The sequence below is a fragment of the Parasteatoda tepidariorum genome, chromosome 10 (assembly GCF_043381705.1).
Source record: "Parasteatoda tepidariorum isolate YZ-2023 chromosome 10, CAS_Ptep_4.0, whole genome shotgun sequence".
In the NCBI taxonomy this organism is placed as follows: Eukaryota; Metazoa; Arthropoda; class Arachnida; order Araneae; family Theridiidae; genus Parasteatoda; species Parasteatoda tepidariorum.
In genome coordinates, this window is record NC_092213.1 from 66869935 (window position 1) to 67014113 (window position 144179).

Below are 144179 nucleotides of genomic sequence, written 5' to 3' on the forward strand. Positions count from 1 at the left end.
AATATCAAAAAATTAACTTGATGTGAGAAAATCTTATATTTAATTAAAAACTATTAACATAAACACACCAAAACAATCTTAATTACTGCAAATTATTTAATTTAAATACAATTATTTAATTTAAATAATAATTTAAATAAAATTTTAAATTCAGCAAATTTAAGATTCTAAATAACTACTATGATCTCAAAAATTTTACTTTGTACAAAATATTTTCATTTAACTGGATGTGTTTATTATATTTAAAAAAAAAAAAAATTTATTAAAATCTAAATTTTGACCAAAAACTGTTAGTAATATACACAATCAATCTTAAAACTTACTGGAAATTATTGAAAATATAATCCTAAATTTATCAATTGTAATGTTTGGACCCATTTTAATATTGGTATTGTTTAACACTATTCATACCATCCCCAAGGTAATAAAGGGTTTTTGCATTTGGAAATTTAAAAATATATATATATGTGTAGTGGTCTGCTAGGGGGTGTTTATGAGTTATACCTTTCAAGATGTTGCCTTCTGTAGTGTCCTCTTTAAATCCTTACCTGCCACTGCCAGGAAGTCATTAAAATTTAGCAATTTTTTTTTTTTTGGGGGGGGGGGTTCCCCCCCCCCCAATGTTCCAAATAATCCCTCCCATGTTTTCAAATAATTTCATGTGAACAAAATATGTTAACATTTAACTGGCTGTGTGCATTCAAATCAATCTTTTAAAATCTAATACGTCTATCAGGGTGCATAGCCAGACTTTTTAACAAAAATTAAGCACCCTTTAAGTACTTTTTAAGCACTTAAAAATATTTCGAATCACTTTCCAAAAAAATTCAGAATTAGGATCTGAGCAGTAATAAAAATTATTTTTTTCCATCATATAAAATCTTAATTTATCAACATAAAATCAATAAAATTCTAAAATATTTTCAAAAATTCTAAAATATTTTCAAAAACTTAACATAATTATGTTTAAATTACTAGTTTCAGATAAATATTGCATAGAAAATTGTGAAAATCATGTACGCTTTGTAATTTAGAACGACAATCGACATGGCAAAGAAAAAAATGTCTTTTTAAAAGATAGAAAATTAAGCACTTTTTTACAACCCCGGAATAAAATAAGCACCTTTAAGCACTTTTTAAAAATGCTACACACCCTGTGAAATACAAAGGATATAACTTACCAACTGCCAAGGAATAATAACCCTTTGGATTTATGAGAGCACTGGTCATAATACTTTTCATAGCAGCACCCATTTCACTAAAAGATTGCAAAAGGGATAAAAATCCATCTGCATAATGTATTGAAGAAAGATAGCGATCTGAAGAAGCTAAAAGAGAAATTTATTCAATGATATTTATGTCATAATTACATAGCTTAATTGTTATTTTTCAATGACAGTAGAGATAATGTAAAAGAGAAAGAAAAACAATGCCAAGTTATTGAAACTGATATGTTCAAAATAAGCACTTATTCAACTGAATGTGCTAAGAATTTTTACATAAGCGAATTTTTTTTCATAGAAAAAGATAATAAATTTATACACACTGTAAAATTGCATTGTTAGCAAAAGTTCTACTTAAAACTGATTTTGCTTTCTATTTCATAAAATAAGTCTAAAGGCTTATAAGTAGAGAGGAAAGAAAAACTATTTCTACTGGCTGGTTAAAAAAAAAAGTATTCAATTAAGCTTAAAAACGTATTTACAAGAATATATACCTATACATAGTACATGAGTAGATGTTAAATATACGCAACCTTATTCATTTTTTTAATCAACAATTTCAAGGCATCGCTGGAGTCTTAAAAACGGAATAGTTCACAATTAAAAATCGAAATTAATTATAATTACAAAACTCTCATTGTAACTAAAAAACTAACATTTTTAAATTATACAGCATGATGATTGCCATAATATCATTTACAAAAAATGTACAGCTGATTAAATAAGAAAATTAGAAAAATATACACAATTTAATTCTTATATTTTACTTGAAATATTAGTAATGTTTCTACCCACTGCGATTGAGAGGGCTAGAATAGAAAGTAATGAAGCTAGTATTGATAAAATAAATTCTCTAAAAAAGAAGTAAAAAAAAATAATATATGCCTTTTAAGAGTAATTTAAGTTATAAAATGTAGAATTTAATACCAAACGATCTGGGATTAGCTATACCGTGCAAAACGTTAAAGACAGTATGCATTATAGATAAACTAGTTAAACGGCGCTATAAACTAAATCTGAAAGCAAAAATCAGTGGAAAATCGAGGTCATATGACTACGATTATTTCACAGTGTACTTCATATGATACAGGTCTTGTGACAAATCAGCAGACAGATCAAGAAATATTAAAATACTGAGCAAAAATGTCAATTTACCAGGTTCGCTATTTTCCCTGAGATCTCGAACAAGTCGCAAAAACAAACGAGGCATAAAAACTTCTGCAACACACAACAGGTCTGGAGGGATTTCAGGTTTATTTATTTGGTTTTGTAATCCATGTCTTTGGCAAAAACTAAAAATAAATGTATTTATTCATAACATGGTCTTGAAAATGTAACATTCAGTAAATAAAAGTCAAAATAGGACAATAAAAATACTTCAAATTACGAAACACTGCATGCATTATAATTTATATTAGAATGTAAGCAACACTTTTATATCATTTTTATGAAACAAATTCATAAACTTTTTAAAACCACAAAGTTTTACACAAACCCTTGAAAATACACAAATTTTATTTCAACAGGGGGAGAGAAAATAGTTGTCAAAATTTAATAAAAAAGGCATAATAATAAAGGACAGTAAATTAGATGCTAAACAAATAAAGGGCAGTAAGGAAAGAAACAAAAGCACTATAGAAATCCGTCAAATCATTAATAAAGAAGAACTAATCAAAATTAAAGCCAGATTAATGAAACTTTGATTCGCTTTCAATAATTGAATTTTTAAACGCCACTCTGTTTCCTCAAGCAATCAAACATGCTTTGGTATTTCAGTCACTCTTAATAATAGATTTCAATTGAGTTCTTGCTTTTTCATCACTGAAATATCAAACTCTTAAATCTTTTTGCATCATTTTTGACAAAATTTTAAGCAAGGTGATCAATACAGAATGCATGTTTTAAAAAGATCCTTTTTTCAAATGCTTAGAGAATAGTAATTAAATCAGATAATTGTAAAAAAATTCTTGAAACTTTGTTCGCATTGAACCATTTTATTAGGGCGTTAACATAATATAATTTAAATAAAAATAATAAGGTAGGTAAAAAAATCAGTACTTTATTTACGTCCCACTCGAGCTACACAATGGGCAATGGGCTATGGTCAGGGAATCATCCCTGAGGATGATTCAAAGACATGTCATCACAATTTTGATCCCCCGCTTTGGCAGCCCGAGGATCTGTATGAATTATCAAGCACTTTACGGTCGAACAAGCACTTATGGTACAGTTTAATGAGGACTAATGCCAAGCACTCTCAGTACCTACACAGTCTAATCAAAGTAATCATCCACCCGCTTACTGATGGGAGTCAGTTATGCTTCATATCTGTGTTCTACTAGAAACCATGTCATTACAATCAGTTTACTTCCTATTTGAGGCATTAAATTAATCAATATTGATTGAAAATATTTAAAAATTGTCTCGATATAATTAAAATTTTTAGTACTCAAGAAAAAGATATGATTTTATGCTTATACACAGAGTGCATTCATTAATCAGAGTATCAAGAGTACTTCATTAAAATACTGAAATGATTCTTTATGGATACAATTATTTTATTGTCAGTCTCTGAAAATGAGAAATTATATAGGATAATGGCTATTATTATTTCATTTAAAACTTTATTTTGAATAAAAATTAGGTCATAAATGTGAATGCGCATATTTGTTATCCAAAAAAATCGTAGGCTAAACTTTATTTTTAGAAAATAAGACAGAATTTTTACCCAGATTCTTTCATGACACTTTTATCGCCACAATCGCAAGCTCCACCAGCCAGACTTCTAAACATATTAAAATCATGGTTGCGATGATCTCCCTTTTGGAAACAATCAGAACACAGTGACATGCAAGGGGAAATACCACAAGTGCGACATCGATATGCAACAAAATTAGCAGTCCAGACATATCCACAAGTTGTAGCACTGTCATATTTTCTCACTAAAACAAAATCTATATTACTATGACTGAATTTTTAAAAGATCAAAATATAAAAAATTTTAACATATAACAGTAAAATGAACCTTTATGTTAATAAATGTTAACATTACATCATTACCAATAATTAATATATAACTGTCAAATGTTGCCACTAGAGCTGTGGCGTTTCACGGATAAAGGGTTCCCCCCTAACGAAGTAAACTGAGTTCGAATCCCAGTGTTGGATGGTTGATACGAATTCTTTTTTCGGCTATCACCGACCGCAGTGCTGAAGTAAAAATATCCTCAGCGGCAGACAGATCATGGGTTAGAGTACCTTTGCCATCAGACTAATCCAAGGGATGTCTGCATGGTTTTCCTCTCCATGTAACCCAGATGCAGGTTAGTTCCATCAAAAAGTCCTCCATAAAGACAAATTTCTCCCAATATTTGATCCAGGAGTTTCCTTGTCTTCTGGATTGGGTTTCAAATTACAAGAATTTAACAAAAGGATTTTACGAATTTAACGAAAATACTTTGTTGTAATAATGTTAAATATATCCAAAAATAGCTTGAAATTGAGTAGTTTCGTGTTCTTTTTTAGTGATTTTTAGCAAAATGGCTTGTTTCATTCCTGGTAAGTGATATACACGCCGCAAACCAGGTAACCGACGATCTTAATGCTAAGTATTTAGACATTATTTTTTATACCGATACAAATTTTTGTGATTAAATTTTATGGTAAATTAGTAATAAATACATTAAATTTCATTATTTTGTTTATTGTTCTTTGGTTGCATGCATCACGATCTTGCCACCGTTTTCATAGAAATATAGACTGAAAATCCAGTTAAGTTAAAGTATAGGGCCAGAAATCTATTTTTCTAGTTATCTACAGTGGCGTACGCAAGGGAGGGGTTTAGGGGTTTAAACACCCCCCTTGAGCTTAGACAAAATGGCAAAAATAAAAATTTTAGTAGAAATTATGCGAGCTATTATTTTTTAAGGCTATATATTTTTATCTGCCTTATGCCTACTTTTTTTTTTCTCACAGTATTTCTCAGAATACTGAAAAAACATTTACTATAATAGGGTTGTACTTTTGAAACCAAATTCACGTGATACTGTTACGGACTGGTTCCTTTCTGTCCTACCAGTATAGTTTTCGAAACTGGCTGTCATTCACGAGGTCTTTACGCGATGATTCTGGAATCCTAGATGTTCTGTCGTCTTTGAGACAATTCGAGAATTTTGGAGATGCGGTGAAAAATTATATAAAAGGGGGAACGGAGTACAGTGGAGTTAGTTAGTCAGACTAAGAGTTTATCTTTGCCGCTTGTCTTTCGGAGCTTGTCGCTAAATCTGTTTTGATTTATCTCAACAAAAATCGCTTAACCCGTCGTCGCCACTATTTCGACTAGTGAAGAAATCAGTGACAATACCATTGGAGATACTGTGCTCGGTGAAGTTATTCATTCCAGCTCGAAACTTTGAGATCGTAGCATAGCGGATATTTCTGTACCAATCCATATATATATATACATATATTTGCTGTTCTTGGATCTTTAGGATGTCAAAACGCAAGAATTTAACAATTTTTAATTACTTTGAGGAAAAAACGCGACCTGAAGTTAGTGAGGTGACAGCATCTAGTACCAATGTAAGTTTTTCTGTTGTACGGAAATGTGATACTTCCGTTGAAGAAAACGTTTCTAGCATAACAAAATCTGATGAATGTGAAAGTGGCCCTCAAAGTGTTACTTCCCACCCATATGACATTGGACTTTTTTTAGAAGATATTACATTATGTTCTTAAACTTAAAAAATCAAATCAAAATTTAACTAAACAATGTTGTCTAAATAAAAAGTCAAAATTGTCCAGCTGTCTAAATTAGGGAAATAATAGTGCTTTATTACAGATTCGAATTTCTTTTAGTAGTTTCAGAAAATTATGAACACCCCCCTTGAAAAAATTCTGCGTACGCCACTGGTTATCTAAAACTTATTTAGTTAAATTATTTGGTTATATATATTTCTTTACTTTTCAATGGTGACCAACTGCTAGACTTTTTAGAAAATATTTTAGGCAGTGGTAGATAATTATTAACTAAAGCTTTCAACATTTTTTATAATTTTGAAACTTCATAAATTTTGATAATTTTCCAAATTTTATAAACCTTACTGCAAGAAAGCTGAAACTAAGTGGTATTTCATTTGAAGTTTTGAATCATTAGTAAAAGTAGCATTTCAGTAATGTGGAAAATAACTTTAAACCAAATCTTAAAAAGAAAAATAATAAAAAAAAACATTAAAACATCAACTTAGCTACAACTAGAATAAATTTCCCCCAAAAACGCAAAAAGTTGACAATCCTATATGTCTTACAACTACAATCATTAACATTTTCAACACAATATTAAACGCTATAGTACCATATCATATCAAATATATTGATCATGCATTTTATACATTATAATCAGTATTTTATACAAGGTAGCATTTAATCACTTCCTCACAAAAACACAAGTTTTTTATGAACATTTTAAGGAACACTTAATTTATGATTTAAGGTACATCGTTACGACCGAAAAAAAGGAACTATTTCGGAGCAATTATTGCTGTGAAAATCCTCCCAAATTTATGAAGATATCGACAAGGGAAAATAATTTCTATTTTAACCTTCCGTTAGACGCGTGCACCTCACAGGTGCATCCCTACTGCACTTCCACCTCCTTTGCCGTCAATAGATTTTTCCGGGGGTCGAGCCTAATGTTATGTTCCTAACTTTGGATTACTCAAATGTCCGTGTAAAACCGACCTTAGAACATATCGATGGAGAGTTGGAACCGCTCAAATCACCCCTCTGGTGCAGCGCGACCATTGACGCAAGTAATATGGATATAATATTTTTATGAATTAAATATATATATTTTATCTCATTTTCTGTCCTACTCAACGTAGCAGGTGTAAATGGTCAAGTTATATACACAGAAAATGGTTACGGAGTAAAAAACCGCAGAACCTTCTTGCGTCAATTGGTTGAACATCTTGTGATGGAGGAAGAGATCCGACGCGGGAGCAAGAAAAATTTATCTTCGGTACTTCGCTAAATAAGTTTTTTGATATTTATCTCTCTAAAGAGTCTTAAATTGGTAACAATTAACTATTTAAACTAGACTAAATTTCATTTGGCTTTCAAAAAATCAGAAACACCTCATAGGTGCAACGCGATTAACCATGTCGGAAACAAGTGCGCGACTAACGGAAGGTTAATCAATTTTGTTCGATATTTCATCCCTTCTCCAATTTACTAATTAAACATGACAGAAAAAAAAATTTCCCAGCAAATTACACAGGTGTGCTTCAGTCACTAGTCCTTGGAATCTGCTAAAATGAATGACAGAAAATAGTTTATGCGAAAAATTATAGCAATGTTGGAGAAGGGGGAACAAATTTAACTTGATATACCATTTTAGTAGCATGTAAAATTATTTTTCCAATTAATTATTTATTTTAATGAGCTCTATGTGGCACTCTATTGAAGTTGCGTCCATTGCTCTCCAGTATATCTCAGTCCATCCATTAAAATTTGAATGTTGATTCTCGAACGAACTTAAATGCGTAGGCCAAGAACGAGCTTGCGTTTCCCTTTTCATATGAGAGGATGGGGCTTGGAATCGCATCCGTCTGTTAGTTTAGGTTGTTTTGCAGTGGCTCAGGAGACGGAGCATTTGCCTTCCAATAAGGTGAACCTGGTTCGAATCCTAGCAATGGCAAGTCGATACAAATTCTTCACCCACCTTGTACCGAAGGTATCGCTGACATTAAATATCCTCAGTGGTAGATGGATCTTGGGTTATATAAAAAATACAATGGAAAAAGGCTTTCAAGAAATGGCATTTCTAACAACGAATTAATGCAATGCATTTATAATTCGCTGAATATTTAGCTACTAAATAAAAAATTTAAAACTTCTAAAGTATGGATATGTTGGTATAGTTGCATCTTAGAGTTGTTATATAAAGTAAGAACAGAAATTTTTTGCATAGAACCCCAATATTGCGAATATCCCAGATTCAATAAATAAAATTCATCAAATCAAGAGTTAAACTGTATAATATAAGTACTGTGATAATACAGTACAGAACCCATTATCCGGAAATAAGAAAACCGGAAAACCAAAAAACCGGAACGAAATTCGATAAATTTTCCCGCCATTTTTTAAAAAAAAAAAATTTTTTTCCTCATAAGATTTTAGGATTTTTCTTTCTTTTTTGAAAGATGTTTACCTTACCATCATTTTGGAAATAATCATTAGTGTATTACTCCATCGTTTTTTCTTCTTTTTAAGATTATTTCCAAAAAAAAAAATTTTTTTTTAGTTGGGTTTAACAATAAAAAAAAACGGCTTTTTGTAACGATTCAGAAAACCGGAAAAATCAGTTATCCGGAATAGCGATGGTCCCGATTGTTCCGGATAATTGGTTCCCTACTCTATATTCTTATTTTTTGATAGTACAGTTAAACCTCGATCTAGCGTTTCCACATCCTTTATTTCCCCATATGTTTTGTGTTATTCTTATGGTTCTACCAAAAATGTTATTCTTACAATGTACAATGTTAATAATACCCATTTAGATTGTTTTTCAAACTAATCCTTCAGAAATTCTATCAATATACATATTTTTATTTTTAAATATTGAAGTTAATTTGGTTTGAGAAGAAAAACAGTAATCCCTGGTGCTAATGATGAAGAAAATGTGGGTATGTTACAGGTTGGGTAAAATGCCTCAAACAACCAGTTTTGATGTTTATGCATCAAACTTGATAAAAATGTTGAAACTTGTGGTGTTAGACTTCAATAAATGGTTTCAAAAGCTGAAGTGCAAATTGATAATGAAGACAGAACCTAAAACAACTAATTAGAGAAAACATTTGCAAAAGGTCTAAAAGATTTTAAAACAATGAAAAACTTTTGTATTCACACGAACTTTCAGAAAATGAATAGCAACCTGCAAAAAATGTTGAAAATTCATTATTTGAGCTGAGATTAATGAGGATCAAAATTTCCAAGTTATTTAAATAAATGAATATACATCTTTTTATCCTTCTCTTGCATCATAAATATTTTTGCAGGAAGTACATAATATTTTCAGTAATTCTTACATGTAATACATAAATTTATTTATACGTCATAGATTATAAATTTTTTACACATAATGTATTTATTTTCATAAATTTTTTAGTCATTATCTGATATTTGTAGCTGTATCTAATTCCCATATCTCCCGTATCTATTACCGTATTTCCCGTATCTATTACCGTATTTCCCGTATCTATTACCGTATTTCCCGTATCTATTTTTCATAAATGGTTCCTTCAATCAATATTTTACTGCAATAGGCTTCCTCAAAATGAAATAGTACCTCAAAATTTATGTTTTTCCTTAACAATAACTTCATTTACTTGAAATCTAAAAAAATTATGTATCATATTAAAGTGTAAATGTTAGTTACATGCATGAAAGTGGACAAAAATAAAAAAAGCTGAACTTTTTGCAACACAGTCACTGGGAGGAGTGTTCTATTATAATACTGTGGTATATTTACTACCATAGTTAAAATACATTTAGCTTACTCATAGCTGTTAACTTGCTAAAAACAAAAATAGGAATTCAAAGCATGATAAGCCAATCAGGGGTAATAATGACACAAAGTGAAAAACAAAATATCAAAAATTAAAATATTGATATCAAAATATCCATATATTTATAAACCAAGCACATTTCATACATAACATAATTTTTTTAGCTAACAGTTTTAATTAAATTACTTACTAATGAAGTAGTTACTAATGAAGTTTAATTACTTACTAATGAAGTGCGATGTTTGATATTACAACCCCGTGATTACGGATTGCAATATTGGTTTTGAAGGGTGCGTGAATAGGAATCGGGTTATTGGATTTTAGACGGGCGGGAGTATGAATTGCAATATTGGGTTTTTAAAAATGCTTAAACACAAATCACGATATTGGATAAATTCGTGAATGGGAATTGCGATGTACGATTTTTAAATCACGTGAAAAAGAATCGTAGCACATAACTTTTAAATAAGTTAATAACAAATATCAATGATAGATATTAAACTGCTTGAATAAGAATTGCGATATTATCAGATTCCGGCACAATTCCTAATATTTAATATTCCTAAAATCAGCCAAACCAAAGAAATTGAATTGGCGGAAGAGTCACATGCATGTAAATGTCTAGCTAAAGAGATTTATCATAATTTTCAAAATTTGTCGGATTATAAGTTTTTTATTTGCGGAAGTCCGCAAACAAGTGGTCTTGAGATATTTGGAATTCTGCGATATTTGTGTGCTCTGTTCCTAGTTCTTAGACCCGTCCTGGGTTGAAAAAATATCCGCATAAGACAAAATCGGCAAAGGTGCTAGAATACTAAAAATCAAAACATTTTGACTTAAAATCGTATTTTCGAATCAGATTAAGAAATCAGAGCAAATACTATTTAATAGGAACAGTTGCGGCTATATACAATGCACACTATGAAAAAGAAACAAGTAAAGAAAAAACAAACGTGTATAAGAATAAAGGCAAACAAGAAGGAACGGAGCTGAGAGAACTATAATGAATGTATGCGCAAATTCAATGTGCCTAACACCAACGAGGAAAACCAAGCATCAGTGGTCAAGAAGAAACTGCTTCAAGTCTTGCAGAAGTCTTTCATCCCTGTAATTATCTATTTATTTATTAAAATAAGACTTTCAATATAATCACTAACAGTTTACATGGCACCTGTTTAGAATCCAGGTAGATATAATCCACCCCACTCCTGTGTTTTGTTTTTCAACGAGCAACAAATGTGCATGATGCTTAAATTGAAATGATTTTTAATTTAAACCCCATTGCACAATGCTACTTAAGGTTTCCTTGAAATAAAATAAAAACTAAGTAAATAAAAAAAGTCTGAGATCAGCATTTTATCTGAGTTTTTTTTTAAATAAGTTTATCTACGCTTTAATAAATTTAACTATTTTGCAATTAAATTTTAAAGTTACGCAGCAAAGAAGGTATTTGCTATTTAAGTAACTCAAGGTTTTGCTCTATGTTACTGGCATAGTTAGAAAAAAGTGTTCGTTGGTACGAGTTAAATTTCATTTGATACATAATATTATGTCAGTAAAAAGGTCATTTTCCTCACAGGCAAGCAGTAATGTTAGAACGATTTAATACAGCTCAGCAACTTTTTACTTCAGATAATTTCCTTTTAATTATATGGATACATCAACAAGTGTTGAAATCAGTTTCGATACACAACAAAACTATGAATACAATTGATATAGCTAGCCATCAGTTTAATATGAGGTGAAAGACTTAATAATGGAAATAAAAAGAATGTAATTACCTGTCTGGGCAAATTCTTCGGGGGATCTACCACCACCCATTAACCAACGACACCAATCAATCGTTTCCCATTCACTTATAGGGACTAAAGGATTTAAAATTGTGTCAAAAACTTCATTCATAATATCCGTGTTGCTCTGAGAGGTACAAACACCTTGTATATACGCAGCAGTAACTCTCTTCCCCTTTTTGATGAGAACATCAGCCGCTGCGCTAGCCATAATTAGTACAATTAATTGGTTTGTTTATAAATTTCACCTACATACATAAATCCTACATAGAGTTGCAGAAATCCTTAACTTCCATATTTACGCATTATTTTGCTGCCAACAAAGTTACTTCTACTTCAAAATAATCTCAATTGTGACACGCTAACTGCTAAGCCTTCCGAAATAAAAATGGAATTTATTTTTCTATAGATAGCGCTGCATTAAATCGGAATATTATAATTCAGAAAGAACACTTAAAATAATGAAGGCTATATCCATGTATTCTGATATAGATTATTTATGAAATGAACGCTAGTTTTGAGGGCTTTGGAATACACTTTGATTGATGTATAATTTAATGATGAAGAAAGCGGTTCATAAAGTAAACCAAAATTAATTGGAATTTGTGTTTTGGTAGTTATTCATACAGATTGAAGCAATAAGAATCATCTATAATTTAACTTAATTTTAAAATTTTAAAACACCAGATTTCGAAGGGTACAGACTTTTTTATTTAAGTCGCTCAAGAGCTGCACTATTGGTTATTGGTAACGATTTCGGAAACATCCCTGAGGACGATCCGAAGACAACATACATACGTCCCATCCTGTTTTACAGGGAGGACACATTAACACACCATCCATCTGCAGACCGTAATTTTGACCTAAACCAAATCACGATCAATTTCTAATCCAGTACCACCAGAAATGTAAATTTGTTATAGAAACTTCGTGGACTTTTTGACCCCGACTGATTTAGCGTACACCAGTCATCATTTTGTGCAAGGGGAGTCTTCAGCCGACGGGGATCAAGCTCTCGACCTCTTGGACATAGCCCCAATACCCAATAAGCCAGGTTATCTTGGCCCCAATACCTTTGGAGAGCATAAATATTCTAATTTAATCATTATATTAAAAAAAAAAACAATCAGAAATAGAGGAAACATTTCCGGTAAAGGAGACTGCAAAATAAAAAATGCTTTTCTTACATCCGTCATTGAACAACCAACCCAAATTTGAGTTTACAACTACCGATGTTTGCAACTTTAGTCTTGTAATTTTGAACCCCAATCTAGAAGACAAAGGAACTCCTAGCTCAAATATTGGGAGAAATTTGCCTTCATGGAGGACCATCCCTTTATGTCACGTGATTACAGAACGATTAGTAATTTTGCTACTCAAGCAGCAAATAAATACTGCTAAAATTCGTATAAACTGTCGATAAACTTACTGAAATTTAATTTTCAATTTATCATAATGACAAAATTGCGCATTCTTTAAAAAATGAACTACTTGAACACACAATTTTGACCTTAGTTTTAAATTTAGCTAAAAGTCTTAAAAACAAGTAGGCATTTTGGTGACAATTGGTTTTATTAAATTTTGCGCTCAACTGCAATTACATCCATGTTAAAGTCTATTGATTTAAGCTAATTATACACGAAAAATCATTTAGTAGTACTTATTTTTGAATTTGTTTATCAACTCATTTTAATGTTAAGTTAAAGTATGCAGACTTACGAGTTTCATTGAGCAATTTAATTTGAAAGTAAAAATCTTATTTAGGTTTTTACCCTCGTTCATATAGTGTTATTTCTGCGATAGGACCTTTAGAGTTAACAAGCTGTAATTTGTTTTTTGTCTTTTTCATTACCAAAAATCTGGTTTAAAGTGAAAGTAAAACTGTTTTATCACTGTAGTAACTGTTTAATTATTAGAGATTCGTTGAATAAGTTCAATACTCAAAATCAGATATTTATGAATTATTAAGGGTAACTTTGAGATATTGATAATTCCTCTATCATGTTCACCTAGAGAAATTAAATTTACAAAATAGCGGGGGAACCATCCCTTCTGCCGAGGGTGTGCGGTATCGGTCCTCGTTGAACTGTTTTACTACAAAGTGCTGGATTCGCTCGCACGTCCTTGGTTTACTAAATTGCGATGTCGTGTGTTCGGATCATCCTCAGGGATGGTTTCCAGACCTTCAATAATAGCCCATTGGGAAGCTACGAGTTTAGTACATACTATGATGAAATTACCATGTTTTATTTACTAAGTAAATTTAAATAAGTCCCACAGTGGACTGATCGTTAAGACACGGTTCCCAGCAGATCACCGAAGTCAAGCATCACTGGCTACGGTCAGTGTGTTGGTGGGTGACCACTTGGATCAGTCTACGTAGGGACCGAGGGTGTGCGGTATTGGTCCTCGTTAAACTGTGCTACCGTAAAGTGCTCGACTTCGCGCGCAGGTCGTCGGGCTACCGAAGCGAGGGTGCCATCTCTTCCGCAGAGGATTAAAATTGTGATGGCATGTCTTCGGATCATCCTCCGGGATGTTTCCCAGACTGTCGCCAATAGCCCATAGTGCAGCTCTAGTGCGACGTAAAGTAACAACAACAACAACAAATTTAAATAAAAATTGTTTTCAAATATATGTTCAATGTCCAAAGTGCTTATTTTTATTTATTTTTTTATTTTCTTCAATTGTTTACGGTCCTGCGAAGTACTGATCGTTAAGGCACAGTACGCTGCAAAGCGGTTAGCGATAGGGCGCGTGAGGACGTGCAAAGAGGATTTAACTTTGTCAAATATACACAAAGCAGAGCTTGTTACATAATAGAACCGGTTGAGTCTCGTTCTCTGCTTAAAGTTGAGAAAAGCTATCAAAATAATTAAATAAATAAAAAGTTTTTGTATTTTTCTTGTTGAATTTAAAAGTAGATTAAATTTATCTTTTTTATTAATTTATTTAAAATGCTGAACGGGAATTGTTGTAGTTCTTCGCTATAATTGTTCATATTTTAAATTTTAACTTTATTTTCACAGAGGAAAAAAAAAACACTTTTTTAGTTTAGCGAAAATTATTAGCAGTTGAATTAGGATTTTTTTAAGCCACGTAAACTTAAACTTTAGAAATATGGACAAGTGATGTGTTGTTTCCTATGTAAGTTTTTACACTGAATCGAATGCCATCAAAATCATTCAATAGTTATAAGGGATGTATTAAGTATGAAGGATAAAAAAAGTGCAATTCTTATACCTGTCTGCACGATTATGAAATTTCCCTCTAGACAAGTAAATTATTATTTCCTTTGTACTTTTCTTTTAGACTGAATCATATGAAATTAAAACAAAGTTGATAGGAATAATAATTCAAAAGTTTTTATGTAGGCAGGAAGGACTTTACATACGCCGCACTAAAGCTGCACAATGGGCTATTTGCGACGGTCTAGGAAACACCCCTGAAGTTGTTACGAAGACATGCCATCACAATTTCCATTCTCTGCAGAGGGGATGATGCCCTCTCTTTGGTAGTCCGACAACCTGCACGCGAAGTCGAGCGCTATAAGTTAAACAATTTAAGGAGCCGATAAACCGATAAACCGATAACGCGCACCCTCGGTTCTTATGTAGGCTGATCAAAGTGTTAACCGACCTGCTTTTGATCGCAGCCAGTGATGTTGGACTTCGGTGTTCTACTCGGAAACGTGTTTACGATTAGTCTTTTTCTTGACAAAGTTATTATGTAAAAAATACAGTTTTTCACTTTTATCTATCTACAAATCTGACATTGCCATATAGACTAAGACTTATTTATGACTTAATTTATTTGTCCCGCAGTGGACTGATCGTTAAGACACGGTTCCCAGCAGATCACCGAAGTCAAGCATCACTGGCTACTCTCAGTGTGCGGGTGGGTGACCACTTGGATCAGCCTGCGTAGGGACCGAGGGTGTGCGGTATTGGTCCTCGTTAAACTGTTCTACCGTAAAGTGCTCGACTTCGCGTGCAGGTAGTCGGGCTACCGAAGCGGGGGTGCCATCCAGTCTGCAGAGGATCAAAATTGTGATGGCATGTCTTCGGATCATCCTCAGGGATGTTTCCCAGACCGTCGCCGATAGCCCATTGTGCAGCCCTAGTGCGACGTAAATGAACAACAACAACAACTTAATTTATTTATAAGACTTTTACGCTTAATAAAATGAGGTGAACACTAAGTGGATAGGATTAATAGTTTAGAAGTTATAACTACTATAAAGGTTTCGAGCATAAAACGTAAATTTTTTTCACTTATTCATGTGTTTGACAAGTTATCTAGACACGTGAGAAGTTATTTACTATGCATTTCCTCAAGTTAAATGCAATAAAATTAATAGTAAGTCGATAGTACAGATACAAAGTGGATAGGACATGTTTTAGCAATAACGTTGTACCGTAAGTCATCTATTTGGAGTCCCTTTTGTGAAGAAGCGATGAAACGCTACCTTGTGTAGAATATTTTTGTCTTTTTAATTCTATAACCGTCGTTGAACAGCCGACCCAATTTATGGGTTTACGACTACTAATGTTCAACTTCGTAGCCTTGTAATTTTGAACCCAATCCAGAAGACAAGGGAACTCCTGGATCAAGTATTGGGAGAAATTTGTCTTCGTGGAGGACGTTTTGATGGAACTAGCCCGCATTTGCGTTACGTGGAGAGGAGGACCACGAGAACCTCTCACGGTTAGTTTGACGACAAGGGCACTCTAGCCCATGATCCGTCTACCACTGAGGATATTTCACGTCAGCACTGAGGTCGGTGCAAGCCAGATGCGGAATTCGTATCGATCAGCCATCACCGGGATCGAACCCAGATTCACTTCATTCGAAGGCGAGCACTCTATCCCCTGAGCCATCGCGGTTCTGTGTAAAATATTGGTTATAATGTGTAGAATGAGTAATCAACATCTTAGATATGATGTACGTCGAAAATACATAGTTTCGAAAGTATAAGGATTTTATGCTTAATAAAAAATAAATGAAAAATTATATTTTTATCAAGCTTAACTCTCATAAGTTCTAAACTAATGGTACAATCGACTTGGTTTGAATCCCATTCTATAAAGAGTAAACAAATGCACAAAATTTAATACTTTGCTAGTCCATATTACACTGTCACAAGTGTACGAAACTGTACTTTTTATATTACACCACCGTGAAAATTGCCTAGAAAATAAATAATACCTCATTTGCTTAGATAGGTATTTCAGACGCAAAAATAGGTATTATAATAATAATAAAAACTTTATACGCCATAGTTACAAAATATCTTATAACTTCTAAACTATTAGTCAAATCCATCTTGATTTCATTCTCATTCGATTCAGCTTTAAAAAAAAATAGTCAAGTAGAAATAACTCACTTGCCTATATAGTAAAATTTAACCGCCTCTTTGAAACCCTTCACCACCTTAGTAAATTCAAGATGGCAGCTGGAGCGCCATTCATAAGAGTTTTCCGTAATTTAAATACTCCAACAGGTCGCGAGCTTAAATCAAATTTTAGGAAAATTAATCTCACAACATAAAGTTTAAGGTTTGCCATGTTCTGAGTATTATCTTTTGGGTGGCATCATAGCATACTTGCGGAGTCCGAATTCATTTGTTATTTGTTTCGTTGAAAGTTAAATTGAAAGAAGTAGTTCTATTGTAATCACTACACTATGATAATATTGGATGGCTGACTTTTTCATGCTTAGACGTAAAAATCAATTGGAAGTAGTAACCCAGAAATCTTACGACGTATTTCAATCTTTAGCACTATCTGTGCTTAGCTTTACTATGTAAACCATCCATTAAAGCTCAAGATAAGTGTGAAAGAATAGAAGAAGCTCAAAAATAAAATATTCAAGATTTCACAGCTCAAGAATAAAATATTAAATGTTCTAATCTCTTACGAAATCTAATTTTAATACAAGAAATCTTTTTTTATAAGAAAGTCCAAATAATTCATTGCAATTATTCAACAGAACCGAATTATTTATTCAAATAGCAATAATGACAAGGAATTATGACAATACCACTTGATAAGTTTTTATAAATTAACTAACCTTTAATAATTGTATAGCGCGTAAGAATGATTAAAACAAATTAGCAGTAAATTTATATATGATCATAGGTACAAAACTGTGCATTGCTTTATTTCTGCAGGAAGTTGCAAATTTCGTGGAGAATATCAGATTTCCCTATGGTATTTTCAGATTCCCGGAGAATTCCAGATTTTCCCCGATTTAAAAGAGTAGCCACCCTGAACTTTTAAAGCAACTTCCAATTATTTCCGTATTCAATTACTTAGGAAGCGGCCAACTAGTCATCCAATTGCCTCTTTCTCAAAATGGCAAGAGAATTGTCGTCTTAACATTAAGTTAATTAACGTTTAAGCGACGGAAAATTAGTATTTGCAATAGTTATATGCAGTTGTGATGGCAGCTGAGAATAATTATAATTTTCGAGAAGCATAAAATTTCTTTGGATTTAAGTCCCTTCTACTTTTTTTTAAAATTGAAAATTATCCCTTAAATTTTTTTATCAACTTCCGCAAAAATAGTTAATATATTCGTCAATTATTGGGCAGAATGAATTCTGTATTAATTTTAGCTGTGCAACTTATGAACACATTAACTACTGTAAAAATAGTAAATGTATGCATCTATAGTCAATTATTGGGTCAAATTAACCTCAGTCTGCAGAATAAATTCTGCAATAATTTTTATTATCTTCCACAAAAATAGTTAATCTATCTTTTTCCATCTATTGGGCTAAATGAATTCTTAATTTTTAATGTGCAATTTATGAATACATTAACTACTGCAAAAATAATTAATGTGTACATCGATTTCCAACTGTTGCATCATAGTAATCCCAGTTTCCAGAATTAATTCTGCATTAGTTTTCAAAGTGTAATTTATAAATATATTTAATACAGTTTTCATAAGATATCTTAGTCTTCAAAATAAATGATATCAAAACATAAGTTTAACATTAATAATATTTTATTGCATTTTTCTCTTTTTATACAATAAGGCTCCATTGACAAACTGTACAAATGTATACAAAATAAATGCACACATAATTTCATCGTCGTAGAATGTTTAACAAATTATTTTCATATTTACATGAACACATTCACAATAGGAACTCTTTTTTTTTTTCTTTAAACGCTCAACATTCAGACAACTCATTGTCAATCGAGCAGTGATTTTGTTCAAATGCATAAACACAAAATATGAGCTGTTTAAAACAACGTGCAGTAAAAAGTAATACAAAATAAATAGTTTTTTATATTAATCATATTTTAAAAGTTTGAACCAATGAAATACAAACAAAGGAAATTTAAAGTCATTTAGTTTTTAAACGTCATGTCATCATGCAAATTTATCTCTGAAAAAGCACTATTTACAGTTAAGTAGTGTAAAATATAATAAATAAATACAGAGTTCAAGTTCAAATGAGAATTACAATATTAAAAGTAATGTAATGAAACACTCAAATAGCTGTTCTAAATATGAAACAGTTTCGCTAACTTACAATCCAACGGCTTTTAACGAAGCGCTTTTTTCTTTTTTCTTGGGAGATTTTCCTCTTAGCTGTAGTTGGTCGCAACTATAATGCAAGCTTTTATTTATTTCAAAATTTTTATTTAAAAAAAAATGCCAAAGACGAAAGCGGGTCGCTAAAAGCCACTGGATTAGAAAATACCAACCAACCTATGTTGTTATTTATATTCCATCCAATTTATTACTTTTTTTTATTACATTGGCTATGTTTTAATGGCCCAAAATATAATTTTTTTACTTTATTAAATTATTCATTTACTATTTTCCAGTGGCAGAAAATCAGGAATTTTAAATGGTTATTAAATATGTGTATAGATATATATATATATATATTAGTATCTTTTTCGATTTAATTAAGTACGCACATTAACGACTGCAAATTAATATTTAAGCAAGAAAACGCAAAAATGCTCTAGAAATCTAAAGAATCACTATTATTAACTGCAAACATTCAAATTTCATCATGCAATCAAACTGGTTAGGGTATTTTTCATCCAGCTTTCCTCACTAGTGATGATTCAGTTTTTCTCCTCTTTAATATTAATTTGCAACTTCCAGTGTGCATACTTATTGGAAAGGATTTGAAAAATATTTTTTAAAGAAGATCGTCATTGAACAACTAATTGCGCTTTTATGGAATATACAGTTTGCAAAATAGAAACAATAACTCCACATTTAATTTATCGAAGCGTTAAATTCTCCAAATGTCATATTTACCTAACTCATAATCATAGTCAAAAACTTATTTGAGTCTACTTTCACTTTATTTCGATCCTTGCTTGCGTTATACGATTCTCGAACGAAACCAAGTTTAAAATTTTTCAGGGAACAGTTCTAAAATTAGTAATAGAGTTACGTAGATTTTCAGAGTCATATATCGCATTATTCTTGCATTTGCTGACACATTTAGAAATTTGTTTTATAAAATATACCTATAGAAATGTATCACCACGAATTAAATTCGAGTTTTAAAAAATACAATCCTGTCAAAAATAGTATCCAATAATGGTTAAAAGGAAGAAAAAAAAATGATGTCACGCAACGCTACAAAATTTATTATTTCATTGACGTTTTTGAAGTAGAAAAGTATATAATATCAACCACTGGAAGCTAATAACATCAACGTTTCGTTTGCTTTAAAATTTTATTACCAATTATCAACTAAGTATAAAGTTCGTACAGCTATTTAAAAAAAAAGTAATAACTATAATTTTTTTATGATTTCATTTTAAAACAAAAACTTAATAAAAAAAAAGGCAAAAAACTACACTTTTAGAACAAATTTCTTTCGTCATATTACAGAAACTCAAAGATAAGTATTGATTGTCAAAACAATATGTTCTTTGAAAATAACTAACAATTTTAGCAGCAATCAAACTAAACTGCACCTGGTAATCTAACTCAAACAGCAAACAATGATTTGGTCCCCAATTTTGAAAACTGCCACATTCTTAAAGCGATTGGCAGATGGGAAAAATAACTGCTGTATAAGTATCCAGAGAATTTATTGAGCATATGCGCAACTCGTCGGTCTAATCTGAGTAGACCGAACGGCTGCATAACTCATACGTTCCAAAAAGTCTCTTTTAAAATTCAGAATCATCCCTTCATTGAGCATTTCACGACGTATCACATGATTAGACATTTTTGCTGACTAAGCCTAACATGGCGCTTTAAGTGCGGCGCATGTCTTCTTACTAGACTTGAGAAACGGCTTTTGCCAAGTCCGGCTAAAGCAGAAAGTTCGAAAGCATCTGTGACACCAAGTTCATCTTTGGCTGATGTCTCTACATACGCTGATGCGTTCATTTGTCGTGCTACAGCTGCTGCCTATAAATAAAAGAACAAAAAGTTAGAAATGGTTTTAAATTACAAACTTCTTGATACACATTAACAATTTGGTACAGTTAATTAATGCTTAGCAATCAAAATTAATTCAATACATTTCCCTTTAATTAAAAAGCTATACATAGCAAGAGGTTCTGGAAACATATAGCCTCTTTGACATATATTTGCAGAAAGATGCTAAAAAACTATGTAACAAAACATACATACATTAGAAGTCGCAAAATATTTTTTAAGTAAAGAAAAAAAACTTTATAATAGTCGGTTACAACGTTATAAAGTCAATCAATAACGGAGCAGAGTTAAAAGCATCAAGATCAGTTTGATAGTTGAGTGCAACTGAAATACGTTTCGCTTAGTAACAATCCCACAAAGTAACAATCAAAATGATTATCATGCTTTTAAATTTGCATTTGCCGTGATTGATCTAGATGCTAATTCGTAAAAAAAATATAAGTATAAAAAATAAAAAACATTGTAATGCATAGTTTTTATCCTACGAATAAAATTATTATTTTCACTACTGCACTTAAGATCGAATTTTATAACATTCATAAAGAAAGGGCCTTATGCGCTGCTCATGATAAATTGTTAAAAATTATATTGTTTATCATTATTGCATAAATACAGTCAAATTTAGTAATTAACAGCAAAAGCTATGTTAGTTGGAAATCCTATTCATTCTCTTCAAATCTTTTATCTATCATTAAATTATCTATCTATCTATCATAATGATAGATAGATAAATTTAACTGACACTTTTAATATATTGTTGTTTTAATGTTTTATCACCTTACATGATTTTTGCTGCCCTGCTTCGCCATGTTCATGGACTGTTTGCCATGTCTGATTATGTATTTTATGTTTGTACTGTTTTTTTGATTTTAATAAGCATTTACCCGTATGCCCTAAATAAGGGCGGGTCGGGGAAAATTTTTCCATCTATCTATCAAAAAAAAAATTAATAAAACAAACACTATTATTGTATATAATTTTGAACAATTGTCAATATCTGCAAAATTAAAATAATTAAAAAAAAAATAATGAAATTTAATTTATGCAATTTCTAAAAGTTCACAAAAAGTATAAATATAACTGTTAATAAAGGGGGGGGGGTATTGCGGACAGTTTCATACCTTCCCATATAAAAGAGTAAAAGTGAGGTTAACAGTCCTGTTTTCCCACGTTAACAAGAGTGAAGTGTAAGATGTTCCACAATAATTTTCACGCCAATTTATAAACACATACAAAAAAAATAAATATTCTTTAGAGCGAAAACTAATGGAGAATTTTCGCGGCATTTTCATCCTATTTTCTATCTCCCTATTATTACAGATGTTCCACAACCTGTAAGAATCTGTCGCCAAGAAGCCATACCCGTGACGGCTTCGTTTCCTCTCCCGCATATTTCCGCCAACACCCTTAAAAATCTCCCGACCACTAAGTGGTCGTCTTCCGGCCTCTTCATAATTCCCACGAGAAGGGTACCGTAGACATGAAGATACAGGATTATGATAGATAGACGTGGTTATTTAGGAAAGGAAACTGACGCAGGAACTACTTATAGTGGAATTTTGGTGTCATACATTCGGATTTGGCGTTAAACGAAATATTGAAATTAAGACTAACACAACGCCAATTGTACAAGAGCACGAACTTTTATTAAATGAAGCATAAATCCTTTAACAATAAAATCCTCTCAATCGAAACAAAGCGGTATTAGGAAGAAAATTCAATGACCTCTTTTAATTTTTTGGTAGCTAAACGTTCTTAGGTTATTTGTTTTTATTATGTTTTTTAATCTTTCCAATGAAAGCGAAAAAAAATAAACAGCTTGATGTCAATGTCTAGCGAAAGGTTGTGTAAACAGCGATAACAGCATTCCCCGTATTTTCTTAATATTATAATGAAAAAAAAATTTTCTTTTTAAATTTAAAAATTTTAATTAGGTATTAGTTATTTTTGTTCTACGCCATTGCTATAAATTATTTACTCATTTATCCTGTTCTCTTTGCAAAATGCAAAGAAAACAATGAAAGAAATAAAAAAAGAAAAATATTATTCTAAAAAAAAGTAATATTATGAAAAAATTTTATTTTTTAAAATGTAAAATAATATTTTTCTCTAGACCAGAGGTTTCCAACTGGCAGCCCGCGAAGCCTTTTTTTGTGGCCCGCGAACTAAAATATATTGTCATTTTCTTGCGAACAATTTTCGTGAAAAATCTATATGGGTTTAAAATACTTTTCTCGTTAATAGAAACCTAATTTCTTCGTTTCTGTGAAATTTAACATACCAACGGTGCAAAGAAATTTATTTTTCAGGTTTTGCATTCAAGAAAATATTTATTCAAATACAAAAATAATCGTGTATGTCGCTCTTTTTTATTTCATTTTTTTCGTATTTTGTGAATATAATTTAGCATGTGCGTATCAGAAATTTTCTCGAATAAATTCTCCGATTTAACTTTTTGAAACCACTCATTTTGGACGAAAATATTTAAACACACATTTGTAAATTTTAAATTTAAAATGTAAATATCTATTCTCTGGTGTTGCAGCAGACAAACCTCAATTTTCTCATTGAATATTTTGTGTGCTACTATGTAAGTTTTAATACCTTAACAATTAGATATCTGTTGCACATTAATTGTTTAATACATAGGTGCGCGTTGAAAGTTATTGTAGCCCGAATTTTTATTATTTATTTAATATTTTTAAAAATATTATTAATAACAATTAAATATTTTTAAAAAACTAATTCTTATTTTAATTTGTAATTCAATACTTTTGTTTTGTACAACTTGATAAAAATCTGATAGTAATATTTAATGTTCCTTCAAACATAAAAGAGTCCTACAAAAAATTTTGATAAAATTGCGGCCCACCATTTGATTTGTGTTTTTAATTGTGGCTCCCGGCCTCAAGTAAGTTGGAAATCCCTGTTAAGACCAACGAATAGTTATAACAGTGGCGACTTTTTCCAAAAGTTTAAAAATTTTATAGGAATAAAAAATTTGCGATCGGCACACAGTTATTAAATCGCCATTTGATAAATTTATTCGCCCTGCGACCGGTAGCTATCATTAATTTTGCCCTAAATGATGTAACACATTCAATATTGTTTTATTCAGCTGCTGAACTTTCAAATTTAAATTGACAGAATGAAATAATTAACACCTTTTTTTTGATAAACTTTTAAATATAAGCGTTGGCTCAAACTTTTATGAGCAAGGATCTGTTTCTGTGATTTTAACAAAAATCAAAGCAGTAGTCTCTTCGTTTTTTTCTTGCACATTTTTCACAAGAGTGTTATACGGTAACACTCTTGTGAAAAATCTTATAATTTTGTGAATTTAAGATTAGCGCAGAATCTTTTTTTTTCATTTTTTTTCTCCAAGGAGTAAATGTGTAAAATAGAGGTCCTGTTTTTCGAGCAAAAAGAAGCATGTCTTCCAAAGAGTTGTAGTTTATAAATGTCTTCCAAAAAGTTATAGTTTATAAATTATGTCTAACATCATCGACCCAGTTTTTCAAAAAAAAAAATAAAATAAAATTGGAAAGTGAAATCTTTAATACGAAAAATATTATAAAGAGATAATTATGAGAAAACTTTTGTGTACGGTAACGCTTTTGTGAAAAATCTTATAATTTTGAAAATTTAAAATTAACGCTAAATCTGTTTTTTTTCTTTCCTCCCAGGTAGTGAATGTGTGAGTGATACATGTGTAAAATAAAAGACTGGTTTTTTTTTAGTACAAAAAAAAAAGCATGTCTTCCAAGAAGTTGTAGTTCATAAATTATGAATTAATAACATCATCGGCCCCGCTTTTCAGAAAAAAATTTTGTGAAGTGTGATTTTTAAAACGAAAAATACTACAAAGAGATAATTAAGAAATATTATTTTGTGAAAGGTTTATTTTTACGATAAAGCATTTTTTGAAGAGTTTGTTTTTTGGTAAATTATTTTGAGAAAGATCCGTTTTTAGGATTAAGTTTTTTGTGAAGGGTTTGTTTTTCGATAATTTAATTTGTAAAGGGTTCGTCGGATCTAAATTTCTCCTAAACAAACCCCTGAATTATGTAATGAATGATAAGAATTATAAATATAAAATCGGTGCAAAATCTATACTTGAAGCATTTTTATATTACATGATTCAAGAGAGAGAGTTGAGGTCAAATGTTTATCAGCAAACGTTATGCGCATTCTTTAACAATGTAATTGCTAAAGATTAAATATTAAAAAAATTAATAAATAAAAAAATTAAAAAAAATCCATTCGTATTTCTGAACAAATCTAAATTTACACTAATACAAAGAATTCTGAAAGGAATAGAATAAATGGTGCGTTTAAATTGTAACGAATGGATATTTCAACATGGTTGGTGAAAAAAGTCAAACACAACGAAGTTAATAAGAAAAATTACTAATGCTTTTATTGACAACTCTTTAAACTGTTAAGCTGATTCAAGGCACTAAGCCAGGCATGTCAAATTCGGCCCTTGACGAGTGCAATTAACACAATTCACTAAACAAAAAATAAATAAAATTTATTCAAAAAAATAATTTTTTTTTATATGAGCTTTTTGAGCATATTTTTCGCAAATTTATTTTTAAAAACTGATTTTCTTTGCATCTCATTGTTAACCTTTCGGGGCAGAATTTTCATACCTTTTCCGATATTTTGCTTTAATTTAGGTCAAAATAAGTGAAAAATAATACATTTAGCGTCTTAATAATTTATGTTTCTGAAATACAGTATGAAACACCAGAGTCTTTTTCTGCGTAAAAGGTAAAATCTTCCAAAAAAAAATTTTTTTTTTTCAAATCTGAACTTATTTTAAAAGTTTTATAGATCTAAGAGAAATAGCTATTCATCATTCAAATTTCTTTAATTTACAAAGTCAATTATTGATTAAAAAAAAAAATTGAAATTTTAATCTGAAAATCTTTTTTTTTTTGATTTTACATTTTAGTACAAATGAAATACCGACAATCTACCAGATTTTTTTAGCAACTATTAAAATGTTTTTTCATAATTAAATACCTAAATATATTTATTTCCGCTTGCAATGAGAGAAATATATATATATATATATATATATATATGGGACACTGGTGTCCCTTTTGGGGCACAAGGTTATTTACGATTTATTAATTATTTGACACAAATGTTACTTTTATGAAAATAATTTTTAAGTATTATATTGATATTTACATTCTATTTCAACTAATAAATATATATTTTTAGATCTAATTTAATGTCAAACCAAATTACTAGACGGTTGTCTACATTTAATCCGCAAGCTGTTTATAATTACTTACGTTTATAATTAATAAATATGAAAAAATAATCTCGATAAAATGACGATTTATTGTTTTAGAGCTAATAATCTTTAAATATTTAAGATATTCGTACTTTTTTCAGTCCAATAAATTCTTTTCTGCTGAGTAGTTTACCTACGTAGGTATAAAATTAAATCTTTACTATGATTTTAAGGGTACTTATTGAAAAAAGTATTTAAATATCTGGTCACATAGATCAAAAAATAGTTAAGGAGTTTCATTTCATTTAATTATTTTTTATCGCACACTTTTGGAGAAACGGACGCATTTTTTAAAATGTTTTTTATGATCATAACCAAAATTCACAAACATTACACAGCTGTAAAAGCATAAAAATATCAGGACTATTAAATATCAGTGTCAATATTTTTAACCTCTAAAACAATGTTTTATTACATATTTGTTGATTCTGAAAGTTAGGAAACATAATACAAAAATAAGAAAAATTTAATGTAATTGCTTAATGGAATATGAAGCGCTGAAACACATATTACTGGACATAAGTTCGTAGTTTAAGTAATGAATAAATTTGTACTGTCCATAAGTTGTTAATTTTCAGATTACGAAGATAAAGTAATTATTAATAGAAATAGAAAGAACGAATTTTATGTTAGATTTTAAAACCGGCGTTAAACAGCCGGAACTGTAGCTTTGTAATTTTGAACCCAGCCCAGAAGACAAGGGAATTTCTGGATTCAAGTATTGGGAGAAATTTTCCTCCGTGGAGGACTTTTTGATGGAACTAACCAGCATTTGCGGTACATAGAGTGAAAAATCACGAAAACATCCTAAGGTTAGCCTGGCGGTAAAGGGACTCTAACCCATGATCCGTCTACTACTGAGGCTATTTTTGCGTCAGCACTGTGGTCGGTCCGAGCAAGTTGCGGAATTCGTAGCGACAGCCAGAGCACTGGCATTCGAACCAGGTTCACCTCTTATGAAGGAGAACGCATGAGTCACCTGAGCCACCACGGTTTTTCAAAGAGGGAATTTTATTTTATAACCGTCATTGAACAGCCGACCCAATTTTCGGGTTTACGTCTACTAATGTTCAACTCCGTAGCCATGTAATTTTGAACAAAATCCAGAAGACAAGGGAACTTCTGGATCAAGTATTAGGAAAAATTAGCCTTCGTGGAGGACTTATTGGTGGAACTAAACCGCATTTGCGTTACATGGTGAGAAAGACCACGAGAACCTCCCACGGTTAGCTTAACGGCAAGGGGACTCTAACCCATGATCCGTCTACCACTGACAATATTTCAAGTCAGCACTGTGGTCGGTGTAAGCCGGATGCAGAATTCGTATCGATCAGTCATAGCTGGGATTCGAACCCGGTTCACCTCATTGGAAAGCGAACGCTCTACCCCTGAGCCACCGCAGCTCTGAAAGAATAAATTGAAGAAAATAAATATATTTAATAATTAGGACAATAAAGGATAAATGAATACAAATGAGGGACATGGTGTAAGCCGCCAAACTTATCGCCAAATTGATATTTTTATATCTAACTGTTCCTTAGTATTGTTTCCAGATAAGCACTTTATAAATTTAATTTAAACTCGATCACAGCACTATGTACATAAACTTTTTATTGTCTTAAAGAAAATCTTGCTTTTATTTATTTATTTTTAATCAAAACGCTCTCTTGACTATTTTAAAAATGTAGATACTACTTTTATGTCATTAAGTTGCCTCTTGATATGAGCTTTGAATAGAAAATACTTATACGCATTTCTGACTAATCAAAAGTTATTTTTGAAATTAAAAATACAGGGTTATTCATAATTCCCTTCGGGGTTTCGAAGGGTTATAGTAAAAAAGCGAAGACGAATATGGCAAAAAAAAAAAAAACATATTTAATTATTCCGAAAGTATTCAAGTTTTAATTTAAGCAGTTGTCGGTAGATGGCAGTAACATGTACCACTGAAGCCAGTTGCAGTAAAGAAAAATGGCGATTACAGGCGGAGGGAATTATGAATAACCCTGTAATAATTTTAATTTTGAATGATTTTATAGGACTTTTGTCAAGTGTTTTCAGACGTATTTAAAACTGTATCTGTGTGTAAAAGCGCCTGGAGAGAACTTATTCTCAACTACATCCTGAATTTTGTTTACCCATGTTCGTTTTGGTAAGCTTATATGTTTAGTGCCCTTACATACCAGGGGTCTGTCTAGGTTTCTTTGAGAGATACCAATTTTGTGAAAATTTAGACACAATTGGTGAAATTAAAAATTATATTAAAAACTCAACTCAAAAATATGGTAAAAATAAGGATTATCTTTTTTTGTACAAAATGTTTTGTACATTTTGTACAAAAATTTTGATACAAAAATAAAATTTTAAGAATTTTCCTAAAGTTGTATTTGTGAAGGTACCGATAAACGGTAGTAAATTTGGCCTGGACAGACCCCTGCACGTTCAATCTTTATACCAAATTGAATTATTTTATTTCTCATAAATTAGAGCTACCTTTCCTAGTTGCCTGAGAAAATCGGCATGAAATCCGATACACAACTAATAAACTTAAAAACTTTAATTTTTACTTATACATGAATGTAATGCATTACAAACAATAAAAATATTTTTTTTAAATCATAAGCACATTAAAAACGTCTATCTCAAAGTAGAGAAAGATAACAAAGTTAAAAATATAAACAGAAATTTTTTGTAAACAAAACAGGTGAAGAAAAAACAATGTATTAATAGATAATGGTTTTCATTTAAACACGCTATAGATACTTCCTGCCAGATGGTACAAAGGGTCAGACGTGACTAAAATACAACATAAAGAAGCGGAAAAAGATTAATAAACGTTACGTATTATTAAATGAGAATCGAAAGAAGGAGGAAAGTACTTTATAACCTTATATACATTAATTCAATTTAGTTTGGCATTAGAGCAGTAGTGTTTAATAGTCTTAAATAATATACATGTTCGACAACAATTTCGTTTTTAAATCAAAAACTTAATTAAAATTACGCAGTTCACGAACTTCATATTTAACGACAATCTTTTGTAAATCCATTTCCATTACTAGAGAGTTTTATATCCTTCAAGAAATTTACATTTTTTGCGGTAGAGCTTCGCACCTGTGCCGCGGGTTCGGGGTTCTACCCTAGGACTGGGCAATGTTGACTCAACCTTTTATCCCTTCTGTGAGACTATAAAATGTGTATTTAACTTGCTAGGGGAAACATTGGGGGTTCCGCGTTTGGCTGCCCACCCAACCGGAATATATGCTCCCGCACTCCAGAGCCCAAGATCATGAAAACTGGGATGGGCACAGTAGGCCGTGGCTCTCCATGTACTGTCGAGCCACTGAGTTAAGTGTTAACTTTAAAAGCTTTATATTTAAATTCATTCGTAAAAATGTATCCATGTTTTTTTTTAATAAACGATTTTAGTATAAAAAACCTGAAATAGTAGTTAAAATAAGGAAAAAATAGTAGTCAAAATAAGGAAAAAATTTTGAAAATAGAACTAAACTAATTAAAATGTTTTCTGTAAATAACTTTTACTTGATGGGAGTATTTTTTTCGATTGAAACAAGAACCGGAAAGTCAAGCTTGTTATTAAAAAAAAAAAATTCTGATGTTCACATCGACATTAAGTTATTTTCAATATTTTAATTTCGTTTGAAACAGAACCGGAAAATCTTTAATATGTTGTGCAGAACGGAAACAAACAATGCAGAACTTCAATATTTGATTCAGTTCCACACAAAGGCTACTAACATTCAAAAGATAATATTTCCCGTCTTATTTTTATCAATTTTCCCTGCAACTCCTCATGACGTAAATAATTAATTTTCAGCTAATCATTATTCTTTGAAATAAAAAATATTACAAAACAAATATAATTGGAGTTGAAAATAAAATTTTTTTTTAAATAAACTACTACTACAAAATAGATATGTATGGAGAAAAAAATTTGGACCTTTAGGTACGTAAAACCCAAATTAATGCATATTCTGATTTTTGAGGAATTTAAATTCCCAGACATTTATAGATGGATACTATTTCCTGATCACTCACCCTGTTCTGTGATCACCAAAGTTGAAAATTGTTCAGCGGTTTTCAAGAACTTCTGAAACCAATATTTTATTTTAAAATTTTAGGTTTCTGAAAGGTTTCAAGATAGTGTCTGGTAATCGCGTTAAGTAATAAATTAAGTATGCAATATTTAACTAATCAATTGAAGCAATCGCGTAAAACAATATTGAGCACATTAACGTGGTATACTTGGAAAATCTCAAGTTATTTAAACAGGATGAGTAGCCAAATCTTTCAACAATTAATTAGCACCTTTTATGTACTTTTTAAGCACTTAAAAAATATTTTTAAGCACTATACACATTAACAAAATGCAAAATAGTTTTCAAAGACTTTACAAGATCACGATAAAATAACTAGTTTCTGACAAAGTACTTTTTTTTTATTATATTAGCCATTATAAAATGATTTGAGAGAATTTTTGGTTTGATATCAGAGAGGGTAAAGGAAGCTTGAAATTGAAAATATCTTGCAAAATGAAGCAGAGTTGCACATGAGAGTGCAAGAATCTCATCGAACCCAGCTCAGTAGAGTAGACGCACATGCGGACTCGCAAGTATTTCATCAAGCATGCGAAATGAATGGCGCTTTCATACGCTATGGGTCGATGATACGCCGAAATGGACTGTGGTTGAATGAATTGTAAAAACGTTGAATAGAACAATCATACGCTATGAATCGATGATACGCCGAAATGGACTGTGGTTGAATGAATTGTAAAAACGTTGAATAGAACAATCATACGCTATGGATTGGTGATACGCCGAAATAGACTGTGGTTGAATGAATTGTAAAAACGTTGAATAGAACAATCATACGCTATGGATTGATGATACGCCGAAATGGACTCTGGTTGAATGAATTGTAAGAACGTTGAATAGAACAACGTGAAAAGCACGCTTTTGCATAATACGTTGCGAAAATCGACGAGGTAAAAAAAAGTCTCATTTTCGGAAAGGGAAAATCAAGTACTTTTTAAAACCACCCAATGAAAAAAGCACCTTTATGGGTTTTTAAAAACGAAAATTAAAAATAAGCACCTTTAAACACTTTTTAAAAACGCTATGCATCATGTTGAATATTTGTTATTTCTGTTTGGGAATTAGAATATAACTCTCAGGTACAACGAATTTAACTATTTAAATCGATATTCTCTATCACATGTAAGTTCATTAAGGGTCATCAAATCTTTTCTAATGCAGTTTTTTCTTCCCAGTATTACGCATTTCTTTTTCATATTCTATGAACTTCATGGAATCGAACAGCGTTTTAATCCACGTGTTAACAATATAAAATACAAATTCCATTCAAAAAGAGAAAACACACATGTTATTGCACGAGGCAATATTTCGAGCACAAAACGATCTATTTTAATGGGTAATTCATTTTATGGGTGATCATCCAAGCATTTTGTAACCCAATCATGCGAATAGAAGGATTCTGATTTCGCGATTTATCGCCAGATTTCAAAAAACAACAGAGCTGTCGATACGCCAGAACAGTTAAATGAATGATCGCAATATTCCAGATGCTACTCGGACCGTTTTAATTTCTTTTTTAGATTTTGTAGTTGAAAAAAAAATCCCCCTTTTTTTTGTTTTGAAAAACTGATATTGTTACCTGCTCAGGTGTGACGGGATATTTGACGTCATCTCTGGAATCACTTTGGCACCCGCATAGCACTATTGGAGCTTCACTATGCCTTCTAATTTCAGGATACCACTATAGAATAAAAATTATTTTTTAAAAATTACACAATACACATTTAAAAAACACCCTTAACACATTTTATAGCTTAGATTCAAATTCATGTTTGATTCCTAGAATAGATATTTTTTCTATAAGTTGAGCTCATTTAGAAATGATAAACGCCATGAAAATCAAATCTTTCAATACTTGGGTGATTGTTAGTCCAACTCAAAAAATCCTGAAAATTTCTTGAGTAAAATCATTAATGACGCATTTCAAAAAATTAATATATTCATAAATTTAAATGACTGTGATATTTTCAAAACATGAAAAAATAAATAAATTAAATGCAGCATAATTTAAATGAATAAATATTTGTATGTTTACTTTTATCTTTAGTCACTTTTATTATTCTACCAGAAAAAATATTAACGAATGAAAGAAATGTCAAGTATAAATTCTAGTTCCAATATTTTTAAATAAAATATACAAGAATTTTAATACATAAATGTGACGATGATTTCTTGAAATTTCTCAACCTTGGATTTCCGATAACTTCCGGAACACGGTTTGCGAAAGATCCGGAAATCCGGATTTTTTCCGGAGCACAATCATTTCTGAATACCTTAAACAAAAATCTTATTGCGCTGGCATCTAAGTTCACACAATTTTTTTTTTAAAAAATGTATCATTCCGCGTGTCATTAAATGCTTTCGTCGTAATATTTTAGATCATTCGAAAGAAATATTTTGCTAAAATCGCAATCTATTTATTTTTTTGGTTCTAGTTTATTTACGTTAATTTTTAAATCATTAAATCGGAATGCCAAGTAAAGAAAAATGAGCAGTTTCGACATCTTTTTGCTTTGAATTAGGGCTCTAAAGTTACAAAAGCTGCTCGTTGCACTTGTGTTGTGTAGGGAGAGGGTATCATAGCTGAAAGAGTCACTCGAGAATGGTATAACATGTTTGGAAATGGAAATTTTGGCCTTGAAGATACACCTAGTTCTGGCCGTCCAGTTGAGATCGATGAAGAGCAATAAAAAAATAGCGGAAACTTAGTTGTTAACCAAATCTAAAATTAAACCGCATTTTATGAACAAAATAAAATATTTAATCAAAACAATGATGCCCAAACCTTATATTCCACAACTAAATCTTAATGCTGCAATAAAAAGTCTGGAAATGACATCCGGGATTACTCCGGGAAAATCGGATTTTTTTTTTTAAATGTAGTTTTAAAACGAAGAAACGTCAAAAACATATTCAAAATAACAGTTTTGTAAAGGGGCCATTTTTGGAATGAAAAAAATAGCGAAGAATCCGTTATTAAGAGGACGGTATACTGCAGGAGAAACTTCTTATAGCAAATTCTGTTCCAACCCCAATTGATATTTTGAAACTTAAAATTTAGAAAAAAGTGAGCTCAGATAAACCAAGAGTAAATCATGAAGTTTCAAATGCGCTCTAAAAATGTTTCAAAACATGAAAATGCAAATTATTCCCCATCGCGTAATTCAGCAATAATTTGTTTGCATTTTAACATTTGACACTTCATGGTTTACATTAACTCAATTTTTCTATATTTTAAATTACTTATGTGTGAGCCGGTCAGGTGGCCGAGCGGTTAGCGCGCCTGACTGCGAAGCCAATGGCTGCGGATTCGAATCCCGCTCTGGGCATGGATGTTTCTCTCTCTTGTGTTGTCCTCTGTTGTGTGTGATGTGTGAATGTGGCTCACCCTATGAGCGGGTTTGTGGCAGTGTGGCGTGGGTTATGTTGCTCGCCTCCGTGACTTTGGTTCACAGGTGCCCACTGGGTAACGTAAAATGAGTAACAATTCCGGCATCTTCTTAGGCGAAGAATAAAGTTCAGTGCCTGCCATTTGGGAGGAAAAAATAATAATAATAAATACTTATGTGGGTGAAAAAGAGTACAGCGTCTTCTTACGTAAATTATATTTTTTGTTGGGCTCGCGTTTTCAATATTTTGCAAAAGACAAGTTTTTTAAGATAAAATATTTTGCGAAGGGTCTGTTTTAGCCATAAAATATTTTTTGAAAGATCCTTTAATCGACTCAAAATACTCCTAAAATTAATCCTGGAGATGAAGTTTAAAAATGTCTTCATTACACTCTCAGAAATATAACTCTCACTTTTGACAAGTCAACAATCGTTGAGCAGTATTTCGTTAATTTTAAGAATTATTTCGTCATTAAATCACGTGATTTGGGACGCAACACGAACTCTCAAGTATATGACAAAAACGTTTCCTCAACTCGAAACCTCATCGTAATGCATTGTGGGAAATCGTTAACTGTTGTAAATGACGAAACTAGATTGAAAACTAGACTATCGAAAATAAAGCGACGAATTGAGCTGACTGGTCTGTACTTTGGTTAAGGAGTCGGCCTCATACGAAGAAGATCTCAGGTTCAAATCCTGCTTCGGGCATAGGTGTGATTTTAATCTGTTCTATCTGTCCTTCCTTGTATTGATCCACCTATACTGCAGTGCAATTGAAAAATTTCAAAAAATGAGAGAATTGGAATCTATCGTGCTTCTCGATAAGACAATGTAGTTTATCATACAGAGATACCAAATATATACAAATCTCAATTTTGAATTTTATGTCGCTTATTTTTTTTTCTTTTGCACGGCAGTATAAGGTGACCACGATAAATTGATTATTAGAAATGTTATATACATTAGGCATTAGGATATTTTTTTCTTATATTTTGGGGAAAAAAAGAGAACGACGAAATATTTCTTTAAAGAAGAAATTTTTGCTCGAGCATATACCACCAGAAAACAGTTACGTCAAAAAGCGAAAAAAGTTTCGTGATAATTTGAGCATCCATTTTTTTCAGAAAATGGTACGCTTACCACTTTGCCCGTACTAGTTAGACCCCTAAAATGTTAGAGCGGATAACCTAAGTAATTAAGTAATCTCTGACTCAAACTTTAATAGGAATTTCATCAAAAACATGGTTAGGGTGTTTTCATATTGAATAGTTTATAAGTATATTTAATAAGTATAGTATATAGTTATAAGTATATAGTTTATAAGTATATTCATATTGAATAGTTTCTATTGCTAAGTACAGAGGTCTGTCCAGATGTTTTGTGAAAGGTCCGTTTTTGTAAAATTGTGAAAATAAAATAAACGTTATTAATTTGGGAATATAAAATAAACGTTAAGTCACATTCTTTCAACCAGGGTCCGCTTTTGTGAATTTGCGCAAATAGGGTCCTTTATTGCAAAAACACTTTTTCAAGGAGTTTTTAAATTGTAAAGACATACAAGATTATGCTCAACACTTTAAAATTATAATTAAAGAAATTAAATTTTAAAAAATAAACAGTAATTGCAGCTACTAAATTAGCAATGCAACATACAAATATTTGGTATTTAGCCTATACTGCAGAATATTCATTTCGGGCGAATAAAGGGAGAAGCGTCTGTCAAAGACAAAATTTAGTTCGTTTACATCAGTCTTTCTCCCCCTTCCTGGGAAGCGACAATGAATTCGATTAACAAAACAATAATGAAGATAAACAAATTTGTGAAGGGTCCGATTAAAAGATAAATTATTTTGTGAAGGGTCCGTTTTTATGAAAAAATATTTTGTGAAGGGTCTGTTAACGGACCCAAATTTCTTTTAAACAGACCCCTGAAGTACTTATATTACATAGTCCGAAACTAATTATTCAAGTAAACTTTCTTTTCTCTCTCCGAAATTAGAATGGAACACAATGTTTCAATATTTTATATTTGCTCAGTTGGAAAGATAATTGAGCAGCTTTATCGTTTAATTTCGCAATACCAGACTTGTTTTGCAGGTTCATCTGAGCTGAAAACAAATCGCGAGGTTCTTTTCAGAAATAGTATTACATAACACATTCGTAAAAACAAACTATTATATCTGTATGAAAATATTTGCTTCAGTTTGTTTATCGGAACTTTTGAAAGAATATTACAAATCGTTTATGGTGCATTTCAGAGTATAAAAATCGAACAATTACAACCATTGCTTGCGTTGTGTTTAAGTACAAATGCTGAAAATTTACACTTCATTCCACTTTTTTATTTATTTTTTCAATAAAGGGATACTAAATTTGCCACAACAAAGAAAACTTGTTATTGTTTTTAAAATAATTCCTTTATACTTCTTAAAAATATGTTTTATTAGTTCTTTTTAAAATAATGACAGAAATAAAAAATTTGGCAGAAAGTCAAAGGTTTCAAGATATTGTAAAGCAATTGTCATATTATCAAATATAGAAAAAAATTATTTACAAGCAACTAGCAGCTTTATTAGGTAATAAAGATATTTCATTAAGTTACCTGCAAGAAATTCCTACTTATAAAAGTATTTATGATATTACTATTTTACTAAATGATTATAAATTGAAAAAATTAACACAGATTTAGTGATATAATCTAGTGTTAAGAATTTCTTTTAACAAGTGTTAAAGCATTATAATTTTTCATGTAGGCCTTTTTTTTTATTACAATCAAGTGGGATTTTAGAAAATTGATTAATTTCCACGTTTTATATTGAATTGCACACAATTTTTACACAAAAATTTCAGATTTCTAGAAAATAAAACAAAACTCGAATGCGTAGTCAAAAATATTTTTTTTTCTTTAAAACCATTTTTATTCTTGTTCACTTAAGTTGTCGCAAAACATAGCGACAGGTCGACTGGTCGCAACCAAAATCAAGATAGTCCAGAAAGTCCCTTAAAACAACAATTATAAAATGAAAACGGCTAATTTTAACATATTTGTTAGAAAAAATTTAAGAGACAGAATTAATTAGAAATAACTTTCAGCAATAAGAACAGTTTAGAAGTGAAAAGTTAATCACGGAATTTAATCGTCCCCACTTTTTGTTTATTAATAAAACACTACGACGCCCTGCAACAAATAGTCATAAAAACAAGCTTTACGCTTGCATATATCACTATAAAAGATAAAAGAAAAAGACATTTATGTAACGTAAAGCATAAGATCTATTAATGAGAAAAACAAACTAAGACTTTTTTTTTCTTATAATATTTAACAGCTTTATATTTATTATGAAGGTCATTATGTTGGTATCTCCAGCCATGCAGAAAATGATCAACTTATTTTGGAAGGATTCATGTGGCGACAATGGGCAACAGATAATCATCTGTCAAGTATTTTAATGGTCAGTCTTTGCAGTGTAAATTTACATTTGTTTTACTTCCGCCATTACAGCTGATTATTCCTCATTCCAATACCCCTGGTGCCATTTTTAATCCACTTTTTTTATTATTGTCGTTTGCAGCCGTTCTTGAAGTGAAGTGAATTAAGAAAAACAGTTTGATTGTTTTTCGTCATTTACATAACCCAACAGTCCAGAGAATTTGATTGATCATTTCGATATTAATGTGAAAAACAGATGTGTCAAACATGCGGCCTTCAAGTAAACGATGCCAGATAAAAAAACGTTTTTCTTTTTTACATTTATTTAGCACTTACATAACATTTTAGTTATCTATTTTATTATTCCACGGTATTATAAAAATCAAACATAAAATTAAAAAGAAATTTTTACTTGTTACGACAGCACATACGCTTTTAGATAAAAGCTAAATCATAAATATAGGAATATCTATGAAATTAAAGAAAATAGAATAATTTTTTTAAAAAACCATTAATACATGTCTACATTTTTCGATAAAATTGTTTTTCTTATTAGAAGTGCAAACAACTGGAAAAAACAAACAAACAGATGTCCTGCCTTAAATGAATTCGAATTTTTTTTTAATAATTTGAATAGCGATTTCAAATTAATAAGCCCTCTTATATTTTAGTGGTCCGAAAGCCAGCATTAAATTAGTATATTTATTCACTGTTTTAGAACATTCTTATTTAAGCCAAAAAATATTTAAAGAACAAAAAAGTAAATTAAGTAATTAGTATTGCCAAACAAGCTTTGAAAAATAATTAAAATTCTACTAAAAGTAAAAACAGGAAGTTGAGTTTAGGAGAAAGTTTAAAAATCTATAACTCGTCCATTATGAAGAAGAAAACAAGTAGGTCAGTGAATACAACATATACTTATGCTCCTGTCAAATTGTTTTTATACGAGGAATTCTAAGAATTCTTCAAATAAGAATTCCTTTTGTTTGAAAGTATTGTTTTACCGAATTTTGACGAGGTAGTCTTTTTCTTTATTGCTTAGTTTTTTAGAATACATTTAGAGTTTAGCATGAAATTTTATTGCCACCATTTATGAATTATTAATCTTTTTAGGAAAGGAATCGTTTGCATTTTAACGATTTAAAATAAATAAAAACTTATCTTAAATTTAAATAAAGTAAAACAATAGAGAACTTAACAATGAAATCGATTTTTTATTTATTCATAACTAAAAGAAAAATATTAAAATGGTCGAAAGAATTTATTTGATAACGTTTAATAAAATTATATTTCTAAAATTTTAAACATTCATAATTATGTTACCGCTAAAGCTCGAAAGAAAATGTTCACATTACCAAGCTAATATGCAGATTCTGCTAAGATAAAATGCTGAATCAATTTTATGGAAAACACATTCATCTGTATTACTAGATTAAAAACTTGATTCGCTTCAAAAATTTATAAATTGGAAATAACAGTCGACAAGTTTCAAGAGCTCTGGTGCCTGTTTTTTAACGATATAAACATGTCGACTGTTTTTCCAATTTATATATTTTTGAATCGAAAGAAATTTTTAATCAATATCTTACCACTTCAGTTTCTTGGGATTATTTATTTAACATTCATCTGCATTGTTATTATTAGTATCAGTTAATAAGTTTTCTTCACTGTTTCTGCTATAATTTACATGAAAACAAATAATAGCTTACCTTTTTTAAAGCATTATGAAATGAAACTTGTGAAGATATGTCGAAACAAAGTAGAAATGCCCGGGCATCTTTATAACACAAAGGTCTAACAGTATCATAGGCACTAGCACCTGGAATAGAACGAAAAAATTTAGTAAGTGACAAAAGGAAAATACTACATATTTATGTAATTCAAATTCGAAACAAGTAGGATAGTTTTAATATTTCAATCATTTGGAAACTAAATGTATTTATCTTCGAAACAAGATTTTAAAATGCACAATGCGCAAAATAAAAATACGAGCAACTTACTTTTATCTAAATAATTTTTTAATTAATGATTGGATATTTATGTACTAATATTATGTATGCAACTATGTATGTATATTATGTCTGAAACTTTTTATCTAATGATTGGATATTTATGCAATAAGATGCAATCCAAATGATTTGAGGGACTAATCTTTTTTTTTTTTTTTTNTTTTTTTTTTTTTTTTTTTTTTTTTTTTTTTTTTTTTTTTTTGTTGACAAAATTAGAATTTTGATTTTGATATTCGCAATCTGGAAAGTTCAGTCGAAATATTTTTGGCAGGAGGGCGGTTAAAAGTTTAGGCCCTTTAATATAAACTTTTTACATATTTCATCATATTTCTGAAACTCTTTAAAACGATCAAATGATTTTGTCACATAATTAAAAACTCGTTTATACAAAGATGTAAAAAATTAATATATAAAAAAAATCAATGTATAATATAATAATTAATGCAATTATTTATTATTAATTCATTTTAATAATGGTCAAGAAATTTTTTTAAATTAAAATGTATGCAAATTTTTACATCTTGTTAAATTATGTAATTTTAAATGACAAAATCCAAAATTTGAACAGAAAAGGCCAAATACATAGTTCTTGAGAAATGAACAATTAAAAGATACAACTTTTCTTTTTCATACAATTATTAAACATGAATTACAATTATTATACAATACATACAATTATTTTAACATTCAAGAAACTTATCTGAGGGTCACGAATTAAGTCCGTAGAAAAATACATTGTTTAAATAAAAAAAAATAAAAAAAAAAAAATAAAGCGTTTTGTGTACGATTTTGTAACATAAAATATTATCGACACAAATGTTTTAGCATAATTAAGATTCGTCAATGAATCATTTAGATTGTATTTTTATAAGTGAAAATCCCATAATTGCATCAAAAGTTATTAAGAAGCTCCTTTCCCCCCCCCCATCCTTTTTTTAAGGAGCTAATTTCTCATATTCAAATTATAAAAGATTAAAAATCCAATCCTTTTTCTTCTTCCTTTGTCTGATTAAATTGTTAAATCTTTATCCATTTTAAATTCTATGCAATTATTTTATTAATAACGAATTAAAAAAAAATAATTAAAAAAAAAAATAAATAAATAAAATTAAAAAAAAAAAAAAAATTGTATATATTTCTTTTTACGGACCATCACGAAAAAATTGGATTATTTTTTTCATTGTATTTAATTTCCAAAGTAGATTTGAACAAACAAAGATAATTGAAAGATTAACTCATGTTATACATTAATGACTATGACTTAATATAAATTAAGTGCTATTAAACTAAAATAATAACATGATTGCCATTTCCGCAAAGGAAACTCTGAACTACTCTTGGGAAAATCGTTTGATATTAAATCGTGCATCACTAATGCTCAATTACATTTTACCGCTCTAAATTTAGTTGATTACTTCACGTTATAAGTTTAAATAATCATTAAAGATAATTCCAGTGTTAAATAACACTAATCATTAGTTTTTTTTTTCTGTATTTACAATAAAAAGAAAAAAAATGTAGAAAGCGATTGACTTCACAAATGAGGGGATTTTTAAGCTCTAGTTCCGAACAGGTTAATTACGGATTTTAGCAGTTTAATAACCTTTAAATCACTTTCGCATGAGAGATAAAAAAAATAATACATTTAAAAAAAAAGACTGACACTGGATTTAAACTCTCTTGCTAGAGAAAATTCCTAACAAATTAATTATTCTTAGTTGACAGAGCTAATGTGATGCCAGTACACATACATTACTTAGGTTAAGTACAAAGTGTAAAGCCAGCGTGTGTTATTACATCAATTTTCTTCTAATTGATGATAGAAATAATTGTTTAAATTGAAAGTATTGAAATGATTATGGTCGTAATACATCATTGAAAACTCGCTTGTTTACAACGATTAAATTTCGAGGGTGAAAAAATTAAATTTGTTACTTAATTTCATACGAGGACGATTTGCATGATGTGGCTGATAAGGAGATAGGAGAGTAAGTATTATCAAAAACATGGTTGCGAGTGATTAGAAAGTTCACATACCCTCGGATTCGTATGAATATTTATTTAATAAATTACAGAGATGTGATCGTAAGGAGTTTTAGATCTTACATTCAAAACTACTGTATCATATTATTTTATTCAATCGATGCTGCAGCTTTTAACTCTATCTGAGTGGATAGATTGGATTATTTGAATCGCCTTTTAGGGGAAAAAGCTTTGTTGAGTCAGCCAAACTAGGGGGGGGGGATTGCGGTGTTACGTACGTAACAAGTATTAATTAAACCAAACAATGCTGTAAACTAAAAGGCAAAAATAAAAGGAACAGTTGATTGCTTAAGATTAATGGTTCATAAAATGGAAGCAGCTAAGAGAATCTAGTTTTTTTTCTTTTTTTGAAATATTGCAATCAAAACTAAAATTTTTCAGCAAAAAGGAAAAAGTCTAGCACGATTTAGGGAAAAACGAGTTTCCGAGTAATTTAAGGCACAAATGTAATAAACTAGAAGTCTGGGACAGAGTCCTCTTGGTTTCAAAGGAAAAAATGTTTTAAAGGTATATTTTATGAGTGCAATTAGGCTCTTGTTGTATTTTAAATTTTTTTTCTTTTACTTATTATTTCCCATACGTAAACAAAGGTACAATATTTTAAGATTACAGTCAAGCTTTCATAAAAAATATAAAAACAGCGTTTTATATAATAATGAAAAGAAAGAAAAAAAAAACTTTTTTTATTGAAATATTTTTTTCTTAATTTACTACGTAACTTAAATTCAGTAAATTTTAAAGTAAAAAAAAACATTTCTTATAAACGAAAAGATTTAGAAAACTGTAAGCCTGAAATTAAAAATTGTAAAACACAAGCAATAGTATTACTAATTCCGAATATTCTCTTTCCCTTTAGAAGGGTTAGGGGAATAAAAAAAGTGAAAGAGCAAAAAATTCCAAGGCGAAGAATATCAATAAAAAGAAAATTACTAGCGCCCCCCTGACATGCCTCAGTGAACATGACAATGACACATTGTTTAACGGGGCATAAATAAAGATTAACCCAATTTTATTTGTTGGCTGTGGAAATTTACCATCTCCCTATTTTTCAAGGCATTCTTTTAGCTTTATATTTTTAAACCGACAAGTTTTCGGATTATTCCAAAGAATTTCTACAGTGGATTTTTTTTCCATTCCTATCCACCACCAAATAACGCCAGCAAGGCAATAATAATAGTAATAATACATGAGGGAACATGTCGAATACGGCATCTTCCCCCTATCACATTCTTCGAATTCCGTACATCCTTGTTGTCGTCTGCAAAGCTTCTTTCCGCCTGTAAATAAATAGTCTGGAGAATATCGTCAGGAAAACGAAGCAGACAGGGGGTATCAACTTACACTTGTGGAAGGGGCTAAAGGGAACATTTTGCCCTCAACAATGTTGATGGAATATTTCCTTTAAGTATTTGCAACCATGTAAAAACAAATTTTTTTTTTTGAAAAAATTTACACTAGTTTTAAGTTAAATTCTGAAAATATCTAAATGAAATAGTTTGGCAAGAAATTGGACGATACATAAAAGAGTTAGAATGCAGTTAACAAGTTTGAAAGTTAAGATGGTTTAATATTTGCGCACCCATATAACTCATCCTATATAATATATATGATCTCATAACCGCATATGTGATACATATTTGCCAAATATTTAATATAGTGAAGTGTATCGCATATAAATTCATCTTTTAAAAATTCTGAATAGTTCTGTTTGAAACAAACAAAAGATTCCTAACTTTTAAATTGTTTTTCGTAAAATAAAATTTTATATAGAGGGTTTGTTATCATATCTGCGTTTAATCTAACTTAACCAGATTCAGGGATGATTGAGTGCCGAAATCAAAAATTCTGAAAATTTCTTGAGTAAAATCATTAATGACGCATTTCAAAAAATTAATGTCTTCGTGAATTTCAATCCTTGATATTTTCAAAACATGAAATTCTAAATAAATTATATGCAGCATAATTTAAATGAATAATTGTGTATAAGGCTATTTTTATCTCTAATCCCATTTATTATTCTACTTGAAAAAAATATTTACAAATGAAAGAGATGCCACGTATAAATTCAAGTTCATAAAAAAAAAATATTTAAAAAATATGAATTTGAATTTTCTTCTTCAAATTGAATTCATATACGTTAAAATTCTTATTTCCGCCATATTTGTAGTATTAAAAAAATTATTTCGTATTTGTTTTTTAAAGCAATATCAAGCTGTTTTATATCTTTGTGAGATAGGAACACACTTGATATGAGCTAATCTCCAATAATTTTATAAAAATTACGCTATTTGATTAAAATATACATCTTAAACTTTGTTTTACAATTTATCTACTGCACAGTAATTGTGTATATAAAATAGGACTATCATTCTTATTTTTTTTTAATATCAAAATTTTATTTAGCTATTTTAAAGTTTAAAATGTTTATAGAAAATTATTTAAAAAAAAAACTTTCAGTTTTCAAGCACGTTGAAACATTTAGCTTAAAAATAAGAAGCAGTTCAACTAAATATAAAGCACCAAGCGTAATTATAATATCTTTTCATAATAAATTAATATCGCTACTTTAAAGATAAATCATTAAAAAAAAAGAACTGATTTCTATAAAAAGCGAGCTTACTAAATAATTTTAATAAGTCGCTGCGAATCATATGCCGTCAAAATTCCTATAAACAATAATGAAAAACTTCACAAAGCTGTTCCTCATCAATAATAAAGGATAACAAATACGAATAAATGGAATAACAGTAATGCAATGAACACTAAATATATTTTCTTAACTTACCCGATGTGTCCCATAGCGTAAGTTGAACATTATAATCACCTACTAAATGTTCTACCGAAACTCTTTCGAAATCTGTAGGAGTATATATCTGAAAGAAAATAAAATAAATGATCTCATAACCCCACAATAAATATTTCAAGATAAATAAACAAAATATTAAATGAAATTAAAAATAATAAATCTCCATTTGTAATAAGGATAACCGTCACATATTAGTTCTAACTAAAACATGGTTTTTCGAAGCTCATAAAAAAAGGCAAGGTTTTAGGGCCATGTGCTTGAAGCAAAGCTATAATTTTAAGAATCTTAAGAATAATCTTGGCTTTAGAGGAGACAAATAATTCAAATGCTCTTACTATTACTCTTGAACACAGTTGAAAAGTGTGATGACGTCAAAATAAGGTGCACACGCAATCAAACCCAAAACAACACCCTTTTTGCCAATGGGTAATAAAGCTTTGAAACCTACTAAGGCTACAAACAATAGGGCTACTAAGAAAGTTACTAACGTCTTTAACTAACCGTTAAAAGATTTAAAAAAATAAATATATAAAAAGCTGTTTTATAATCGGTTTTAAATTTTTTTTGCCGGGAGACATAGAATTCTGAAGACAAGTTTTTAGTAGATTTAGTTTTCTTATAAACTAGCAGCCGGCGAGTTTAATTGTAAAAACTACATTAATTTAATTGTACAACTGACATAAATACAACCATATACTTTTCGCCAAGTAGTCAAGGTAAAAGATTATCTTGACTACTCTTTTTTTTCTTTTTAAATATTTTTAGTATTTCTAGTTTTCATTGCTTCTACTTTTTTATTTAAAAAATAAAGACTTTGGGTTTTAAAAGAAACGTTACCAAGACAATCTAGAAACGCCTAAAAAGATTTTTGATTGATGAATGTTACATTAACACATTTATTGAATTTTTGATAACTATTTTTTAATGAAAATTGCAAAAAAAAAAAAAATAAATAAATAAATAAATAAATGCAATCTGTTTTAAAAATTTAGTAAAAAAAGACAATTAAAGAGATTTATTTTTAATAGAAATTAATAAGAAAATTTAATGAAAAATATTTAGTTTATTGAAGAAATTAATCATCTTTGATTAATCATTTTGGTAAAAGTATGACCAAAGCTATGAAAAAATTTATTAACTAGAAAATTATACCTATCAAAAAATATTTCTAACTGCATAAATTGCCATTTTTATAATTTGAGTGTATTTTCAAGCTTAAAAAATGTCGTTGTTAGGTGGAGATTTTATTTAGGGTGGTTGGGCCAGCGGCATGATAAACAAAACTCAACATATTTCGTTCTGATATGGAATAGAGCTTGTAGGAACATCATATGTCACATGACTATTCATATTACTTTTATGAGAGTTGCGAATGGCAACAGATCAAAAAATAATAATAAAAAATGAGTGTTCTAAAAAATGTCTGCTGATCATTTTTTATCCTGTAACTCTGTTGCGTACAACTGGTGACCCGGATTTTTGACATGGCTACAAAAAACAGTGAAAAGATCGAAGCAACGATCGTCATGGACGCCGAAGCTAATAAAGTAAGCATTAAAATTCCACCTTTTTGGAGAGAGAAACCCGACATTTGGTTTTACCAAGTAGAAGCACAGTTTCAAATAAATAAGATCACAACTGAAGAAACCAAATTTAATTATTTGATATCCCAACTGGAACCGAAGTATGTAGAAAATATTTGGGACATTATTAAAGACACTAAGCCTAACAAATATACCTTGGCGAAAGAAAGACTTTTAAATACGTTTAAGGAAAGCGAAAACAAGAGAATTCAGCGCTTAGTTACAGGATTAGAACTTGGAGATTACAAGCCAAGCCAACTTTTGCAAAAAATGAAAAATTTAGGAGCAGACGATTTTTCAGAAAAAGTGTTAAAATCTTTATGGCTTGATAAAATGCCGAATTTTATACGAAATATTCTGCTTGTCAGTGAAGAAAGTTTAGATAAACTGTCTACGATGGCGGATAAAATTCACGAAATGAAAACTGGGGAAGAAATATGTACTGTTTCACCAAATGTTACCTACAATGATGCTTTAATTGCACGAATAGCAGCATTAGAACAGAAAATTGATTCACTGCAAATAAATGACCGTAGTAGATCTAAATTTAGAAATAATTACCGAAATACATCTCGAAGTCGCAGTCATTCAATAAAAGCATTCAATAGGAAAGGTAAATATTGTTACTATCATTTTAAATTTGGTAATCGTTGCCGACCTGAGAAATGTTATTCACCATGTGCTTGGCGAGAAAAGTCGGAAAACTCCATGATGCAACAGGATTAGCGGCTACAACTGTTGCTGATGTTAATGAAAGCCGCCAGTTCCGATTATTTGTAAAGGATAAAAAGTCAGGTTTACGATTTTTAATTGATTCAGGAGCTGATGTTAGTCTCATACCTGCAACTCTCACTCGAAATAAAACAATAGAAGATTTTAAACTATATGCAGCAAATGGATCCGAGATTACAACCTATGGAATCAAAATATTAACTGTTGATTTAGGACTTCGCCGCTCATTTAATTTCCCATTTATTATCGCCAAAATTAATAAAGGAATAATAGGGGCCGATTTCCTTAATAAGTTTAATTTATTAATTGACATTAAAGAAAAAAGATTAATTGATGGAGTAACCAATTTAATAGTTAAAGGAGAAATTTCTCCAATATGCATGACGGAAAGAATTTCCACTATGGATAAAAATTCTAAGTTTTCTGAATTATTCTCTTCATATCCAAATTTAACTAAGCCAAACTTATTAATTAGTGATGCTAAACATGAAATTCGACATTTTATCGCCACAACGGGAAAACCTGTGTTTTCTAAGGCACGACAATTAGATCCAAAAAAATTGAAAATAGCCAAAGAAGAATTTCAATTCATGCTAGACAACGGGATTATTAGACCTTCAAAATCGCCCTGGGCAAGTCCCTTACATATGGTTAAAAAGAAGGATGGGTCTTACAGACCATGTGGAGATTATAGAAGACTAAACGACCAAACAATACCAGACCGATATCCAATACCAAGAATCGAAGATTTCCATCATATTTTAAAAGACACCAAAGTATTTTCTAAATTCGATTTATTTAAAGCTTATTATCAACTTCCTATAAATGAAGAGGACAAACAAAAAACCGCAATAATTACCCCTTTCGGACTCTTTGAATTCAACGTTATGAGTTTCGGCCTCAGAAATGCACCTTCAACGTTTCAACGCTTCATAAATGAAGTTCTGTGTGGACTTGATTTCGTTTTTCCTTATCTAGACGATATATTAGTGGCATCTCGAAACAAAGAAGAGCATCAATCTCATTTAAAACAACTTTTTGATAAATTAGATAAATATGGCCTCAGAATCAATATCTCCAAGTCAGTCATTGCTGTGGAGAAATTGGAGTTTTTGGGATATGAAATCAGTTCGGAAGGATCCAAGCCCCTTTCCCAAAAAGTAGAAGCAATCCATAATTACAAGTTGCCAGAAACCATACGTGAACTGAGAACCTTTCTTAGTCTAATCTTGAAATCCCCACAAGCTTGATAAGCCTGGCTTAGAGCAATATCATCCCCTTACTTCATTCGCTGAATATAATTGGAAGATGGGCAATCTAATCAATAGATTCTAACTCATACGATTAGAGCATTTAATTAAAAGCGAGATACGGAACGAATTCCGATTCATTTAAAACATTGACGTCATAGCGATACCTTTAGTTAATAACCGTGCAGACGATAATGTTTTACTGCACTGAATCATTTTTTAATTGTCTTTAATTCAAAAAGAGTTTTTTTTATTTAGATCTAGAGAAAGAACTAGCTTATGAAAGAGAAAAACGAGTTCTGTGAGTAATAAACCATTAATTTTCTAAAGCAAGAGCAAATGGAAGCGAAACAAAACATAGAAAGGCTACCAATTAAAAACCAGTTTTTTTAACTTTATTTTTTCACTCTTACACAGATGAGGCTTCATATTGAATTTCCAATTAGAACTTTCTCTTTTCTTAAGTAGCAACGCATCGCTGAAATCGAACAAAAGATCTTTTTTTGAAAAGGACGAGAATAAAAAGTGATGGAATATATTTTGATGTCAAATTTCCAACAATTCCAGGGAAAAAAGTTTCTCACGCTTTGAGTATTTTAAAGCAAAACGTAAATGTTGGGATGTTTTATGTGTTTTGTTAGAATAAAGAGAATAGGGAAAAAATTTAATTATTTTATTACATGATCAGTACACGTTGAATTCTGAAAACTCAGTTGTTTGGAATGATTCACAAAGCATGCTAATTCTTTGAAGCATTTAACTTTGCTGAATGTTGCTGCTCAAATATTACGTAAACATGTTTCGGGTGATGATTATGCATCAACCTTCTCATTTGTCAGCAAAAGTACGCTATTAGCAAACATCTTCTCTTACCCTATCTTTAAAGATGTATAACATAGAACTTTTTTTTTTTTAAAGAAAAAAAGTTGCAACTGTGGTCACATATTTATCCAATTTTTTTAAAATTCCAATTTTTTTAAAATTAAGTTCACGTTCTTAAAACGATCCCGAAGTTTCTTTTGATGAAGAAGGACAAAAATGCAAATTTTAATTTTTTTATGGATACAAATATAAACAAATTTAGTTTCCAAGTTCGAAATTGTAATTTTAAATTGCAAAATAAGGGTAAAAAAAGCATATTTATATAAACTTACAATACATAAAATCAAAATCTTAATCTTACTCGAAATTTACATAAAGACCTAATTTGAAGTTTATGTTAAAATTGAAAATGTGCTTACTAGTTAATGAAATTTAAGTTTTTCTTGCAGATCCCGGAACAACTTAAATGACACATTTCATATAAATTTTATTGACGATTATTTCTCAATCTGAAATTTAGATATTCGAATTTGAAAAATCAAAATTTGTTTAATATTAGTACCTAAAAACATATATTTAAATTCTTTTGCACGAAAAAAAAAAGTTTAAATCTAATGAGCCAGCTTTAGGCTAGTATGAAAATATATTATTCATTATTCAATTAGCTTGATTTATTTAAAAAGTTAGCAATAAAGCCACGGTAAGCAATGTTTATAGTTACTCAGGGTGCGTAGCCAAATTATTCAACAGAATATAAGCACCTTTTAAGCACTTTTCAAGAACTCAAAAAATATTCTTAAGCACCTAAAAAAATATTATAACTAGGCAGGGTTGGAAAGTTTTTGACAATAGACGGTTTTATCCGGTTTTGTGTAAAAAAAAAAAAAAAAAGAAAAAAAAGAGAAAGAAAAAAAAAGGAGCTTTTGGCATTGTTTTTGACAATTGGCAAAAATCATGAAATTTTAAATTATGTCATACGCCACGGACTGACAATACGCAGAAATAGATTGGGGATGAATTAATTGTGAAAACGTTGAATAGAACAATCTGAACTGTATCTTTTTGCATAATTTGATGCGAAAATAAACATAGTAATGGAAAAATCTCATTTTGAAAAAGGGAAAATTAAGCACTTTTTAAAAACACCCAGTGAAAAAAAGCACCTTTAAGGGCTTTTAAAAAACGAAAATCAAAAATAAGCACCTTTAAGCACTTTTTAAAAACGTTACTTATTAAAGATTTATTGTATTAAGTTTAAGCAAATTACTCATTCAACCTGAGTAATTTTCTGCACATTTCCTAATTATGCATACAGACTGATGGTAATAAGTTTGAAAATATTACTAATAAAAAAAGTAATTGTTTTAAGTGCTAAATGTAATATAAAAAATACCATGGTCAAAGTACAAATTCAATTAAAAGCCCCTTTTTTATTTTGCATCCAACATTCGAACGTACCATCAAGGCCAACGTGAATGTTTATTGCGCAATCTAGTTATCGATTAATCATTGTAAAAATAACTGTTATTGAAAAGGAAAGATTAAGAAGAAAACAAACTCGAGATTGAATAACGAAAAGAAGAAGAAAAAATGAGCACAAAAGTCAAAAAACCAGTGAACTAATAAACAGTCTGAAGATCTAAGGCGCCAATTTAAATCGCCAAATTATGGGTTTCAGAGAGATTACATGATTGGTCACATGATTTTACTCTACATCAGTTAATGGATAATAATTTCTCATTATACCTTATAAATCATTCATTAAAGAGAAACTGTCTCGAATTAAAAAAAGAGATTTCAGAATTTAATATCAGAACTGCCAGCCGCGGAGCTTAAGTTTTACCCTTTTACAATATTTTAAGTGACAATAAAAAACATTATTTTTTTAATGTACCAACTCTTGAAAACATCACAAGGTTATATGGTTTATTATTTTTTCAATTGTTTACGCGTTTCAATTGTTCAAGATACTTGTCGTAGTGGTGCAAATATTTTTAAATCCAATTAATTCAACAAACAATCATATATTAACTAAAAAAAATTTTTAAAAGATGTATCAACATTATGCGTTTATCATATTTCATAAAAACTTTTTATTCAAGTTTTTATTTTTTCATCTATTATATGACAACCATAGCTTGAGTTATAAACATTTTAATATAAAAAAAAAAAAAAAACTTCTTTCGATCATTTCTAGAAAACCAGTTTTTTGCCAGGCTCGAATAAAATAAGTGAGGAAATGATGGATTTAATTTGCTACAAAAATGAAAATAAAATTTTAAAATACAAAAAAAAAAAAAAAAAAAAAAAAAAATCTTCGATATATGAGATGTTTATCTAACAAAACGTTTAATGGGGGAAAAAAAACCAAATTTAAAAAAATCTAGATCGTCGTAGTTGTTTTTTGTGTGTAAGTAGGTGATTTTTATTTTAAATATTTTTAATGAAAGGCACATTAAAAAAAATACAAGATGACAGAAGACAATCGTGAAAACTGGAATTAAAAATAAAATTAGGTCACTGAAATTTTGAATAAAGATAATACAAGAAAGGATAAACCTTTGAACCGACCTGGTTTAAATAAAACAAAACGTCCAAAATTTTTCAGAAAAATACTTTTTTTAATACGGTATTAGATTGAAATATTTTTTTAAGGAAGAAAGAAAAAATAATATTTGTGATTACAAGGTGAACTAAATAAACACAAATGTCACCAACTCTGTGCAGAACGTTACATAGCTTTTGCAGAAAGGGGAAATTTCTGGTTTTCCTTTCTGCATAATTTCTTGAAAAAAGTTTTTGTTTTCTGCAATTTTTTTTCAAAGATGTCTTTCTTGCGCATCAGAGAGGAAATTGTCCGAGAGGAAGAGGAATTGTCATTTGAGATTTTTTTAAAAAAAATCTTTAATGACTGGCTTCAGCCAGGGGTCTGTCCAGACATTTTGTGAAAGGTACTGTTTTTGTAAAATTGTCAAAAAACTACTCATAATTTGTGAATATAAAATAAGCGTTAAGTCACATTCTTTCTACCAGGGTCCTGCTATTGTGAATTTGTGCAAATATGGTCCTGTTGTTGCAAAAATTGCTAAAAACCTTTTAAAGAAGTTTTTAAATTGTAAATAGATACAAGATTCTGCTACAACAATTGCTTCTACTAAATTAGAGATGCAACATACAAATATTTGGTATTTAGTCTATACTGCTCAACGTAGAATATTAATTTCGGACGAATAATGGAAAAAAAATCACACACATTTTTAATATTTTCAACATACATATTTTAAATAACACAACTTAGTTATGTATCACTTTTAATGTGTTACGCATTAAGTAACTTAAATAAACAATTCTTAAATTAACAATATTTTATTTAAAAAATTTCCAGAAATTAATTTTTATCTACATAATATTCTATTAATTAATTTTATGAATAAATATAAATGGATCAGTTATTTATTTACAAAAAAATATCATTTAATATCAATAAGAATGTGCACACGATGTTTGTAACAGAAATATTTTCTGAAACGAACTTAGGGAAACTTAGTTCGTTTCGATTAACAGATAAATTATTTTGTGAAGGGTCCGTTAACGGACCCAAATTTCTTCTAAACAGACCCCTGCTTCAGCTGAAATTTCAAATTAATAATCTAAAATAAAAATTTAAGAAATCGCGAAAGTTTAAAAGATATTTCGCTCTAGAAATTATGTTCTTTCTTTCGTTTTTTTTTTCCCCTTCAAAGAAATCTATATTTTAAATAAACTTTTTGAGAATCTCATTTTTAAAGAGTCCTATTTACATGATTCGTGATCTTTATTTCGGCAGTTGCTGCCAAATTACAATTTTACGATTTATAATTTATGACTACGATTTTTATTTTAATTTACTATCGTTTAATTTATTTACGAATTTTAATTTGTGTATTGATTTACAAAATTCGAAACAGGAAATAATTAGTGAATTTTTCCGCCTACTAATATTAGAATAATATAATCGCATATAATATTAGAATTAAGAAAATATTACTTTTACAATTAAAATTTTTTATACATTTTTATTCTATACTTTCTTCTGTAAACACAACGTTTCTGTTACTTTAAATTAGTAATTGTTATAATTAAAAGTATCTTAAAGTAAAATATTAGTGCTAGGGAAGTTTGTCGCAGAAAGCCCGAAAAAATTCTGCCACATGGGTCACCATTACAATTTCATGTAATTGAAAATAAAAAAATATAGATGCGATTCTTTTTTTCCAGGAAAATAAAATTGGCAGTAATGAAATAAATTAATGAAAATAAATGGTTCTTATGCGAATTTAAAAATTTGTATTTCAATCTAAGACATCTACAATGTTACTTTTAAATTGTTTGCTAAAAAATTTATTTGTAATACCTTCTTAGTTTCTTACCTACATTTCATTAAAAGTAAATTAAAAGTAAGTGAAGATTAAACTAATTATTTGAATCAGTAACAGTAGCTTAAAGAGGAGACAAAAGTTATTATTACATGTCGAGAAAAAGAAAAGCAAATTATTAAGTTCATAAATCATTGGTTATCCAGGCCAAGGTGAGGGAATTGCTGTTCAAACTTAGCAATCACGATCTATCTGATCTACTCGTGTATCTAAGATCGTCCATTTTATTTACGATATAAGTGTTTAAATCACGATATGAATCAAGAAAGAACAATTTCAAGAAAGAGCTTTAATTGAAATTACTGTATTATTAGTAAACTTAATGTTTAAATTATTATTAATACCGATCTCTAAGCCATTTACCCATTCTGTGAATGCCACATCCAAGGAAAGCGAAGATTATGCACTTTTCAATTAATTTGAATAAATTATTTGAGTATGAAGCTCGTTAGCAAGGTTTCCTCTATTTTTTTTTCCACCGAGCTGTTGAAAAATGTCTAAAGAAAATTACTACTAAAACTCACACTAAATTCGTCAGGAATTTAAAATATTAAAGAGTTAATTTGAATTGCAGTATTATTTTTCTCACTTTTTTTGCTTAAAATAACAAGTATCTTTCCAGTAGGAGTTTTATTTATTTATCCTGAGATATTTTCTGAAATTATAAACTCGCGCTTGAGTTAATGGCGATAGGAAAAAAAAGAGAGTCAAATATATCCGGATATAAATCTTGACATTCAACGTTTAAAAAACGCTATTAGTACTGCTGTAATGAAGTAAGTCCCATTAACGAGTAAAGTAATTTTCTTCTTTTTTATAATGCAATCGGTATTCCTAACTTTTTTTTTCTCAAATGCAGCTGATCACTTTTCAAATTCAGATAATCTTCGAACATATTAACAAAACGTTCCAGCATTTAATAATTACAAACTTCATTAACAAAATGTTCTTTGACTGTGAAGAAAATATCGACTTTTAAGGGGGAGAGGAACAATCAAGATATAAAAGAGAGGAGCGAGCAGGGCCGGAGCATTCAAGTAAACATGAAAAGATAAGACTAACCCAATTTCGTTGACAATTAAGTTTACGATATTTCAAAAAGTTGAGTTCATCGATTTTTGTGGCGAACAGCTCAACTGTAAATCGAGAAAGTCTTTGAACTAGTAAAAGACTATTATAAGAACGCTGTTCTCTCAGAAGAGGTAAGATTCACCAACCAAACAAAGTTGTCTTTTAATCTAACCGCACCCATCAAGTACAAAGCTATATTTTATGAAGAAAATCACTTTTACTTCAGCCACTTGTTTAGAAGAAAATGATAACCATCTGGTTGCAGAAGGCAAAAAACCAAAGTGTGGGCGGCGGATGAAAATTCCATTCCTAAGGGACATCTATCTCAATAATCACAAACACCGATACTACAAGAGAGGCTCATAACTCAAGATCTTACTGCAACAAGGGTTAAAGACGATGTCGCGGTGAACAACTAAACTCGTGTGTTCGTAAACTGTTGCCCATCAGTGGTGCTCTTGAAAAATGAAGATTTTGAGGTTAAGTTGGGACACCTTTAAGCTCACGACTTAACTGTTGGAGATAAGGGATACTTGTATATCACTAGGCTCTTATTTTATTTAATTTTTTTTAAAGAAAATAACTCAAGAGAGAAGTTTTTTAGTGTGTTTAAAATAAAACAAGTGTTTAAGAATTTTCTGTATAGATACGAGCGAGACGTATTATGCTAGACACGCTGTGGCCAATAACATTAAAAACAAGTATTTTTTTTTAATGGATTGATAAAATTTAATTAACAGAATGATAATACACGTGTATTTTTTATTTTAATTAATTTTATTTATTTACTTTGAAAAAAGAAAAAAATATCGTATTGGTTTAAGCAAACACAGATGCAATCGCACTTTGAGATAACGGATACTTGTATATCACTAGGTTCTCTTATATTTTTTAAAATATTGTATGCATTTTCTTTTTTTTTTCAAAAAAGAAAGATCCTGACATCTGGAGATAATTAGGTGTTCTTAGGACCAGTAATCATATCTCAATTAATTAAAAAAAAATTCTAAAAAAAAGGAAAGAGATTATACATTCGAAAAATAATTTGTTTCAAGTGAGTATAAGGTAGTTTTATAAAGAATAGTTAATCTAGTTTTATTGCGTTTACATTAGTTACCATTTCTACACATTAATACCGAACTACAAATCTTGCAGCCTACTGCGAAGCAAAAGTTGCCTTTATCAATGTTTGTTTAAACCAAGTGGTTTTTTCCTTATGTTACTTAACACTAAATCGAGTGCTATACACAATACTTTCACTACAGATTTCACCATACATATTTATCATATTAATATAGATTCCATTTTATAAACTGCGTGAAACAGCCGATCCATTCTTAGATTTAAGACTATCAATACTCAACTCCGCAGTCTTGTAATTTTGAACTCGACTCAAAAGAAAAGGGAACTCCCTATCTTACACAAACTTACTTTCGTAGAGAACTTATTTGAAGTTATTTACTTATTTACCTATCAATCAGCATTTGCATTACACGGTGAGGAAAAACCACAAAAATCTCCCACGGTTAGCCCGACTGCGAGGAGATTCTCAACCATGATCCGTCTACCACTGAAGACATTTTTCGGCAGCACTATTATATTAATATATTTTGAGAGAAGAACCTATCAACCAGCCATCGCTGAGAATTCAACCTGTGTCATCTTATTTGGAGACGAGAGCTCTAATCCCTGAGCAACCGCAACTGAATACTAATGTATTTTATATTATCTTATAACCGGCCTTGAACAACCGATCTAATTTTGAGTATACTACTATCAATGTTCCAACTTCATAGCCTTGTAATTTTGAACCCAACTCGGAAGACAAGGGCTATCCATGATCAAGCATTTAGCCTTCGTGAAGGACAAACTAGCTTTTGTGAAGAATTTTTTTTTTATAGAACTTACCCGTAATTGCTTTACTGGAGCGGAAAAATCACAGAAACCTCTCACGGTTAGCCCGAAGGCAAGGGGATTCTAACCCATGATCCGTCTACCACTGAGGATCCTTTGCATCAGCACTGTAATATTAATACATTGCGAGCAAGTGCTAGCAATGAAATACTTTTGTAACCCCTTTTTACTTTTCTAAAGAAATAATAAGAGTTAACCTTTTGAAACAACGCTAGGCAAATATGAATTAAAAATAAAGTATGATGAAAATACAGTAGTTGATAACTGCGAACTTCAGATGAAGAAAAATAATATTGTTCGGGAAAAACAACTTAAAATATTTTGAAATTTGGCAGTCTGATTGCAAAAATAATGCATAGGATATCAGCTAGATTTACGGTGCATAGCTTTACAAAGACATGACTTCTTTTTAAAGAAACTACAAAAAAACTTTAGACATAGAATATATGTCTATACTAAATTGCAGCGTCACTCATTCACTGAGTTTATAAATAATTTAATTTAAAAATTGAAATAAATGCCGTAAACGTGTCCGATTTTAAGAGTTCATTTTAAAGGAGAGTTCCCCCCCCCATTAAAATAATAAATATTTATGATGCAAAACAATCGTACCTATTATTAGATATTAGCAATATATCTATATTTATATTTAAAAACAAGGCAGTTCTGATTTTATTTTACTAACAAGGCGGTTAACACTTCGGCGCAGACGGTACACCATTGTCCCTTATATATACATATTGTATATATATTTTTTTTCTAGCGCTCTAATTACAAGTAAAAATGTATTTCGGTATTTTTCAATTATAAAAAAACAGCCCAATAAATACTAAAAAAATCTGCCAGATTATCGGAATTTTATTTGTACTAAAATGTAAAATCTAAAAAAAAAAGTAGTCCGAAAAAAATTTCATCGAGAAACTGTTTTTCTTGAAGCTGCAAATTCGAAAAATTATTGTTTGGAAGTGAGCCGTGTTTGGAAGATTTTAACTTTAATGCAAAAAAGAGACACCGGCGTCCCATGCTGTATTTCCCAACCTTAAATTTTTAAAATAAAATTTATTTTTCACTTATTTTAACCTAAATTAATACGAAATGAAGAACAAAGTAAAAATATGTTTAATGAAAATTCTGCGTTTGAGGGTTAAAAAAAAGAGGAAAAAAAATGTCCACTTATTTTAAATTTTTTCCAATAACAATACTTACCCAACCCCCAATGGCATTTATTTTCATTATTGCAAGATGCAAAATTGTGCACGAATGGGGTAATAAATTATTATTATTATCTTTTAATTACACGAATGAGAACAGATTTTTTTTCGGTAGCAAAAAAAATTTGTACACTGCAGAGAACCAAGCAGCAAACCAAACAGAAAGAAAGGTTCAACAACTGGTCCAAGTAACGAAAACTTTTCTTACGGATTCACATCCTTAAACATTTTAAGGTACATTGCTTTTTTAAGCTACACAGGAATGCCTTAATAACTATATTTATACTTGCACAAAGCTATGAAAGAAAAAAAAAATGTAGTTGGAAGCCGACTATCTAATCCTTCACTTTTTAAGGAGGTGTAGTAAATTTAGTTTTTTTTCTTTTCGCTATTATTTTTCTAAAAGGATTTCAAGCGAGTCTTAAGACAGGGCGGAAGCTTTATTATTCCGGTGGAAAACTAAGAATGAACTCCAGCACGTGGAAAAGAAATAGAAACTTAAGTTGCAGTTTAAATATAAAAATAGCTTTGTTATTTTTTTTCAATGATGTCACAGAATTCTTTTTATTAATAGTTTTTACTTAAAAAATGATGAGCAATTCGTCGAAGCGAAAAATTATATTTCTCAGCTTTATTGTAGGATCATTCATAAAAAAAAAATAATAAAGTATGTGCATACGGATAGTTACTGCACTTAAGGTAATTCGAAATGGCCCTTTGGTTCATCATAATGAACGCAGAAACAGTGCCTTGACTTATTGCAAAGCTTCAAGTTTCCAGGTACTTCTGAAATTCGAAAATATGTTTCCGCTTGAGATTTGTCTACAAAGAAATCTGAATGAACAGAAATCGAAATGAATATAGGCATAAATTAACTCAATGAAATTGATTTTCGATTAATCATCAGCAAGTCTGAGTTGAGGACAATCAGAGATGCTTTCTCCGCCCTTCAAGAGAATGTAAAATTTGGAACATCATACGTTCGATTAATCGGGATCGTTTAATCAGAGCTGCGGATTAAATGAAATCACCTCCCAAAGAAAGTTGCATAACCGCAATGTTTTCTACTGTTAATTCTAAATAAAACAAAAAGGGTATACTATTTTTTTAGTACCTTATTACAAGTAACTGCAAATCCAACATTAAAATTGATGTTCATTTCCCTTAAGTAAAATAATTAAATAATAGGGAGATTTTGCCAATTTACAATAGCTTCCGTACGCAAGCTTTTTAAGTAATTGCGCATGCGCTGTTCTGGTGAAATGAAAAATATCAAAACCGCGAATATGAAACTTATATAAGGAGAAATAAGAGATTTCGCAAAAATCCATACGTTAAAAAAGCTAACGTAAGGTAATGGAATACAAGTATAATTTTAACTTGGACTACAAAATCATAACCATTTACAATGTACGCAGCGTCGTAGACGATCTCTACAAAGCTGTGGTACACGACTCAAGATGCTTTGCTCTGCGTAAAACTGCAGTTCTGTGAGCAGAAGAAATTGGTCGATTTTGATGAATTCTGTGATAAAGAATGCAGCTTATTATTTAGATTGTTGGTCGAAGATAGAAGAAATTTGATTATTAACCATGCAAAAGATGCATATTTAACAAACTTCGGTCTTTTAAAATTCTTTACAGTAAAAACCCGAAGTCTGAAAATCCTAGCTTTTACCAAAGTGGCTTAGAAAAAAATCCGAAGTATGCCTAAATATGATTCCATTTTATCAATGTTCCAAAAACAAAGAGTTTGTTTTTCTACTAAATCCGCCACTGCCTACTCTTTAAGTTTAGCAAAGAAAAAATAATAGGCGTAGAAGTAAATAAAATGCGTAGCTGGATAAAAAATAAGTTCAAATCAAACTGCAAATAATTATTTTAAAATGATCCAGCTATCAGTCACACTTACGGCGCCAAACGATACACCATTACAAAAATAAACGTAAATCAGATTCCAATCAGGAAGAGATTTTTATCGAGTGGCATATTTGAAGGGACAATAAAATGGCCCACTTCTTTTTTTTAATTCTCTAATAAAATTCCACTACTGTGGTGAAATGAAAGAATTTCCATATTTAGAAGCTGGGTAATTCGAAAGTAGGAGTTTAGGGAAAACAAGAAGGAAAAGGTCAAGCGTACCATCCGCATACTAATTAAAGCAGACGCTGCGAATTGTCCTCGAACTTTTCCTCTCTTGAAGTGTGAAACCCATAATGTTCCACACCACCTGTTATTTTGGGCTAGATTGTAAAGTCTATTGTGATACCTTTCAATAAATTCAATTTTCGAGATCAAGTAAAGTTCTTAGGTTGTTTTCCGAAGGCTCTGTCAATACTATGCTATTTTTATAACTGTTGTAAGTTTGTGACAGTTAAAGTTAAGTTCATATTTTCCTATGCTAATTATAAAAATGGCGCAATATGTCAGAGGTTTCCAATTGAGAATCCGCAGATGGGTTAGAGGGATCCCGATAGTTAAGTCTTTTTTTTTATTTATTTTATTTTTCACCAGTAATAAATTTTAAAACTTTAATTTTTTATTTTAAAACCAATCAATACTCACTTATTTAACATTTTGTCTGTCATTATTTAAATTAAATGCTAATAAAAAAGAAATAACACTTTAAAAAAATTTTTTATAACAATATTCTGATTAAATTGTGAAAATTACTTAAGATTTATTAAAAATTGCATTAGTATTCACGCTTTTCAAATCAAAATAACTTAATTCGATGATAAATTATTTCGATACAATAAAATAAATAAAAAAAGCAAGAAACACAGTAGAAACAAAGTGACCTAGTTACTTTCGGTTCATGACATCAACTGCAGAATTGCAGAGTTTTTTAGCATATAGTTTAAAAGTAAAGCTTTGATTAGAGTTAATTAAGCAAAGTGTGTGTATACTGAAATTGTAACTTTTAATGGCGAAAAAAACTTCGATAAGCAACTTTAAAAATAATTTAAACCATTCAACGATAACTAGAGAAGTCAATCCAATAGTTTTTATTAGACGCATAAACATGAATGATTAATTATTACTGTTATAAAATTTTTTGAATAACTTATACAAAGAAAAACAAAGTGATAAGTTTTATTATTTAATAAGACATTTAGAAATAAAGACTTACCGTTAAAAAAGTATCATTAGCGAACCTTTGTATTACTGCTGTTTTTCCACTCTTGCTTTCGCCCACCACCACAACCTTGCACTCCATACGGCACCTGAATTAAGAATAAGAAACAATTAGAAGATATTATTATGGTAAAATCATCTACAAGGCTTGTAATTTTTACCTAGTAGCAGTAAAATAAAAATTGCATTATTATTATTATTATTACTTTTTTTTTTGTTAATTTCACTGACATTAAAAAATGTCATCTAACGATTGCTAAGTGTATATGCATATAACAGCGGTTTCCAATTTTTTTCCAGCTACGGAATCCTAAATGATCAAGCTTCTTTTAGCGGACCATCACATTAAAAAAAAAAAAATCATTAGCCGCTGTGAATATACTTATAATGCTCAACAATGTAAAATTTTAATTAAAAAATTACATTTTAAAAAATAAACAGCAATTGCAGCTACTAAATTAGCGATGCACTATACAAATATTTGGTATTTAGCCTATACTGCTGAACGCAGAATATTAATTTTGGACGAATACAGGAAGAAGCGTCTGCCGAAGACAAAATTTAGTTCGTTTACATTTGTCTTTCTCCCCCCCCCCCTTTCTGGGAAGGGTTTATTGATTAACAAAACAATAATGAAGATAAAAAAATTTGTGAAGGGTCCGGTTAAAAGATAAATTATTTTGTGAAGGGTCAGTTTTTATGAAAAGATATTTTGTGAAGGGTCCGTCAACGGACCCAAATTTCTTTTAAACAGACCCCTGATGTATATAACAGCGATTCCCAATTTCTTTTCAGCTACGGAATCCTAATTGATCGAGCTTCTTTTAGCGAACCATCACATTTAAAAAATAAATAAATAATTCATTAGCCGCTGAGAATATACTAATAATTAAAGAAAGGAATCTATACTAATAATTAAAGAAGGGAATTAAAGAAAGAAGTCTTAGTGTATGCGTATGCTGAAAATAAGTTTAAAAAAAGAAGAAAAATGTCACTAAATTATTATTTTCAATCTCATGTCATTGAGAATAATAATCAGAGAAACGTAATTCTTTATTTTCTTTAATTGAAAATATCGATGAAAAATACTTATTAATTTTTTAAAGATTCATATTCTTTTTATAATTTATCCATTGTATTGATATTTAAAAATTAAAATAATTCTTTTGAAATGTTGCTATTTTTTTCATTAGCATTTTACATAAAATATTTAATATAATCAACTGAAATTAAATAATTTATGGATTGTTGATTTGATTTAAATAAAATCATTACTGGTTATAAAAAAAAAATTCTAACTCTCAGAGTCCCTGTAATCGTTCCACGGAATCCCAAGGTTCCGCAGAACACCTTTTAGCAACCGCCGGTATATAGGCTAAACCAACCAGTGAAGGAACATTTCATATATATTGATTAAAAATAAGAATTTGAAAGTTTTTCTTTAGATAGATTGGAAACAATAGCTTACTGCTAAACAATAGGAAGTCATCTAGCAATGTTTTGGATTTCCTGGTCAAATAGACTTCTGTAGAAAAATTTTTGAATTTGTTATTATCTCTGCAACACCTTGTTTCTTTGAAAAAATTGTAAGGTGAGTGTTTGTAGTTATATGTTTGAAGTGGAAATAATTGCATGTAATAGTCTTATTTTTCTCACTGTGAAAAAGAGAATTCAAAATATAGTTATTGAAGTTACGTTTTATTTTTTTAAAGCACCATAGCATAATCAAGTACTGAGATAAGGGGGTGTTTATTCACTGGATCACCAAACGATGAAAAACCAGTGAAGGAACAAGTGTTCCTTTACTGGGTTTTTTTCCCAGTTAATGAAAATGAAAGAAATTTTTTAATTTTCTCGTACTTTTAGCCATATTATGCATCAAAATTCTGTTTAAAAGACAAAAAACAACTTCTAACCAGTGAAGAAACAGGCATGTTCCTTCACTGGGAATTCTTCCAGTGAATGAACAGTAATGTGGGAAATATAATTTTACATGACTCCAGGATAAGTAATTCAATATAGAGGACAACCGAAATTTTGTTAAAAATTGTATGAATAATTCCTGAAATAATTTCAGTTCAAAATGTTAACTTAATAGCTTAATTTATTATAAAATTATAATTTATATTTATTAATGGGGTGTGTAGTTACATCAAATGTTAGGCAACTTAATAAACTATGTTTACAAATCGAAAACTAATTAAATATAATCATAAAAATTTGAATCGAACATTTTTTCGCTGGCTTTTGCACCAAGAACTCCTAATAAGTTATCATTATAGGATAGGATAGCAGCGTGATTATATAATTTATAAAAACTACTTTACTATGTTAGAATTTAGAAGCAAGCTACTCAACAAGCTAACAACAAGAAGTTAAACAGAAACGATACTCAATTTCGTCAGAAGCTTGAGAGGGAAATCCCTCAAGATATGTTGCAAATTTTTAACGCAGCATTGACTGAAGAGTCTAATATCGAAAATGTCCAAGAGCCTGTACTTTTGTCAATATGGAAGAAGTATGTATTAAAAGAAGACCACTTGGTTAAGTCAAACTTAGGAACTGAAGCTAGTATTGATAATGAATGCATCTTAGATATCGAATTTGAAATGAGTCCTCATGCTGATCCTCTCTTAGTTGAAAAAAGAAATGATTCTATAAGTAAAATCAGTACTTCTAAAGATTCTCTAGATATAAGTCAACAAGTGATGGATTTTCCTCAAACTTCAAGACACCTTTCCCCTGTCTATTTTCGAGAGAGGCATTCTAGAAATGTTGCTGAAAAATCAGAAGAAGTTTGGAAAAACCATTTACATTGGCCAAATATTGACGATAAAAAGAAAGGTCAAATAAGAAGAAAAACGAATAAATTACCTTTTTCATTAAGTTCAGAGAAATGGCAAAAATTTCAAGAGGCGAAAGATCTAAAAAAAAGTTAAAACAAGAGAATATGGAGAAAAAAAAGAGAGAAAAAATACTTAAAAAAGAAAAAAAGCTTCAAGAAATAAGAGGAAAAAGAGTAAACAAAAAGGTGATAAAATAATAATGATAATAAACAGCATTGGATGACACAATGATTTTGATTTGACTGTTTAATTATAAGAAAGAATGATTTTTTAAAATTTATTTTGTATTAAACATCACTTTCATTTCTACTTCATGATTACAGAAAAAATTTAACATTTTACAAGCACTTGTATGTTGTAATTTCATAAATAGTCTTGTTTTTATATATTTGTATGGCTAATAAATTCATAAAGAGCATTAAAAAAAAAAACCAAAATTAAGTGTTCCTTTACTGGGCAATTTTGTGTTCCTTCACTGGTAAGAGCTGTTCCTTCACTTGGTCTCCTTACTACTAAACTTGTTATTTGAACCTCCAAAACTTTAAAACAATATTATGTAAGTTCTCTAAGAAATGTTTACATAATTAGCAATTAGTAACAAATAAGTTGACACTGTCATTTAACTAAAATTACGAATTTTGAAATTAATATGTTTTTTTAAAAGGCAAGCGAAGCTTAAGTGTTCCTTCACTGGTTAGTTTACCCTACCATATTTATGTTCAAATTATTCATCTATTATGAAAGTCGAAATAATTTGAAATCAAACTTGTATCATAATGAAATATCAAAAGATAATGTATTCTCTAACCGATAAAAAAAAACTTACTTCTCAAAATAGCTATCAAATTAAAATAATAATAATTGTATTCTTCAATGCTCGAACTACTTTCCTAATTTCTAAATTACCGACAGGCCTCCATCTTCAACAAAATATCTTCACATAAATCTAGAATCTACAGTTCACGAAGAATGGGAAAAAGACCGCTAGAGGTCCAAGGTACACAGCTCTACTTAATTTTCTGTTTGTCCTCAAAGACTACTAGCCTTACTATTCTAACTTATTGCTAACTACTAAAGCTTTCCAAAAAATTTCAGAGGAATCAGACATAAATTTCTAGATAAAAGTACTTATTTCCGTACGTAACGGAAAAAGGACCATTACTTCAAAATAGAGGGGCGAATGGGTAATCGAAATTAATGAAACTTCAGCAGATAAGATACTTTACAGTGTAAAAAACTCAATCATTAAAAAAATACAACGCTTATCATTTGAAACCTAATTTCTATCTTTTTTAAAAAAAAATAAAAACTCTTTTCAGGATTTTTTTTGCAACGATGTTAAAAGCGTTCTTACCTTTTACGCATTTCACGATAAATATTTTTTGCACACGTATTATCAATAATAGGTGGCTGTTTCACAGTTTACCTAAGAATAATCAATAAAATAAAAATAATTAAAACTACGTTTTTCAAGTGAACTCTTTGTAAATTGAATAGGTGAATCAAGGATTAGCGATTTTCCCAGTCTCCACACTTTTCCTGTCCGTTTTAACGGATTATGTGGAGAATAAGCAAGATTTGCTGATACCATAACAACGGAGAGGGTACGGTACGCTTGAGACGCCTATATTTAAAATAAAATTTAAAAAAAAAAAAAAAACATTGCGCGCATCACTTTTGAGGAAAGTGGGGTGACTAAGAGCTAAGGTTGCTTTTTGTGTGGCCGAAATTATTTTTATTTTCTACTTCTCAGCTTTTTATCTGTTAATTTTTATCATAAAGTGCTCGACATTTTGATTAGCAAGCAATAATGGTTTGCAACATTTTAAGAAATAATAATAACCTTCATTGTTATCAGACACAGAGCTGACTTGTAATTTGAGTACTCTAGCTGTTCAGAAAGTGGTTAAAACTTCGATTGACGATAAATTGTATGCATTTGGAAACTTTGCAAAAAAGTAGTCAGAAAACGAATTAAAGTATATTATTGTCATTCCACACATAGCTCCAAGGGAAGAGGTTGGAATTTTGATACCCGATAAATTTTTTAATATCGTGATCAATTCTGCTTAGAACATTCCATCGTCACAAACACAAAAGCGAGTTAATAAAAACGTAATAAAAATATAATATCAACGGTAGGTTTTTAATGTATTAAACAAATTTAACTTTATAATAATTTTGAAAAATTCAAAACTTAAAATAGAATAACGATTTTTTAAATGTTACAGCAAATAAAAAATAATAAATTGCTTTCTTGCAATACAAATGAAATAAGCAAAAAAATTACAATAACTCAAAAGCAAAAAATACGTTATAAACAATAGTTGTTTTTTTTCACTTATAAATACTAGAAAGAAGTTTAATCTGGGTCTCGGCTAAGATACTATTTTTAATAAATGTCAAGTTAGGACAATTCTTTTGACGATAATAGTGTTGCCACCGCAGAAGAGCAATGAACCATGAAAAAGTCGTCAACCAACATAAAAAAGAACAACTTTTCTCCAGCATGTCAAGTGAAAAAGATGGGAACTAGTATATGTCAGGTAATTCGCTCTCGGATTACGTCTATTATAACTTTCTGTCTCTTATTGTGATTTAATAACAAATCAGTCACGTAACTCGATCTGGAAAAGCGTTTTCCATTTGGCGATTTTATTTATGACGAGAGACAGTGACACAAAAAACAATTGACCTAGTTTAAAATAGTATGGTTAAGAAGCATTTGGTTTTCAAGATAAATAAATAAATGCAGTGATGGATAAAGTTTCTTAACATGCAAAACAATAGTTAAGATAAACATTTCCTCAGAATTGGAAATCCCTATTTTGAGATTTTCAGTCTATAGTAGATCTGGTAATTTCTCCGGCTTTTAACTGGAGATTTTTCTCAAATATTTCCAAGTCTCAGCAAAACTTACACTTTAACATTCGATTTTAAATAATTTTGTCCAAGACGATTTATTTAATATTTTATTTTATATCCGTCGTTGAGCAGCCGATCCAATTTTGGGTTCACGTCTCCTAATGTTCAACACCGTAGCCTTGTAATTTTTTGAACCAATCCAGAAGACAAGGAAAATCCTGGATCAGTACCCTCAGACGTATTGATTTGTTATAGGAACAAGGAGCACTTAACGGCTCACAAGATTCAACGTGCATCAGTCACCCTTTACTACACGGGGAGTCTATGGCCGGCGGGGATCGAACCCACGAACTCTTGGACATGCGCCCAGAGCCCTACCAGCCAGGCTATACCGGCTAGTCCAAGACGATTTAAATAAATCATAGGTTAAGCTATGTAATAAAAGTAGAGATGTAACGATCAAATATTCACCCCTTATCCCTTTTGCCAAAATTAGGCCAAATATTCGGCATTGTATTATTTGGAAAAGTATTTCTCGACAGTTTTTTTTTTGGGGGGGGGGGGTGAATAGGTTTAGTAAAGAATAAACTAGAATCGTATTTTTTACTATATGTTATAAGAAATTGTTTTTTTCACATATGCGTTAGTTCTAAAACTTAATTTATGTTCAGAAAGATAAATGGAAAGACGAAATTTAAAGAATTAAAACTACTTTTTCACTTTATACTAAGCCATGAGCTTCGCAATGCAGGTGTTTTTTTTTTTTTTTTTTTTTTTTGTTAATTATATTCAGGCAAGTCTACTTCATCGTTTTTTCAACAATTCATTTTTTTAAAAAATAGTGATTTTTTTTTTATTTGTTTCATTTTCGCTTCTCTTTATACGTTAACTATAGGGCAGCATTTTAATAGCGTTTCTAATAGAATTCATTCTTTTATTGTCACTTTTTTTCCTGTACGGAAGGACAAATAACCAGTAACCTAAAATGATTCTCAACGTTAAAGATATACTTCATCACTAAGAATTTTTTTTGTTGTTGTTTCTATTTTGCTTTTTTTTAAATTAACTTTTCTTTTTATCAGAGTTTTTACTATGACAGCATTTTTGTAACAGTGTTTTTAATGAACGTTGTTATTTTATGGTCACTTTTTTCTAAAAATTCAGCAATGAGAAAAAGTTAAATTGAAATAGCGTTAAATCCTCATTAAAAATTTAGAACAGTTTTGTTTCTGTTTCTATCTAGCTTCTTTCCTTCAAAAACTATTGTTTTTATAAACATTTTTATTATGACGCGGCAATTAAGAGGGTTTCTTTTAGACTTCAAACTTCACTATCTTTTGAAAATACGGTAATTGGATAAGGATGTTAAGCTTTAAAATTTTCTTTAAAAAATTAAGATAGATATTTATTTTTTCTGTATTGCTTTTGTATGTAATCTTTTTTTCTTTTATAAGTGTTCTTAAAAGTGTTTCTGATAAGACATTATTTCTTTCAACGTTTTATAGATAATTTAAGGATAAAATATTATTAAAACTTTTAAGAACTAAAACTATGTTTTTTAATTTTTTTTTTTTTTTTTTTTTTTTTTTTTTAAAACTTGTATCGTTCTCTTTTTTTTATATTTCTCTTTTTTTAACTTTACAGCCTTAGTTTTTCTTAATAGCTGTTAGTTAGTCTTTTAATTATCTTCAACAATTCTAATTATCTTAATATCTAATTATCTTTATTATAAACATTTTCATTAAAGTTTTCATCGCTTTACCCCATGCCAATAATACAGCTAAGTTAGGATTATTTTTCAATTAAGACTAAACTTATTTATAAAAATAAAAAATACTATTTGTTAATAATTTTTTTATAAATGTTGCTATTCGGCATTCGGTCGATATTTTCGGCCGAATATTCAGTATTCGGCTAAATCATTATTCGTAACATCTTTAAATAAAACCAGATAAGTATGCTTAAATGCTTTTGAGCACTGACAGTATTTTAAAAATAATATCATCGATAACGATCAATATCGAATAAAATGCTAAGAGTATTATCGAATAAGATAATTTCACGAATATTATCAATATCAATAACGATAATAATTGAATACGATAATATAAGTTTTATTGATGATTATAAAAATCGGAAACTATAAGATTACGATAATTATCGATGACGATAAACATCGAATACAATAATATCAAAATTATCGATAGCGATAATTATCAAATACGATATAACTATAAGCGACGACTTCTTCGAATGAAGAAAATATTGACAGGAGCAAAAACAATTTAAAAAGTTAAATTGGCGAAATATCGTACTTGAAATATCGATATTTCCCAGCTATATATCGCAATATTTAAATTCAGATACATGTTTTTATTCAATAAAACATTCAAATCAATAGTAGAAACAAATATTTCCTTAAATTGGGATTAAAATGTTGGGACCTAAACTTGCTCGCAGACGATTCGGTAATGGTTACTCTTTTTAAAAGGTTATGAAGAGTGGTTGAGTTGAAATATTGAACTGACGTGACTGTCTTAGATAATTTTTTTTTCCTTTCATATGTGTTTCGTAATTTTTCTGAGAGGCAAAAAGAGGGGGAGTAAATATACTTAAGGGAAGCGGCTTCCGGTTAGAGACGTGGGAGAACTCTTTTGGCAAGAATTTTCTCACGCATTATGTTTTTTACATTTTTTCTCAGATTTTATGACAGTTCTAGAAATACTTTGGACTGATCTTTTGGGATATTTAAGACGAAGAAACATCGATTTTAAGATCTAGACACGATGATGAACATTAATCATTTACAGACAATATGTATAAAACATCAATCCATAAAAAATCTATTTACTTTTCAGGGGTCTGTTTAGAAGAAATTTGGGTCCGTTAACGGAATATCTTTCAAACAAAACTATAACAAAATATCTTTCCATAAAAACTGACCCTTCACAAAATCATTTATCTTTTAATTGGACCCTTCACAGATTTGTTTTATTTTCATTATTGTATTGTTAATCGAATAAAACCTTCCCCGGAAAAAAAAAGAAAGAAAAGACGATTCGAAACGAACTAAGTTTTCCAAGTTTCCCTAAGTTTAAATTCCAAATGTAGTATTCTATGAAAATATTTCTACTTTTACAAACATCGTGTGCACATTCTTATTGACATTAAATGATAATTTTGATTTTTTGTACATAAATAATTGATGAATTTATATTTATTCATAAAATTAATGAATAGATTATTATGTAAATAAAAATTAATTTCAGGCAATTTTTTTAATAAAATATTATAAATTTAAGAATTGTTTAAGTTTACTTAATGCGTAGCACATTAAAAGTGATACATAACAAAGTTGTGTAATTTAAAATATATCAATTGAAGATATTAAAAATGTGTGTGATTTTGTTTCCATTATTCATCCGAAATGGATATTCTACGTTGAGCAGTATAGGGTAAATACCAAATATTTGAATGTTGCATTTCTAATTTAGTAGCAGCAATTGTTGAGCATAATCTTGTATCTATTTACAATTTAAAAACTTCTTGAAAAGGTTTTGCAATAACAGGACCCTATTTGCACAAATTCACAAAAGCAGGACCCGGGTTGAAAGAATGTGACAAAACGCTTATTTTACATTCACAAATAATGAGTAGTTTTTTCACAATTTTACAAAAACAGGACCTTTCACAAAATGTCTGGACAGATCCCTGTAAAGTCATTAAAATATAATAACTTAATTACACTAATAAACTATAAATGGTTTGCAATATTTTCCATTTATGATTGCCATTTGTTTTTATATTTATTCCCTTTAGGAAAACTCGGAAGCTAAGAGTAAGTTAGAAAGAACGTTTATAAAACAGGTAAAGTAAAGCACAGATTAAAAAGAGAATTCGAGAGCACGGTATTTATCTCTTTCATTTTAACGAGGTACTTATCTTCTCGATGCGGATTATTTATCTCTTTGAAGTGTGATAATTGAAAAAAAATATTGTTATTTTTCTATTTTTGTAAAATAATAATAATCAGATTCTCACTTTGTAAAATAAATGAGAATGAACTAAATAAACAAACTAGAAAAAGCAATAAAAACTATGAAATTATCCTAGAATAACAGGAAAAGATTTGCCGTATTATTAGAATGAATTACATTTAATTTTACGTTCTTAAAGCTTTAAAAATATAAACGAACATTTTGCCATGGATTAATGATGAATACGCTCAATCATAATTGAAATCGATATTTTTCCTACTATTTATTTTAATCGGTTTCTATCTAAATTACTATCTTAATCGGATTGGCAAACGATTAAATGAAATTATTTCAGAATAGAAAACCAGATTAAGAGAGATAAAAATTAAAAGATTGACGCATATTGTTGAATTAAAGTAAAACAGCATTTAAAATAAAGATTAAAACAACACTTGAAATAAATATCAAATTATAATAACCAGCATTAACAATAAACAGTTATAATAGAAGGTCACTAGAATAAAAAAATAATAATGAAAAAATTACTTCATGACTGTGCGTTGCGCAGACGACAATTGCTTAAGTATCCAATATGTTAAAAGGTAGTAATTTGAGGGAGGGGAGGGAAGAAATGGATTAACTTTACTTCTGGGAAGCAGAGGGCGCTAATTTTAGCTATACTATTCTCACAGCGAATTGCAGAAACAGGTGTAATTCGGCGAAACGTTTATTTTAAAGTTGAGAAATTGCACTCGATGCAGGTTTTATGACTAATTTCAAGGCAATTGGATACAAAATTCGCAAAATAATATTTTTTTTAAAGAAAAATACATTAGGGTGCTCCACACCGCCCATTAAATTGATTTATAATCAACTGATGTTTTAAAATATTTTCTAAGGATAATATTTTTTTTTTTAAATTCTAGAATATTGTAACATGTATCTTCCAATATTTTTTATAACTTAATATCTATGAAAAAAGAAATTTATAAACTATTAGTATTTTAATAATTTGGATTATTTTGGAATTGGAAAAAAAATGCTTATATTTACCAATATGTATGTAAAAGATATTTCCATACATAGTAAACACAATACAGCTATGGGTAATTAATTGATAAATTTTTTTAAGACGTTATGGTCATATATATAATACAAGATTGACGTGAGTTTCGCATTGTGATTTTTTTCAAAAGAAAAATCATAGCCAATCATTTAGAAATAAATAATAAAATTTTATGGGATTTTATGATTTACTAAGTTATTTTAGCGTAAATACAAAACCTTATAAATATGTTCGATTTTTGTTTTAAAAATATAAGAAACTAGGAGGCTCCGCCCCCTGCTCGCTAACGCTCGCCAACCCCAAATCAATTCGTCTTAACTTAAAGCGCCCCAGGGCGAAGTAAAACATATTAGTTGAATTTTTATACTTTTCCATACAAATGCTGCGATTTTTATTCTTTTTTTATTTTTAAATGACGATTTCAATTACTAACATTATTATAAGCTTATAACACAAAAGATATTACAATTCTAATAATTTGATAATTAAGTTGAAATATATATGTAAAAAATACTAAAATAATATCTGAATTAATTTTTGCGGCTCTATATTTTAGCGATCATAAGCGCAAAAAAAAATAAAAGGACAACCCTGAATAACTTTTGATCTAATGATTGGATCTTCACTTTCTAGGTCTCAATCTTCGTGGTTCAAAGGGGTGAACTCAAATATACTAGTTAATTAATGCGGACGATGCTTTTAAGTTACAAATTCAAACTCAAAAATGCACTTTGTCTGAATAAGCATACCTTTTCCAGACGATTTGAATTTCTGATCCCCTGTGTATTGGAGGTAACCATAATCTGGAAAATATGGTCCCAATAGTTTGGTCAGGACAGCGGTTCAAAATTTGGAAGCTTTTATGTTTATTTTATTTTTGGCCTATTTCGACATACCTCGAGAAACTTTTGCACACAATTGTAAAAAATTTTTTATCAGAAAATAATTCCATGCAAAAAAAAATTTGAAGTAAACACTTATTATTTTTAAGTCATAATAAGAATAAGAGTCAAAACATTTCAAATCGTAAGTAAAATAATATTTTACAAATAATTTTAAAGAATGTAATTTTACATGGCAGAATACAAAATCTGAGCAAAATAGAATAGTTACGATTTTTTTTTAAAAAAATTCGATTTCTTAGGAATTATTCGATCGTTACTACTGTTCGATAAAAAGTTACTCAAGGTGGTACGTTTTTTCTTTTCTTTTTTTATGAGCATTGTACTTGTGATGATGTAATCAAGTTTATTTCGAACAATCTCAAGGCTTTATCTCTAGTCAGCTTTGGTGATCGAACCATTTATTATTTCCACAATAATCACGAAGAAAACCAAATTCTCAGACTGAGTAAAGAAAAAAAATCAAATTATTTAAATATTTAAAAGAAAATAAAAACCGGTAAACACAGAAGGTTGTTTCAAGCACTGAATCGTGCAGATTAAAGGTCCTGAAATAGAGAAACACAACGCAAAATCTTACTGCCAGTTCCGCATCGACAACATTTTGACAAATAACTCCCACTGCTACGCAATGAAAACCATGAGCAAAGATTTGAAGTAAAAAAAAAAAAAAAAAATTAAGAAGACAGAGGGTATGAAAGAAGTTTTTCTGATGATATTTGATATTTTATTTCGTTGGTTAATCTTTTTTTGTTGAGTGTGAATGCGGAAGAGGTTCTAGTTAAAGAGGTATCAAATGTAAATAGTGATGTTTTCACAGTGAGGCCGAAGCGGAGATAGAATTCTTCAGCAGAAAAGCTGGCGATGACAAGCAGACGATATAATCCTTCTCGGCGATTTATCTATTAAGAACAGAATTCTTCACGATTCATATTTAGAACAGGGTTGCGTCACGATTATAGAAATGCTAGATTCTTATGCATCAGTTATTTAAGAATTATAATTAGAGAATTCAAGGCAAACGCGATTACTTCCTTCACTGACGATAAATGAGATTAGGCAAATACGCTAAGCGAAACGATTTTACCTAAGTAGATTTCGAAATATTTTTTTTAACTTTTAAAAGAATTTATAAAAAAAATTCCTCAATTCATACTAAAAGAACCAGATTTGTCTTATTATTACTAAGTTTATTCTTATAACAATGAAACATATCTATTCTCCACCTTCGATCATGCGATTCGAAGGTCTATTAATCTTTTTGCACCAATAGCAGATGCCGTTACATTCAAAGGTCTGTGAATAAAAATAAATAAATATAACACCTTTACTATAACAACCTGCAAGCAAAGAATAGAGAGGGGATTATCCCCTCCATATTCTTTGGTACAAGTTCACGATTGTATGTTCTGAACAGGTCATTAACTACAGAAAAATTTTGGTTCTCCATAGAGCTTGCGCAGAACATATGTACGAGAACGTGCTGGATGCTACATGAAAGTGCTAAATTTCTCAAATAAAACATAGTAATACCGAAATTATGCAATTTTCAATTTCCGGCAAAGAGCGTGGTGAGATGGTTTATTGTTCGCCCAAACATATACGGCATAGTAGACTGAATTAAACATTTGAGTCTAAAAAAATGCGAAGTTTAAATTGCAAGTAAATTTTTACATTAAAAACAAATCACCATTTAGCAAAAACTGTGAATGCTAAGGGGAGGAAGAGCTCGCTTATGACACAGATTCGAATACAACCTCCAGACTATGACTTGGTGATTCGCGTACTGTTTCTAGCGAGGACTGATGACAATGCTAATATAATTTCACCCCAGAAATAGGATTTCAACAGGCATAGTCCCATTGCCGTTCGACTAACAGTAGTAGGTTTTCATATCTATCCAATTAAAAAAATAAATAAATCCCACAGTGGTACAGGTTGTTTATCAACAATAAATTGACGAATGAACGAAATAATAAAAATAATAAGAGGAACAATAATAACTCTGCTTACAAATTGTTACGAAAATAAAGTAAATCTGGTGGTCACGAAATGATAAAGTAATAATTATTCAGTCATCATATTTTTTAAATTAAACTTATCTTTTTAATTAAACTTATTTTTTTAAACAGTTTTCAATTAATAAATTTGTTTATGTTAGAACGTTATTGTGAAATCTTAATAAATAAGTATGTCTATTTGATTAATATTTTTTTTTTCTTTAATAAATGTGAGCCGCAATAACAATGCTGGCATTTTTCATTACGACCTTGAAGAAAACGCATATTAGTGGATTTTCTTCTGCACATTTAGTCATAAGTTAATTTTATTCTGAAGTTAATATTTCTGTTTGTTTGGTGTAAAAATAGCTTTTCAATTACTTCCTGCAAAATTCGTAGAGAACAGTGAAATTTTGCTTATGGTTTGTCTTAGGTTAACCATCTACACTTTAGCGGTACTACGATTGTTAAGGGAATTTTCGAGAGGCTCCTTGAAGCTCTAATGTTAACGTTAGGGTTAGGGGGAATTGTAAAGCTTCGAAAAACCTTTTTAATATACGAGTTAGAGCAACGATTCCAAATTTTTTTCGACTACGGAACTCTAAATTATCAACCTTCTTTTGACGGAAACCCATATGGTTTTAAATGCCCTATAGTTGAATTTGCACACCTAGAACTGAATCTAGTCTAATTATGAATTCGTATTTGGTGTATAAACACAACCTGAAAAGCAATAAAATAAACATAATTATGGCTTCCGTTGAGATTTAAACTAAAAAAGACTGCTATACAAGTTGAAATCGGCTATTAGGGAAACATTTCAATATTAACAAATTTACTTATTTTCTTTTTCTTTCAAAAGCGCTATGGAAAATACTAATGCGATGTTTAATAAATCCATATCTTTTTCGTAGTTAATTCAATACATGGTTATTTGAAAAATTCGTTTTTTTTCCTCCAAAAAAGAAGTTTTTTTAAAATTGGTATTTTATTTTAAATAATATCATGTAAAGGCAACGAAATATTAAGTAAATTGTGGCTTGTTGATTAGATCTAAATACAATAACAAATTTCAAAAATGTTTTTCTTTTTCTTAAAAAAACTAATAAAAGTGCAAACCCACGAAACCCTGTGGTTTTGCGGAATACCCCATTTGGGAGCCGCTGAGTTAAGTACGGTATGCTGTACGGAATCGTTCTCTAATTGGCGCACGAGTCCGAATTTTGCATTTTTTCATCATAACAAAAACTATCCACACGGGTTCGGCAAGGCTTTAAAACGAAGATAGTCAGCGAAGCTTCTGATGTAAATTCGATTAAAATCAGAAGATTAATAAAATAATAAATCGAAATCTTCGAGTGTGCGACAAGTGATCAACTCCGGCGTCTGAGAATCTCGATACTTGAGCTTTGTTTACCAACTGATTACGATAAAAATAAAGAAAACTCAGCTTCCGAAGCTTCTCTTCTTATCGCAAGAATTTTATTTGGATGGGCAGAGGGCTGAGATAAACGGGTCATTAAAAAGGTTCTTTTTTCCCAAAGACCTTCACATGATTTTGCTAATGGTTTGTTTCTATCCTCTCCCCTTATTCTTTGCACAGAAAACCATTCGACATCGTAATGAGCTAAGCAAAGCTGCCCAACCTTTAAAAATGGTAGAATGATCAAAATATATTCATTTTTTTTTCTCCATTCAATCACGCATATGATATGAACCCAACTTTTGCAAACGATTTTATTTTGATCAGTTTACAGCCTGCTCTTAAAAATATCATCATATTTTAGCGGAAGTTCTCTTTCTTATATTCCATTATTGATTTCACAATTGCTAACGATTAAAGTATTTTGAAACCCAGGAGGGGGTGTGTGTTGCGAACAGGAGACCAATCAAGACAAATATGGGCCGCAGGCTCTGTAAATGTTCAAGGTTTCTTAGTAAATATTTTAAAATTAGCGTAATGTTAAGTAGTCTAAACATAAAAAAGGCCTACTTCATCTAATAATTTTTTTCTTTTTCATCAAAAATCTTATTAAACGAAACATTATTTGAAATTTTTAAAGCAGACGGGTGAATTTAGTCAGTTTCAGATTACATATCTGTATACGGCCAAGTCAAAAATATGGCAAGAACTATGCTCAGATATTTATAATAATAATAATAAGGTTAAAAAGAATAATTTTTTACTAATTGGGGCCCTTCAGAAACCACAAGTCCTTTTGTTCAGACCTTAGGTGAAAATCGGGCTTTGGCTGTGAAGTCTAAGTTGAAGACAATTTTGAACGAGTCAGAGTCCGAAATATTTGACTGACATAGAATTTGTAAAATTTAAAACCTATAAGTTAAAAAAAAAAAGAAGTCTCTCATTTATTTTTAAATTATTAAGGCGAACACTTACTACTCGAATATTTAATGCGAGATTATAATTATTTTAATATATCATAATTTACAAAATATTACAGAGCTAATTAAAATTACAATATAATGTAATTACTTCCATAGGATACGGTTAAAATTTTAATAGAATAAGCTTAAATTAGAGTTGGGAGATCAGAACAGTCATATAGAAATTTGAAGGCCCTAGGCTCAAAACTGTTGGGAGGCCTCATTGTTAATGAAATTAACAAGTTGTTCATTTACAAGAATGCTTTTAAGCTCATTATAACATATTTGTTAACTTATGCTAATATTTTATTAAATCATATTTGTAAACTTCTGCTTATATTTTATTCAATTTTTGCTAACTTATAATTCTAACAGAAAATTATTAAGAAAATAATTTTTGTATATCGACCCAGCCGTATCAGCCGACCCAATTCTTGGATTTACGACTACTAATGTTCAACTCCGTAGCCTTGACCCAATCAAGAAGACAAGGGAACTCCTGGATCAAGTATTGAGAAAAATTTGCCTTCATGGAGGACTTTTTGATTGAACTAATCCGCATTTGCTTTACATGGAGAAGAAAACCACGAAACCCTCCCACCATTAGCCTGACGGCAAGGGGACTGTAACCCATGAGCAGCCTACCACCGATGATATTTTACGTCAGCACTGTGGTCGGTGCAAGCCAGATGCAGAATTCGTATCGACCAGTCACCGCTGGGATTCGAACCCGGCCCACCGGAAGGCGAACGCCTTATACCCTGAGCAACCAAGGCTCACAAAAATATTAATAACATTTAGGGGAGTCCCCAGACATGTAAGAGGGCCCTAGAGCCACCCAGGCCTTATTATAAATCAAGATCCGAGAGTCGCACACTTCAACTACCAACTACAAAATTCTGTTTTTAACTGTACTAAACTTATAAGTCGATGTATTTCAAATTTAAACAATGCTAAGTTATTTTATTTATTTATTTATTATTATTACTTTTTGCAATTTGGTCACGGTGAGATCAAGAATATTTAACTTAGCCTCCGTTAGAAATTGAGTAGTGGACTGCTTTAAAAAATAAATTGTGAGGAAAAATTTTACTTAGATTACTGAAGGACAGTAACTCCTTTCAACAACAAAGACTTCTTCTCAATTGTTCTCCTAATCCATAATTCAAACATCTTTTTCTTTTAAAATATCGGGTTGGGACATTTTACCATGAACTGTAAGAAATAGAAAAGATTCAAGACCAGCCTTTATCCGGCCCCAAATCAGTCTGCGAAAGTTCATCCTCACTGTTTTGACGTGGTACTTTAAAAATAGATCGGTTATTGAAACACTCAAAGAGGGGAGAGCTTCTTTATATCCTCTGTATTGATAATTTCGAAAACTAAACACTAAAAAGCACTTTGAAAAGAAAATTTTCTACTTCAGATTGTATTAAAATAACAGGCGTACTTAAAACTGACCAACGACAAGAATAACAACGAGGTTCTGGCTGATTTCTAAGGAATTCTAGCCCACAGTGAGGCGCACAATATAATAAGCGTTTCAATTACAATGGACAAGAAATTTTCAATTTCTAACCAGCTTAGACTTCCTAAACTGTTTATGGATAGGTCACATGAGATTTACTGCCAAAACTCTAAAGTTACAATGCATTTAAAACATACAAATAAATAAGACTATATAGCCTAGTTCAATATCAATAAAAATCCTACAATTTATTGTGTTCTTAAGATTACATTAACCAATTATAAAATGTATAAATATTATTTAGGTATATTGGATAAGCTCAAATAGCATCTGGGACTTAATATTTAAAAATTCATAATAGTGTTGAAAAATTAAAACAAAAGCAGCTATTTCTTTCTCTTTTTTAAAAATAAAGAAGAATTTAATAAAGAAGTTCTCTTCCTTTCTGCAGTTTTAACCATTTTCTTAATTGTTTAGAATTGTTCAAATAAAACTACACTACAATATCTAGTTTTGGACAATTTAAGACAGAAAAAAAACACCATTTATCAAATTATTTCTCATTATTAATATTAAATATAAATAATGTAAATAATGAAATTTGTAAATTTTATATTAGTTTTATAAATTTTTATTGTTAATTTATTAATTTTTAATAATTGCATAAATAAAACCTTTACAAAGTCTATAGCTAAGAACAGAACTGTTTTGTACAGTAGACAAAAATGTTTTGGACAATGCGTAATAAACCACGATTTTTACCTGAATTTTACTATCGTCTAAAATCATACCATTCCTGATCAAAGAACTAACTGCAAAGGTTTTTTCTTTCTTTCTTATTCGTTGATATGATTTATCCAAAATGTATTTAATAATATCAAAAATGTATTTCAATTATATCAAACAAAACAAACTCTACATTTACCACATCTAACAATTTAATTACCATTGGTATAAATAAATAATTAATAAACAATTTTATATTATATATTCTTTTTTGTTTCTAAAAATCCCATGACCCAGATTTGTTTTAATCATTAACAGTTATAATCCTTATTTTTATTGCATACAAAATGAGACATGACATTTTGGACAAAATTTGAAATGGAGCAATCGCTTGATTCTTTACTAAATACTTATTTGAATCATTTAATTGTATTTAAATGATCTCAAAAATGAACTATTTCATGACTTTTAAAACATATTAATAACCAAAAAATAAGTAAAGAAAACAATCTTTAAAAAATGTATAAAAAATTAAGGGTTATGCTAGCATTGAAACTAATACTTTCATACCAAAATGAATTTAAAAAAAAAGAATCAGTTTCCGGTTTTAACCAGATCTAAAAATATGCATATTTATTTTGAAAGCAATAACATCGTAGTATTTAATCTAACCTTTGTGACGTCACATGACGACGTGTTGCAATAACGTCATAAGGAGCAAGTGATCGCAAGAAAAAATTCCCCATATCTTGCGTTGTCGGTCAAAATAACTTCAACAAAGTTAAGAGTTGAGCATCCATGATTTTATAGCCAGCAATTTAATTTTACGACTTTGGTGAAAGAATTAAAGATAAACACCTGCTTTAAATAAACTCTTGCATTTTCTAGTAGCAACAAGAAAAATGTGAATATGATGAATATAAAATATTGACAGGTAATTAAAAAATAGAATTGTGCATTAAAAAGCTTAGTCGCTAATTTTATTTCTTGTCAATTAATTGAAAGTAGAATAAAATAAATGTATACATTTCCATAACTGCCAACTTTTAATCCTTTCGAGTAGGATTTTCCCCAGTGGTAGTAATATGGAATTTAAATTACAATTTTAGGCAGATATATAAGCTGTATTTTGGAAAAACTTATGCGGACTACCATGACAGCATTAGATATTAATATATGTGCTCAATTATTTAAAAAATAATGGTAGTCAAAAACCAAATAAAAAGAAAGGTAAATGCAAAGAATATAAAAAAAGCACACATTTTACTACCACTTTAAAGATAGAAATAAAATTTTACGCCAAATGCGTAAAAGTTGGCAGGTATGCATTTCATCTGTCCAGTAGTAGTTGGATCTGGTAAGTTGCTTAGTTAAGAAATGCATGAAACAGCTGGACATGAACATTTAGAAATAAAACAATACTTAATGTGTTTTTAGTTAAGGTAATCCCTCTCTTTCACAATTTTATGGGGGGGGGGTGTCAGTTTATTCATCTAAGCAAAATTTGAATTGAACCAGGGGTCTGTCCAGACATTTTGTGAATTCCTGTTATTGCAAAAAAAAACTTTTTCAAGGAGTTTTTAAATTGTAAAGAGATACAAGATTATGCACAACACTGTAAAATTATAATGAAAAAAAATTAAAATTTAAAAGATAAACAGCAATTGCTGCTACTAAATTAGAGATGCTGCATACAAATATTTGGTATTTAGCCTATACTGAACGCAGAATATTCATTTCGGACGAATAAAGGAAGAAGCGTTTGCTGAAGATAAAACTTTGTTCGTTTACATCTGTCTTCCCCCCCCCCCCGGGAAGGGTTTATTCGATTAACAAAACAATGATGAAGATAAACAAATTTGCGAAGGGTCCGATTAAAAGAAATTATTTTGTGAAGGGTCCGTTCTTAAGTTAAAATATTTTGTGAAGGGTCCGTTTCTATGAAAAGATATGTTGTGAAGGGTCCGTTTCTATGAAAAGATATTTTGTGAAGGGTCCGTAAACGGACCTAAATTTCTTCTAAACAGACCCCTGATTGAACAATACCACAATTAAGACGAATCCAATAAATAAATAAAATAATAAATAAATAAACTAGAATTGGAATAAATAAATAAAATAATAAATAAATAAACTAGAATTGGAATAAATAGATAGAGAAAAAGTAATCGAGAAGGGAATAACAAAAAAATTAATTTTTTTAAAAACAAAATGCGGCATTTTGAGAGAATTCAAAATTACTATGTCATACTAATGGTGTCGGATCTGAGTCTATTCCAGGAATGTCTATAATTCCAGAAAAACTTATATATGAATTAAATTTCTGATATTAATCAATACATAGAGAAAACTGTTAAATTGACAACCGCTGTAAGTTGATCACCTGGATCCGTCTGGATGGATTTTTCTCAAAATCACAAAAAAGGACCATATATTCACAGAAAGTTTGGAAAGATCCTTGCAATATGACAAATTAAAACGAAGGCCATATCACAAAGTGAGGAACGCATGAACAAATGCACTACAAATTTTATATAAATAAAATAAAAGAATTCTATAGCATAAAAATATGTTTTGGAGCGATTAAACTTTTTAAGTGTTAAAAAGAAACTAGAAGGGGGAAAAAAAAAGAGATTGAAAATAGTTTTCGAAAATCAGGAATAAAATTAAAGAAGCCCGTTCTATTAAATCTTCAATAGCAAGCATTCCCACACTCATAAGAAGAATATAAGTAGCGGATCTAATAACTTTTCTCATCTCAAAAAACACCTGTCCTTTGGTCAACATACCTACCCACCCACCCACCGCCGCCTTCCAGACCGACTGGCGTCTATACGAGATGATATTTTCAAAAAATTGCGTGATTATAGACCAACAGGAACTAAGTTCAATTAATATTCCAAATATTTTTTATTTTTTTGCTATTAATATTAGTTTTATTTTGGCTGATTTAGATTTCGTATCCATTTCAATTGTTGCCAGCTGAATAGTTACAAAAATTAACATTTGTTTTTATTCATTCATTTAGGAGTTCTGTACCAGTGATATATTGTATGATAAAAATGGCAAGATATATGACATAAGAGCCGGTAGAGATTGTACTGCGATAACCTCAAACGACATAGCAGGGGTCAATCCAGATTCTTGTTGAAAACAAGGGTTTTATTTTTATGATTCTATAAAAAATAACAAAAATACTGATTTGTACAATTTATTTCCAGCTTTTGTTAGAATTTTGATTATTTTTAAAATCTAAATTTAAATTACAATCGGATACTTCTGCATGACCCGGTTTTTCTGAATCTATAAAATAAGGTCTTATATTTGAGGGGAAGGGGCTTAAAACTATGGGTATAACTTGAAACTATGTTCAGCTGACAAGAAGCGGTGGTAATAAAATTATGAATTAACCAGTCATTAACTCCGTTTTCAAAGGAAGAATCTTGTGAAGGGTCCACTTTTAAAATGAAATGAATTGTGAAGAGTTCTTTTTAAACTAAAAAAAAAAAAAAAAAAAAAAAAAATACAAAATATATTCTATTTAAGGAAATAACTTATGAAGGGTCCTTTTATGGACCCCCATCTATCTTAAATAGAACCCTAAATTACGTAGACTAAATCTGGAAATGAGGAGATTTTGTGCTTTATCAATTAAATGTAAAGCACAAAAGAAAGGGAGGAAATGGGAAAGATATTAAAAATAAATAAGGAATTAAAGATCACTAACTGGGGTCACCGTATTTTCTGGGAAGATTTCTCTATAGCGATCTGTGCAGAATAATCGCCAAATTTTTTTAATTTTCGGACAAAAAAAAAAAAAAAANAAAAAATAAAAAAAAAAAAAAAAAAAAAAAAAAAAAAACATCGATACGGAAATATCCCCCTTAAAATTATTTACGATCTTTTAAAAATCAAACATAGTATCTGTTTCAAAAGTACGTACTATATAGTTTTCCAATCAAATTCATTGAAAAAAAAAATTACTCAACAAATAAAAATTTCAATCCGAAATTCCTTCACCGGGTGGTGGTATATATATAAAAAAATTCACCTGTTAGAAAATGCTTAGATGTGCATGTCTCTTCATGTTTTGCGACGATGAACATTGCAGCGACAAAAATTTAGTTTCTCTCAAGATTCTTAAGATTTTCACAGATTAAATTAAAAAAAATATATCATCTAGCTTTGTATCTTATAACACACGAAAACAAATTAGTTCAATCAGAACAAAATAATAAGATATACACGCATTAAAATAAAGGGGGAAAAAAAAAAAAGAAATGAATAAATAACCTCAGTATTCAGGAGGGGAATCACAAAAAGGATACTTCAAAAGAGAAAAATACATTTATTTCAAAATTTGAATGGATTTTATTTCATTAAATTATTTTTATTAATCTTAAACACAAATAAAATTAAAAAGGACCAACAAAAAAAAATTACCATGAAACGTAAGTTAACAAATCGATAAGATATTGAATTCTAAGGAATTAGCTTATCTTAGTGAACTTTACTCCCAACTGGACAATTCAATTGTTAATCTCTTCAAGTAAAAAAAATTTTTTATTTTAAACCATGATGACTTAATTAATAAATTACAGGGAAACTCCATGGGATTCATCTTATTATCTCAAAAAATAAATTAATTAAATAGTGGTGGAGGGAAGGCTCAAATATTGATAGTTACTCAACTAAACATAACGTAAGTGCATTCTGTAGTCAAGACTTTTTTTTCTGAATCTTAAATTAGGTTTTAATAGGGTTTTTTTTTTCTACCAGGATTCCGCTTTTGTCGAAATATGAAAATTAAACTATGGTTTTCAAAAAGAATTTGCGGAAATAAAAATTTAAGTTAAAAATTAGAATAAATCAATAGAAGATTTCTTTCTTTAAATAAGTTATAAGCTCATATTCTATTTGTCTGCTTTTACTACATGCAGCTCACCGATTAAAGAGATTATAAAACAAAATAGGAGAAATTAACTATCTCATAGCAATTATATTCAGAATTTAATTAAGGGTTATTAACACTTATAAAGTGCTTTAGAAAATATTTTAGGTAAAAAATATATCTTTGTTTAACTTGTGGTGATATTTTATGTGGTGAGTGCCCCTCAAACCTCATGCTCCCCTCCCCCTCGCAACAAGAGTGTTATTTACACCACTGTAAACATCGCATAACAACTAAAATAGACATCATACACTCGGCATTTCACATGAATAATCACAAAAATATAGACTAATACTAAATTTTTTTAAAGAATAATTAATAATGAATAGTAAGAAAAATATTCTCACGAAAATCTTACATTTATTAAAAAGAAATAAATCTTTATGTACTTTATTTGCTCACCTAAATATTATATTTATAGAATACCTACTGACAAATAATTATGTTTTTTTTTCATAAAATAACAAATAAGGAAAGTCTTCCCATAAAATCGTATATTTATCTAAACACAGTATATTTTATTTTATTCGGATTATAGGTATACAAACAATAAAGACAATCACAAAAGGTTATGAGCAATACCATAGTAAACTATGAAGCAAAGACCCACGTGATTCATAGCATAATAACAACAAAGAACGAATAGCCGTGATAGTAAACGCTGCTGGGGGTTAGTATTACATCATATCAAAGCAACCCAAAAGCTTTTTGGATTATCGAAAAAGATCGGTTAAAAAATAGCTTATTCTCCACAGCAATGATTTTTTAAAAGAAAAAAAAGCTTACCTTATTAATGTAAACAATCCTAAAAATAGAGAAACGCGACACACTATCTGACGCAATTATTCACTACTCAAAGCTCTCACAGTAACTGAGATTTTCGTTCAACTTCAACCGAAAGCCTGAATGAGAAAAGTTTTTGGCGAGATATATTGGCTGAATTTTCGTGTAAAGTCGCCAAGTTTTATTATTTTTTTACTGCCAAGATAGAAGAGCACGCCAAGATCTACCTCACATTTTGTAACAGGTTGAAGCTTGAATAAAAAACACAGGTTGATGAATTACTCATTTTCGAAAAGGTGATGTTCTGTTGATATTATCGGATGACTTATAATGAAATTAAGAGATAAGATTTCAGCATTTCGTCTTAAATGAAAGTGTCATTTGATTCTAAAAGAATAATACTTATAATAAATTATAATCTCTTTATAAGAAAAAGTGTTTTTCCCCCTCCTTTTTTATGCTACGATTGCTTGTATAAATATTTGTATCAAATCTAAGGGGGCATTAAAACAACAACTAAGTACATTAAGTCTTTAAATATGCAACAATTGTAAATAACTTTTATTATTTAATTAAGTAATTAAACTTTTTATTAGGCAAACATTTAGCTTAGGTAAAGTGTTTTACGAAAAAAAATTTCAAACAAATTTAAAGATTGAGTTAAAGGTTATTAAAATATAAATATCTTTTACATTTTAGAAAATTTTGTTGGAAATGTATAAAATTTAATTACGGTATTATTCGCCCTCTCCAGAAATTACACGATTTCAATCCTATTTTCACGGGCATACACACTTCTTCACGCCACTTTTCTAACATAAAGGTGGACATTTTGGGAATTTTTATATATTTTTCTGCAATTCGGAATTCTTCTGAAAAAGAACTCTTATTAAAATATAGGCGTCGTGTTTGCAGAAAAAAGAAGAAAAAAGATTTGTGTTTAGAAACATTTACAGAAATTTTCTTCTAAAAAGTCTTTAGACCAAAATATGAAAATTTCAAAGCGCTAACGTGAGATAGACACATAACGAACTTCTTACAATTTTCTGATAAAAAAAATGGTTTTGTATTAAATGGTGACGATATAATTTCCGGAATTATCCGTATAACTCAAGAGTTATTTATAGAAAATTTGAGGGAATCGTTTTTAGAGCAGAACATGTTAACCTTTAAAAATGTTTAACCCACGAATTTAAATAAAATTAGGATGAACACTTTTTTTTTCCTTTTTGCGCTTGCGGGATCAGTTAAAACTGGTTTAATATTAAAATATGGATTTCATAGTTTCTGAAATAGTCATGTGTGTCTAGAAATATTTATCGAAAAATAAAAATGCTAAAAAAAAAATTAAAAACTGGTTTTATGTTAAAAATATAAACAGCATATTTTTGAAAAAGAAATTGAAAATTTTCATAAATTTTTTTAGTCCAAAACACACTAAGTTAAGAGCATAAATAGCTCTAAAACTCGGATGATAAATTTTTTATTTTTTTAATTTTTATGAGCATTATTATTTTACAAAAACTTATTTATATTGAATTATGGGCATCATATTTTTTTGAAAAAAAGCCGTATGTGTCTAGAATTATTGAAAAATGTTTTTTCTATTTTAAAAAAAATATTTATTTCAAAACAAGCGAAGTCCAGAGCATTTTTGAAGCTAATATTAAGAAGGACACCTTGCGAATTTTTTTTATAACACGTGTTTAATTTGAAACTGGACTCATATTATAATATATGGGTGTCATAATTTCAAAAAATAACCATGCATGTCTATAATGAAAAATTTGTAAAAAGTTTTATCGAGTCCAATATTTGCGAAGTCCAGAGCATATTATAGCGCTGAGGGTGTAAGCTTTTTAACTTTTTATAGCATTTTGCAGTGAGGGATTATTTTGTAACTGTGGATTCGTGTAATAACAAGTCTGTCGTATATTTTCAAAATATTCTTATAAAGTTTGGAGTATTTATAGGATTTTTTTTTAATCCAAAATAATCAAATTACGAACCTTACATAAAGCTAACGTTAGGTTTAATTTTAAGATTTTTTTTTCTTTTTTTAATTTTTGAAACCGAGAATCATCTAAAACAAGTTTTATATTAAAATAAAAGGGGTTAATTTTCGAAAATACCCATATATAACTCGAAATATTATAGAAAATTAATAATTTTTTTTAATTTAGTTTAAAACATGCAAATGTCTGTGCCTAAGCTAACATCCGTGTGGACAATTTGAGGATTTTTTTAAAATTATTTGTAACGCATTATTACTGATTTCATATTGAAATATGGGTGTCATATTTTCCGTAAATGTGTCTATAAATATTAATAGAAAATTTTTAAGAACATATTATTAAGTCAAAAAAAAAACAAAGTTCAGAACATACATGGATACATATCGCAACGCATTAAAGGTGGACAAATTAAAGATTTTTTAATAATTTTTTGCTATGCGAGATTCTTTCGAAACTGGCTATATTTTAAAATATTGATGTCATACTTTTCGTAAATATTTTTATAACTCTAGAAAATTTTAATAAAATCATACTGAGCCCAATTAAGCATCCAAGTTCAGAGCATATAGCTTTATTATTAGGCTGGAGACTGCGAATTTTTTTAATAATTTTTTTTGAAAAGAGGGGTTCGTTTGAAACTGGTTTCGTTAAAACTTATGAGCATCATATCATCTAAAATCACCCAATTACGTCTAATATTATTCGTAGAAACTTCTAAAAATATTTTTATACAGTTTAAAATATGTAAATTCTAGAGAAAAGAAGCTTTACAATTTAACTCTTTGTTATTGAACAGTGGTTCCCAAATGATGTTTTGCAGAGCCCTAGGATTCCGTGGAAGACTAAAGAAAAAAACGTTAACTTCACAGTAATAATTTTTGAAATTTTATATATATTTATTAAATCTAATTAATAATCTATTAGTTGGTTAGTTGGTTGGTTCTAATGCCACTTGCCACACGGGCAAGCCTGTTTGGTGAAACCGAGCAAATTAAGGCAGAGTGTGCGATTCTTGTTTTTTCAGTGGCGCCATCTATGGCCAAGAATTCGACTTCTGCCACATCATACGTCACATCTGTTTTATAAGGCGGAACCACAAATCGTAATTTTTACCTGAATCAGAATCAGAGAAATAATCTAATAGTTATTTATTATTTCGGACGTCTTTATGAAATTATTTAAAATAAATACCAAAAAAAAAAATTTTTTTTTTAGGGACGTTTCATTTTCCCAATAACTATATTTCTAACGTATGAAATACGAATATACCTGTTTTGTTTTTGAATGATTGGAATCGATTCTAATAACAGTATTATGAAAAGAATCTGAATTTATGAAAAATTGCCTTTATATTTCCTATCGCGCTTTTCAAATCTAAATAACTAAATTCGTTAACAAAGAAACATGTTGCCAGGTTTATAATTTTCAACGTTTATAATAGTTCTTTTAGCTTTCAGTTCGACAAAAACCGCAATGTTTCACTACTAGTTTCATTTTCGCTTATGTATATACCTCCAAAAACTAATTTAAAACTAAATTAGATACTGCTCGAGGAGTTGTGAATTCAACTGTCTGATATAAAATCCAATTTAAGATTAATTATGAAAAATAAGATGAAAAAATTTCGTTCTTTAATCTAAATATTTTCAAAATAAAGTAGACTTTAGTTGGTCAATAAGCTCACGATTGTTTGTATGTACTATATTATTTATAAAGTCGGGGTTCTGCCGAAAAATGTTGAATCATTCAGGGTTCCAAAGCTGAAGAAAATAAGAAAATAAAAATAAGAATGAGGAGTAACTGCTATAGAATATACGACTTCTTTTTTATCCTTTTGTCGGATTTAAAACTGTTTTTAAATTAAAGATGTTCTAAAAATATTTGTTTTATTTTGTTTTTATTTTTAGATCCGTAAGTTTATCGGCGCTAATATTTAACAAGATAACATCTTTATAAAGGGTAATTATAATAACTATACCATAAAAATGATACTGAAAATATTGTGAACCATGCGCACGTTTTAATAGTTTTCCCAGGTGATGTTTATAGTATAATACTTTATTTATTTTATATAAAAAGGATTTTTACTGCACAGAAGTTTGTTTTGATTTAAGTAGTTACAATCGAATGTAGAATAAACAATTCCCAATTAAATGAAATAGTATAATTATAAATTGGTTTAATTTTTCAGACTTTCTTATAGTATGTACTGGGCAATTCATTATTATTGGTTTAAAAACCTACAAGGGGCTCTGAAACATGTAACTCGCTAGAATTATGTAGGATCAACAGTCAAAACTAACATACTTTATCTGAAAACAACGAAACTACTGTAGTCGCAACTTTTTTTCGTTTGTAATGTAATGCACTTCTTTTGCTTGTAGTACGGTGGGTAGTGTTACACGAAAAACAGTTAGTTTGTTACGATACCTGGCAACTACTTTGAAAGTTTGAAAAGAAAAAGTTGCTAACACAACTAATTTTTTGAACGTGATAGGTGCAAATATTGCGCGAATGCATCAGCGGAATATTGTATTTTGATCTATAACTTTCGGTGTATGCATTAATTCTTGAGGAAATAAAGGAGTTTTATGTATTTAATACAATTAAAAATATTTGATATCTTTCTAGAGTTTCTTGAAATTAATATCTCCTGTCATGGAAGAAAGCGTAAAAAGTTGAATATTGAAGGAAAAAAAACTGTTTAGAGTAATAAATTGGCTTATATAATATATAAACATGGATGAGGCATTTCTTAACAATTTCTCATGACAAAATATTTTTCGAAACCATATTTTGCGAATTTATTTTCTTTCAATCTTTATTTATTTTAAATTTTGAGCACGAGAATAAATTGAAACCTCCAGCAAAATTTAAACTCCTAAAATTACTTAAATAGTGACTACATTTCGAGAGCAATTTGTTATTACATTTTGAAAAAAATACTTGCAGTTAACTGAAAAAATATATATACTATTAGTTTTTTTCCTAACACTGTGTAGGTTCAAAAGGTCGCAGACATAATGCAAACGCGTTACATACCCACAAAACCAGAATAAACAAGCCGAATTGGCCACAAAGAATGATTATTTATTACTGAAAGACGATTTTACATATTTGACAATTGAACTAGACGATTTTATATTTATTTAAAAAAAAAAAATATTAAGTAAAGGTTCGAGCCTAAATTCACCTTTCTTCGCTCTCATGGGCGCAACGCAAAATACGATTTTCATCGCTTCATCCAGGCAAGCTTCATAATTCTCTTATCGGCGATATGTTTGTACATGATTCTTGCTTGTAATCAAGTTCAAGTCCTACATGTACTGATTTACGCACAATAATTCTGACTAACCCCGTATAAATGGTTCAGCCATGGAGAAAAGGGGAAATATTTCATATTTTTCTTCCGATCAGCAAACTTGTCTTATTTCGATAAACACGGGTTCCACGACCCTGTGCATGGTTTTTCTACGAAATTCCCTCTTTTTATCACACAACAACGTTTGATCAACACTTAGAACTTAGATTTCATATGGTGTCTATTGCCTTTAACGTTACTAGTTGACTCACGCGATTGAATTCGCATATTTCACTTATAGTAACTCTTTTCAAAAATATTTAGTGCAGGGTTTTATACATTTAATATGTGTCTGTGTGTCTCAACTTTTGAGATAATGAGTGCGCATGGATTCGGTACCAAGCAGTGAACATCGAGCACTATTCGATAGTGGAAGTTAGGGTTTCCTGAAGAGTTAAAAAATTAAGTCTAACTTGGAAGAGAGGCAGCGCCTATCCAAGAAACAGGGAACAGCGGTTGTACGAAAATTTAGTGACCCAAAAGTTTTCAATTCATTTAGGTGACCAAAATAACATGTTTTTTATTTCTTCATGTTACCTTTGTAAGAGATAAACTGATCTTTTTGTGTTTTAAATATTTATAATTTTTAGAAGTAATTTGTCACTCATAATTTCTTTACAAATGCTTCTTTGCCGTTAAAATTGTACATTTGAGTGGCTATAAGAATTGTAAATTAAAATGCGCGATTTCCCCACTCTCCACACTTTTCCTGTCTCAGTTTCCATGGATTCGGTAGTACGTTCCATTAAGAAAGTGGAATGTACTTGCGTGGTGGAAAAAGTAAAATCTGAGGTAACCATTTTGTAACGGAGAGTGGGGAAATCGCGTAACCTTAAGATGAGGCTCTCGTTTTAGTTTCGAAGAGTGTCGTTCATTTTACGCTTAATTTTTCTCACTAATTTGAAAATATTTTTACAGTACTCAATTTCTTTTGCAACAAAATTAATTTAAATCTTTAAAATTACATATTAACTTAATATTGAACACAAGAATTGCTTTTCAAAATTCGAGAGCTTCGCCTTCTACTCGTTATCGCTCACCGAATTTCGCAACTGCTTATGCAATTCTTAACAGATTTATTAGCTCACTCATTCCGTCTTAGTCTAATTCAAATGTATAAGATTTTATTTTAAATGTTATTAGAGGTCGAACTTTTGCTTGCTATCCCTTATCAGCCCTAGGAACAGCTTGAACATTTCTCTTTATATGGTTTCACTCGCCTATTTCGCCAATGCGACACACAGTGGGACAGAATACCAAAAGAGCAGCAGAAAGAAAGGATAAATAAAAAAAAATATAAATGAGTATTGGTATGCGTTACTTTCGTAAGGAGATATAACTTGTGAATTAAAAATTCTTGAAAATTTTGATAATAATATTATGTTTAGATTAATTGAATTTAATCTTTTAAATCGAAGAATTTTATTATTTTTTTTATTTATTGGAATTTTGTCATACGCAGATCTAATTTAAAAATCTCTCTGTACATTAATATGAAAATTAACATAAGAAATATCACCTAATCAAAACAACTTAAATTTTTTTTTCTTTATGAAAGCAGAGTATTTGGTTATTTTAATTCTCCCTCCTTCACGAAAAAAATAAATAAATAAAATAAAATAAAATTTTCTGTTAACTTTTCCTATTTCCTATTTGTGAGGACGCCATAACACGGGAGAAACTTTACGTCGCAAATTCTTACTTACCACCATTAATAATTTAAAAGGGGAAAAAAGTGAGTTCATACAAACCTAGAGTAAGCCATGAAGTTTCCAAAAAAAAAAAATTTTCAAAATATCAAAATGCAATCAAATTATAGGAAGAGAACTTCTCCACTGCGTAAGTTTCCTCATAACTTATTTTCATTTTGATATTTTAAAAATTTGTATTCAATATTTAAAAGTTCATGGCTTACTCTTAGGTTTGCCTAAACTCACTTTTTCTATACTTCAAACTAGTTATGGAAGTGAAAGAGAATTTACCGTGAAAAGTTTCTCTCGTGTTGTGGCGCCCCCTTAAGACGAATTAAAATATTAGTGGTGCCTACACTAAGAAAAAAAATCTGTAAATAAATAAATGTAAAATGCAGTCATTATCTGTGAAATGTAAGGATGCCAGCAATAAATATTATCTTCCATCGACTCTGCTCTCAATTGATCATAAAATGAAAATATTGAAGATTTTTACCTGATAATATTGGAGGGGTGAAGCACCCCTCCAATATTATCCCACATCTCACACCGTGAAGGTTCTGGGGATAGGGCGAACTTAAAGTATCTAAATTTGGTTCAAACCATTAAAACAATTTCCAGTTTTTTCATACATATTTCCCAATTCTAAAATATTTAGGAGCTGGCCCATCGCATTTAGCAGAACAGAACTGGGGAGAAAGCGAACTTGAAGGTATCTAAATTTGGTTCAAATTATTAAAACAATTTCCAGTTTTTTCCTACGTATTTCCAAATTCAAAAATATTTAGGAGCTGGCCTATCGCACTTAGCAGAACAGAACTGGGGAGACGGCGAACTTAAAGTATCTAAATTTGGTTCAAACTATTAAAACAATTTCCAGTTTCTTCCTACGTATTTCCAAATTCTAAAATATTTAGGAGCTGGCCTATCGCATTTAGCAGAACAGAGCTGGGGAGACGGCGAACTTAAAGTATCTAAATTTGGTTCAAATTATTAAAACAATTTCCAGTTTCTTCCTACGTATTTCCAAATTCAAAAATATTTAGGAGCTGGCCTATCGCACTTAGCAGAACAGAACTGGGGAAAGGGCGAACTTAAAGTATCTAAATTTGGTTCAAACTATTAAAACAATTTCCAGTTTCTTCCTACATATTTCCCAATTCAAAAATATTTAGGAGCTGGCCTATCGCATTTTGCAGAACAGAATTGGGGAAAGGGCGAACTTAAAGTATCTAAATTTGGTTCAAACTATTAAAACAATTTCCAGTTTTTTCCCTATTCAAAAATATTTAGGAGCTTGCCTATCGCATTTAGCAGAAATTAAAATTTGCCTTCTCATAAACTTTGTAAATTATTTTCACAGAATTGATTAAAAATAATACCTGAATTTAGTATAAAATGCTGAAATTCAAATGAAATATTTATCGCTGTCGTTTATTTTCTCTGTAAAATGATGCGGTAGTTCCGTAAACCGAGAGTTCTAAAGAAAAGAATATGATACTCTTCTGAAACAGTAATGGTCACTTGATTGAGTTAAATTATTCAACAGTTGAGATCTTGTTTAAAAGAATAGCGCAACTATCTAACTTTTTATCGAAATTTTTATTTTAAACATATCACAAATTCGATCTAAATTATTTATAAAATAAGTAATATTTCAAAAACTCTCCAAGTGAAAAAAATTTATATCTATTCGAATTACCAAACCAATGAGAAAAAGTACAGTAAAAGACCCGCTATCCGGTTCAATTAAACGGAAATTTTATTTTATTTTTTAAAGAGGATGTCGAAAATTTTAAAATACACAGCAAAAAACCAATCTTTATTCGATAAATAACCTCTCTCCTTTAATTTAGCTAGATATTAAACTAGCAATTAGGTCAAAAAGAGCGTTACCTCTCTTTCTACTTATCTTTAAGAATCTCCATTAACAATTATTATACTTTTATCTTCTTTATCATGTTTAATAACCATCAAATGCAATTTTTTTTTTTCTTGTGGGGCAATTTTTATGAACAATTATTATAGTTTTCTCTTCTTTATCATTTTTTAATAAGCATCAAATGCGATATTTTTGTTGTTGTTTTTATTAAGGTGGGACATTTTTTACAGAAAATAAGGTAAAGTAAAAAAAAAAAAAAAATCGAGATTTTTGGTGCTTAAGTAAGCGGAATTTGCAGCTCATTCGGGGTAATCGAGCTTTTTCCGCACTCTTTCACAATAAATGAAAAAATGTGCGATTTTTCTACTTACTATTCATTTTTCTACTCAATTACTTCCCATTTGCAATGATAAAATTTGTCTGAGTGTGAAGGTTTGTCAGAATTCTCTTTCATAATTTAAGATGTTGTTATACACAGCGATCGCTTTCAAAATAAAATAGGAATCAATAATGTAAACCAGAGTTTAAAAAAAAAACATCCGAAATTTGCTATGGTTTAATTGTAGACAAAGAAATTTAAACGATGTGGAATTTTTAATAATTTTTGGAGCAGAAATAATTTTCAAACATATTTCCCCGGGGTAATTTTTTTGTTTTGTTGTTGACGTATGCCTGTTTAGGACAAAAGGTTCTTGTTTTTCAGTGGCGCCATCTATGGCCAAGAATTCAACTCCTGCCACACCATACGTCGCACCCGTTTATAGGGCGGACCCATTCATTCATCCACAGATCATTATTTTGACCTGAATCAGAGAACGATCGATCTCCAATCCAGTACCCCCAGAGGCATTGGTTTGTCATGGGAACATGGAGGACTTGTGCGACTCGACAGATTTAACGTGCATCCGTCATTTCACTGCACGGGGAGTCTTCGGCCGGCGGGATTCGAACCCACGAACTCTCGGACATGGGCCCAGCGCCTTACCGTCCAGGCTATCCCAACCGTAATTTTTTTTAAAAATATTTTTTGGAATAGAAATAATTTTAATACAGATTTCGTCTGGTTAGAGGTTCTAATATTTTCAAGAATAGAACTTAGCAAATTGAATTTTGTACGAATTTTCGGTACTTCTATAGGGGTAAAATCTTTCAACCTTCCTGATATACCAACAGCAACATTACATAATAATTTCTTTTTAATTAATTCTAGTGCTAAATAAATTATTTTCAATTCTCAAAATTATTTCGAGTTTGGAAACAACCACCAAGGGTTCGTAAAGTACCATAAGAAACTAGTATCAATGTTGAATACAGTTGATTTACTTGATTTGATAAGATTTTATTTTGAAATCAATTATTAAAGACGCGAGATATTGTAACAAGATACTGTTAATTGGAGTTATGAAAATATTTTATTCGAAGTTTTTTTCACCGTTATAGGAGGTATCGGATTTCCGGCTATCAAATCCTCAAAACCATAGCTTTGTAATTTTGAACCTAATCTAGCAGACAAGGAAACTCATGGAAAAAGCATTGTGGAGAATTCAACGAGAACTTCATCAGTGGAAAAAATCCGCATTTACGTTACTAAGGGAGTAGAACCGCTAAAACCTCCCACGGTTAGTCTAACGGTAATCAATGATCCGTTCACCAATGGATGTATTTTATATCAAAATGGTAGCCAGTGCGAACTTTGATCAGAAGATGAATCGACCCGATATCACTGGAATCGAATCTAAATCGGCTTTGGGGAAGGGGCAAGTGCTATATTCTCAAAGCCCTCTTGGTTTCGTTAAAATATTTTATAACCGTCGTCAGCCGACCCAATTTTGAGTTTGCGACCGCCAATGTTCATCTCCGTAGTCTTCTGATGTTGAACCCATTCCAGAAGACAAGGAAACTCCTGGATCAAGTTTTGGGAGGACTTTTTGATGGAACTAACCGGCATTGGTATTACATGGAAAGTAAAACAATGAAAACCTCCTACGGTTAGCCTGACGGCAAGTCGACGCCAACCCGTAATCCGTCTACCACTGAGGATATTTTACGTCAGCACTGAGGCCGGGTGCAAGCCGGATAGTCGTATTGATCAGTCATCGGAATTCTATTAATCATTGCCGGGATTCGAATCCAGACCCAAATGGGAGGCTAGCGCTCTACCTCCTGAGCCACCACGGCTCAATATTGATATACAATATTGCGAGAGTATCTTATTTTTTGTAGTGCTAATAATAATTAGGAACAAAACAAAATACATTTTATCATCCTAATGGTAACGAAAATTGCTTTTTTTTTATAATTTTTTTTTGTGCAATACAAAAGAAGGAAAAAGCTTTAATTTTTAGACATTCGTTTATCTACTCATTGACACTAAACGTAAATAAACTGTTTTGCAATGATCAGAATGGAACGCCAACTTAAAACAATGACTGCCTTCTTCTCAAAATGAGAGGCGCAGGAAGGAAAAAGAAGTCACGGACAAATTGAATATCAGAGAGGGGAGGGGGGAAGAAAACTCGAGAGTCTAAAACTAGTAGAAGAGAAACTGATGTATCTCATCGGATTCCATTACAGAAACAAGGATCGTGATACACGCATTTTTATCTACTTTGCAAATAGATAGCAGCTCACTGGGATGACAGAACATTTCGTATAAGAGAAATCTGACACGAATCAATAGCTGAATGCACAAATAAATGTTTGTTCGTATTCCGCATAGCTGTATACAAATCTTTCATTATAAACTTTCAGAGATTTTTTTCTGAACTTTCACTTGGTAATGGAGAGTGGGGCTAGGTGGGATTGTTTTAAAATTTCATATATTTAAAGTTCCTACATCAAAAATGATCATTACTTGTTTAACCTTTTCACACTACAAACCAATGATGATAATAAATTGATCATAATCACGAATTTGTAATTAAAAGAAAAAAATAAAAGGTAGGTAGGTACTTTAATTTACGATTGGCGACGGTTTGGGAAACATCCATGAGGATTATCCGAAGACTTCCTTTCACAATTTTGATGTTCTGTAGATGGGATCTCAATCGTGAAGCTACTTCCACAATTTAGACAATGATATGAAGGGGAAGGAAATTTTCTTAAGATCCTTGTACGCATGATACTGCTCAGCGACCACCGGGGTGGTTTCGATTCCAGATTGTACGAGCTAAGTCGTCCAGACCTTAGCTAAGTCGAGGATCGGAGTCAGATTTTCAAACCACAGGGCTACTACGGCCCAGAAAAAATAAAAACCCTGCTTCTTTTGGTCCCGCAGTGGACTGATCGTTAAGACACGGTTCCCAGCAGATCACCGAAGTCAAGTATCACTGGCTACGGTCAGTGTGCAGGTGGGTGACCACTTGGATCAGTCTGCGTAGGGACCGAGGGTGCGCGGTATTGGTCCTCGATAAACTGTTCTACCGTAAAGTGCTCGACTTCGAGTGCAGGTCGACGGGCTACCGAAGCGGGGGTGCCACCCCCTCTGCAGAGAATCAAAATTGTGATGGCATGTCTTCGGATCATCCTCAGGGGTGTTTCCTACACCGTCGCCAGTAGCCCATTGTACAGCTCTAGTGCGATGTAAATTAACTACAACAACTGCTCCTCTTGCAACTCTAATGTGACACTTGATCAATTTTACCGTGGTTTTGACCTAATACAAACGTGATTTCTATAATAACAATCGAAAATAAGGTACTTATGTTTTTATTAGATCTTCGAAATATTTATCGGATTATCTCTAAACATCGCGAGAACAACATTTCGATAGCGATGCAAAATAGTGTCAACTGTTTCAAAAACTATTTCTATTTATTGGTGGGTGTGTTTAAAGACTAGTGAATGTAAATCGCAATATAAGTTAATGAAACCTTTATAATATTGTTGTGCTCAAATACTGCTTTTATTCAAGGTTTTTATGACGTGTCTTAAGTGAAGAATTACTCCTGTTTTTTCAGACTTTTTGAAGTCTGAAAGAACAGCAGAACTAAAAGATAAAGATTAAAAAATACTGTAATCTTATCTCCTCGCTTTTATTAAACATTTTAAAATCGTTATCTTTTTTTTTTTTCGAAGAAAAATGATCGTTTCAGGTGGTTGGAAGTCTCAATAAAAAGAATTTTTTTTTCATCGCTAGGGAAACACAGTGACTAGAAAGGGACCTTGGGCTACACCCATTAAGTCCATGCCGCTTTGGATGAATAAACAATTAAATTTTTTTTAAAGTATAATTTGATTCTCCGAAACTTTCCTAACTTATGTTTTCTATTTTGAATAGAGTGGCATTTTTGAGTCACTGGCGTTTAAAAGTAAGCGTAAGCGTTTTAATCGGAAGAAGAAAAAGGTACTTATTTTTTGACAAAAATTAAGAAAACGGAACTTTACTTTTTTTTTTTAATTATTCAAGTGTAAGAAACAGCTACTTAAATAATACTGGGGGTAGAAGTATGAGTTGCATGATTATCATAGACACAAAAGGTAGAAATAAACTTATTCGCTTATAACAAATTAATTTCTCTATTTTTCTTAACCTTTGATCACATTCAAAGCGCTAACACCAATTAATTTATAGAATCACCACATCAAGTATCAATTAATCATGTTAATTATACACACCCCTTGTTGTTGAAGTATTTGTGTAGAACAGTTCATGATTTAAAACATTGAAATTCTACTCTTGTACCACCTCAGATTTCCTTTGTAAAACGTGGAGAACCAAATTTGCGTTACATGGCGAGGGATACCACGAAAAATCTTCCATCAGACTAAAAAGTGGGAGGTTTTCCTCTCCATGTAACGCAAAACATGCCGTCAGGCTAACTGTGCGAGGGTCTCGTGGTCTTCCTCTTGATGCAACACAAATGCGGGTTAGCTCCATCAAAAAGTGCTCCACGAAGGCAAATTTCTCCCAATACTCGATCCAGGAGTTTCCTTGTCTTCTGAACTGGCTTCAAAATTACAAGGCTACGGAGTTGAACATTAGTAGTTGTAAACCCATAGAATTGGGTCGACTGTTCAACGACGGTTATATATACATATATATAAATAAATAAAATACTTCACCCAGGAGTTCACTTGTCTTCTGGTTTAGGCTCCAAATTACAAGACTATGGAGTTGAACAATGATAGTCATAAATTCAGATTTGTGTCTACTGTAAGCCGGTTGTAAATAAAGTAAAAAGTCAAATAATGTAGCATTTTGATTCGATAAATAAATTATAAGGAAAACAACGTTTCAACTATTTTCTTTTCTTTTTTTTTGTTGCTTGTATCTATGAATAAAACTGAACAAAATTTAAAAAATTAAGTGCCCTCTGATAGCGACATTTCATGCTTTATAACTTTTATATTTTTTGTTTGTAAAGACATTTTTGGGTATCAGGCAAAACGAGCGTTACGCCTTTTCCAAGCAAAAGTGGAAAAGTTTGCTCATATTTTGAATACAGATTCTGAGCCAACAGTTAGCTCGAATTTTATGCTTAAGGATACTAATCGATGTAAAAATCAATGTTCTTTAATTACGTCCAATGCAAAATTTTGTATGTGATACATCATTAAATTATTATCAAAATAAAAACTGAAACGAAAAAAAAATTGGTTAAAATTTTGTAGTTTATATATAGCTTAATGTACCTAAAAACACAGAATACAAGTGCCAGTCAGGATGGGATAAAATTTTATAAAAAAAGCTGTTCCTACTTAGCAATTTTATGAGGGGAATTATAAAATTTCAGTCGCTTACTAAAAACAAATAAATTAAAAAAAAAAAAATTGTGTTTTAAGCTCAAAATATTTTATAAAATATCAGGAAAAAAAATGGATACATTTTTAGGACTAATCACAGAATTATTTAACTTTAATGTAACAAATAAAAAATGATTTTCAAAATGTTTTTTTCCCCTTTAAAAATAAACAAAATTACAAACAGTAGAAATTGATAAACACTTTCAAGATACTGATAAATATTTTATTTAAATTTTAACATTTGAAAATGCAATGGTTAATTGATGTTTAACTTAAAATAATTTTCAGTCAGCCATTAAAATTTTGTTTCATTACAGAATTTTACACTCAATAACAATTAGTATTTGGACACCCCTGTATTATGCAGGTGATCTAGAACGAATTTTCATGGTACGAACCAGGTCTCTTGATTCGAATTTAAGGTGAACATAACATAGGCACACAACTACTGTGCTGTTTTGGAAGACATTATGCTTTCTACATTGCGGCAATTTTAAAAGTTAAGGACATGTAACTTTTAAGATGACAACGCCATCTAGAACACAGAGGGTACACCATGTGCACTGTTAGGTGCAAGAGGATGTCCAGATTACTTGAAATAATTACTTTTCAATGAAGGAATCTTAATAGTCTTTCCTGCATATAATTGGTGTTATTTTGAAGCACCCAGTGGTTCAACCCCCTGTAGTTAAGGAGAAGTGAGTTGAAAGTTTACTATGTGCTTATCTGTACGTAACAAATGGAAAAGTCCCGACGTTGCGCACCGCTGATGCCAATATAGCACATTACAGGCTCAACCAACAATTGAATCTGGATAACTTTTTTTAATATCAAAGGTGTCCAAATACATATAGGAAGATATTATGTTTAATAATTCCTCGTGTGTTTCATAATATTTAATACTGTTACTTATTAATTCGATGCCATTTAAAACAAGCTCAGAATACATAGAAGAAACTGAAGAATATAGTGAGGTAAATGCAAAAAGTATAAAAAGGACCAATGTTTGCATTAATGGACTAGAATTAAAATGGTTTTATAATTAAAACCATACATAAATAAACTTGAAAGGGATTTCTTAACGTCCCAGTTGCACAAAATCCATTGCCTTGATAAAGAAATAAAATGATACCTGCTCACCAGTTTCAATAAATAGACACGACAAATAATAAAAATAACAACAAAATAAACTAGATCTAATCCCCATGTAAATCAATAAGTACAAGGAACGTCTTGAGTTAATATAATTCAAATATCTAACACATAATAGTCACAAAAAAGTAATATATAAATATTTGCAATACTTTTAGAAAACTGATTTTTAAAATGTCTATATTTTTAAATTTCAAAGCTGTTTTTAATGAAACTTAAAAATAATTTTAATAATTCAATAAAGGAGTCTTAAAAGTATTATCAGAAATTCTGATCGAAACTGATGATATTTCACATAATTTTCCTTATGTACATTTTTCACGCAGTTAATGCTTTATATATATACTAACAAGAATTTTATATAAATTTGGCGGAATTTCAGAGCACTGGGTTTTAAATTTAAGAGATTCTACTGCAATTATTATTATCATATACCCAAGATACTATATAATAACTATTATAATATATAAAAATTATTCTAAAAACAGTATTGATGTAATATTATAAGTTATTTTGTATTACAATAATTGCAGCAAGAAAAATATAACAGATTAACAAATAAATATGTTAAAACAAAAAAATAACACTAACAATAAATAAATCACATGTATATATTTCAGAAAGAAAAAAAAATTAGTGTGCTGTTCTTTTGTATCAAGGAATTAACTCTTGATCTGAATGTCATTATTAAAAAAAAAAATGTATCAGGGTTTTTACTCTTTATTTAAAACAAAATTCAAAATCTTTAAAACTTTTAAAGAAAAAATTAGCAATTTCAACAACCTTTTAAATTGAAGAAAAGAAGAAAAAAATTCTTTTCAAAATTGAAGAAATATTTAAAGAAGACGAAAACAATTAAAGAACATAAAAAACACAAAAAATATTTAAATAAATAAAAGTCTTTCTTTTTTTCACATTTTGCAGACCCTATTAGAAACCACTTGAAGATAATTTGAGTAAATCTAAAGTCACAAGCTAAGCATCATGTCTAAAAATTTTAAAGATATTTTATAAACAAAAAGATTCAACTCAGTTTTTTTTTAAGGTATATATTTTCGTTTTCAGTTCTATTTTCCTCATATTTCATCAATGAAAAAATTACAGTTGTTAGATACTTTAGGAATTGCCAAATAATGATAAGCACATTTATGCTATATCAGTAACAAGTGTAAAGTTAACATTTGATGTCAGAACTGAAAGCAGTGAATACATGAATTGTGGATAATTTAAAAAATTTATGAACATAGAATTTTTGTTTTGGTGTCAAATATGTTCCTTTTTCAAGGACTAAAAATTATTTAGAAAAAAATTTAGGAGCCCTTGAAAATTTGAATAAAACTTAAGCACTTTTTTAAGGCCTTGTAAACCTTGTTTGAAATTAATGCTTCGTGAGATTAAATTATGTTTGAAATTAATGCTTCATGCTGATTATAATTGTAATTAGCTACTTGATACAAATAAACTTAAGAAGCAAAAATAATGACTACATACCTCATATCACAATTAAAAAATACTCCTTAATGATGAACTGTTTCAATCAGTGCTGTTTGTGCTTTCATGATAAACTAAGAATAATACTATTGTATCTCCTTAACATTGTTTCTACAACCTTCATATACAAGCAAATAATGATATTATTAAAATTTCTATTATCATGCTTTCAAAGAAAATTTAATTTTTCGTTTGAATACAACAGATTTATATTACATAAAATATAAAAGTCATACATACTAAAATAACACTTTACTAAAAAAAAAAAAACCCATTAACAGTAAGCAAACTTTGTGACATATTTCAAATTTAAAAAGTTGAAATATTTAAACATGTAATTTAGTAATAAATACTATACTTAGAAAATTACTAGAGTAAGTAATTGTGATAGCATTAAATTTCATTATAAACAACATTCAAAATTTCAAATGGTAATTTTTTCATTAACTTATTGGTGTCACAATGGCACATTTTCATCAGTAGGATAAAAGGCAGGGATGATCAAACCGAAATGATTTAATTTAACATAAGTTGGTCATACTAGAGATAAATATCCTGCTAAAACCTTTAACAGTTCATTTATCTCTGTAGTCTGACATAACCACTGTCACATTTAAACTGCCGTACTTTTTATTCTACTGATTAAGGTGTAGCATAGTTACACTGAAAAAAGAATAGGATTTAATAAAATATTTGCCATTTGTAATTTCAAATGTTGTTTTTAATGATATTTAAGTACTCTAATTATTGTCACTAATACTTTAATTATTTCATGGCACACCAACAACAAACACAAAGCTAGTTAAAAAAAAATTGTCTGAAATTCTAGCCTTATCCTCCTGAATAAGACATATGGTCCATGTTAGTAAAATCACCCTATATAAACAATTGTGCATTTACAACAATAACAAAGTTCACTTCTTTTTATGTCATGCAACATTCCCTAATTCTAAATACATTTTTTTGTTTGGATACATGGCAAAAAGACTTAATTGAGCTAAAGCCAGCACTGCACCAAGAAAATTTGGAACCTGAAAAAAAATTATGCTTTCAATAAAAATGAATGTGAATTATACACTATGCAGGGTGTCTTGAATTAGACTCAAAGCTTTCCAAAATTTATAACAAGAAAGCAGTTAGGATTAAAAAAAATTCTCAATTCCTCCACATTCTAACAAATTTTAAATTTCATTTCTTTACAAGAATGATGAAAATTAATTATTCACTAAAGTGAAGAAGAACATTATTTGACATCTCTGAATAAACGTTTCTTAGAAAATAAATATAAAACAATGGGCTTTACTCTCCCTCAACTCAGAGACTCTACCTCACTTACAGTGAATTTCAATATTAATTAAATAGTTTTGATTTCGGAATTCAGCGATCATAAGTCTGATAACTGATGAGATTTTAACTTTATTATACATAATGATTTTGTAATTGGACATTTTATCACAATAAATGGCTGATTACATTAACCAATGATACAAACTGGTAAGTGCTGTAGTAATATATTTGGATTATACACATAATTTACGTAAATAAATTTTAGTATTTATAATAGGACTGGGTGATGTTAAGATTTTGGCATCGCCTCTCTAACACTGTGATTTTTCAATACATCACGATGGTTCATTACATTACTGTTTAACATTTAGTATTGCATAATTTTTAATTCTTGCACTTCTTGACTGATTGATTAAGAGAATTATATTCTTCCTGTATAACTCAATCTTCAGTTTAGTTACCTTACTAAAAATGCAATAAATTTGTAGAGTTATCAACAATAAATTGCATTTCTTTAAGGAAAAAATCAATAGCCCACATCAGCGACCTAACACATAGAAAAAGAAGGGGAAAAAAGAAAACAGAACAACTTGTGTACGAGGAAAGGAGGGGCATGCAGCAAAAAATAACATGTAGTAGCCTACATCATTAAATTAGTAATTACAAATATAAAGTCAAAATTAAAACACACAGCATTCATAAAAATCTTCATTAAAAAAATTGCTGTTAGATTGAGACAGAATGAAAACTTAGGAACAGATGATGATAATGCATAACTTTCGAGTCAATAACAACTTAATTTTAGTTCATTACTATCAATATTTATTGAAAAAAGAGGAATGAGTTAAAAAGTAAAATGAATCCTTGAATGAAACTAAAATATTAAAAACTGACATTTTTTAATTAATAAAGATTGTATTATTTTCTAATATTTCTGAATAACTAAAGAGGTGATCTCAATATTAATTAATAATTCAATAATAAAAAAACATGTTTCCATAACTAAGATATTTAACAACACTTCGATTCTCATCAAGATTAATCAAGCCAGCAAAATGATGTGTCACAACGGAAGAAGCACACGAAAAGATAACGACCATTGCTGACTTACGATGGGAGGAAAATACTCTTCACGTGAGCATGTGAACATTGATGTCAGATCGGGAGAAGTGTTCTATGAATGCACTTGTAAACATCAATGTATTATCAGGAACAATGCTCATCATTGCACATGTAGACATCAATGTTAACAATGCATCAAAAAACACTGTACACATCTCGGTCAATCACAATTCACAACGCTTCGAAAAATTGACATTCCAAACATCGGATTGGCGATGATTGCATAACATTGATATTTTGAAATGTGTCACTCAGTCCTATTTAGTAATATTTTAGGTAAAGGTATGTATGGTTTCTAAAATATTTTTAAATGCTCCTCAAATCAATTAATTGAATTCAGAATAATATGAATGATAATAAACTAAATTCAACTTTTTTACGAGCAAAAAGACTCTTGTTTGATTACATAAAACACCAATTATAAAAACTAGTATTTTATATAATTCTTTTTTCTAGCCATTAAAAATAAAACACCAAAAGCAAAAATTATATAATTACATGTTACTAAGATAAATTTTATAGTAAAAGTAAATTCTTGATAACATATTATTTTATTTAAGTCATTTACAAGCATCTAGTTTCTTTTGCTAACATGTAAATCATCTCCATCTTTAATTTTTTTTGATGAAATTCATTGTATAAGTGTCACTTGAACAACATAGTATTAAAAAATGAATTGAATAATATTTTTTAACGTTAAATTATAGCACTTATTATCAAGATAAAGATCAATCTCAATAGTCTACACATAAAAATTGATTATAGAAGTAAAACTAAATATTAATCATTTCAAATAATAAGAAATAAGAAAATATAAAAGCAAAGAACAAGGATAAAAAAATCAAAGACACAACAATAAAAGATTTTTTCCCTATTTAAACTTATGATTACAATTAATAATAGTTTAAGCAATTTAAATTAAAAATTTGTTTAATTAGGCATTTGTTTACTGAACAATAGCAGAACTGTTAAATACCTGTACAAATTTATCTTCAACTAGAACTCCATACAAAAACCACAATGTAGCCATAATAAATGTACACATTATCATCATGAAGGGTAGAGTATCAACATTCTTAGTCCTTAAAACATGAGCCTAAATAATTTAGTCAAATTTTAGCTTAGACATGAAAAACATTTATCTTATTATAGGTAAAGTAGAGGTAAAAATAATAATATATAAAAATATAGGTATAGGTTTGGTAGCAGAATTTATTGAATGAATGAGCAGCACTATCTTGCTAAATCCAAATTGTCTCCAACTTCAACACAGTCAGACAAAAAGTTTGTAAAAAATTTAGCTTAATCTAACAAAATTCGCAAACATAAGGTCCTTAAAAATTATACTTAAAAACTATATGTTAATCAAATTTAAGTTGAATTTTATTCAATGGTAATGAAAAAACAAAATAAGTGAAACCTGTAATCAAACAGAAAAAAGAAATTCTTTACTTTTTACTCTTTGCTGGGTTTTCTCTATTCTGCTTTTTAATTTTTATTAGAAAGAAGCTAAGAGATGTTTTAAACATTGACCTCAGCAATTTTTATACAATTTCTTCGTTTAAAAAAAAATTCAAATAAAAAATAATTTGCAGATGTTGTAATAATCGGCAGGACTCACTGCCATGCTGGAAGATTTCTGCTACCAAGGGTATAGGTAAAAAATATATGTTCTCTTATTATAGGTAAAAGTAAAAAAAATAAAATACCACAGCTGCTAATGGGGAGGCCATAAAAACCACTCCAGCACCACATGCAGCTATTCCAGCAAAATATTCCGCTTCTTCAGGAGAGGCAAAATAAGTAGTATAGGAATATAGAATTCCTATGACAAATAAGGTTGCAAGCAATTGTTTTGTAAACCTGGCCTGAAAGAAAACATTTATTTGCTTTATGTTTCAATAAAATAAAAAGGGAAAGAAACTTAATCCAAGAATATAATACAGAGGAATGAAACAATTCGGTTTATTTCTAAGTAAAAGCTTGTATTTTGCTGTCATTTTCCAAAATAATCATTATTTTTAATTACAATGGCCACAACTAATAAAATCATTGGATTTAAAATTAAATCTGCAGGAACGGAATTATTACAATATCAAAACATACTGAAACCATCCTTCAATAAAATCACTATCACAGTAAATTAAAATTTTTGTTGGGCATAAATTTAAAAACAAAATTAAGCGCTCTATGTTTTCTAGTCTAAATATTTAGAACTTTCTATTTTATCAAAGTTTAAAAGCATATCAATAAAAAGAATTTAATAAAATTTTGCCCCCTTACTAATAAATGGAAAAAAGTCATGGGTGTGAATTACACTTTTTGGAGAAATTGAAGGGTGAGTTCCATTATGAATTTTTATAATTGTGGGAAATTTTTTTTAAAATTTGCTTAAAATGCTCTTGAGATGCAGTGAACTCCATAAAAATTAACATTAAAGGGTCCGAACTTGGGACTGGCTTTAATAAATTATTGTGTCCATATTTTTCAGATTGTGTCTCCCCTTCCAAGTTTGGATGATAAGGAATTCAAATTTGACAAAAAAAAAGAAGGTATGTTTATTTATAAAGTACATTTTTGAGTCTGATTTTGTAACTGAAAATATTATTTTCACTTCTTAATTAGCATATTTGAGATCACCCCTTTAAGCCATTAAGATTTAGACCAAGTGATGAATGATCACTCCATCAAAAGTCATACAGGGTGTTCTGCTTTTTCTTTTCATTGCACACTATTCATAAGTACATTACAAAACACTTTTACATGTTACTAAAGTTGATAATTAAACTCTATTTTTCTCTGCTAACTATAACATGAATAAACTCAACATAGAATGAGATAGGAATCAGGTAGTCAGTGATTTCCCCTGATTATATTGGCTAAAATTCCATGACCTTGCCCAGATTTTTCCTGATGAATAAATTTTCATGTTTTGTAACCACCCTGTATATTATTTGTAAATGACTAGAAAAATTTTGCTTGAAAATACCTTGTGCATAGGCGTACCAAAGTGGACAAGCCACCCCCTCTTCATAGTATCAAAATTGTGACAAAATGTCTTCAGATCATCTGAAGAGATATTTTCCAGACCATCCCCAATAGCCATTGTACAATTTAGAGTGATGAAACTGAAGTACTACTATTATCATACTTAAGTATTGAAAATACCTCTGTATAATGTATTTTTAAAGAATAAAAATAATTGCAATTAGTTTATTAAAAAAAAAGAGAAAGCAAAAAAACTTACTTTACTAAGAGTGAATTTGGCATACCACACAATGTATAAAATTTGCAGGCAGCCTCCAACAAAATTTACAAGTATGAGAGCAGAGTCTCCTCGTAAGAGTCCATACCTCAACCAAAACGAACAGCTAGAAAAATGTAAGTCAGGGTTTAAATTTGGAAACAATGTAAATTTTATAAACTTCTTACTTAATTTTATAAGTATAAAATTTATTTTATTTTATATAAAGTACTTAAACTTTATAAATTTCAATATTTAAGTTTCATATGAAGCATTAAAATTTATGTGCATATTTTATGAACTTTATTTTCTAAATTTTCTCCTAAAAAAAGGAGCCATAATTTTTTAATGCAGATTATATCAGTAAATTAGTCCACTGACTTGTAGCTGCAAATTTAAAAAAAAAAAAAGTTCATTTGAAAATGAAGATTGAACACAGGTAATTAAACTCATTTTTATCAACAAATTTTATATATATTTATTAAATTTTAATGCTATACTTATTTACTTTGTACTTAATAAAAAGATGCTATACTTATTTACTTTGAGCCTCATGGCTACTTATCATTAATATGAACTTTTAAATTATTTACCAGGTTAGCTAAAAAACGCACTATTTGAGGACATTTTTTTTTTAATTTACTAAAATTAAATTCTCTAGTATTTTTTTTCTTTTCTTTTTGACCTTGTGAGGATTTTTTTAAATGTTATATATTTAGATCAATACAAAAGTCTACAAAATAAAATTATAAAATAAAAAAATTATTATCATTAATGCAATTTCATGTTTCTAAAAAAACATCCTTTTTTTTTTTTTGGATATTGTAAATTACCTAGGAGTCTACAAAAGTTACGCATTTCCAGAAGCCAGCACTTTATAAAATTAAAAAGTTATTTACGGCTATTATTATTAACAGCTTTTTGCATTTATGAAATTACATAAAAACAAGTATTATTTTGAATTCAACAAATATCGAAAAAGAAATATAATGATCATATGCAAGGTTTTAAGCTTTTTTCTAAGATCAGAGGCTGATAAATTAAAATCATTTTATTGAAAGATGGAACTTAGAGCAAGCAATTAAGACATTTGAATTGATAGAACCTGCAAATTTGTGCAATGGTAACTGGAATTTGTAGATCTCTTCCAAAGTTTCAATAATACATATTCATTTAATTCTATCAACGTAAAATATTTAAATTATAATTTCACAAAAGAGCAAAAAAATTTTTTTTTTCCCCATCCCAATTTTGAGAAAGTATACTCATAAATTTAATATGACATTTTGAATAAAGTATGATAAATTTAATATGCATAAATTTAATATGACAATAGAAATAGTAAAAAAACAATTTTTTTTACCTCACTAAACCACAAAGAAAAGGCAAAGCCGATATATCATTTGTTGACTTCTTTAACCATATTTTACGGCAAATTTCACTGCAAAAATATAGAAATTTTATGTTACACATGCTAGTAAAGAAAAAAAAAATGGTTTAATCATAAAATGAAACCAGAAGCATAATTTAGAATGAATAACAGCAACAGTTAAAAACTAAAATTGAAGTGAGATATAAGGCTAAAACTTACTAATTTTAAAAAGTTAAGTAGGGTGACCCGGGGTAATTCACGATCACTCTGTTTCTGGGGTAAATAATGATCACCTAAGTTTTATTTTAAAAAAAATTTCTTTCTTGAAATTTGAGACATGGACAAGAATGCTTGTACACTTTACTAAAGTATAACTACATTTACTTAATAATATTTTTTTGTTTAATGTAACAAAATGAGTATCTTTTAAACTGCTCTCTGTATTTTGCATTTCAAAGATGGGTTTCAAAATGTGCACATTTCTGCAAAGATCCCCCTCCTTCTCTAATTAATAAATATTTTGAGTTACTTTCTTTTTCTTTGATATGAAAATAGTGTAAGCTTTTGTTTAATTGCTTCACATCTATTGTAAACATTATAATTGATTACAGGAAACTATATCAAATGTTGCCCCCTACAGATGGGGTAATTATTGATCACTGGGGTAATTCCTGATCATTGTCATTTCTTTTTATAAATAGTATTAAAATAGCTAATTGTCTTTTCTTAAATGACAGTTCAAATTTATTAAGTGGAACAACTATAAAATATATTTTAGCTGCAATCGCAAAATTTGTTTTCAACTGTAAGCAAGACAAATGTGTTCTGATTTGCACCATTTCTGGTTTGTCTTACCTTTCTTCCATCTTAATTTTATGTGTGTACATTGTTAGAATAATTTTTATGTTTATAAATTAGCCTAATATAAGTATGGTGAGAAATTATGAATCTGAAAATGATACTAAGCTTATAGAAAGCAAAATTAGTGAATTTCTTTTAATGATTGAAAATGAAAATTTCAGTGTGAGGGCTGATGACATACCTTACTAAACTACACTCTCATTTAATGGAGATAAAAATTCCAGCAAAAGAAACCCATGTGGAAACTCTTTCTTATATTCCAGCAGAACATGAGCATGAGTTGACTGCTTGCCTAAAATGTATGGCACGTTGCAAAGATTTTTGGAAAATTTAAAGCGTTAATCTTTATTCTTGCTCTTAAATAAATCGTTTTATTGGCTGCTTAAACATATCTTTTTGGTTTATTTGTTTGATCTTGATGTCTTATTTATTAATTACCATTGTTTAATTATTTTTAAACGGTCCCTTTACTATAAAAATTGGTGATCTGTAATTGCCCCAGAAGTGATCAGGAATTACCCCAGAAATGATCAAGAGAAGGGGTAATTCCTGATCACTAAAGATTTAAAATCTTTTAAATTGTAATTAGATTTTCAAACAAAAGAAGGTAGCATAGGACTCATCTCATATAGCCTCAAACTACCAGTAAATATTAAAATTCTATCGTGAATAGTTTTTTCACAAAATAGATGTTTGCATTTTTTGATCAAGAATTACCCCAGGTCACCCTACAGTGAGTAAGTATATCAAAATTTAAAAATTTTACTTATTAAAAATTCAATTTCTCAAGAACTATTCAACCAATTTTGCTTGAATTTTGTTTTTTACCATGTAAAATTATGTTTTTTAAAATGATGTAAATGACAATAAAATTTTTTTTTTACTATTATTAAATAAAATAATAAAAAATATTAATATACAATAAAAGTTATTTTTGGAGGGAATCATTTTTAAATTAATGGATTTTATAATTCTGGGCAAAAAATTTTCAGTTTACTTAAAAACTTCTCAAGATAAGGTGAAATACGAAAAAAATAAAATTAACATTGAGAAGAGTAAACTTTGGTCCGCTCTCCCGATCAAACTGTTGTGACCCCATTTCCCAGATTCTGTCTCCCCCCTGAATTTTTAAGGGTCAGAAATTCGAATCTGTCGAAAAAAAGGTATGTTCATTAAGAGAAAATACAATTTTGTGTTTGATTTCATAATTTGAAATATTGTCTGCATTAATTATTTAGCATATTTGAGGTCATTTCCTTAAACCATTAAAAATTAAGATTGAGTCCTAGAACATGAAGATCCACTCATTAGATCAAAAGTTATTTAGGGTAGTCCCTTTTTTGCGCACTGTACAATATTGAGATTATAACTACTATAATGCTCTAACTAATGAGTTCTCTCTCTCTTTGCGTTTCATTGACCAACAAAAATGATGAAAAAGCTACTTAATACTTGAGCAATGATCTTTTTTTAAGTTTTCTAATGTTTGACGAAAGATTACTAAAACATATCTTATAAAGTCATTTTTATAATAGTAATACAGCGTTAAAATTGAATCTAGTCTGATTTAAAATACATTATATCATGGTCATAGTCTAATAATGAATTAAATTTAATAAATTATTCTTTAAATTTATTAAAAGTAAAAAATACATATTAAGGTGAATGTAGACCTCTAACTGAAAAAGACTTAATGACTTTCTCACTAAATTTTTCCTCTTTGTTTGCCTCACATCCTTTTTTTATGCTGATATTTTTAAAAAGAGGGGAAAAAAAAGATCATTCTGTTAATATTTTAATCACAACAATTATCTGGATTTGAAAAATAATTGAGAGCACAAGAAAAAAAGAACGTGGGACTCAATAAGAAATGATAAAGTAATTTTACTTGCTAACAATATATAATGATGACCTTAAATCACATAACAGCTCATATCACTTGAGTCTCATATATTTTTTAAAATTTTAAATATGAGTGTTATATTTATTTCTGTGGGAATCTAATCTCTCTCTCTCACTTATTTGTTCAGTTTTGTTTTATTTATTCAATTCTTTATTACTTTTGATATCAAGTCAAGCATAAGCTTATGAAATGAAGATCATGAGAGATAAATAGATTTTTCTACAAAATTGATAAATAATCATTAATTTAAGTAAAAAAAAAATGCAAACAAAGCACTTAATTACTACAACTTAAAACTTACATTAAGTTCATAATTGAAAATGGCTCTTTCAGCACATTAAATTTCAATTCTTTAATGGTTTTTAGTGGGCTGTAGATCAGCCCACAAGCTTTTTTTTTACTCGAAGTTAAATAGGTGTTAATTCTCTAATTAATATTTGATTCATACTTTTTTTATTGTATCATAGTCCTCGTACATTTTACAACACACCTTCGTACTTTTAAGTTCTTATGTCTTATAACAAAATATGATATAATAGTGAGACAATCAACAGAACTAATTTTTTTATAATTTTGTTTTTCAATTACTACATTTTGTTAGTTACAATATTTCACTACCTGAATATTCAACGCGTCTATTTTAAAACTATGAATGGACATAATAAATCATAATTAGAAACAATAATTTGCACAAGAATCGGGAAACAGAGCTTTCCCGTACCTTACTCGCAATTAAGATTATTTAGAGCAAAATTAATTTACATAAAAGGTAAATTTTCAAAATAAATTATAAACAGACCATTGAATTGCAAATTTGGTTGTATTTAAAAAAAGATTTGAAATAAATATTATTAAAAAAGTTTATTGAACAAGTAAATATTTTAATTTGAATAAATCTAAGGAAAGGTAACCATGTTGCGATCAAATTTTCACAAAAAATAAACGGAATATACAATAGACTTATTTAATTACAACTTCACTGGCACACAGTTAACATAAATTACGAAATTGCAATGTTTGCTTACATTTGCTTTTGGCAAAATTCTATAACAATTTTAAGCATTCCTGGCAACATGGGAACTCAGTTATTAATTAAAATAGCATATGTATTAAATGATGTATTTGTAGTGAAAGAGAGGGAAAAAATTATTAGCTTATACTTACATGCCAGCTAGAAAAACACCTATAGTAAAAAACGTAGCTATATTCCCAACAACTATTTTCAAATCCATAATTTTTGAATTGCATGAAAAGTCTTCTCTGAAATCACAGACATACTTTAGTAGGCAATTTTTAGTTTATTTTTATTATGAAATAAATAAAACTTATTGTAGCATTAAGAACCTAGCAATGAATAAAGAAATAAAATAAAAAACAAATGTCAGATTCTGTGATTCAAATTTATTCCCATTAATTAAATCATACATGGGAAATTCTTTGTTATCTAAACTTTTAAATGTTAATAGAACATGTATTCAATTGAAATTCGTAATGCATAACTGTAGCACAAGTTCATCCATTTTATTTATTTATCACTAACATAGTATTTATTTTTTTAATAATTACTTTTTAATAATTTTTTTTTTAATTTTTAAAAATCATTCATAATATTTGATTTTAAAAATGTATTTAAAAAACAATGTAAGATGAAGTTTCTAAAAACTATCAAATAATGTTAGGTTTTTTGTGCTATAAGTACAAAATTACAAGTCAGCGGTTTTGTTGTCAATATTTTCAGCTCAAATACATTACCCGGAAAGAAATAGTTACACTATCTTAGACTTAACAAAAAAAAATTTATAAAATCAAGCATTTGATTAATTAAAATAGCACTCGGTAAAAATATTTATAAAAACTGTTTCTAGCATATTACAAATCAAAAAATTGAATTTTGAAAAACATAAAAGTAATCATACATTGATCCTGACAGCTGACAAAATGCATACACAACACTTGACAGCTGACAAAATGCTGATGCAGCAAAGTGCATGTTAAATTTGTCATGGCTGAAACTTCCTTTAATTAAGATCAAAATTATGTTGCATTACTGTCATAACCATTAAGAGATAAAGTCTTAAAAATAGTGCTTGGTCATGGTTGGATGACGTGTTCAAATGATTCAAGTAGATTAATTTGCAAAAATAAAGTTGGAGAATGCAGAAAAATTACCTAACATTTTTAAAATTATAAACAAACAAGTTTTATTTGAGAGTTCTATTTGGCTTCATATCTATTAGTTTTCTAATTTTATTACTAATAAATATTCTTCATTGTTTATTGAGATTTTTTTTAATTAAAAAATTATCATCCATAAAAAATAAGCACAGAATAAATTAACTCATTTTTAATACCTGTACCATTTTTAATTAGTTAATTAGCTAAGTTATCAATGTTACAAAAATATTAAACAAATTATTAATTATTAGTTTTAAGAAGTTTTATTCAGAATGAAAACTGAAAAATAGACAAATTCGAAAAATATATAAACAGACCTGAATATAATACCAATACCTGATAAACTACTTGAAGTGCAAGTGAAGTACCTCAGTATTAATAATGAATGTCAAGTATTATCTAAAAGAGATAATATTCTTTTTCTTTAAATGATTTATGTAAAGTATTAAAAAGACATACAATTTAGGATGATTAGTACACATATAGAAATAATATGATAGGATTATAACAAGGAATGTAAACAGGGTTATAAAAATTTATTGAGAAAATTTAAAGATTCAGTTACTTATTTATGTGTAATAAAATATTTGCAAGAAATATTGTATAAATTGAGAAGAAGATTTTAACATTAATGCAACTTGATCAAAAAAATTAAAAATTTATAACATATCCATGCTTTAAAATTAATTAAATTGATTATGTGCTATATCGATAAACGATAAAAATATGCAATTAGGAATTTTATGTACAATAAAAGCTAAGTTAAAAATTTACAACAGTGAATACTCTCATAACAAAAAGTTATCCAACAAGTCACATACTCGTGTAACCCAGTCCAGAACTGAATTAAAAAATAGGGCACATCTTGTTCCAGAGGGTTAGTTAAAATTGTTAAAAGCGGAATTATAAATGTTTTTATTAATCTAAAAAATATCAATTGACAAGACTTTGTTATGAAGAGTTTGATAGAGAACGTGGATCTTTTTTTCTCAAACAGTACTTAAAATTTCGTGCAAAGTCAATGAAAAAAAGTGATAATTTTCTTAAATACACATAATTTAGTTTATTTTATTCCATTTATTATGCACATTAATCAGGGTCCACAAGCACTGACAAAAACTTTAGAAAATGGTAGTAAAACTAAGACCAAAAATTGTATTTTTGGTCTTAGTTTTACTGTCAGTAAAATATTCTGCAAGTAACCATCAGAATATTTTACTTACATAAAATAGTGACAGAAAAAAAAAAGCAATTTCCTTAACTTTTTTGTAACAAAAGTGACATAAATTTTTTAAGTTACTGGAAGAGCGAACGAATCTTTTAGTTTAATAAATATAAAATAAACTTATAAGAATAGTGTTTTATTTTGGGTTCAAGTCCAATAGTGAATTATAATTATTAAAAATTGTGGATTATGTCTCTAGATTTTTCAAATATTTTTACAGTTAATTCAAAATGTTTTCAAGGAAGATTTTCTTAAGAAATTTATTTGTTTTCACAACAATTCAAAAAAATTACAGATAAAATACTCGTTTTTAAATTTTCTAACGAATTTAATTTAAAACAAAAATTTATTTTTAAATGATTAGCTACCAAGAATTACAAATTGGATTAAAAGGTAAATAAACTTGATACTTACATATTATATTCTGATTGACAAAGGAACCGGCAATCTTGATATTTCTTCTGCACAAAATCAAATTAAAGAATCATGAGTAAAGAATTTTCCACCGCTACCAAATAATCAGGCATTAGAATCAACTTGAAAACAGGACTTCAAAAGATGTCACGACGACGTTGAACAAAAAAAAGAAAATAAATATTTGGTGTTTTGGAATTTTCGAGGGAATTGATCCTATTGCACTTTTTCGCTTCTTTCAATTCGTTCACTAGGTTGAAGGCGAACATTGTTATTTCATATGCAATTTACAAACGCAAACTGTATATTAATTTTGAACTCAATTTATCTAGTTGTTAATTACGAATTATTTCTAAGAGTAATGCCATTTTGCAATAGGTTTTTGAAAAAATGTTATTATTATTTTAATAAAAAGGTTTTTTGGTCTCAATCAATATTTAGTTATGATTTCCTTTTTTTAAATGCATTATTTTCATTATTTAAATAAATTGAAATCTAAACAAATTTAGAAAATACCTCAAAATAAATAACTGTATTTGTGATTACTCTCATAACATGTGTGTTTTGTTTACTTTCTGGTTGAGTCCTGTGTTCGGATTTCTTCGCTTGTTTTAAGATCAAAAATTTTAATTATAAAATTTTCTATTGCATAGAAATTTGAAACTTTAATTGTAAGTGTTGTTTTCTCTTTACGAAACATTTAACAGCAGTAATTGAAATGTGAAGAAAAATACATTAGATTCAGAAATGTTAAAAAACAATTTCATATCAAGGTTTTATATGCTGAGGAGTTAGATAAAATTTTATGTCCACCACATTTATTTAAGGTTGTTGTTGGAAAGCTATATTATTTTATGTATATACATAAAATTGATGTTATTATGAGAATTATTATTTTGACAGTAAACTTTCCTCTGCACGGCCGTACTCAGTGGCTGTAGGTGATTAGTTACTCAACTTTATAAGTCACAAATTTTTAATCCTTATGTAGATTATCATTTCTATAATTATTTGATATTATTATATTTATTACTTTCTTAGAACTCGTATTATGCCTTTAAGTAAAGTTTTTACAAAAAATGGCTATAATACCAAAATATTAAAGATATGTCCTCTAAGTTTTTAAGTAAACGAATCCGTAAAAAGGTGCCTTACAATTATTAATGTGCCATTAACTTTGGTAATAGGTTCTACTGGTGTTATATTGATAAGTAGACGTGAATATAGCTACTAATTTATTGTAAAAGCATTAAAATGTAATCAATGTTTTTTTTTTCATAGTACATGGGAAGATAATAATCATCAAGTTTGGACAACACCTCGGTGATAATATTTAGCATGAACAGATACTGATACAAAAATTCACCTACTGTTTTCAGAAGTAAGTAAGTTTGAATATTTCTTATTTGCAAATTTAGTTTAGTTAAATGTTTTTTCTTCTTTGTTTATCTATGTGGAGAATAAATATAACTTGTTTTGTGGGCTGGACAAGTTATCCCCTATAAGTTTCAATTAGTAATTTAAATTTTAATACCCATTTGTAGAATTCATGGTATCAAACTGTAGCACTTAAGCTCTGTTGAATACTAATGACGCTAACATCATATCGCTCATTTGGTGAAACAATGACGTAACTGATATATCATAGAAACTATCAGTTACGTCATTGTTTCACCAAATGAGCGATGTGTGCTTTGCTGTAATATGTAATTTTTTTTACATTAAATAAAGTTGTAATAAATAAGTTTATAACAATATGTAAGGGTGTAATAATATAAGTTATAATAAGGAGTATGTTGTTGGTTTCAGAAAATTTTAGTTTTCTCCCTTATTATTAATAAAAGCCATGCTGATGAATCTTATAAGTATTATTTTTTTTGTTAGGTTTAAAGTATTTTTAAATAATTGCTATCTGTGTTAGTTATATTTTCTTTTCTTACATATTTATTTTTAGAGAAATGTAACTTAATTGCTAATATGTTACAATGCATGTAAAAAACTTTTTTTTAAAAACATTAAATGAAATAAACAAAATTCATGATTGTAATTTTTTAAAAGTTTGATTTAAATAAAAAAAAAATTGAATTTTTTTTATTTAGTATATATTTTAATACAGACAAAAACATTAAGTTTTCTAAATTCCTATTCAAATTATTGTTTTTCTTCATCTTTATGTATTGCAAACTTTAAGCAGATTGTGTCAAAATTAATCTCTTAATTGTTTCTTTTTTCAAATGATCAATCTAAAATCAGTTTGTTATTTTGCAAAAAGTCCAAGTTATTCATTTGTAAATGCAAGAAGATACAGTAATATTGTTATTTAGAATAGGGGTGCACAACCTTTTTGAGTGAAGGGCCACTTGCACAGCAGGTTGGCTAACGAAGGGCCGCAGATCTATTTACACATGTTAATGACAAATGTAGTAATGTTTATTTAAACATTAGCGTTCCATTTTTTTTTTATCAATAAACTTAGTAATATCAATAACTTAGTGTTCCATTATTAGAATTCATTCAAAAATAAAAAAAACTTATACTTTTTTTTTACAAAAAAAAAAACTTGCTATTTTTATCATTTGAACAATAGATTTATCAAAATAAATAAATATTGAAGAAAAGAAATGTTTTTTTTAATCATATCACGCAATACGAAAATTCATTTTAGAATTAAATTCTAATAAATAAAAAAAAACTGTAATGCCCACAGAATTAAAGTAGGAAAAAGTTTAGTCATAATTAAGTAATATAAATTCAAATTAAATATTTTAATTGAAGAAAGTTTATGGGTTTTAAACAAAAGTCTAAAATAAAAATAAAACTGTGATAGTTCAAAATAAAATTCAATGCTTATTTTGAAATTTGCTTTATTATTTTATTTTATTAATTATTAGATTTTTTTTATATCGCAAACAGTTTCCTTCTTTTTTATTGAAAAAGATCACTTAAGCAACAAAAATTTAAATCTAAACTACAAACAGTGAGCAGTTTAAAAATTCACGTTTTCCGTCATTTTATGAATTTCTTAAGTTGCAATAACATTACATTTAAATTAGGGAGGGATGTAACGAGTATTTGGTCCTTCTGTGAAAAATTCAGTTGGTTGAATGATCAGTCAAATATTCGGCAGAATATCTTTTAGAAATGTATTTTGCCAAGTTTTTTTTATTTTTGAATTTTTATAGATATTAATTTTTTTTAAAATCATAATCAGACAAGTCAATTTTGTCATTTTTTCGATACTTTGAGAATTGAGTTTATTATCACTCTCTCCCTGTACTGTAATATGAATAACCAGTAACAAAGAAAAGTTTGATTTTCAGTATTAAAGTTTTGTTTCAGGAACTAAGAAAAATGTGCTTTTTCTGTTTTTCCTTTTTAAGGCATTTTTATTATGACTCAGAATTTTTTTTAAAAATAAAGTTACGAATAAAATTTATTTTTTTAATTTTTTTTCTGCTAAAATTATGGCAATGAGAAAAATTTAAATTGAGATTTTCGGCATAAGATTTTCATTTAAAAAATTATAACGCTTTTTTTCTATCTTTTTATTTTCTTTAAATAATAAAAACCTTTTTTTAGACGTTTTCATTATAACGTAGTAATTTTTAATAGCATTTCTGTTGACTTAATTCTTTTTTCTTGGCTTTTTCTGGTAATTGAAAAACTGAGATGTTCAGCTTTAAAATTTTTCTTCAAAAATTAAGATCGATTTTTATGTTCTCTGTTTCGTTTTTCGACATTTTCAAAAACGTTCTTGATTGGCTTTATTTTTTATAGTTAATTTATGAATATGTTTTTCCAGGAAATATTATTCTGAGCATTGAAATTTTAGTTTCAATGTTGCTATGGTGCTAAAAGATTTTACTATTTGGCCAGTCGATTTTTTCTTCTTTTTTTTTTGCCGAATACTTCATTTTTGATCAAATCATAATTCATTACCACATTCGACCAAATCATATTCGTCGCGGAAATAAAAACGCAGGAAAAATAACTAGGATTTAAGATAAAACTGTACCGAAATACCGTATCAAAAAAGGGATTATTTAATTGCGTGATTAACAATCACGTTTCGTAATAACATCATAGTTAAATAACGGGATCGTCAAAATCATGTGAAAAAGTATAGAAATAAAAAATATATTTATGCTGAACTCAGCACGAATAAAGCGTGACAAATGCATGATTTAAAATTTGTATGTCGTAATAGAACAATTGGAATTTTTTATAATACGTGGGAATGCATAGCAATAACTGCCGACAAAAATTGTGGAAAAAAAAGAAAGAATTGCAAAAAAAAAAAAATCACTTAGATTTAAGATGAAATTGTCACAAATAAAGTACACAAAAATTGGTTATTTAAATTTGCGATCTGAAACTCGCGTTCGCGTTGTTATAAAAATTCGGGATTTTCGAAATCACGTAGAAAAGCGGAAGTAACTGTTTAACAAAAATCATTTATATTTACGATAAAATCGGCCTAAAGAAAGTGTGTTAAACGTACATTTACTAAAAAATCTGTTAAAATTGATTGTGTCAAAACGTGATGACTTAAAAGTGCGATTAAAAATTACCATTTTTAAAAAAAAAATTTATTGTGTTTAGAAGCTCTCGCGGGCCGCACTTTAGTAGTCGAAGGGCCGCATTTGGCCCGCGGGCCGCAGGTTGTGCACTCCTAATTTAGAAGAATCAGAGCTCATTCTAGGCAGAAAAAAGGGCATTATTATTCTAAAAAGGCAATAATTTCTTTCTATGGGCTTTGCACGTTCTATTAAATAACATTGTCAATTAGTAAAAGAATTTTTTTTTTACTTTACTAAAAGTAGCAAAGCAATCATATTAATACTAATTTTTATTAATAAATTAACATATATAGAGTTAATGAGCTAATTAGCTTAGTAATTTATTTAGAATGCATGAATAGATTAATAAAATAATAAATGTATGTTTTTGAGTTTCTGTAGTTATGATTTAATAATTAATATGATTAATAATAAGTATGATTTAATGATAGTAGAAGTAACTGCAAACTTTCAAAAATGCTTGTAACAAGGGGGTTTGATGGCTATTTTTCCTTTCCCATATAAATCTGTGTATTGACAGCAATGACAAACTAAATAAAAAGAGTTAAAAATAACAAAAGTTTAAGAAATCCATTGTAGAGTTTGGGGAAAAAATAAATAAAGAAAGGGCAAAAAGGATATGGAGTCTATTACATCAGTGCACTAATTTACTTCAGGGGCAACAGGGTGGATTCTTTTGACTAAAAGGGCAGCAGGGTGCTGCACCCTGTTTACCCTGCCTAAAATGAGCTCTGGAAGAATATAGAATAATTATTAAGAGCCTTGAAGGATATCTTTTATATTCATAATTAGTCACTACACAATACAGATTTTTTCAAAACTTTAAAGCAAAACGAATTATAAATAATAATGGCTTATAATGAATTTTATATTAAAAAAAGGAACTTGATTATTTCAGATTGAAGAATTGATAGAAAATTCTTTATCTACATCTGTATCATAATGGATGAATGTAAGTTTTTTTCCCCTTCACTGTTTATAATTTTACTTGTTGATAGTACTTCTATTTATTACTTTTGATAAAATTTAGTTTCAGGTGTGAATGTGATAAAATTTGCAGAAGCTAGAGCTAGTGAAATCGCTAGTTTGATGAATGATGTCAATCATATAAAAAAGAATGCTACACAAAAGTTACCACCTCATATGCGTAGACGTGCTGCTAGTCATAATCCAAGAAGAGTTCCACGGAAGTTGAGAAAAAATTATTTGGTACATATTTAATATTTGGTCTTATTATTACCATATTATTTTCAGCTTTCTTGTAGGAAAAGATAGTGTTAAAAAGTTATCACCCTTCTGATTGAAAATTCAAATGTAGTAATATCATAAAAAAATACCAAAGCTAAAACAAAACCATGTGGAAATATACTAATAGACTATAAATAACTGTTAAAAAAAATTTGACTAGATATTATTTATTTCGTTAGGAATTGAACTTGTCAGAGAGTGTTCACTGAAATTTATAATTTGCAAGTCGTAATAAAATTGTGTAAAAATATTGAAATTTAAAAAACCTTGTTGATCAATAGGGTAATCATTGTTTATTTTATTCTATAAGCACTTTACACAGACAGCAGAATAGTCATTGTTAAGTTTTCCATTTCAATATGGTTTTATTTAAGATTTTATTTCTTGCTAATAATAATATTTCCTTGCTCATAATATACCTTTAATAAATAATTGCAATATTCAGAATAAATGTTTGGATACTGTTGAGTGGCGTCTAAATTAACTTGTTTAAAAGTTTTTATTTTAGGAGAATACTTATTTTAAAAAATATGTTGTCAGAAAAAAAACTTGCTATACATACTGCTACTTCAATTTTAAAGGTTTTCTCATAACAATGTTATTCTTTCAAATAATGTAGTGTTGGCAGGGTTGGGTTTTTGACGTCAAGTTAAATTTCTTATATATATATTCCTTTCATTTTTAGAATTTAAATATTCCTTATTAAATAACATTGATTAAAAAAAAAAAAAAAAACTGTCACTTAGACTTTTATTTATCATCAAATTTTTGAGAACAGAATGGCATTTTATATTTATCAAGTCCTTAAGTATTAGTTATGTAGTTGTTTGCAAAATAAATGCATTGCTAGGATAATTCTGTGCAATTTTGTCTAGATTTCCAGTGCTTAACTTTAGCCACACATCTGTATTATTAGTTATTAAATATCATTTTATATTAAAGTTGCATAAAATAACGAAACTGTTATTAAAAAGAGTAAAACTCTGAATTTTCAATAACATTGGGGATAAACAAAAAAAATTTAACTCTTCATTTTCAAAATGTGAATCCTGCTGTTTGTTATAGTTATTAATTTTTAAATACAGGAGAACTTTACGATTAGTAATCTTTCCTTATAACAGCTTTGTAGTATGATTTGTAATCTATGTTTTAATCATTCAAAAAATAAAAGAGATTAAATTGTAGAGAATTAAAAAAACAAAACAAAAAAACAATATATTGTGTTAAAGCGAAAAGAAAGGGATTTTAAGATTATGATTGCTTATACATCTGCGCCCGTTTTTCTAGATTTTTCTTCTTGCCAACATCAAGGATAATAACTGTCAATGTTGCGTTTGGATTGCATTTGTTTGCCCAGATAAGTGTCTTGTAATGATTGAGAGAGTGGAAGGAGTAAGGATTTCAGCATAATACCTTTTTTTTTTAAAAAAAAAGAAAAAGGAAAATTTTTTTAAAATGCTATTGCCCCTATAAGTTCCATAAATCACTATACTATTTTTTTAAGGTTTGAAAAATTCCCAGTTTTTTTTATTAGTAGTGGATTCTCACCTTAATGTGGAAGCGGTGTGCATGCATAAAATCATTATCCCTGTTTATTTTAAGTTTGATTGGTGGATATAAATTTGCCTGGTACACTGTTTTTTTTTTTAAGGTTAAAGAATTATATGAGTTTATTAATTTATCTACACTGCCCGGATAAATTAATGTTCAAAAAGTTTTTGAAACTATACACAGAATTAACTCGAAATGATGTGCAGAACCTCGGCTGGGTGTAGGGATGTAAATTTAGTTAGGTGCATTTTGTTTTGAATAGAGCTCAGAAATTCACTACACTAATGTCTTTTTTTTATGGTTAGAGAATTGCCTGTATAAACAGAAGTTTGATTTGCTTTATGTGAACATTGCATCATGTTAATTTAATTTGGAATGAGATTATAATAACAAAAACCTGGTAAAAAAAATTTACTAAAATGTGTTTTATATTACATTATTTTAGTTGCACACAATTTCTTGTTATTCATTATTTGTATATATGTTTCTGATTTATACAAATATATCTGTAATATACAAAAAACGGAATTTCCATATTTTGAAAAAACGTTTTTTTTTTGCCATTGAAAAAAAACCTCATTTCATAATTTAGATTCAGAATCCTAATGCTGTCTCAAAACCAAAAAAAGCTCCAAAGGAGAAGCGTAAGCTACAACAAAAGAAAAAACATGAGAAACAAGCTAAAAATTATCCTGAGGAATATGCCAGTCGGAGTCGTCCAGGTGAATTTTGGCTAGGAACTCATATTTGGCATGCCAAAAGATGTAAAATGGACACTTTGTGGGGATACAAATTACCAATTCACTGCAATGATAAAAAATTAGGAGCTACTCACCAAGCTGCTACAAAACATGCAATGCTTATGGTTAGTACTTTTTGAAATTATTTTACAAAAACAATTTCTATTTTATTAATGTTATCGCATATTGTTTTTTTATTTTTATCAAAAAATTGCAAAGGTTGCAAAAAAATGAAAACAAAAAATTTACGTATAAGCTTCTTCATAGTATTTAAAAATCTTTTCCAATTTAGTAGTCTGTTGAAAATACATTTTATTTATATTCGTTAAATGTTGTTGTATGTAGGGAATTAAAATAGGAAAACAATTTTAATGTCAGACTTCAAAAATGTATCGTGTTAGAACTAAGAATATCAAAAAATTAACTTTTTTAATATTTTTCTACTTATGTGGTACTTGATAGATAGTACTTGATAGTAAAATAGGTAGATTTTCAAGATTGTATATTCAAGATTATATATTCATATATTATCAAAATATTCATATAAATATTCAATAAATAAGCTCAAATCATAGTTTTATATCATTGCCATTTTTTTTAAAAAAAAATTAACAGCATTATAGACATGTTAATATGCATTTCATGTTTTTAAATATAAAAAAAATTATTATAAACTTTTAGGTACAGAGTTTTTAGAATCATAGGTTTGAACACTTTTGGAAAGTTGAATGTGAAAACCCCTGTGTCCAGCTCAAAAAAAAAATTTAGAACATCCGAACATAATTTCTATAATTAATAATTTTATGTCAAAAAAGTGACATCATGTATTCTATTAATGTGTTAGGTTCCATTTTCTAAGTTTTTATTAAGAATTATAATATTTTAAACTTCTCTCAAAGGTAATTTTTTGAAAATGTATTTTACTGAACCTTTACATCAATCTAAACTATTTTTTTTATTTGCTGCTGGATTCTAATCTTATAAGTATGTTTTTGAAATTAAGAAACATCTGCTTTCGTTGAAATTTTTTTTTTATAATTTATACTTGTTCAAAGTAAAATATATTATTCTTATTTTCAAACTAACATCTTTAAACAAACTTTATTTTTACAATTGTAATTTGTATTGATTGTTCTCTATCTTTACATGCAATGATTTTACATTTGCACTAAATTTTAGAATAATTCTGTGCTGTTTTATAACTTTTCAAAATTATATTTAAAGGATTTATCGTATTATTGCTGTATCTCTTTGGAAGGACCTGAAGATAAATTATTAGCAGGCTTAACAACACTTACTGATCCTGATTCAGGTAAAAGAAATAAAAATTAAAAAATAGAAGAAATAAAATTTCAAAATTCAGATAAATAAATAAAAATAAATAAATAAATTTCACCCTTGAAAAAGTGATAATTATTGTTGTGTCACATTTTAAGTTACTTACTAAGTTGAAAACTTAAAATTTTTTGTTTTTTAAGTTCTTGAAATATTGTAAAATTATTCTTAGATTGCATTAACTTTTTGCAACCCACTGGTTTCACATTTAAACCATTATTTTTCGGCAATAATGTAAGCCATTAAAAATGTAGTCGTTTTATCTCTCAACCTGCATTTTTTTTTTTTATCAACTACTTTAAATTTTGAGACTAACGAAATGAAGAGGATCTCATCATTTTGTATTTGTAAATTACGACAACAATTCATTTTGTTAGAAATTTTTCGATCCGTCAAAGGGTTAGTTGTTTTATAGATATGATGATAGCAAATTTTAAATTATTACTAAAATGAATTCTGGTTATTTTGGTAGTTTTAATGACAGTAAAAAAAATTGTCGCATTTCTGTTTCTGAAAACCATATTTAATTTGATTTAACCTTCTGTTAGTCTCACTTTTATATATAATTTTCTTCTGAACTTGCAATGTTCAGAGAGTGCTTCTGACTGGAATGATTTCCTGCTTATAATCCTGCATAATTACCTGTTAGAAAACCATGCTAATTGTCATGCGGATAATCTTCTGAAATTATTTTGCGGGCATTAGACATCACGGATTTCCTATCAACTTTTATTTTTCCACACTATTTTTTTTTTAACAATTTCTAGAAAACGAACTGAAAATTTAAATTATTCATTATTTCAAGCAGAATTTTGAATCCATATTTAACAGTATATGTATATATAAGATATATATGTGAATAGTTATGTGTATGTATACGCATATAAATATATATTATTAATGATGTATGAAGTGCCTATTTTTCTGTTTATTTTTTTAACTTAGCTTAAGGAAAAATTGTTTTATTCTTAGGGAGTAATTTTGGATCAGCTATGTATCGTGATGGAATGAGAGAAGGGCATACTGTTGTGTACCATCCGTTCAAATTTCCCTATGAGGCTATAGGACCAGTAACTTTCATATGGAAGCCTATCACTGATATGTCTTCAGATTCTGAAACTTCAAAATATTCCGCCAAACGTTCTCTTTGGATATGGTGCCATCCTTCATTTCACAATGAGTTTGTTGATGTGCTTGTTACGGTTTTCAAGTTTGAAGCAATTAAAAAAGAATCGGCTACTAAAACCGCAGATTCAGACGATATAGGCAGTAACGAGAATGTTACATTTAGTTCTAAAGTAAATCTTGAAAAGGTTAGACAACATTTTTTTAAAGAAAATATCTTTGCGAATAGCAATGTACAAATGTCTCTACTCAAAGACAAACTAGTTCGACATCGTATCATTGGACCGAATTCGCAATCTGTTCTCACCAATGTTTTAGAATTGGCTGAAGTTGAGGATGTTCATCAGCCAATTGAAACTGTCACAGCTGGTTCTATTAACAAAACGAACGGCAGCAATGACTGGTCAATTGATAGTGCAGCAAAAGATAATCAAACTTCAAAGAGTAAATCAAAATTGAAACATCCTTCTGATGATGATCATTACCCTGCACCAAAAAGAATTAAATCTGATTCTGTTACATCAAAAAATGCAGGATGCAACTCAGACTCAAAAAACGTGAATGTGTTATCATCTAAATTGTTCGTGAACGGCGCAGATACTGAAGCGGATTCAAACCACGTAACTGAGTTGGCTCATAATGAAACGGGTGATGGATCTTCGATGAAAAAACTTATAACCTCTGATAAAAGCAAAAAGTCTGAGAATCAGTTGTATGCTTTAAAAATGCAGTGCTGGTGGAAACAATATTACAACAGCGAAAAAGCAAAATCTGTGCATAGAAAAGGAAAACAGTTGTTGGAGTATCTGCGAAATATCCGTTCAGGTTATTACATTGCTCCGAACTCAGTTATTGGACTTACTGTAAAGGATCCCAGACTTATTTTAAGTCGAAATAAAGATAAATTTGTCACCACTAAAGGTATACTTCATGTTACTACTTTAATAGAATATTATTTATGAATTTAAATCAATGATCTAGTAAATAGATAACCTATATAAACTTGAGACTTTTATTTAAAATTTGTAATTAGAGCAGACGAATTGAAAAGTCACCCCTGTTTTATTCTAATTTTATAACTTTTATTTAGATGAAAATTTAAATTAACAAGGAACCACAATTATATCACAAATGGCATTTTTAGTAATCAGAGTCATTGGGTGCAATAATATTAAGCTGCTAGTTTTGAGCTCTTTTTGCTACCTAGCCATAAAAATACATTATATGTCAAATATTGTTTGAAACTTTTTTTAAAATTTGATGTTTTAAGATACATTTGTTTTTTTTAAAAAAAAAAATTATAATTGATTGAAATAAAACTGGAATACAATTTCACCAAAGATCTACTTTTTTGACATGATGGTAAAAACTATTAAAAGCCTTAATGTGTCAAAAACATGCCAACCCTGTTTCAATAAGAATAAAGTTGTTTTGTTTGATTTTTTGATGTTCATCTGCATGTTTATAAATAAATATGTATAAGGCAAACTTTTTTTTTTGTATTCATCTGAAACCTTGAAAAATTTATCTGATTGGTGATTAAGAAGTAAATTTTTGAGTAAAACAAATATGGAATTACTATTATTTTAGAGAGAATTATGAAGATTTTCTGAATATTGTTGTTAATGCAAATTTCATATGTTTGCAGATAGCAGTACTAAATAGAATGTTTATAAATGTATTATAATATGTATAAGATGTGTGTGTTTGTTAATATATGTGTCTAGTCTTTTTAAGGACTGCTGAATGTTTTTTGAAATAAATTAAGGTAGATTAATGAATCTATGTAATTTACAGACAAAATATCCCCACCACAATGAAAGAAACAATTTACTGATGAAGAAGTTTCTTAATTAAAGGTTTTTTTTAAATATTTTTTTCTGAATAACATTCTCAATTAGTAACTTTGTGGGAATTTTGTTTGACCCGGTTTTTTTTCCCTTTTTCTTTTGAAAAAATATACTTGTTATTGTAAATAATTACATTGAAAAAATTCTGTTTTATTAATAAAATGTATAAAATCTGTTTTATTAATTTCTGTTTTATTAATAATGTGCTTAAAATCTTTACATTGATTTTGCAAAACCTTTTGTTATTCCTATTTGAATAGATGGTGATGTTGGAAAAGATACTGTAGAATTATTAACTGAAGATATTGCTGATTCACCATTGTGGAATGGCAGCATTCGTGATGAGGTTACTGCAACACAAATTCCTGAAAGTGAGATAAATGATGAAAGAGCCCAATGTATTGTTCCTTCAGGTAGATAAACTGAGTCATTTTTATGTTGTTTATGTATATTTGTTATTCTATAAGTCTTGACCTTAGTAGTTGAAACTCTATAGCACTCTATATTCTGGAATGGTACATCTTGGTATAATTTATTATATTAATTTTGAACTAAATTTTATCTAAAACTTATTTTTTTCTGTTTAGCTATTTAGATACTTTAAATATGGATTTACACCATCTTCCATTTTAAGTATAGTTTCATGTTTCAAATTAAATTTAAGCAACATGCATTTCTTGTGTTTAATATTAACCTTTAGTTTTATAAAAATTGAAATCTACTATACATAGAACTTATCTTACAATTAGAACAATCTCTACCCGATTGTGTTTGGGTTGTAGACAAATTTTAATTTATGAAGATGTTACTGCAGATTGACTCAGTAAATTCTGCTACTGCGGTATTGACCATTATGGTACTTTCGTATATTTTTTTTTTATAACAATGAAATTTTTTTGTTAATATTTTTAATATACTTTAACCATTGCAATTCAATAATTTATTTTGGGGGGAAATAAACCAACTTATTATTTTTTTTATTGTATTGAATTTTTGTATTGAATTAATTGTATTATTGTATTGTAGTAATTATTTAGTATTGAATTTTTGTTATGCTTTTAAATTGTTATACTTTGTTTGAGGTACAAATTTTGGTCAAGGCAACTTTTGATTTTAATTAACTCTGCAATATTTTGATTTTAATAACTCTGTATTTAATAACATTAGTAAAACTACTAATAAAAGTTTTTTAGCTAAAAAAAATAAGAATTTTTTTTTTTTAAAAATCATTTTCAAAGTCTTTTATCCTACTTCAAAATATAATTATGATTATTAAATATTGCTGTATTTCCAGTAGTTTCTGTTTATTTATCATGCTTTAAAGTCATGAAAAATGTTTTTAACAGTGCTGAAACTGGAGTTTGTTTAATTTAACAAAACCAACTTCTTTAAATTTTTGAATTGTAGAAGCCTGTGTTATAAGAAAATTTGCAATAAGCACTAAACAATAGTTTGTGTTTAATTTTGTTAAAAAGCTCTTAGAATTTTCTGCACTTTTCGTTAACGCTATTTAGGATGACACCCATTGCAATGAATTTTCCATTTTGGAGCCATTACTGAAAATTCTATTTGATGGTTCAATAACCATTAAAAAATATGATCACACCTATTCATTTTACGAAATGTAAAAAAAAATAAAAAAGTTTAAATTTTTTTTTCCTTCTTCTCTCCTCTAAATTAGTGTTTTCACCATTCTAGGGAAATATTGAAAACATAGTGTCTGGAAAATTGATTTTTGGGGGAAAGGTCAGCTACTTTCTGAGAATAATGCATGTTTTAAATTAATGCTTGGGAAAATCTTGCAACAAAAATCTAAAAAATAACCATTTTCATTATTCTCAGGAAACTTAAAGTAGTCAATGATTTTCAAAATAAATAAGTCTAACATCTATCACTTATGTAAGAATTCTACTGCAGCATGGTTACATTTTTAGATTTAGGCATTAAGAGTATTTTTACAAAATACTGTTTGTTTAAACTAGGCTCCCACGGGTCAGGGGAAATCTAGAATTGTCAGGGAATTTTATTTTAACTCTAGAAAGCGTGGAATAGACGGGGAAAGTCTAAATTTTTTTACAAAAATACCTGGAATATTCAGTATTATTCTCGTTCTATTATGTGTATTTGCTCTCTCAATCTTATATTTGACATTACAAATATAAAAAAAATGCAAAGTTTTCTGATGAAAAATTGCATGATATAGATAAAATATGGTACGGATTTTCATTGAAATTTACCTGATATACCTGAAAATGTCATGGAATTTTGTTTCTAAAATTGAGTAGGAACCCTGAAAAATTTCGTATTTTAGATCTCTTAACTTTAATAATATTTGCTATTAAATAAAACTGTTCACTAGGCTAGTAATAATTGTTTTTAAAAGTTAAGTTTCAGTATAAACTAATTTTGTTTCTTTATAATAAGTAAGCTATATAACTGATGTTACTTTATTAAAAAATTATAAAACATAGAGATTTTTTAAAGTATTTCGTGGTTTTTCTGCATAATATTGTTTTGATATTCAATTTATATGCTTGTCTGTTATAAGAATCTATAAGTTCGCCTAGTAAAAAAACTTTGCAAATTGTAATATTCAACTGAAATCAGCATTTTTTGGGAAAACTTTCAAATATTAGAGAATTTTATTTCTGAAATTTTGTAAGAGCCCTGTGAATATCCACATAACCACCTTGTTTGCTTCTTATACAAATTACGTTGTTAGATTATTGATGTTTCTTTATAACACATATCATCACTATATTATTACATTCAACATAGGAACACTATAATTTCATAATAACATTTAGTTTATTAGTTTTAAAATGTGTTGTATTTTTCAGAGTCTAATAATCTTGGTGATAAAGAATCAAGAGTTCCCATTTTACTCATTCACCAGCCTGGAACAAATGGTAAGAACTTCTGAATGTTAATGATTATTAAAAGTGATATGTATTAGGATAAATTGTATATTTATATACTACATAATTTTTTATTTTATAATTTATTTAATACGAACTGCTTGTTCATTACAATCTTATTTCTTTCTCTGTAACATGTAATTATGATTTAAATTCAGGGGAATATAGAAACAAGCTTTTGTGTCCAGTAAATTATACTTTTAATCCAATCAATTTTTTTCTTAGTTTTGTTTCATTTAGTTCAAATTGTTGTTTCAATGTGAGTAAGTAACTATCTTTACTATAAGGATACACTTCAGTTCTTTAGTTGAGGACCACAGAGAAAACCTTGAGTTTTAAAGGCCTCAATGAGTTAATTTATTTATCAATTGATAACTTTTAATTTTTTTTATAGTAGTCAGTGTTTTGTAAAAATTGAAATAAAAATATATTTAATATTACAACAAACTATGTGCATCTAATTTTTACTTAGTATCTTTATAATATTTTAGAAGTTAAAAATATTTGAAACTATGCACACTTTTTTTTAAAAGAAAAAAATAACGAAATTAAATTGCAATTTTCTAACTCTCTCTGCGAAAAACATAATTTTATAAATATATATATTTTTTTAGTGGGAATAAAGTACATTTTCACTTGTAATTGAATTTTTGAACTAAATGGTATTTTTAATACTAAATGTTGAAAGATTTAAATATTTTGTCACCTTGAATTAATGCCTCTAAATTTTAGAATTATAATGTTTTTATATTTTTTATTGCAAAGTTTGTTAAAGGTTATTTGAAAAACAGGTATAAAATTTCATTTTCCTATTTTTCATTTCTTTCATATGTAAGTTTATATAAAAAATAATTTTTTGCTGTAATGCAAGGGACTGTATTTGATCCCCATGCTATAGGTTCTGCAACTCTAATCTTTACTCTTTAATTTCTAATTTGATTTGCGCATTGTATCATTCCTAAGCCCATTTTTACAATTTAATGCAGGTTTTGGATCTGGCTGGGATCTAATTGCTCCTCTTGGTTGGAGTATGGCTTTTTGGATTCCATTAGTTCTTAATGGTGGCAGAGTTACAGGCATCAGAGATCTTCATTTTGTGAATCTAGAGATAGGTAAACCTAGTTACCCTTTAAGTTATCCTGACACAAAAGCTGGCAAAACATATGAAGAAAAACAGAGAGTGGATGAACTCACAACTTATTTTAAGCGACCCAAAGCTAAACGACCTAATTTTGCAACTTTCGGCACTCCCAATCCCTACTTTATGCCTTGGGATGTTCTTGTTGTAGATTGGTTAAAAGAATTGAAATGCAGCAACAGTAATATTTTGTTCCCATTGAACAAAGAAAACTCATCAAAAAATTTTAAAGTTGAAATTTCTGAAAAAGACCCAAAAAATTCATTCTTTGTGTTAAGACAAAAAGAAGTGAGATTGCTTCAAAATTTATGTGAGCGATTGAGTCGATTACCCCGTGGGAACAAAGCAATACGAGAAATCGATGCCTTGAAGCAGCTTTACAATGAATTTGTACTATCTAATCTTAGTTCTGAGAAAGAACTTAAAAATTCTTTAGTACTCATTAGGACTAAATGCCTAACCAGAGGTTGTCCATCAATACATTCAGGTGTTTATGCGCTTGATGAAGATGATTTTAGAGAGCTGAAGTGCAATCCTAATTTTTTGGGCCCTAAAGAGCACAATCATACTAAGTCCAAAAATGTTGATAAATTAAACAGTGACTGCTCATCAGTGTCAAAAGTTTCAGGTGATGGGCTTGTAAATAAAGAACCTGGTGACTGTCATATTTCCTCCTCATCAGTGCCAAAAGTTCAAGATTCAGATGATGGACTTGTAAAAAAATCTGATGAATGTCAGATTTCCTCTGAAAATCAGATAGATTCCAAAAGCTTAGATCGACCTCTGACAGAGACTTTAAAATCATTCTCTTCTCGCAAAATGATTGGCTATTTGTCGGAGGGTGGCTTTTCCAGCATATCAGGCAAAGGCTGTGGTATTGGACACTGTAGTTTAATTGGTTTGCTCTTTGTGATTAGAGACTGTATTGATCGCCAAATACGACCGGTAGTTCTTGTACGAGAACAACATAGTTTTCAATACAGAGTATCATCCCTTGAAATAATTCCAAATTATTTATGAAATGTATGAAATAAATTTTTCTTACTAAAATTGTGTTTGTTTGTTGTATATTTTTTCTACTGAAGGGTAAAAAATGTTATTCTTTTTATGGAGCAACATTTTGGGACAAATCAGAGAATTTCATGGTTTTAAATACTGAATTTACTGCTTATACATTTCCTATATTTTTGAATGGAAAGAAGAGTCTATAAAAATCTGATTATTAGATCAAAAGCTATTAAAGGTGGCTTTCTCCCCATCTTATTGTAACGCTGTACGCATAAAGGCAAAGATAAAAATAAACAAAACAGTTTTTTTTAATCATTATCTGCAAGAAGCTGAAATATATGTATGATATACTAGCAAAACATTAATGTTTCATTTACTCAATTATTTTTTAAATATTTTTCACCTGATGTTTAGTACTTTTCAACATGATTTTCATATAGCTAACAGAATTTTTTTATGCAAGAAGCTCATGAATTTTTAAAAAAAAATGGTAATAAATTCAAATAAATCATTAAAACATGAGCCTCTAAAAAATTTATTTTAACTTTGAATGTAAGAGAAACTTATTGTTACGCGACTTAAATGTTATACCAACTACAGTGCATATCAAAATGATAGATCCACACTTACTTTTGTTTCTTAATTAACAATAAAAAAAAAACTTTCATAGTAGAGATGCTCTTATAAATTCAGGATGCGTAGCGTTTTTAAAAAGTGCTTAAAGATGCTTAATTTCGATTTTCGTTTTTTGAAAGCACTTAAAGGTGCTTTTTTCATTGGGTCATTTTCCCTTTTTTTCCGTTACCATGTTGAATTATACTGAAAAGACACATTTGACATTGTTCTATTCACGGTTTTCACAATTCAACCCCAATCTATTTTGGCGTATTGTCAGTCCATAGCGTATGAAAACGCCATTCGTTTTACATGATTCAAAATTTCATGATTTTTGACAATTGTCAAAAACAATGCCAAATTTTTTTAATTTTTAACATGACGGTTAAAACAAGATAAAACCGTCAATTGTCAAAAACTTTTCAACCCTGCTCAGTTATATATTTTTTAAAGTGCTTAAAATGTGCTTATTTTTTGTTGAATAATTTGGTTACGCACCCTGAAATTGTTATAACGATTTAGGATGCAATTTGTTAAAATAAATCACTCTTTTTTCTTTTTTTTCATTTTGAGGCCATTTAAGAAAATAAGTCTACGAATCTGAGTTAATATCAAGATCTTATTGTGGAATTATACTGGCTGCCGTGGATGAATTTAATAGGTTTGTTGTAATAGACTTGAATATTGCATTGTGGTCAAATGAATTGGGCTAATGTAACATTAAGTTACAGCCTTTTTCTCCTTGTGTGGTTAGAAGTTGATGCTTTCAATGAGTTTGGAAAATTGAATAGTAGAATGGCTAAACTTTTAAATATATTACACAATCTTGCACTTCATCTATTTTTGACGGAAAAAAAAACGCTTTAGCAATAAATGTTTTTTAATGTAAATTCATCACTAATTGTGTACTTGTTTCTGGATTCATAATGCAATGAAATACAATAGAAGATCTATAAAACATAATCCTAAATACAAATCATAATTCTCCATAAATCATTTTAACTTTGCAAGTGTAAACAGTGAAAATCATATTAAAGAAATTTCTAAAGCTGAGCAAAATCCAATAACTGCTCATAGTCTGCAAGAAATTTTTTTTCAAAGAAGTAAAAATATCTTATGCCAACCAAAAACTGAAGTTTAAGCATTTTTTTGTTGATAATTTTAATGCTCTTGATAATTTAATTCTCTGTAAAAAACACTTATAGTTTGTCTGTGGAAAGAACTCTCCTCACCACGATGTCTAAAGTCGCTTGCTGCTATGGGGAAAAAAATGGCACGTTTCAAAGAGGGGAGCTTCTTTCTCCCTTTGATTCCATTTCTCTCGAAGAGCCGAAGTCTGTCTAAAATAATGGCTGAATTCCCTACTTGAAATAGTTAAACCATAGTGACTGCCACTGCTGCAGAAGATTGGGTTGAGGAGTTCTTTACGTAGACAAACTAAGTACTTGTTTTTGTGTATTAAAATAATTTGCATCGAAAAATTAGATTTAAAACATATAAATAGTGATTTGTTCCAGATATATATTGAAATGTTTAATAAGTAAGCTATACGATATGTGACGCAGAACCAGCAGTTTCAAGGTATGCATTATAAAGATCTTATGTAATTTAAATTTTAGAGATAATGCTATAAATAGTGTAATTATAGTGATAGTGATATTGCAGTCAAAGATTATATATGAAAAGACTATTGTAAACAATTTATTTTATTTTTAACAGCAATACATTAAACAGTTGTACTTAGAAAGCGAACAGATATGCTCAGTTTACTTTGTTACTGTTTTTATGTTTGAATATTAATCATGCATTTATAGAGTACGCATCACACATGCTTTTCATGGTTCAAGTTATATTTGTTTGTGTTCTTGCAGCAAATCACAAAAAGCTCTGACTATCACAATTATACATCAACAACGATGCTTAAATAAACTATTCATCGCCAAACACATGTTTCAGCTCTTTGTAACCAATTAAAATGAAAATAACATATATTTTATATTGAACATAATGCAATGCTTATGAATATATATACAGGGTTATTCATAATTCCCTCTGGGATTTCGAAGCGTTATAGTAAAAAAACGAAGACGAATATGGCTAAAAAGAACATGAATTATTCCGAAAGTATTCAAGTTTTAGTTTAAGCAGTTGCCAGTAGATGGCAGTAACATGTACCACTGAAGCCAGTTGTAGTAAAGAAAAATGACGCTTACAGGCGGAGAGAATTATGAATAACCCTGCATATATATATATTTATAAATGCAGCAATGAAATAAAGGGTTTATGTAATAAGTCCAAAAAAAGATTTGGGTTAATGAAACTTTCTTGCTTTTGCTATAATTCTTGAAAAATCATGTCAAAACAAAATTTCACATCTAAATTAAAAATAGGATGCCTACTTAGACCCGTTTCTCCATCTTAACTTCCAAAAAGTCGCAGATGTAATAATAGAATTGATGTCTAGCTATAATAAAATGGCTTCCCCACATATTGAACCGTCGTAGCCACTTTTATAAACCTAGATATTACTTTTCTGATTATAATTGCAGCAATAATTTTGCAGTAAAGACGGGGAAAACAAATTTTAGTTGGCGCATGGTGTATTTTTATTACGATTATAAACTAAGGTAACAACAAATATGTTAAGCACCCTAACTTCTCAGAAAAACCATTAAAAAATTACTTGATAAAAGTTTGCCACCTTTTTTTAATAATAAGCCTGCAACAACCCTGCTTTTGTTGATTAATATTGTTATATTGTTTCACATTAAACTCTTTAACATATTAATTTATTGCAGAGCGTAGGTTTCTTTCCTTGTTAATTTTTTTAAGAACTATTTACACAATTAAGTAAAGCTTACAAAGCATTACAAAGAAAATACATATACAGGCATGTTTCTTAAACTAGCTATTTATAAATATATCATTTTAACTTTTTTTATTTTTAATCAATAATTACATTCAGTATGATTCAAGCTCTTGGGATTGTAACTATTTTTCATCCAAAATAATTAAATTTTAGCCATTTCATTTCTTTTTCAAACATATTTGATTATAATTAAAATTTTCCTTGTGAGTTGCTACTCATTATTTGGAACTAATGGTACTAACCAGAGTTACAAAATAATGTGTATATTTTTTTCATAAATTAATTCACACTATGAACAAAAGCAAGGTTTAAATTCAAAACTAGTTTATAAAGTATGTTATTTTTTTATATGAACACATATAAGTTACTAAACAATATTTTACAATGTATCATATAAAAATACAGTAATAATTTTTTTTTTTTTTAAATTGAATGAAATCATCATTGTTAAATTTTTAACTTTCTGTTAGTTCAGTGTTTCAAATTATAGAGTTAAACAATATACTCTGTATTTTAGAACACTGTAAATTCTGTAAATAAAATTGATAAAAATCTTACAATAAACTCTTTAATACATTATATCAATAATAATATCATTAATCAATTACTGCTTTAAATAAATTATAATTACATTTGTGGTTTATAATAAATATTACACATATCATTTATCAAAAGGTGTCAGTATTTGATAGAATTACTAAATGTAATTGTTTTGTTTTCATTTCTTAAACATTGATCCGTAAATATTATTTTATATTTTATGCATCAAGAAATGATTAGGGCATAGTTAAGGTTGAATTACAAATGTCTTGAATCATTATATTTTATAAAATTAAGTTCTACCACTCATTATAAATCATATTCTTATAAAATGTATATAAAAAAATCTTTATCATTTGTTCTTCAAAGACAGTATTTTTTTTTATATAAAGAAAGAAAAACGAAGTGTGTGGTACTGTTGATTGAAAAAATAAAGTTTGCGGATGTATTGATTTTTAAAAAATTTGATTCTCAAACTGTGAAATAAAATTTATTTATAGATTTTAAATATTTTGTGCAATTTTCTTTAACTGTTCGCTTTAATTTAAATAATGATAAAATTAAAAAAAAATTATAGAAGGGACTTGCACTTGGATTTTAAAATCCTTTGGTAGTTCTGTTTTATAGTATGAGAGGTAAATTTTTGAAGAAAAAAAGTTTCATAAAGTGCCTCAGTTTTTAATAAAATTTAGTTTTTTTCTTAAATTTCACACAATTCAAGCATCATTGTCAAACTAATAATATTTGTACCTATTTTTTTTAATTTACATTTATAAAATTATATGATGTGATAACACTATCATTTATAAAATGCTTAAAGATTAGAGAAATTTGACTCTCAACATCAATTGAGCCTTAATGCAACTCAGCTTTAAATTTTTCAATATCAACTCTTAACAGTTGAGGTATTTTTAACTGTAATTCGCATGTTTACTACAAGTTTAGCTACGTAGTAAATGATAGTTAAGATTAGTAGCAGAATGGTCACAACCAGGAAAAATTTAAAAGTGGTAGTGAAAGTTTGAAGAAACTAATTGTTTTTAATGACTAACTCAATTCCTGAAATTAAAGTGAAAATTAAAACTATTAAGACTCCCATTAGGCTCATGAAACGCTTGTCATCCCTTTTTCAAAATATTGTAGCCACGATGGTGGGTAAAGTAAACTATAGATATAATTTTTTTTTTTTTTTGACCGATAATGGGCGCACTTGTTAAGTAGTACTTCCCCTCACATTAACTTTCTGTTTTGTACAAAAACAATCGCAACTAAAACAGTGAAACCTGTTAGATTGATCACTACAGTATGTTGATCACCTGTCTGAGTTGTTTTTAATCATCAAGTACCAAACTGATAAAAAATAATTAGAATTCCCGCTTTTATAGGTTGGCCACTTGTCTAAGAGGACCTTCAAATTGTTATCCTCCAAGTGGTCAACTTACTGAGGCTTCATCGTAACTTATTCTATGCAAAAACAAATATTTCATTAACTGCTGTTATTTAGAATGGCACCGGCACGTAACTTTTTTTTCCTACAATTTACAATCTGTTCGAATTTTGTGACAAAACAAATACTATTACAATAAGGTTTTGTTCATGGTCTTTGAAAATATCATTTTCAGTCATATGGTAAAGTTACACAGGTTTCATTGCAATTTATTCTATGGAAAAACAAATATTTTAACTACTACTGGTATTTAGAATAGTAAATTTTATAATAAAATAAAAAAAATACTGCAGTTGTATGCTTTGTTCATGACCTTTCAAACTATCGCAATAATTTTGATCGGCAAAATTTTCCATTGATATTGGATACAGTGAAAATACAGTTTAATGCTGGTACATTTTAACTTTTGTTACTTTTTATTGAAAAAGAATATTAACCTTTTTCTTATCATTCATTCAGTTATACCGAATTTAAATGCACTTTTTTAAAAACTTAGAATGGGGAAAAATTAAGAGCGTGCTGCCCAAACACTCTCTCAAAGTTGGCGTGCACCTGTTCTTTTTTATAGCATCGAGGTACCTCCGTTCCAATTGACAACTGAATTCTATTTACTAGAGACATTGCTTCAGAATTGCAATTAATTACTGCCATACTTATGATTCCATTCGATTCGCCTGGAAATTCAGCCACCAAGTTGCCCAAGAGTTCTTCGGCAATGCTGGCTTCATCTGCGTACAGTGGTCCGACGAGAAGTGAACCTTGGACGTTTTTCTTCAGGCAGCCATAGCCACACACTCTCCCAGTGCCATCTCTAACAGCTGCCAAAGTTAGACTGTCCTCTTCAGCTGTTGATAGGGTTACTATTTTCGAACGATCGTACCCATGAACTGATGCATCGTAGTTGATGACAGCTGGAAGAACCGATGATCGAATTTGCACGATCTGTAAAATAAATTAAATGAAATATCCTTTAAAACATACTTTTACATAGAAAGATTACAGAGGGGAACAATCTGGTGTAACGATTTTAAATCTGAAATTAGTTTCGTTCGTAAAGCTACATATTTTTACTTTAGTTTATATTTTGCCTGGATGTATAACTTTAATGAAAACGTATAACATGCATGTACACTTATGTTCCCCTTTAAAAATAAGACTTAAGGCAAAAAAATTATATGATCTTAACTCCTCGCATCATAAACTGAAATGTATTATTACGTTCTTCCTACCACTTACTATGTAGCAGAGACACCAAGGCCGGATTAACCATAAAGCAAACTAAGTACGTGCGTAGGGCACCAGAGGATGGTGGGCACCACAAAGCCTAACTAAATGTTCCCAATACATAATTTTTTTTTCGAAGCATTGTTTATGAATTTAGTATTTTGAGCTTCCATTTTAAGAGTAGTGTTTTAATAATTTTTCTAGATAACAGCATTTCTAAATAAGAATTTCTTCATAAAAAAAGAAGAAGAAAAAACGAAAGATGTTATGTATAAAAAATTCTTGTTCTTATAATGAAATTAGGTAAATGTCAAAATATTACCTTTATAGTAACCTATCACGAATGTGGGTTTTTTCCGTACTTTTCCTTATTTATCTATTTTTGTTGTTGTTGTTTTGACGGAGCATTTTAAAGTCTTCTTAAACAAAACCTATGAAACCAACTCTGATAGAAAGAATATTCTTGTTTAAAAGTTGGTTGGCATCAAGGAAAAAAAAATCAACCCTGTCAAGCCATTTAAACAAGGGTACTTCAATGGCTAATTATGAGCTAGAATAAAAAATTCAGCATTCAAAAGTCTTAAAAAACGAAGTTTTTCCTTTGTTTTTCAAATCTATTTTTTTAAATATGCAAAAGAATTTTTTGTTGTTGCTAATTTGCAGTGCTATTTTATTAGCACATTCTTTTGCAAGGAGCTACAATAGTCTAACATGTCATTTGTAACAAAAATAAGTAAGTGGACCGAATAAAGTACTATGACCTAAAATTTTTAGAAACAGTTAAAAAAACATATACATAAATATAAAGGGAATTTTTTAAAAGAAAAATATTACAATTTACATCCTTTGTACTTTGTTAATTGATTAAAACGTAATTTGGATATTAAAATTTTATTTACTGTATTTTTCATTAGCGAATATGAGAGTGAAAACACAAAAAAAAGTTACTCAAAGTTGCCAGTTCTCCAAATAATTGGTGATTGAAATGGGCTACAGGTGGCTTAGAGCAGAACTGTCTACCTATGGCAACACTTCGCATGCTTTCACCATACGCGTGTGGAGAGTCATAGAAGAAGGAAGTGCGTTAGTTTCTGTCTTGATTTTCAAAAAGATTAAAGTCTTTTAAGTTTGGAAACTATTATGGAACATAAGACTACATTAAACACAGTTTTAAAAGAAAGCGTCATGGAAATTTGAAAAAAATATTTTTAACAATTAAATACGGAAAATATTAAGAAAAAGAAAAATATCGTAGTACATTCCTATACAACTGAAAAGAGAAGGAGAGGGAAGGGTTAAAGACATGGAACCGGTCTTCTCTCCAGATGGCATATTCGAGCATTGAGATCGTCTATAGCGCACAAATCTAGACAGAATGCCCTGGTTCATCTTAATCAGAATATTCCAAAAACATTTTTTTTTAAATACTTATTCCTTATTAGAAGAAATAAGTGATAGACTTAAATGGATTACGTACCTGTATACCTTCTAGCTGTCTTTTCTTGTCAGCGAATTGTGGTACGCCCTCACAAAAAAGTGTACACCAGGGTGCGACAATCCGGAATCCCGCTAAGTCTCTATATGTGTGCAAATGTTCAGGAACAGAGTTGAGCCCTACGTTCCTCTGTCCAACATGTTCCATGGCTCTTTTCCATATGGACAGTCCGAGTCCCTTGCCTCTATGAGACTTTTTGACTGCGTACAGACCCACAAATGCCAGACGGGAATGAAGTATCACAGCAGCGCAAACACCTAGAACTTCTTCAGAGGAAAATGTGGAATGAAACATATGTACAGATTACAGTAAATCATGAATGTTACATTTCTATTTAGCAATCTAAGAATGATGTTATTGGGTACTTGCACTTCAAGAAGAAGACCTCCCATACCCACTCATGTGACCTATGACGTCAGCGCCAGCTAATCTTTATCAGCTAAATGGCTTATTAAAGTTGAGCTAAGTTTCTCTAGATAAGTTAGAATGTTATTTAACGATTAGTTAATTGATTACAGAGTCGTATAGCACACCGATTAGTTGAAATATAATTCTTCCTCGTCTACTTCTTTTACTTAACTTAGATTTATTATTTATGAATTTTATTGTAACCTTGATAATTTTTGTTTTGTGTACCTGGCAACTTCGATGCATAATTAGTCTGTTTACGTTCCTGAAGGCCTGTCTTTGTGTTAAGTCTCTGTGTATACATATAGTGAAAGAATTGAAATCTTAGAGAAGGAATCTTTGTGAAAGAATTTAGAATGTGTCCAAGGGCGCCGGCAGAATAATTAAAAAGGGGGTGCAACCCTTTGACAAACTACCCAGCCCCCCCCCCTAAAAAAAAAGGAAATATTCTGTTATTACATTTTGTTTTGTTATTACATATACTTTCATCTGTTAATTTTTTTCAAGATACATTTCCTCATTGTTAACAAGATATTTAAAAAAAGTACGAATTTCATGTACTTGCGAATTTTGCCACGAGAAACTGTACTGATGGTGCTGGCATAGCTATTGACTTTGAAGCACAAATACTACAAATAATAGTCGTATGCTAACGTGTTTGTGCACGCTTAACATTGGTATTTATTGTGTTTATGAAGTTTTACAGTTGTGAGAAGTCAGTTTGTGTTATGCACCTTTGTTAATCTAAATAACTAATAGAAAATATAATATTATTTATATTTTATTAAAGGGAATTTAATAACATAGCTTAGATATCTGCCAAGTTTGTGCATGCTCAGTGTGCATAAGAAAAGAATCAAAGATGACTCAGAATTAATTGAAAAAGTTATAAACAGATTTGGACAGCAAACATGACGATTACAATTCTTGTTTGATTAAACAATTTTTTAATTGTAATGTATCAATCAATAATTACTTAATTATTTGTTTTTGAATAAAAATATATTTAAAAATTGTTTTTCTGTATCTCTTTAATTGTTCAAACAAAAAAATGCCAGAGAGGTGCAAGTGCACCCTCTTGCACCCCACTGCCGGATCCCTTGAATGTGTCATTTAAGAGAATTGATACGTGACGGGCTTAGCTTACTCGCAATAGAATGGAAAGAACAGTTGCTAACGTAAACAAATGCCACATTTCAACAACGAATCAGGATCGAGATACCCACACTAGATCACTTGCAGGTATCCCATTAAAGCTCGCATTTCGAGTTGTTATTATTTTAACACTGCCGTTTATTTTTTTACATCTTAACGAATGTGAAAAGGAGTATACAGGATAATTTATTAACGACCGACTTTTTACTATGTAGTGTATATTCATCCTCTTTTTTATCTTGTTTTCTTGAGATTATAAGTTATATTCTATGTAGTTCGATGAGGTTGCGCAAGATGTTTTTGATATCTCTCCTTTTAAATTTTTTTACAAGCTTTTGAAGTTCACTTTCCCATTTTTGAAGAAAAAAGTGTCCTTTGAAGCTTATACAAACTTTTAAAATCACAATCAATCATCCTACAATATCAAATAAAAGAATTCGAGCATTTATAATCTTATGAAAACAAAATGGAAATAGGATGAATGGTTTACGAGGTTATTATACGTTGAAAAATATTGGCTTCTAGCAAATATAATTATTCTTATGATATTCGTTGGCCGTTGTAACTTCAAATGCCTAATTCCAGAAATTATTTTAACTCATTATTTAACTAACAATAAGTTTTTTAAAAAAATCATGATAATAAGCAATAAGACTGACTTAATTAGGTGTGCTGCCCCCGATTCACATAAATTTGGGAACTTCATAAACAAAGATGGAAGTTAAGGAATGAATCTGTTTAATTATAGCTAAAGGTGGATGTGTTGTAATCAATTTATGAAATAACGGCATTATATAGAATGCCTTTTGCAAAGTGTAAAGTATCAATATTTTTTATATTTTAACAGTTTGCCATTAATTATTCAATGAAATTTCCTGGCAAAGAGTGAAATATGAATACTAATTTTATAATTTAACAGATTGTCATTATTAGTCTTTCTACAAAAATCCTAGGCAATGAGTGAAATCATTTCATATTTTGCCGGTTTATCATTAGTCATTCTACGATATTCCAAGGCCAATACGTGAAATTATAATCATTTTATACTTTGGTGGTTGTTTTATCATAAGTCATTCTTTAAAAATCCCAGGCAATGAATGAAATATTAATATTTTCATATTTAGCCGATTTGTCATAAGTGATTAATGAAAAAAAATCGATTTCATGATTACAGATCCAAATTAGGAGCTTTTCATATTACAAATATAATATGAATGTTTCGTTTTTCCAAAACTATTTAAAGAAATAATTATAGCACCAGTTTTTTTTTTATCTTGGCAATAAATAAATAAATAAAATATGTAAACAATTTAATTATAAAATAAAATAAAAAAAGAATAAAATATTAATAATAAAAGAAAAAATAAAGTAAAATATTTATATTAATATGGGTGCATCTCAAACAAAGAAACATTTTTTTTTTTAAATTCGCTTTTTATATAATACTACTACTTTGTTAGTTTAATTATTTCTCTTTCTTTTTTTTTAATTAGAAAATATCATCTGCATCGCAATTGATTTGCAGGAATTTAAATTAAAAATAGCATTTTTTACTCTGCGTAGGAAATATAATATTATTTTTGATATTTTTATTCTAATATGGTTAAAGAGGCATCAAATAGTTTCAATAGGAAACATTAAAAAAATGTTTCTGATCAAATAATGTTTTTTACTCTCGCCTTAATTTTCAAATCTTCTAATTTTTTAAAAGAATTTTTGTATGTTGTAATAACAGCAGATGCTCTTGCTCCACTTTGTAGAA

At 29.2% G+C, this 144179-nt stretch overlaps 5 protein-coding genes across 12 annotated transcripts in view; 1 reads left to right on the plus strand and 4 right to left on the minus strand.

Moving 5' to 3' along the window:
* LOC107447150 (Ubr3 ubiquitin ligase) overlaps positions 1-11900 on the minus strand; it is a 79040-nt gene extending 67140 nt beyond the window's left edge. For both annotated transcript variants that reach the window (XM_071186782.1, XM_016061985.4), the window contains exons 1-4: positions 11572-11900; positions 3952-4165; positions 2379-2515; positions 1182-1328 (exon numbers count right to left, since the gene is read on the minus strand). In XM_071186782.1, the coding sequence (XP_071042883.1) occupies positions 1182-1328; positions 2379-2515; positions 3952-4165; positions 11572-11791 (718 nt within the window). In that variant the 5' untranslated portion in view covers positions 11792-11900. The remainder of the gene's footprint in view (positions 1-1181; positions 1329-2378; positions 2516-3951; positions 4166-11571) is intronic.
* Positions 11901-18576: 6676 nt separating this feature from the next.
* Positions 18577-84366, minus strand: LOC107447151 (rho-related GTP-binding protein RhoN). 2 transcript variants are annotated; one of them, XM_016061991.3, is made up of 6 exons: positions 84235-84366; positions 60258-60351; positions 44107-44194; positions 38979-39088; positions 32027-32128; positions 18577-20988 (listed from the first exon to the last, which is right to left on the minus strand). In XM_016061991.3, exons 2-6 carry the CDS (start codon positions 60342-60344, stop codon positions 20788-20790), a joined length of 588 nt encoding a protein of 195 aa, XP_015917477.1. In that variant the 5' UTR covers positions 60345-60351; positions 84235-84366; the 3' UTR covers positions 18577-20787. The 2 variants fall into 2 exon arrangements, with proteins under 2 accessions (XP_015917477.1, XP_015917476.1); XM_016061990.3 differs by lacking the exon at positions 84235-84366 and adding an exon at positions 70497-70518.
* A 16403-nt stretch (positions 84367-100769) lies between these two features.
* LOC107447156 (sugar transporter SWEET1) lies at positions 100770-115335 on the minus strand. 3 transcript variants are annotated; one of them, XM_016062000.3, is made up of 8 exons: positions 115172-115335; positions 113869-113931; positions 112522-112617; positions 108585-108662; positions 107225-107348; positions 105687-105845; positions 104954-105073; positions 100770-102599 (listed from the first exon to the last, which is right to left on the minus strand). In XM_016062000.3, exons 3-8 carry the CDS (start codon positions 112587-112589, stop codon positions 102498-102500), a joined length of 651 nt encoding a protein of 216 aa, XP_015917486.1. In that variant the 5' UTR covers positions 112590-112617; positions 113869-113931; positions 115172-115335; the 3' UTR covers positions 100770-102497. The 3 variants fall into 3 exon arrangements, with proteins under 3 accessions (XP_015917486.1, XP_015917487.1, XP_015917488.1); XM_016062001.3 differs by having other exon boundaries at positions 100979-102599; positions 113850-113931; positions 115172-115325; XM_016062002.3 differs by lacking the exon at positions 113869-113931 and having other exon boundaries at positions 102476-102599; positions 115172-115311.
* A 368-nt stretch (positions 115336-115703) lies between these two features.
* LOC107447153 (POP1 ribonuclease P/MRP subunit) lies at positions 115704-132706 on the plus strand. Of its 4 annotated transcripts, none has more exons than XM_016061994.3 (10): positions 115704-115842; positions 116453-116556; positions 120650-120703; positions 120782-120960; positions 123143-123415; positions 124515-124602; positions 125598-126671; positions 127861-128013; positions 130441-130509; positions 131505-132706. In XM_016061994.3, exons 3-10 carry the CDS (start codon positions 120694-120696, stop codon positions 132674-132676), a joined length of 3018 nt encoding a protein of 1005 aa, XP_015917480.1. In that variant the 5' UTR covers positions 115704-115842; positions 116453-116556; positions 120650-120693; the 3' UTR covers positions 132677-132706. The 4 variants fall into 4 exon arrangements, with proteins under 4 accessions (XP_015917480.1, XP_015917479.1, XP_071042751.1 ...); XM_016061993.3 differs by having other exon boundaries at positions 116453-116552; XM_071186650.1 differs by having other exon boundaries at positions 115727-116108; positions 116453-116552.
* Positions 132707-138243: 5537 nt separating this feature from the next.
* Positions 138244-144179, minus strand: part of LOC107447147 (uncharacterized) — a 13818-nt gene continuing 7882 nt past the window's right edge. The window contains exons 2-3 of the mRNA XM_016061982.3: positions 140837-141120; positions 138244-139077 (exon numbers count right to left, since the gene is read on the minus strand). Of these exons, the coding sequence (XP_015917468.1) occupies positions 138628-139077; positions 140837-141120 (734 nt within the window). The 3' untranslated portion in view covers positions 138244-138627. The remainder of the gene's footprint in view (positions 139078-140836; positions 141121-144179) is intronic.

Bases quoted from the DNA above. Each gene is read 5' to 3' on its own strand.
- LOC107447151 (XM_016061990.3), bottom strand. The intron at 32,129-38,978 runs GTAAGCTATTAT...TTTATTCTATAG, and splicing joins TTCATAATGCTTTAAAAAAG to TGGTATCCTGAAATTAGAAG. The intron at 20,989-32,026 runs GTAACAATATCA...TTTTATTTATAG, and splicing joins ATCCCGTCACACCTGAGCAG to GCAGCAGCTGTAGCACGACA.
- LOC107447153 (XM_016061994.3), top strand. The intron at 123,416-124,514 runs GTTAGTACTTTT...TTATATTTAAAG, and splicing joins CAAAACATGCAATGCTTATG to GATTTATCGTATTATTGCTG. The intron at 130,510-131,504 runs GTAAGAACTTCT...AATTTAATGCAG, and splicing joins TCACCAGCCTGGAACAAATG to GTTTTGGATCTGGCTGGGAT.
- LOC107447156 (XM_016062000.3), bottom strand. From the start codon at position 112,589: ATGGATTTGAAAATAGTTGTTGGGAATATAGCTACGTTTTTTACTATA. The intron at 105,846-107,224 runs GTAAGTTTTTTT...GTTTTCTTTCAG, and splicing joins CCAAATTCACTCTTAGTAAA to GCCAGGTTTACAAAACAATT. The intron at 105,074-105,686 runs GTATTTTATTTT...TAAATTATTTAG, and splicing joins CCTCCCCATTAGCAGCTGTG to GCTCATGTTTTAAGGACTAA.